This window comes from Heterocephalus glaber, unplaced genomic scaffold (genome assembly GCF_053883595.1).
Source record: "Heterocephalus glaber isolate CG9 unplaced genomic scaffold, H.glaber_assembly_v1.0 deba00001452, whole genome shotgun sequence".
In the NCBI taxonomy this organism is placed as follows: Eukaryota; Metazoa; Chordata; class Mammalia; order Rodentia; family Bathyergidae; genus Heterocephalus; species Heterocephalus glaber.
The window spans coordinates 3,897,235-4,006,460 of NW_028258302.1; the positions used below are offsets into that span (position 1 = coordinate 3,897,235).

The 109,226-nt window shown below is 38.4% G+C and overlaps 1 protein-coding gene, 1 long non-coding RNA gene and 1 pseudogene across 4 annotated transcripts; 2 read left to right on the forward strand and 1 right to left on the reverse strand.

Moving 5' to 3' along the window:
* Positions 1 to 2,611: 2,611 nt before the first annotated feature.
* Rlf (RLF zinc finger) lies at positions 2,612 to 79,217 on the reverse strand. Of its 3 annotated transcripts, XM_087215225.1 has the most exons (9): positions 78,939 to 79,194; positions 52,681 to 52,835; positions 50,909 to 50,990; positions 46,549 to 46,681; positions 40,781 to 40,865; positions 40,050 to 40,252; positions 19,583 to 19,719; positions 12,807 to 12,948; positions 2,612 to 7,749 (listed from the first exon to the last, which is right to left on the reverse strand). In XM_087215225.1, exons 6-9 carry the CDS (start codon positions 40,209 to 40,211, stop codon positions 3,085 to 3,087), a joined length of 5,106 nt encoding a protein of 1,701 aa, XP_087071351.1. In that variant the 5' UTR covers positions 40,212 to 40,252; positions 40,781 to 40,865; positions 46,549 to 46,681; positions 50,909 to 50,990; positions 52,681 to 52,835; positions 78,939 to 79,194; the 3' UTR covers positions 2,612 to 3,084. The 3 variants fall into 3 exon arrangements, with proteins under 3 accessions (XP_087071351.1, XP_087071350.1, XP_087071352.1); XM_087215224.1 differs by lacking the exon at positions 40,781 to 40,865 and having other exon boundaries at positions 78,939 to 79,217; XM_087215226.1 differs by lacking the exons at positions 19,583 to 19,719; positions 40,050 to 40,252; positions 40,781 to 40,865; ... (2 more) ...; positions 52,681 to 52,835; positions 78,939 to 79,194 and adding an exon at positions 9,190 to 9,292 and having other exon boundaries at positions 12,807 to 12,942.
* On the forward strand, positions 66,132 to 66,826 carry LOC101719252 (large ribosomal subunit protein eL15 pseudogene; annotated as a pseudogene).
* Positions 79,218 to 79,284: 67 nt separating the features above from the next.
* LOC147827185 (uncharacterized) lies at positions 79,285 to 102,283 on the forward strand. Its single transcript, XR_015452705.1, has 4 exons — positions 79,285 to 79,392; positions 91,966 to 92,053; positions 102,040 to 102,092; positions 102,244 to 102,283. It is a non-coding gene; the product is annotated as an uncharacterized LOC147827185 (long non-coding RNA).
* Positions 102,284 to 109,226: the final 6,943 nt, after the last annotated feature.

Below are 109,226 nucleotides of genomic sequence, written 5' to 3' on the forward strand. Positions count from 1 at the left end.
ACCCAGCTCTACATAAGAGGCTATAAATCAGTAGCATAATGCCAGGAGACATCACTGTCTACTTTGAGAGAAGTTTTAGATTCTTTTAGAAAGAAAAGCTTTCAATTTTTCATGAGTTTTATGTTACTGACAAAAATATACACGAGTTTTCATCTCTGCAGGATGAAATGTCAACACCGCAAGAATGACTTAAGTTCGGATCCAAGTTCGATCCCGGTACCAGAAAAAAAAAATTTCAGACATGAATGACTGGAGTTGGATCTGCATGATCTAGCCATCAGCTACACTTAAAACTTTATTCCTGTTCACTTTCACAAATAATACATTCACAGTTTAATTATGGAGAATGGTATTTTGGATATTTCAAATACCACTGACAACTTTTTACCTGTTACCCTCTCATCAAGTGCCCGTCTCCAGTGTTCTCATCCGAAGGGACCAGGAATGGAGTTCTCTCTCCATTTGTGCTGGTGAAGCAAAACACTTTGCTTTAGGGGGCACACTTAATTGGAAAAGCCTTTGAAGACAAATACAATGCTTTCATGTTTGTACCAAGGCTGGGACAAATTCTAAACAAATTTCAAATAGAAATGATTACTAAGAGCTATAAAATAAGCTATTGGTCTTCTGTAACAGCATTATCACATATGCTGATTTAAACATAAAAGTCTACAATAAAGATTAAATGAAACAAGCTACTCCAATAGAAACAAGTGAATAGGGTCAACCTTTTAGGTTTGAACTTGAACTGTCAAATGGGTTCTGAAAATTAGGACTTGGCACCTTTATAAATGGACTCACTTGGTCTTCCATGCAGTAGGATTTCAGAATAACTGAATGGATATAGTTCAGTGCTAAGCAAATTAGCTGTCTTCTCTCATTCTGGGTTACATTATCTCCAGTATGAGGAATTTTAAAAAAGGCCAACTGGTGGCTCTCATGCTCAAATCATAGAACAAGACTTTTAAGAGGGTTACTCAAGGGCTGGGGAATATAGCTCAAATGCTTGTCTCCCATGTGTGAGGCTCTGGGTTCAATCCCTAGCAGCACTAACAATGACGGACTGCCCCCTTCCTTCCCACTCTGAAACCTCACAGCTGGGTGGGTACAAAAGCCTGTAATCCTAGTACCCTGGGAGGCTCAGGCAGGACCAGCAATTTAGTGACTGTGAGATCCTCTCTCAAAATGGAAAAAGGGGTGGGGCAGGGGTACCTGGGGATTATAGCTTAGTGCATCTGCCCAGGGTTCAATTCATAGTACTGAAAAAAAAAAATCACTCATGCTTCCTCACTTTTTCAGAGAAAACTGAAGCCCTCAGAAGAAATTTGCTCAAGATTCCAGACAATCAGTCATGGGCTTAGCCTGTAAGATGCTCCACTGTTTCTGACACCTCTCTTCACCCTGCAATCTCACAAGAAATGACTTGGAGGGCCAAGGATTTAGCTCAGTGGTGCCGCTGCCTGTCTTGCAAGCACAAGGTCCCGAGTTCAATGCCTGGTACCAAAAAACAAAACATTTTAATAAGAACCAAGAGATTATGTAAAGGTGCCAATTTCCAATGATGAATGTCATTATATTGTATACCTAAATTGTACCAATAAAATAAAAATTTAAAAAAAGAAATGACTTGGATGTGGGGGGTGCTTCAGACTTCTGGGGTGAAGAGGTAGCAGAATGAAATTACTAGAGCTGACAAAACAAAGAAGCAAGTTTCAGGGTGAAGGAAAATGTCTTCCAAACCTAACCATGGAGATGGGAAAGGTTCACTAAGAGTGTGTCATGTCATCGCTGAGTGGCTAAGAACTTAGGATGTCTATATTTAAAATACATTGTTATCCTTGTCATTGTCATTAAACAGATGTCTTACACACAAAGACCAAACTTATCTTGGCTTTCTATCCTCTTTCCAAATACTCAATTCTTTTTGTATTCTCATTTTAATCGGTTACATCACTACCGTATCTTTTAAGTTTTCCTCAAATTCTTTTATTAGCCCTCTAAGTCCCAAATAATCCTGTCTCCTTTTACCTTGATTTCACCTACTCTTCCCTCTGCTGTAATGGTCAGTACAGAACTTCAAAAGTTTGCCTCAATTACTTTAACAGTTTTATGATCTCCTAATCCATTCTGATTCTCAACCAACATTCTACATTTCATCTATAAATTAATGTCAATGTGTTACTTTATGGCTTAACATCCTTCAAAGGCTTGCAACTGCCTAAAGACTCAAGTCCAAACTCCTCAGTATTTCACAGCTTCACAGGTTCCTGGCTATCTCTATAATAATCTCACCCTCTCCTTTACTACTAGGATATCAAAGTACAGTTCCCTGGAAACGCCTTTGAATTTGCTATCCCCTTTTAAGTTCTGCTTGGCATACTTTGTCCTATCTGAGCAACTTCTGGACCTCGCCCTCTGGGAGCTATCTTGAATCCCAAAACTAGTCAAACTCAGAATTTTCCTTCCACAAAAAATTTAAGACAAGAGTTATTCAAAAAGACCTTTGATCTAAATTATTTGGTTAACAACAACATACTGGAGTAAAATGAATGTACATTCCAGAAAACACAAGTGTAATTCTAGTTCATAATATGGCATGAAAACAAGAAAATGGGTGAAAAATTGTAATTTATTGAAACTCAACTCAAAAAATATAAGATGCTGTAGTGTACAATATATTACACAAAGCACCCTCAGGTGCACATTCAAGTCAAGTAAGAACTCCATATCCCTTTCCCTAGCCCTCCCCCCCCGGGACCTTAATATTTGTTCCATATACAATCATGCACACTTAATTTGAAAAAGGAAGCCCCAGTATATTTTGATGTTATTAATTAGCACCAAACGAGTACAATTCCTTTTTTTTTTTTCCAGAAAAACAAAAACAAAACCCAATCAATAAACCAACTGGAGAGCTAATGGACTCAGCCAATACTGCTGACATAGATATTATACATTCATGTAAATACACAGGCTATTCTACCCTAAACAATGGTGTGGCTGGTTCTCAGCCTTTGTTCATGTTGGCAATTGTCTCCATGTTGCAGTGTTGGAGCCAATCTGTTTCTAAAACAAAATTGTTATTTAGGAACTTCCTACACAAAGCTCATCTGTCTTTTTTGTTGGAAACAAGTCTAAAATCGGTGTGGAAAACTTAGATCTTTCAAGGACAACCACTGGCCGAAGATAATGAAGCTGTTTTAAGGCAAGCTCTCCACAGTCTGTTAATGCTTTGTCCAATACAACCCTCAGGTTTTCCAAGGAAGGAACTGTTGTTGTTTCAGCAACTATTAAAGGTGGGATTGCAGTCAGGTTCTCATGAATTGCAGAATCACTGGAAGAATGAGGTATGTCAACTTCAGGGTCATTGTCATTGACCATGTTATTTGCCATAACACTCCCTGTTAAGTCACTACTGGGTGGTGAAGAATTACTTAATGTTAAGTGCTCTGAAGGCTCCCAATCATCAAAATCATCATCTTTCTCTTCACTCTCTTGAATAAATTTCAGAAATGAAGATTCAAATCCCATAGGTTTATAAGTCTTCAAATCAAATGACCTGGGCTGTGAATGCTTCCTAAAATTCTCTTTTGAGACATGGACTGAATTTTTTACAGTGTTTTCTTGCCCTGAATTATGCTGCCCAGTTTCTGAGTCTTTGATCCTTGGTAAAGGCAGCTGAAAATTTGTAAAGTAAGTCCCACTTTCAGTCCCATTGGGATTGGGTATGGAATTTTCTATTTTACATGGAGATTGAATTATATTACATTGTTCTAAAGAAGTGGTTTCCGAATTATGGTTACACTTCAAAATTCCTCTATACAGCAGAGTGTCTGCATCAAACACTGGGGTGCTTTCTGCACACCCTTTTTGACCTCCATCCCTTTCACCTGGATGGGAAGAATCAGTTTTTTGGAGAGATGCATTACTGTCACCCAGGGAATGGCTGTGTTTTGCGTGCTCTGTTGCACAGTTTATACTTTCTTCTTTCTTTATACAGACTTCTTTTTTTATACAGGGCTCTGCTTCAGAGGGGGGCTCCTCCTTAATTTTGGTACCGTACTTAACACAAACAACAAGGTTCTCCATCTGTTGCTCTAAATAGGCACTACTCATCTGATGGGTACGTTTGTAATGCCTCACTATGCTGCTCTCCAACTTCACCACGGATAGGCAGCCTTGAACCATGCATGGGTACTGTGTATGCTCGGAATGCTCTACACACATATGGAGGGCTTCAGCTCTTGTTTTAAAACTTATTGGAGCTTTCTTTTCTTTAATTAAGCTACATTTTTTAGCTTTAGCACTAAATGACCGCCTGGCAGTCTGATGTTCGTGCCCCTGAGCTGTTTGACATACCTTTTCACTCCTTAGTAACCTTTCATTTGCTACTTTCTGGCTTCTGAACAGATCATCATAATAGTCCTTATGTCGGTAATATACATGTTGTGAGTAATTACTGCGGTGGGTGAAAATCTGGCCACAGCCATTAAGATCACAATGAATTTCATAATCTGAAGGTATTTCTCCTTCAATATTATGCTGCTCCATCAAGTGGTGTTTCAACTTGCTGAATGTATAAAAAACAGCAGGGCACTGAGGCTGGTTACAGGAAAACTTTGCTGCAGATTCAGCTTCAGAAAGTACTTTTGGTTCTTCCATATGATCAAGGTTGTGGGAGTCACTACAGTGCTTTGCAAGAGCTTTGGAACACAGGAAGCGTTTATTACATTCCTTATATTTGCAGGCAAATATCTTTTTACATTTTACAAGTTCCCTTTTGGTTCTTGCTTTGTCTTTTTCTAAACACAACTGTTCTTTGTTGTACTGATGTACCGTTCTATAATGACGAATCAAGCCTTTTAGATTGGTGAATGAGGAGTTGCAAGTTTTATGAATACAATGGAATGGTTTGTGGTATTTATTCAAAATATAGCACAGGTTTCCTTTAGCAACAGTTCGCCTGCTACCTCTTCCTTCTCTTCCTTCTTCTTCCCTATGACTGCCCATTGGTGATGAAATATCAGATGTTTTACTTTCTGTTTCTTCACAAGATGACTCCAGATCTGTTTCTGAACTGCATTCATCCTTTTTAGAATGGCAGTGTGGCTTCTCAGAGTTACTGGTGGGATTACCTCCAAGTTCTGCAGAACAATCACCTTGCAACCTGTCCACTGAACATGGGCCTTCGTGTTCACATTTTTCACTGTCTGACAGTTTTTGAGGCGCTCTGTCACTGCCAATTTGATGCTTATTTTTATAATGAATCCTAAGATGTGTTTTTCTTGTAAATGACCTTTGGCAAATGTGACACTGGAATGGGGAATACCGATGTTGAAACATGGTTAACTGAAGGACTTTTTCTTTTGAATAATTATGCTTTTTAAGATAATGCATTAACAAAGCCTCTCTGGTCACAAATTCATATTTGCATCCTTGAAGCTCGCAGAAAAAAGGCTTAGCGGCCAACTGAGCAAGGTATTGACTTGGCATGTTTTCATCTTGATTCTGAAAATTAAGGTCTGAGATAGCAGATGAGACCGACTGCAGAGACTTAGGACCACTGGATGGGTACCCCTGTAACGACCCTGAGAAAGTTCCATGTGCTATTGAGTTTTTCAAGCTTAAATGTTTCAAGCGCAACAGAAGCTCCAACATGGTGTCCTCTGTACATGGCCGTTTGGAAGCACAAATGGAGACTTCTGAGGAATAACCTTGATGTTCTCGTTTACATTTAGTATGAATACTGTGATCTAGACCTTCATCTGGGGAGTCACTGTTTGTATCTGAGCTGGGTTTAAGTTCTCCATCAAATTTTTCAGTTGTTTGATTATGTTCATTACCCAGACAAGGAAAGAGATCTTTTGTCTTTATCTTTTTGGGTTTGAAATGGTATGGATGAACCTTCCGTAGATGCTTCTGCATACCTCTTGCATTTTTGTAGGTAGACCCGCAGCCATCAAAACCACACGTAAACTTAGTCCCATCAAAACAAACTGCCATATTGGAGCATTTTTCTTTTAAATTGGAGGGCACAAATACTTTCTCATGAGATAATAATATATCCTGCATGGTTTCAGAGTGATCCAGTGTGTCAATTAACTCTTCATTCATTGATGCTGAAGAACTATGACTTAACTGATCACTGGAATTACTGTCACTGTTTTCTTTCAGGTTTTCTGCAGTTTCTGCATCTGTCTGCGAACTAGCTGATCCTGCACAGAAAAGAAGATCTTCAGGTAATTGTGACTTATCAGTTTGGTCAAGCAGATGGGACTGATCAACACAATCTTGCTTTTTAGCTGCTGCAGATTCTTCGAGTTTCACTGATTTCTTAATGTCTCCATTTGAACTTTCAACATTATGCATTGAGAGGTGATTCTGGTATTCAATTTTGGAATAATAAAACTTTTTACAGCCAAGAAAGTTGCATGTGTAAGATGCATCCCTAAAATGTTGTGCTTCATGGTGGTAAAGCTGCCCCAAGTCACTGAACACAATATTACAGCCATTTAATTCACATTTATAACGAAGATCATCATGTTTCTGTTTATGATTAAGTAGTTCATTCACTGATCCAAACCTAGCATAGCAATCTATAGATACACACATATAAGGTTGGGGACCACAATGCACTTGTTCATGCTCTCGCAGGTGAAAAGCAGACATGAAATGTCGTCGACAATAAGTACACTTCTCTCTTCTATTTTTCATATCCAAGTAATGCTTGGCATTTTCATCATTATTTTGGTGTTCAGCTTTAAGATGCACACTTAAATATTTAAACTGTTTAAACACACGGGAACAGTCTGTACCAGGGCATGGGTACAAATCTCTGTCTTGCAGGTGGCAATCTTCTAACTTGCTGAATGTGACATATTCATGAGACTCTCCTTTGGCTTGTTCATTCAACGACTGATTCTGCTCCAGGGTTGAAGAGGGGCTCTTGGGACAAACACCCTTTTGAGAACCTTTCAACAGTAATTTCTTTCTAGAGCGGTCCCTTCTGCTTGGTGGCATTTTAACATGTTCCATGACATGAGGAACAAATATTTCTTTTCTTTTGAACTTTTTAATACAAACTGGACAAGTGTAAATGCCATCTTCCATATGCATCTTAGAATGATGGAGAATCCTGGCCTCTATACATTCCCGCTTACATAACAAGCAGAAAAACTTGTACTGAAGCCACCTTTGGTATCTTTCAGATGAACCAATAGGCTTTTTGTCTCTTTTCTCCTTTTGCTGATCTGCTAAATCTCTTTTCCTATATTGTTTATCTTCTTTACCTTCATCATAGTCACTGAGAAAGGACTCTAAAACATCTGTATCATTGATAGACATTTCATAACCACTTAAATCATCATCAGAATCTGAGGCTTCTTGTCCTAGGAGTTGGTGGCAGTGTCGTTTTAAGGTTTTCCAGTCCCAAAATTCAGGATCAAAAGGCCAGTGGGCTTTTAAAGCTAATAGGAGCTCACATCGGAGAGAATTTGGAACAGGTGCATTTTCTTCATCAAATTTTTGATCTGGTTGCAAATACAATTCTTCCAACATATTAAATCCATCCAAACTGGGTTCAATTAAGAATTCTGTAAGCTGGCAGGCTCGTCTGACTTCTAAATCTTCTGGTAAAAGACAGGAAATTGTTTTACAAACGGAGGCCTTCATTTCCTCATCCTCACTTGATCTGAGTTGAAGAGCTCTGATACATAGTAAAATTGACACTCCAACACCAGCATCTTGTGCCTGTAAGAAAAGAGAGGAAAAGTCATTTTTTTCATATACAGAAAAATTATATTAAGTTCCATGGGTATTTCAGCTTCTCAAAACCTTTAGAGTTCTTAAATTTCACCTTAAATCTTCCTTAATGCAATCTATATTTAGATCCTTCTCATCTCAACATGTAAAGGACAGATTAGATGCTATAACCACAAGGCACCATATATTGAAGCAATCCTGATGGAATTTATCTATGTGCCAAAGTGCATAAACAATAAATGCATATGAATTTAAAGGAATGCAGGATAAATAAGTCAGTGGAGGATTCAAAGAAGAATGGTGGTAAGCCAGGTAAAATGATAGGGTTTAAAACAGGGAGAGGAAACAAAGGTATAGAAATGAATCTCAAAGTAAATTCAATGTAAGGAACTCCAGATATTATGAATACTTGAGTTTTTCAAAAACCCCAATTATCTGCTGAAAAAAAATTACTACTTTATAGTCACAGGTGTACTGAATCTCAGCTTTCCACAGAAAAATAAAAGAAATTAGAAAATATTTCTGTAACATCAGATCCTCACAAACAAGTAAAAACTGAGGAAGATTTGGCCACATGTGATAGGAGATTAATGTATACAGGGTAATATCTGAGAGGCTGAAATGAAATGTAAAAATAGCATGAGCAAAAAAAACAGGCTCATATGGCAGAGTGGCTTAAAATGCAGTAGCTGCAAGTATAGGGTTTTAGAAACAGACTTTGATGGCTTTTGAATCCCATTTCACTACAGGGATGAATTCTCAACTTCTTTAAGCCTCAGTTTCTTCATCAGTAAAATGGTAACAGGGTGGCAATATTAGATTCTCTTCTAGGGGCATCAGTAAGCCAAGCCACATCCCTATAATCCTAGCACTGATGGGGGATAGGAGGATCATGAGTTCCAGGCCAGACTGGGCTACATAGCAAGACCCTGTCTCAAAGAGGGGGCACAGGGGTATAGCTTAGTCGTACAGGACTTCCCTGAGGCCCTGGGTTCAATCATGAGCCCTGCAAAAAGAAAAGGAAAAAGAAAAAAAGAATATAAAATGATACAATGCTGGCACATAATAATTACAGTACTGGACAGAACACAATAAACAATTTGCTAAGCAATTATTTTGTGGTGGGCATCATTTTATATACTGGGAACATAAATAACTATACCCTTGAAACTAATTCTAAATAAACCTTTCTACAGACATTACCCTAATTAAGAAACCAAGGCTCAGGAGGTTATGGTGTTCAATGCTACCAACTAATAAGCAGAGCAGCAAGGATTTATATTGAAAACAATCTATTTCTAGAGCCACAGATCTCAACTATATACTATAGTGAGTACAATTTTTAGCTGACTTGGCTATATCCCATATGAGCTTGATACAATATGCCAACCCACTCTTGTTCTCTCAGCTTCCTCGTTTAAAACCCACCAATTTCTTCATGTCCACCAATTTCTTCAAAATTCAGCTCCATATTCCATATCCTGATTCTAATTTATTCACCACTCCTTTAGCCAGTAACTTCTTGGTAGATCTGTTCAGAATGTATAATGGTATTTCTAGTTATTTTTCTTTGGAAAGTGTTGTTAGTGATTTCACAAATTTTATCATCTCAACCAGATTAGGCTGTTTAAGAAAGAATGGGAAAAAATAAAAATAAAACAAAACAAAATAAAACAAAAAAACAGAAGAGGAAGGAGAAGAGGAGGAAGAAAGAAGAGGAGGAAGAAGAAGAAAAAAAGAAAGAATGGACATTTATTGCAGTTGGTCTCACAGGCTTCCAAAAGAAGTAACTGAGAACCTATGAATTCTTTCAAAATTTATTTTGACTTTCTCCAAGTCCCCTTGCTCATACTTATAAACGATAATCAGGCCAGGGATATAGCTCAGTGGTGCATGCCTGCCTGGCAAGCGGAAGGTCCTGAGTTCGATCCCTGGTACAAAAAAAAAAAAAAAAAAAGATAAATCTTGTATCACATCATGCTATTAAATCAAGAGGTCCATGGTCTAGCCCAGACAGCTTATGAGTCACATATCTCTAATTTTCAGGTCCTTTATTACTAAGGAGAAGTGTTTCCCAAAATAGTAGTGCTATTTTGATACATGATATGTTTCATCAAAAAGGGTTGCATGGCCATACAAGCTGGATTCAAGATGATCCTCCTCCTTACATCTTCTACTTCAAAACATAACGACATCTATATTCATTCTGCCACAATAATTTTAGTTTTGAGATATACCCAGAATTCTCAAATCATCCCTTTCTCTTAGGACTTTCTTACGTCACAGATTCAAAGTCAAATAGCTCTAAGAACCTTTAAGTGATGATCTAGTTTAAGCTATTTATAGAAAACCAAAGGCCAGGGCCAAGGATTTAGCTCAATGGCCTGCCTCGCAAACGCAAGGTCCTAAGTTCGATCCCTGGTACCAAAGAAAGAAAAAAAAAAAGAAAGAAAAAGAAGAAAAGAAAACTAAAGGCCAGAAAATAAAAGAAGCGCTAATAAGGACCTTTCCATGATATCTGATTGTCTACTGCAAAGACCAAATGCCAACACAGGTTCTTCAGTATCATTAATCTTATCCATCCCGAGTTATTACTAGTTATTTCCCTAAGTCTTTTCCCTTTTTCTACAAAAACAGAACACCTGATTTTACAAAGTCACCTGTAATAACGAACATACCTGCTAGGCATTCTGGAAGCTACAGGTGGCAGCATGTATGTGTCTTTGGGAAAGTTGGAAAATGGTATGCCATAATATGGTTTGCCCTCCCCTACCTCTTCCTTCTTGCTATCTGGAATGGAAACATTATATCTAGGATTGGAATAGGTGGGTCTTAGAACTGAAAAGAAAGCTATGTGTTGGTGGCATATAAAAGGAACCTGGATTCCTGATGTGAAGCCCCTAAAGCAAACTACATTCCTGTATGAAAAAGAAAGAAACCTCTATCTAGTTTGGGCCACTATTATTGTATATCAGCCATTTACAATAGAACCAGATGCTAGCTGATGCAGATATAATCTCTCTCTCTCTAAGAGCTGGAGTTTCAATTCATTTATTTTTTTGTGATAGTGGGATTAAACTCACGCAGGTTTGTGAATGCTAAGCAAGCACTCTACCACGGTGCTATAACCCCAGCTCTAAAAATAGTCTTATTAACTGAACTTACTGTCTTCCTGCCTCTGCCTATCAAGTAGCTGGAATCACAGGCATGTACCACTTGTTTATGTTTCTGAGATGAGGCCTTATTATGTTGTCCAGGCTGGCCTTACAATTGATATCTTCTTGCCTCAGCCTCTGAGTAGTGGGGTTATAGGTGTAAGCCACCCCACAGCTTGGAGTCTCAATTTGAAAGGGATTCTACACTGCCCTCCCCCCTCTTACCAGTTCGTATTTCTCATACCCTTCAGGGTAAATATGAGTCAGGACTATAGCAGAAAGTGCCCTAGACACTAGTGAAGACAAATAACTGATTGTGTAGGTGGACAGAAAATTCCCTGGCTGGTTTCAGAAACCCACTGTCTCTAACCATCTTTTTTTTTTTTTTGTACCAGGCATCAAACTTGGGACCCTGCGCTTGCAAGGCAGGCGCTGGAACCACTGAGCTAAATCCCCAGGCCCTTGTCTCTAACCATCTTGCAGCTTTTCCATTTTCTGGGGTTCTTTATGGTAAACAGAATTCTGAAGTGACCAATTCCTACTGACTCACCTTTATATAACATCTTCCACTTGAGTGTGGTTTGACTCTGTAACACTCTTGCTATTAAGTTGTGGTGAAAGGGATTTTGCAGATGAATTAAAGTTCCAAATCAGTTGTCCTTATGATAGGCAGGTTATACAGGTGTGCCTGAGCTAATCACCCAAACCCTTTAAATCTAGGTCTAGAAATCAGAGATAGAGGGCATCAGATCCAAAGCACAAGAAGGATATCTGTGTCTTTGGTGCTTGAAAATAAGAGGCAAGGAATGAGGGTAGCTTCCCCTAGCCCAGAATAGACTTTGACTGACACCCATCACCAAGAAAACAAGAGACAGGAATCCTACAACCACAAGGAACTGAATTGAAATCTGTCAACAAGAAGAATAAGCTTAGAAGTAGATTTTCCAGAAAGCCTCCAATGAGATCCTACCTTGGCCAAAACTTTGATTTTATCCTAGGATACTAAGAGCAGAGAATCTGGCCACATTGTGCTGGATTTCTGATCTACAAAACTGGGAGCTAATAAAAAATAGGGATTGTTTCAAGTACTAAGCTTGTTGTATTTTGTTATGCAGTGGCAGAAAGTTAATATCTATGTTAAAGATTTAAAACCAAAATTCTTTAAAAGTCAGCTGTATAACTACTTTTTAAATCAAAGCCAGTTCTATAGTTGTTTAAAACTTTTTTTCTGTGACAAGAAACATAACAGTGACTAGAAAAAATTTTCTCCTAACTTGTTTGGAAACCAATTTGTTTCTGGTATCTTTTTTACCCTTTCTTTTCTTCAGTTAAGACTAGACTAACATATTTTAAAGCATAAATAAAGGATCTCAAAGATATAGCTGTGGCTTGACTTTAATAAAAACTATCCTTGGATGTTATCAAATAAGTAATACAATAGAACATAACCTACAGATGTGGGCATATGGAAAGCTCAGTCATAAAGACATAAAAAGAAAGTACAGCAGAGCATATGACTCACCCCAAACCTCGATATGGATGAACTCAAAGAATAAAGTTTTATATATGGCACTTCATTTCATTTTAAGGTATATACACTTCGTGAAACTATCTAACTTGTAATATACTCTATTACTCTAAAATGTAATAAAGGTACTACTCTGCTGCTGATGACCTAAAAACATGACTAAATTTTTTTCATCTATAATCACTACATTAATTTGCAAGCAAATATGCCTGTATAAAGTATAGAACACCATTCTAGGAAAAGATACAGGGTGGTTAAAATGACAAAAAATGTAATCGTCCCTCCCCCACAGAGGAGATGGTCTTCACTTTACTACTTTCCGTTCACCACAATCAGCACAGAAAGCATAGTAAGTTACTCACTTCAGTTTGTATAACTCTAATCAGGCAAAACAAATGCTGCTGTGTTTTAGCTATGACACCAAACTGCCGACAGCGCTCCAAAAAAGTATCTAAAGAAGGGTCAATTCTTCTTTGCAGTTTACTCCAAAAGAGAGTCAGCTCCCTACGAAGAAAAATGATTGTTAAAACAGTTAGAGCAATTGGAATTTGTGGTAGCACTCCTGAGAAACCCATTTTTTGGTTTATGAAAGTTGACACAATATACAATAAAACTAGATGAAAAGCTGTCTGCATATATTCACTACTGCCTTATCCCAAACTGGTAACATTGTTAAGAATCTTCCCTGAAAATAAGGAGTTCTCCCTGAAAATTGTGATTTCTTTCTTCTTTGTGTCTGGAGAGTAACAAAACAATGAAAGATCACTTCTCTTTTTTTTTTTTGGTACCAGGGATCGAACTCGGGTACTTGCACTTGTGCAGCAGGCGGCGAAACCACTGAGCTAAATCTCCGACCCAAGATCACTTCTCTTATGACACTGTGAAAACACTTTTTTTTTTTTGACACAGTCTCATTAAGTATCCCAGACAGGTCTCAAACTTGTTGTAATCCTACCTCAGGCTCTCAAGTGCTGGGATCACAGGTCTGAGCCACCAGGCCCTACAGAAAAAACTTATTTAGATCCCTCCTTGTTCTAATAGGTTTTGTTCTTTACATTTGTAATTAATTAAAACTGAATGAATTCAAATCCTGTCCTACTGGCAAGCATCATTAGACATTACTATACTATCAATGAAATCTACAAAGCTAATAAATATTCTAATGGCACACTTCTACATATTTCTATAGGCCCAGACCTTTCCTGATTTAAAATGTCATGCATCATGCCACTTAGGCTTGCATTTTGGAACATTTAAATACTAATAAAACAAGTAACACTCCTGAAAATGGCTAAAATACAAGCATCTCATGAATACTCATTATGGAAACAAATGCTTAATGGTGGGTGTGGTTGTGCACACCTGTAGTCTCAGCACTCTGGGACAGTGAAGCAGGTGGATCCCAAGTTTCAGCCCAGCATGGGCAACTTAGCAAGATCCTGTCTCAAAAAACAGAAAAGCAGAGCCGGGGATTTAGCTCAGTGGTTCCACCACCTGCCCCAAAAGCACAAGGACCCGAGTTCGATCCCCAGTACCAAAACAAAAACAAAAACAAAAAACAGAAAAGAGGGCCTGGGATTTAGCTCAGTGGTTCTGCCACCTGCCTCACAAGCACAAGGTCCTGAGTTCAATCCTTGGTACCAAGAAAAAAACCAGAAAAGGTGCTAGCGATGTTACCTCCATAGAAAAGTCCTAGGTTCCTCAGTAGAAAAAACAAACAAACAAACAAAAAATACAAAATAAAAAGGCCTAAAAAACCCCTCAAGTATTCAAGCAAAAGTACTAGAAAGTGAAAAACAAACCAAAAAAACTGCCAGGGATAGAAATGCTAATGTTAATGTGGATTGTGAATCCAAGGAAAGCTAATAGCAAAACAAAAGAGGATATGATCAGTTTTTTAAAAAAGGAAAAAAGGCAGCTCTGACGTACAATCTCAGTGGAGGCTATTTCTTCAGTGTTTTTCATTAAAACGCTCAGACCGTTTTTAGGAAGCTGAATACAAAGCCAAGGCTTTAAAAATGAAATTTAGGGATGAGAGTGGGGGTACCAGGACTTCACGCATGGTAAACAACTGCTCTGGCGCAGCTTACATCCCTCAGTTCCCTCAAAATTATTTTTATTTAATAGACTGAAAAGAAACATATTTAATTAAACTTGCTTCTTACATTGCCTAAGAGGTAACTGGGACTATTATAAGGTGAAATTCTTTATTTTTGGTTTTTTGAGACTTCCCTCTCTCGCTCTCTATGCAGTTTAGGCTGGCCTTGAACTCATGGTGATTTTCCTGCCTTAGCCTCTGGCCTGCTGGGATTACAGGTGTGTGTGACCATGCCCTGCTAGGTGAAATTCTTAAGAATAAAACCTGCTTCAATGAGTGAAGTGAATATAGTGTTTCAAAAGAGTAAAGCTTATGATATCTAATAATGGCAAATCTGAGCTACAATGAATGAAATTAATTTAAAATGCCCCTAAATATCTGTCTTAACTTATTTGATGGGCACTGCTTTCCTAAGTAGAAGGGAAGAATGAGATGCCACCTTTGAAAATAGCCACCAGCCATGCAAGTTAGAATGACTGTTCATTTTTACTTCCATGAGACTATTTTTATTTATTTATTTTTTGAGACTACTTTATTCAGATATAACCATCTTATATATACAAACATTGGAGAACAGTGCAAAATTCTAAAGACCAAAGGAAATGATGAGTTACATGCTCAGAGATAAAAAAACAGTATTTGTTAAAATATGTTTATGAAATATATCCTACTGGAACAGAACAAAATTATCAAAGCCAAGCTAAATTCAATTATGATGACAAAAGGATAAACAATGTCAACTAAAATCCATTCACCAGGTGCAAGTTTAAAGTTAGGCAAATCTGCTAAAGTGTTAAAATTAAAAGGCTGATAAGTTAGGCCTTAAAATTTTTTTGAATAGAAGTAACTTAGGCCCCATGTATTATAACTACAAATAAACATAATCAAACAAAAGCATTTTATTATGTATTTGTATAAATGTTTGTACAGCCACAAATCAAGGATGTTAAATTACTATCACCCATATAAACATGATTGAAACCAAAGCAACCAGTATATTACTTGAGAGAATGCCAAGATTTAGTCACTTCAATCACAACTGAAACAGTCTACTGGATCATACATGTACTGGTATGAATTCTTCAGTTACTACAATGATTTAATTTTTTAAATGGATAACAATTAAAAATATGTTAAAAATAATTTCAATGGTATATATCTTCCAATGCTTAGATAGATGATCTACTATATCTTCAAATAACTCCACTGTCCAGCTCAAGTCAAGTTATATACAAATTTATTAAAAACTAGAAAGGAAATTTAGTTCTATTTATAGTAGGAAATACATTTGGCAGAGATGGAGCTATCAAGCAAGAAGGTTAAACAACTCTTTCTACATAACAACATAAGTCCAGTTAACATATCACATTGAAATTCAGAATTTAGGTATTTTAGAAATGAAGCAAAGAAAACTCTGTGGAATTAAAGAATGATCATCCCCTAAAGAAAGTTAGTATAACAGTACTTATTTCTTACACTCTCTTTTTTCCTACAAAATTTAGATAAACAAAAATAGATACGTTAGGTGTGGTAGTGCAAGTCTGTAATCCCAGCACTCGGAGGTTGAGACAGGAGGAGAGCCAAAGGGTTCAAGACCAGTGAGGCTTACATAATGAATTCAAGGCCAGCCCAGATTTCATAGTGAGGTCTGGTTTCAAAAAAACCAAGCACAATGTACAAACAAAAACAGAAAGCACAAACAAACACCAAATGCTGAACTCTGTCAGGTGCTGGGGATAAAACATGTAAATACATCTTAAGAAACAAAATGTTCACAGCATACAAAATTTAAGCTCAGAGATGTTACAGAAAGCAAAGGCTAGACTTCAACTGTCATAATTTATTTTTAAAGTAGCATCAGTAATTACGCATTTGATACATATATCACCTCATTCAAAATAGTTACCTTTTTCACTGGCTGGTTATTTTATTAACATTGACAGACATTTATAGAGAATTAACTCCCTTAGTGTTTCTTTGGTATTTTTCAGAAAGCCAAAAATCTTTTGGGGCTAGGGTTAATGAATAAGCTAAGTGCTGTGCCTTTGAAGAACAATAACATGGCGATCACTATAAAGTGTTTAATGTTCTAGTTGATAGTTACATAGTCTACATTTCGCATACTATCTTCCATAAATAAATTCTAGTGAATGTGCTTATAAGTATGTTGATTGCTTTTATCATGGTATTTCAGTTTTGTCACGTTTTTTACAATCTTGATACTTGTCTCATGAAAAAAATGCTTTAAAAATTTTCTAAACAAATACTCCTTATGTTCCACTATCTGAACTGTTACAAAAAAAAAAATCTCTGGCATAACAAAACAATCCATCCTATTTGAACAAAATTTCTTGGATTAATTTAATAAAAATTCATGGGCCAGGGATTTACCATATTTGGGGTGGGGCTAACCAGGGATCGAACTCAGGACCTTGCGCTTATCAGACAGGCAGCGGCACCAATGAGCTAAATCCCTGGCCGGGGATTTAGTTCAGTGGTTTTGCCGCCTGCTGCACAAGCACAAGGTCCTGAGTTTGATCCCTGGTACCAAAAAAAAATTGTAATAAAATTCTATTAAATTCTAATAAAATTCATTGTTGTACATTAAGGCTATTCTAATACAACATCCAACTATTTAAAAAACGAAAACAAAACAAAAAAACAATGGCTGGGGATTTAGCTCAGTGGCACTGGGCCTGCCTGACAAGCATAAGGTCCTGAGTTCAATTCTCAGTACAAAAAAAAAAGTCTTTGAAAACAAGGGATTTTTAAAAAAATCACATTCTCTTTCTCCTTGAATTACTTGGAAACAGCTTGCTTTTTTTTGCTTTTTTTGAGACAGGCTCGTGCTATGTAGCACAGACTGACCTCAAACATGCAGCAATCCTACTGCCTCAGCCTCCTGAGTGCTGGAATTACAGGCATGCGCCACCATGCTTGGCCTGGAAGAACTTACTTTTTTTTTTTTTTTTTGGTACCGGGGATCGAACTCCAGTCCTTCTGCTTGTGCAGCAGGCAGCGAAACCACTGAGCTAAATCCCCGGCCTAAGAACTTACTTTTAACAGACTGTGAAGTGACTAAGATTTTCCTTCCTTTATTCACTATACCTCCTCAAGAGGCAAAAAAGAAAGCCCTGTTAATCTCTTTCTGCTGCAGGGTACAGGATTAATCTTATAGACACTATTTCTGTAACAGAATGGTAGCTGAATACAGGGAATTATAATAGAGAACATAGGAAAATTGTCAGGAAAATTTTAAGAATCGTGTGAATATATTTTTTAAAAACACTTATACTCTATATAAAACATTCCATATATTATTTGTTCTTTGCATTGAAAACTTCACTATTATTGGCAGATTGTTTCATTGTTGAAAACGAGATCAATTTAACAATATTGATCCTGAATATATGTTTTACTGAAGTTAGAATCTCTAGATTTTTTTTTTTTGGTACCAGGGATCGATCTCAGACCTTGCACTTGTGAGGCAGGCAGAGGAACCACTGAGCTAAATCCCTGGCCCTTCTAGATTTTTGATGATTAAAAAAAACTCTTCTATTTGATTTAGTGATCAAAATTACCACTGCTACTTAACAGTTCTTTTTTCTTTGGTTTCCTAAGAAAATGGCTATAATGGTTACTGCAAAATATATCTTAGCCCCCATCCCATCTCTTTTCCTACAGTAGACATAACTTTGCAATAGTGGACTATAGAAGACTATAATCTGAATTTTAGCCTGGGCCAAGAAAACGTAGGGTATAGAAGAAAAGCATTCAATTAGGACTGAAAAACCTTGGGCTTGGATCTCTGCTCTCTACCTTAGCCCTGAGACTTTGGGCAATCACAATTTCTCTGACTGACATGATCCTCTACTTCTTCATATATGCAGTGATTATTACAAAGATCACGTATGATAATTTACAGTACATAAATATTTCTATAGAAAATGGTAAGCACAAATATACTAACAAAGTGGAAATAATAAAACTATACAAATAGACATGGGGAGACCAATGGGGGTGAGGTGCATGAAAGACTTCACTATAAACAAAGTGCTGTTTCTAACTATAAGCCACCCTTAGGTTCAGAAATACTTAGGGATCTCTTAAGATTATGCAAACCCAATCCATTCATATTATTTCTTACCTGGTACCTCTCTAAAATATGCTGGTATACCCTGAACACCTTTCTCTAATATCCCACAGCATCATCCTTACTACTTATCTGATACCTATTGACAGTGTTACAGGTTTCTTGTGTATCAAGTTTGTTCTTTTGGCCTAAGTAGATCCAATACAGTTATAATTAAAGAATCACAGGTATACTTTTGTTTTCTTTCCCTTCTCTCTCCCTTTCTTTTTTTTCCTTGCCTTCCTCCCTTCCTTCTTGGTAATGAGGATTGAACCCAGGGTCTTCACACTTAGCTACATCCCCAACCCTTTATTATTATTTAAAATTTTGCGACAGAGTTGCACTAAATTGCCCAGGTGGGACTCGAACTTACAATCCTCCAGCCTCAGTTTCCCCAAATGCTGGTATTATAGGGATGTTAACTGAGCCTAACTTGTTTCTTTTTTAGCAACTACATATTCTGTAGGCAAACAAGATATAAACTAAAATCAAAACCAAAATAATGTCTATCAATGATACAGGATTGAAGCTGAAGAAGAGATTAGTATTCAAAAGGATGTTTCTTCTAGTGTAAATCTGACATAGAGACCAAGATAATTTCATCTTTTTCATTAGTGGGTTTCCAAATAGGAGAAGCAAATGACTACCAAAATACCAATAAACGTAAAGGGAAAATTCTAACATCAATTTGTTTTGTATGGGATGATTAAAAGGAACTTTTTGCCCTCTTGACTAGATTAAACTAGTAATATTTTTATTTAAATGATTTTGCTTAGAAGCAAGATTTTATTCATAGGACATTTAATTTGTTAAGATTTCAAATTTGAAAGAAAATAACATTTTACATAAACCCTAGATGCTATAATATCCACTGACAAACAAAGTGCACACAAACTAAATATACTTACCAAGAACAATATACGCTTGCAGTTTGGAGCTGCTGGGTAAGGTAAGTCGTACAAAGAACAAATGCTGTGTTATCCTGACCCTCAGATTCCAGATTACATATGATGTCTAGTACTTCCTTGCAGTCGACCTTTGCAATCTATCGAAAATGAGATGACTAAGTTAAAAAGAAAATGGTGACTTTTCTGTAAATTTTATTTAATGTGAAACTTCTTTATGATGTTTTCTATCTTTGATAACTGGTAAAGCAAGAATTAGAGGTTCATAATCTTCTACTGACTAACGGCTGAGTAGAATGGCACAAATATGTCATAAAAGTTCCATTACATTCTCAATATAAACATTTTGTACAGTTTCAAAAATTACTCATGAACATTACTACCACATAAATGAATAAAATTATGAACAATAACCTTAGGTTACTTCCACCTAAAGTATCATCTTTTTTGGGTTGTTTTCTTTTCCGTAATTTTACTCAGGTCATTCTAGTTATACACAGCAAAATACATGGGTTATAATAAGGTTGAAGGAGGCTACTTCAGAACCACTTTTAAATATAACTGCTATGTTAACATATCATTTTGTATAAGACTAATGAAAATGCCTCTTGTATAAATGAGTTTTTATGTTTTCAAGATGGGGTCTTATCTTGTTCCCCAGTCTAGTCTTTTTTTTTTTTTTTTTTTTTTTGTACCGGGGATCGAACTCGGGTCCTTGCTCTTGAGCAGCAGGCAGCAAAACCACTGAGCTAAATCCCCGGCCCTGCCCAGTCTAGTCTTGAACCTCTTCGCTCAAGTGATCCTCCTGTTTCAGTTTCCAGAACAGCTAGGACTTCAGGTATGTGCCAACATATCTGGATTATGAGTTTTGTAAACAATCAACATCCTTTTTAGAAACACAGCTTTTTCACTTATACTATTTAAATCTTTAAAAAGTAAAATAAGTCATGTGTGGTGCTGCACACTTGTAATTCCAGCACTTGGGAGGCTGAGCCAGGAGGATCTTGAGTTCAAGGCCAGCCAAGGTTATATAGTAAATTCCAGGACAGTTTGAAGTACATAGCAAGATCCTGTCTCAACTTAAAAAAAAAAAAAGCAAAGCAAAACTGGGCAAATCAGCCAAATATTCTGGAGTACTTTTTCTACACTAAAAAAATGTATAAAATAGGAGATTTTGGACCTTTAAAGATCCCTTCTCACTCTACCAATTCCTTGAAAAACAGAACATGAAGACTCTTGTGGGCATTATATTTACCAATTTACTATATTTGGAACCAAATATACAAAATAGGAGCACAAATATCATTTTCTCACAGAATTCTTTCCTAACTTGTAAGACCATCCTGTTAAGATCCCCATTTGTAACATTTACACAATTTAATTATTAGCTAAGTAACTTATTAGCACCTGTCTTCTCTGCTAGAATATAAAATCCACAAGGTAATGAGTTAATGAGTTAGGTACATTCTTCTTCAAAACTCAGCACTTATCACAGTATCCAGACAACACAGTAAATTGATGTTGATGAATGTTAAAAAAAAATTCAGGTTTAATCAGGGTAATAAGTTCATATTTACAAAGTGAACTTTATTATAAGTCTGTGTTTTATACTCACTTCAGGGTCAATGCAGTGACAGTACAGTGAAGTGGTTGAGAGCATTATTTTAACTCTGGAGTGCTGGGTAAGGTAAGTTCTAAATTTTACTATGTAGATTCCATCCCCATCCTTATAGCTAGACTGGCTATATGACCCTGGACAAGCTAGATAACTTCTCTGACTCAATTTCCTCATCTGTAAAATGCAGAAATAGAATCTCTCTCAGTTATTTTAAGAATGAATAAAATGTTTTAAAGAGATTGGCTTAGGACGCAATCTATAAGTGTCACTAAAAATTGTTTTCACAGGCCCTGGGGATTTAGCTCAGTGGTGCTGCCGCCTGCCTCATAAGCACAAGGTCCTGAGTTCGATCTTGATATCAAAAAAATAATACTGTTTTCATGGACTAGGGATGTGGTAGAGTGCTTGCCTACAATGTGCCAGGCCCTAGGTTCAATCTCTAGCACTGAAAGAGGAGAAGAGAAGTGTTCATAACATCTGCAAATCATAAAGAGAGACGGAAAAATAGAAAGTGAACCTTAAGAGTACCAGAATTTCAGGGCACTGTGGCACACACACCTGTAATTCCAGGACTCTGGAAGGCTGAGACAAGAGGATCATGAGATGAAGTGCAGTTTGGACAACTTAACAAGACCCTGTCTCAAAATTTAAAAGGTCTGTGGAGGTAGCTCAGTGTGAAGGACTTGGGTTCAATCCCCAGTACAGAAAGAAAAAAGAAAAAGAAACAAACAAACAAACAAGAAAGTTGGAACTGGGATATAATATGCACAAGGCCCTAGGTTTAATCCCCAGCTGCACCCGCTCCCCCAACTAGAAAGCATTTCAAAAGGTAACATCAGTCTCAGACAATGCCTCGATGCAAATTTTTATTTAATGAGAAAGCCTAAAACGTAAAGTTAAATTCCTTTTAGGGGAGAAAAAACCCCATCACGTCATGAAGATATAATTTTACAGATGCCTTCAATAATCATATCGTCACCCCTAGATGAATGAACTAGAAAGGTCATCCAGAGAGGAAATTCCCACCACATGGCCACTTGAAACTGCACGGATCCAAGGATCAAAAGTTCCACCACCTGTCATCCATGCAGTGCTACAGCTCCGAAAGAAAACCAACACTAAAACTCAAGTGTGGGCAGCAATAAAACATCTCCAAGCTGAGAAATGACATGAGATCTAAACTAGATCTATAACTTAGGGTGGAAATAATATACAACGTGCATTTCTAGAACATTTTTTATCCATTTCAAATAATGTGTATTGTATCTCTTTTATTGTTGTATCTGAACATGAGAAATGTGTAAGACTGGCAAGGTAGGCAATATTATTTCTACTTGACAAAAAAAAGAATCTCAGGAATCCCAGCACTCAGGAGGCTGAGGCAGGAAGATCACCACAAATTTGAGGCCAGCCTGGGTGATAGCCTGAACTGCCTAGTAAAACTCTTGTCTCAAAAATCTGGAAAATAAACTCTACTGAAAAAACCAGTAAACTACGAAAAATAATCTCATTTCTTGTAGGGAAGCCCTTATATTTTAAAGAAATAAAGTTCAGCCGGGGATTTAGCTCAGTGGTTTCGCCACCTGCTGTGCAAGTGCAAGGGCCGAGTTTGATGATCCCCGGTACCAAAAAAAAAGAAAGAAAGAAAGTTCAGAGATTATAGGCTTTCATCTTTTGGAAACAAAGTGGTAATAACAAAAGGGACAGAAGTAGTTTGGAAATATACATTTTAAGGAAAAATCCATTAACCTAAAGTTGAGCATAGCCTATAAACAGTACACAAAATCTTCCTTGCAGGAAATCCTGTAAGAAAACATCTCTGTTAAAATATATGTGTCTGGCAAAGCAGTGCTATTTACTAATATTTGCACTGTGTTTCATATTGGGGATATAAAAAAATCTGATTTTTGTTTTCATGTATATAACTGTTTAGTCAGGGACAATTAATAAAGAAGCAGGTATTAAGACTTACAAATTATATTAAAAGCTACATACAGGGAGAATATTTTAAAAATACTTTTGGTTGGATAACCTACCAAAATTTGGGGACGCAAAGAAGATGTTCTGGAAGCAGTGACATAACAAAATGAGAATTAGAGAATAAATAGGAATAATCCCAAAGAAAAGAAGTAAATGAGAAAAATGTTCTAGATGGAGAAAAACATATACAAGAGCATACTGGAGGAATGAAATATAATATTTCAGTATAGCTAAGGGTAACCCAGTAGTACTGCTGGAGTATGAAATCCATAGAGTTGCTAGAAGTGGGAGAACTTCTCCCCCCAGTATCTCAATACCACAGGGGTTGCTGGTAACTATACTCCTGGCACAAAGCCAATCAGTGCTTAACTTTCCTAAATAAAATTTAAACTCAACTTCCTCCAAACGTTATATATTTTCCAGGTAACCTGAAACACATACTGCTAGTTAGCACTTAATACTGTTGCTCATGCAGCACTTTAAGACAGAACTATATGGCCGGGCACGGTCGTGCATGTCTGTAATCCCAGCACTCGGGAGCCACAGACAGGAGGATTGTCAGAAGTTTGAGGCTTGCCTGGGCCATATAGTGAGTTCAAGGCCAGCCTGAACTACATAGCTAGACCCTCTCTGTCACACACACTCACACACACACACTCACACACACACTCTCTCACACACACACACACACACGGTAACAAAAAACTTATGTCTGATAATGAAATTTCAAAGAGGTCCATAACACTCATGGCATGGTACCTTACACTCATTTTTATTATCTATTAACGTGATTTTTTTTTTTACTTCCTCAAAGTTTCTACTGAGAAAGCAATACTAGTTTATATAGTTTTTTGGTTCCATTTGCCTTGTATATACTTAAATAAACAGTAACAAAAGAATATCCTGCTAAATTTCTAAGTCCTTTGAAAGCTGGTACCAGCTTCTATTTTTTTATCCCACTTAGCATCTGCTTTCGGATCTTCACATGACAAATAAACACTAATTAACATTTGCATAGGGCCCGGGATTTAGCTCAATGATTCCAGTGCATGCCTCCCAAGCGCAAGGTCCCGAGTTCAATCTCTGGTACCAAAAAAACCCATTTGCATAGTTTGAGCGAATCTCAGTATTATGCTACAAATATCTATTTCTTCTTAAATAGAGGAAAAAGAGGTATAATAAAGAAAAATAAATAATAATCGGGAAAATTCAAGTAAATTAAAGAGATTTTGTAACACCTCACTTGTAATACAAAATAGTAACACTATTTGTCCTCAACCTTCTGCAATAAATAGCTAAAACTCTTTAAAATACTGTATAAAGTGAATTAAAATGAAGGTCACAAGGGCCAGGGATTTAGCTCAGTGTCACTATGCCTGCCTGGTAAGCACAAGGTCCTGAGTTCAATTTCTCGTACTGGAAGAAAAAAAAAAAATGAAGGCCACCAAAATGCTTTTGAGAATTTCAATGAGTATCTCGGAATTATCTTGTCGTTTCATACATAATGAAATAACGTTTTGTTCTCAAATGATTCTTAGCCCTAGTGTTTACATTATACAGCTCTTACAGTGAACATATCAAGTAGGATTGGCTTTTCAATTTCTACAAAAAATGAAAGTGGAATTTTGATGGGGAGAGCATCGTAGGGGGTATATGTAAGGAGTACTACCATCTTAACAATATTAAATCTGATCTATGAACATGGGATATCATAACATTTCTATCTATCTTTGCATGTATGTATGCTGGATATCCAACCCAGAGCCTTGAGAGTGTCTAGCAAATGCTGTATCACTGAGCTATACCTGCCATGTCCATTTACTTAGATCTTTAATTTCTTTCAAGAACATTTTACAATTTTGCTATATGGGTCATTCCTTTATTTCTTAAATGTTATTAATAAGAAAAGACATTTTTAATCTCTAAGGAGCTTAGTAAATGTATTTTAGTTGTTTTTTATTGAAAAAAGGCTATGAACATTATTTTTTCTTCCTTGAATTTTGTGATCCCTGAAGCAGCAGCAGCAGCAGCAAGAAAGAGAGAAAGAAGGGGAAAGAAGAAAGAGGGAAGGAGGAAGAGGAAGAGGAAGGAGGAGGAAGGAGGAAGAAGAGGAGGAAAAAGAGGAGGAAGAGGAGGAGGAGGAGGAAGAAAATGGTTTATAAATTGAAGTGCAAATTAACTATCAATTGTTGACACTTCTGCCAAGCATGACATCACGAAAGGGCTCATTTTAACAGGACCTTACATGTTATTTCTACATGATGTTTGCTCAAGATAAAAGTATCATAACGCCCACAACTTACTTTTAAATGGTTCAGAAAAAGAAAAGCTAGGAAAAGGAATATGGCAAAAGTGGTTCAATTGCTGAACCTAGGTGGACACAAGGGTATACAAATTTAAAACTTTCATATTAATATGCTTGAAGAAAAGTTAAATTCATAAAGGATCATGACTGAGAGCAAAATTTCTCGATGTAGATTTTACTGTTTTAAGTACTGAAACACCTGGACAGATTTCTTTCTTTTTTTTTTTTTTTTTTAACAATGCTGAGGGTTGAAGTTAGGGCCTTGCACATGCTAGGCAAGCACTCTACCACTGAGCTACACCTCTATCTCCTTTACTGTCTTTGCTTTCTTTCAACAGCATTTTAATAATTGTTAGTGTACAATCCTTGTGCACCACCCCTGCCCCTGCCCCCCAGTGGCACTGGCATTCAGGTCTACGGTCTTCCACCTGTGACTTATAATTTCATTTCATTATGGTCAGAGAACATATTTTGTATGACTGCAATCTTTTAAAATTTACTGAGGTTTATTTTATGGCCTAGCATATAGCCTGTCGTGGAGAATGCTTCATGTGTTTTGGGGAAGAATCTATGTTCAAGTCCTGTTGTGTAGTTTTCTATAGATGGCTGTTCAGTGCTCAAGTTTTTCATTTTCCTGATTGCTTAATCGAACCATTAGTTTCCAGCTATCACACTGTACATTTTCCCTCTCAATTCTGTCAGTTCATGTACTTCGGAGCTCCATTATTCTTTACATTAGATAATCTCAACTGACCTGTTTCATTCAAGTTTGTTGATTTTTGTCTTCTCTAATTTCAAAGCTGATGTTGAGCTATTCATCTATTAAATTAACTTTAGTTGTTTTATTTTTACACCCCAGAATTTCTATTGCATTCATTTTTTTTTGGGGGGGGACATTTCCACTTTTATTACCAGCATTTTAAAAACATTTTATTTATATATTAATTGGTACATTTTAGGTATACAATACATTTACATTTACCATTGGGTGTTTGTGCCTGAACATGATGTATCTTAGTTCTTAGTTTTTCCCCCATTACCTATGCACCCTTCACCCCCACCACCCTTCCCTATTTACATAGACTTTGTTTCCATTTTTTTTTCTTTCTCATAATTTTTCCTCTCCCTTTATTGCATTCATTTTTATTGTCTCTTTAATTATATTTACTATTTGTGAAGACACTGTTATCATACTTTCCTTTAGTCTTTTAGACTTACTTCCTTTAGTTCGTTGTCTACACAGTTGGTCTTCATTATTTACAAATCCTCTACCTACAATTAGTCTACTTGCTAAAATTTATTTGTAACCCCAAACATCAATACTCCTACCATTTATGTGTCGTTCATGAACAGGTACAAAATTTCAAAAACTTGGAGTCACTCAATGTGCAAATTAACAGCTAAAGTTAACAAAGTGATGCTCTGCTTTTATATTTTAGCCATCATTCTTTATTTTTTAATTTTTTTTTTGGTACCGGGGATTGAACTCAGGACCTTGCGCTTTCGAGGCAGGTGCCAGAACCACTGAGCTAAATCCTGGGGCCCATCATTCTTTAAATTAATGTGTGTTTTTCTTTCTTTCTTTCTTTTTTGGTACCGGGGATCAAACTTGGGTCCTCGTGCTTGTGCAGCAGGTGGTGAAACCACTGAGCTAAATCCCCAGGCCAAAATTAATGTCCTTTTAATATCCTATTTATTGTCACAATTTTCTCATTTTTGTGCTTTTCATTGGTGATTCTGTTTAAAATGGCCCCCAAATATAGTGCTGAAGCACTGATTAGTGTTCTTAAGTGTAAGAAGACTGTAATGTGCCTAATGTAGAAAATGTACATATTAAGCTTTATTTAGGCATGAGTTATAGTGTTGCTGTGTACCAGTCCAATACAATACAAAAGCAACAATATAGGAAATATAATCACATTATATACTGAGTGGTTGATGGAAATGCTGAGGTTGAAGCTCGCAAAACCTACATCTGTATTTTCCCTAAGAAAAGGTGGTTCAATATTTAATAATTCTACATTGTAGCAATTCTGCAGAATGTAACTACCATGCATAACAAGAGTTGACTGGATTTGCAACAGTCTATTTATAATCTTTATCTAGAACTTCTCTATCTGGGCTTTCTCAGTAATAATTTCCTTCCTTCCTTCCTTCTTTTTTTGGTCAGTAATAATTTCTGTAGGCTGTTTTTCCCCCATGAATGAGCTATTGTTTCTTTGTATGATGACAATATTTACATTGTGACAATTCTGGACACTAGATCCCTCTACCTCCCTAGGGTTTGTAGTTTAGAGACTTCTCTGGACAGTTTATACTCTGTTACATTTAATCTCTGTAGTCAGTGCTCATTTAGATTAATGGCCATATATTCCAACAGACATTCCTTTAAATGTCTTGAGGTCTCTCTGCTTTTGCTGACTAGTATGTGTGGTATGGTATGCTTGTGTGGCACAGTATGCTTTCAATATTTTAGCAATGTCCATCCATCTGTCTGTCCATTCATCTATCTATCTAATCTATCTGTCATCTTTTTGAAACAGGTTCTTGCTATGTAGCCCAGTCTGGCCTCCAACTTGTGGCAATCCTCCTACCTCAGCTTCCCCAGTGCTATAATTATAGTTGTGCATCACTATGCCCAGCCACAATCTAATATACTTTTCCTTGCTCATTTTTCCTGTGTAGAAGTGAGAGGTCAGGGCCTTTTTCAGGGTATTTCTTAGTAGGCACACAGCCCTATACATGCATATTACCTTCTATAGTTTCCAAAATATGTAAGAGGTAACTTATGAACACCCATATTCCAATTTTAACTTCTAATTTTTTTCACAAGTCTCTTGTTAGCACAACTGTCATGTTAAATGATTACTACAGATTGTTTTTTGACAAATGTCCTGGGGATGAGGTTTTTGGCATACAGTGAAGTTTACTTAGTCAAATAAAGACAAGTCCTTTTTTAGTAAACTTCCACATAGCTCAAAGACAATTCTTTGGAAATTGGAGAACACCAAAACAAACTGCCTCCTCATGTAGCTGCTAGCTTGCTGGTTTTCACAGCTACTATAGTTCTGATGCTGCTCTTTTTCAAGGCCACTGTGAATCTAGAGAAAGGGGAATAAGAAGTAGGGCAAGTTATAATGCCATCAGGTATACTGTTCTTGTTCATGACTAAAACTCCTTCAGGTTATTGTGAACCTTTAGTTAATTACCAAAGTTCTGAAAAAATTAAACTTATTTACTCTGTAGCTTCAAATGCTAATGACCTAAAATTCTCATCTCCAGTTCAGACCTCTCCCCTAAATCTAACATTGTATGAACAGTCTGCTGTTCTTCTCCATATGTCTTGTTCATCTTTCTATCACAAGGCTGCTTGGAGTCCTCCGTGAATATATATTTTAATAACTGAAGGCATTTCTGTATTATTTCTTACAATCACACATAAATCTAAAATTATCTTAAAATGTCTAATTTTTCTGGGTGTGGTAGCACAGGCCTATAATCCTAGCACTTGGGAGGCTGAGACAGGAGGATCACCACAAGTTCAAGGCCAACCTGGGCTACACAGTGAGTTCAAGGCCAGCCTGAACTCCATAGCAAGACCCTGCCTCAAAACAAAAAAGTGGGGAGGGGTCGGTCAGACTCTAATACTGTCACCTGTACCTGGTATATGTTTCTTAAAGTAATAAATATTTGGAACCAGGAGTGTTAACATAGCACTGTATCCCAGCTGCTCAAGAGACTGATGGAGAAGGATCACAAGTTCAAGGCTCATATAGGTAATTTAGCAAGACCTTGTCTCAAAATAGAAAAGAACTGAGGAGGTAGCTCAGTGGTAGAGCTCTTGCCTAGCAGTTACGAAGTCCTTGGTTCAATCTCCAGTACAGAGAGAAAGACAGGATAAGGGGAAGGAAAGGAGGAAGGGGAAGGGAGGGGAGAAAAAGGAGAGAAGGGGAAGACAGTGAGGAAAATAGAGAAAGAAAGAAAAAGAAAGGAAGGGGGGAGTGTGGAAAGGAGGAAAGCAGTGTCAGGTGTACTGGCAAATGCCTATAGTCCTAGCTCCTTGGGAAGCTGAGGCAGGAAGATCACTAAAGCTCAGGAGTTTTTGAGACTAGCCTGGGCAAATCAATGAGACAAAAGATAAAAAGGCAGGCAAGCAGGGAGGAAGGGTGAATCACCAATGCTTCCATTTAGGTCTTATGATCGACTGTATCAGAGAGAAGCCTGAAATGTCCACTGGATACTTGAAAATCATGTGTTTGATTCTTCACAACAAGCTCTCCAGTGTAATCACACATCAACCAACATACACCCACATAAAACCTGTAAAAGTAAGACTACAAGTGAAATTCAACTACACACTAAGTCCTATTTTAGGCCTTAAAATATTTTACTCATTTATTTTTGTGGTACTGGGGATTCAACTCAGGGCCTTGTACATGCATGCTAGGCATGGACTCTAGGCATCGACTCTACCACTGAGCCACATTCCCAATCCTTTTAAAAATTTTGAGACGAGGCTTTACTCCTTGCTAAGTTGCCTGAGCTGTTCTTAAACTTACAATCTCCTTGCCTTAGCCCCTGGAGAAGCTGTGATTACAGGCGTGTGCTTCTGTGTCTACAGAGCTAAATAAAATACTTTCACTGTACAGAGAAATCCTCAATTTGTTCACACAGCTTCTCTACCATTAGTGTAATTCTTGAGTAATATCTCATTCTTCCCACATAATCATAAAGTAAAAATACTAAGATTATATCATTAAATGCACACATGTTTTTAACCATTCCTTATTCAGGATTTGTCTTAATTTTGATTCTTAAGATACACTTGGTGAAATAAATTGGACACAAATGTTTAAATACTGCATTGTTTCTCTGGTGTGGACTGAAATGTACAATGGATGTTGGGAAATGGGAAGAAAGTGTTCAAAGGAGGGAAGGGAAAAGAAAAAAAGTGAAAATAGAAGGAAAAAATGGAAACAAAGCTTTTGTACATGGGGGGACTGGGGGGGATGGGATAAAAGAAAATTTATTTTTAAAAAAAGATACACTTGGAATTTCTATGCTCTTGTTTACTTTGTATTCTACTCCCAAACTGGATTCCCACTGGGTCCTGTTTAAATGTATTTGCTCTGTTTATCACTTATACCTAGTGTCTATGTCAATTCCCAACAGTATTAGACTGGTGAGTAAATTGGATCGTCTTTTCCTTTCCTAATCTCTACTATTCTATCAACCATATTAGACACTGAACCTGAAGTTTATTCAGGCATTAAGAGTGAAAAATGGACTTTACTTTATGCCAAAACTGACAGACTTTTGGGCTCTTTAAAAAGAAGCACTTTATGTTTAAAACATTATCCTCCGATCAAACCTAGGGGGCTCTATCACTGAGTTACATCCCTGGCTCTTTATATTTTGAGACAGAGTCTCACAATGGCCTCAAACTCAGGTTCTTCTGCCTTAGCCTCCTGAATAGCTGGGATTATAGGTATGCATCACTATATCAGATTTCTAAAAGGCCTAACTTTTTATGCACTGGGTTCTGAATGTTCGCTTTCACATGATCCAATTAATCTTAATTGTATGTGTCTGGCAAAATTGCCCCAGCAGAGGTTTCTTATTACACACACCCATTACTGGGATACCCAAAGGTGCCAACATACAAAGTACTTTTATTCCCAGCTGCTGCTCAAGTTAATTTAACTCTTCTCCTGAATTTAGCTGAAGTAGATGGCAAATGTGTAACTATGCTACCTCACAACATATGCTGATTTTAAACTCCAATTAACGATCATCTAATGATTCAATAGTATTTTTCTAAAGCAAATTAAAGATTCTCTTTAACTCTGTCAATTGTAAAAGAGAGCATTGCTTGATAAGAGACTACTTATGATACCAGTGTTCCTTTTTAATTAATTTTATATTTGCTAAAAATTTTATTATTTGTGCATCTTATTCAAAGTAGTGTATTTCATTTTGGCCTATTTGTACATACATACAAAATGATCATTTCTACCTGTATGTTAAATGTTTTTGTGTTGACACAGTTAACAAATTAAATCATGATAAAAATATTTTGAGTCAAGGCTGTATGCATGTATAAATATGAATATAATGATACCACCAACATGTCCCAATTAAAACACAACTCTAGGGCTAGGAGGAAGGGGAATAGCTTAGTGATAGAGTATTTGTCTATCACGCACGAGGCCCTAGGTTTAATTACCAGCATCACCAAGGGAGAAGAGGGACATTGGTCATCACTGTCTACTAAATAGAAATAAGTGGTATGGTAGAAAGAGAGCACTTCAAGGAGTCAGATGACCTGCATCTTGGCCTGAGATTGGACTCTATAATTAGCTTAATGCATGCAGGGCCTTGGGAATATTAGCATCCTGCTTTAGTTTCATTGGTAGAACATGGAGGACTAAATGACATCACAGAGATTAACCGATATGTAATGGGTGTAACAGATTTTTAAAATATGATTCTTAGGGCTGGGGATGTAGCTCAGTGGCACCGTGCTTGCCTCATAAATGCAAGGTCTTGAGTTTGATCCTCAGTAGGGGGGCTGGGGAGAGGAGGGGGAATGGGATGACTCTTGGATAGCAAAGCCAGGAAACATTTTTCTGTAAAGTAGCTAACAAAATATTTTCACCCTTTGCTGAACTAGGGCAACAACTCTGCTACAACAGCCATATAATCTAGGTTCTCCCATCTGGGCATGTGTAAATACACTACAATGTCCACACAATAAAATCCCCTAATGATGGATTTCTCAGAACACAGCTCCATCATTAAGCGATGTATGATTATACTTGGGTGGATTTTAGTTTGCAGGTCACAATCTGTCATCCTCAATGTACAGTAGTATTAAATCACATTTCCTATAACACAGTTCCATGCAAACTCAACATATTTGTTGAAAGAAATTAACTCCACGAAGTCTTGTTTCTTCATTATTAATAAACCAAGAAAAATGATGTGTAAAACAAAGCTGCATATCTTTCTATGCCTTCCTTGTCCTTCCACCCCTTCTTTGCCATTCAAGTCAGCAGCAGAGTACACAATTCTCCCAGTCTTGATGCCTGAGGCTCTTGAAGTCATCTTTGTGCATTATCCTGTGTTTTTGCCCTGTCAGCAAGTAGTCCCTGTTTTCCTCTTGGTTACTGCAATCTCTTGTCCTAACCCTAATATATACTCCTGTCTAATCTTTCCAAAGCATCACTTCAGTCACATCACTTCCTACCTTCAAAGCCTTCCTAATTTTTATTGCATCAAATCTAAACCCTAATGCACTACAGTTTCCGAGGCCTTCCTTTCCCCAAGAAAACAAGTATTTTCTCATAAGACCTCAACATACTCTATCTGCCCTAGGCAAGGTATTTTTTACCAAGTCCCTGCAAAGTACATGTTAATTTCTGTGCCTTTATTACCACAGTCAGTTGTCCCTAAACCACTGTCTATCCATTCAAATCCCATTATTACTTCAAGGTCCAACTCAAGCATCAATTTTTCTATAATGCCTTACATATGCCAATGTCTACGGATACACTATATCAGAGTAAACAGAGATGCTGCAGTGTGTGGAGAGTGCAGGCCATTCCAGGACACCAGGAGCCGGCTCCGAGATGAGTATGACTCCTATGCAATTAAAGAGCCTAGCAACAAGGAGCCAGCTTTGAGCAGCTCTGAAGATGAAGTACACACACTTTTATGTGGAACTCCTAGCCAAAACCCAGCATTCATCAGAGAATCTCTTACTGGAAAAAGTGAATCATCTAGTGAAGATGAATTTTTTTGTTTGTTTTGGGGGTTTTTTTGGAGACAGGGTCTCGCTTTAGTTCAGCCTGGCCTTACTATGTAGCCCAGGCTGGCCTCAAATTCAATCAAGGCGATCCTCCTGACTCAGCCTCCTGAGTGCTGGGATTACAGGCATGCACCACCATGCCCAGTTTATGAGGACGAATTTGAAAAAGAAATGGAAGCCGAATTAAATTCCACCATAAAAACAATGGAGGACAAACCATCTTCTCTGGAAACAGGGTCTTCCTCAGGAAATGAAAAAATTGGAATCACTCTGAAAAAGTACTAGGATGATATATATTTTGATTCTAATTCTGAGGATAAAGACAAAGCAGTACAGGTAATCAAGAAGAAAAAGAAGAGATGGCATAGGATTCCAACAAATGATGAATTACTATATGATCCTGAAAAAGAGAACAGAGACCAGGCCTGGGCTGACACACAAAGAGGTTATTCTGGTTTTGGCCTACAGAGACTATGTCAGGAACAACAGCCAGTTTCAAAGTGATGCTATTTTGAACTACCCTGCCTACATGAACACATTGTGCCTAGACTGGCAAAGGCATGAATTCCACAAAATGCAATATACAGCAAGTTGTGATGAATTCTTCTGTCAACGAAGAAGAGCTTCTACCTTTTCTTTCTTTTTTTTTTTTTTGGTACCAGGGATTGAACTCGGGTCCTTGCACTTGCGCAGCAGGCGGCGAAACCACTGAGCTAAATCCCTGGCCCGAAGAAGAGCTTCTAAAATACAAAAATCCAGAAAATAGAAAGAAAAAGCAGGGCTACAAGAAGACGAGATTTAGCCAGGAATGGTGGCGCAGGCCAGTAATCCCAGCACTCAGGAAGCTGAGGCAGGAGGATCACTACGAGTTGAGACCAGCCTGGGTTACATAGAGAGATCAGAGCCAGCCTGAACTACAAAGTGGGACCCTGTTTCAAAAAAAAAAAGAAGATGAGATTTGCTGGGTGTGGTGGCACATGCCTGTTATCCCAACACTTGGGAGGCTGAGGCAGGAGGAGGATCTCTGTGAATTCAAGGCCAGCATGGGCTACACAGGCAGTTTAAGGCCAGCCTGAACTCTAAACTACATAGCAATATCCTCCCCCTCCACCAAAAAACAAACAAACAAAAAAAGATCTTAACCAGGAAGATCCTGCACAGCAGGCAGAAGTGGAAGAAATCTATCATCCAATCACGTGCACAGAAAGCTCCATTAAAGTGGAGTCTGCAAGTCTATAACAAGGGTGATGTCTTACATTTTTTCAACATTTCCGCAAGCTATTTCAAACTAATGCAGTTGGCATTTAATTATACAAGACTGTATATAAAGCAAATATATGGACCAGTTACTTTCCTTCTGCCTATTAATATCATTTAGTGACATAGAGCTATTATTTGAGGGAACAGTATTTTATCTTTACAAAAAAGAATGGTTATCAATCTTCATCTCCTTTCCTCCCTTTTTTCTGTTTAGTTTTCCATGAATACTGATAAGACTGACTATTCATTTCCTTTTTGATGGACATTCGGAAATAGTAGAGCTTTTTATTTATTAAAGGGCTTAGAAGTTAAAAAATATGAAAAAAGAATTTTAAAATATGGATACTCTACCTTTACTGAACATAAAGGTATTATCATTTAACTTAATACTCATCTTCCTATAACTGTTTCTAGCATACAAACTAGGCAATATACACTCTTCTGTATCTCCCAATGCTTCATACAATGGTAGAAACAAAATGTTTTAAACTAAGGCCAAAAAAATCAATGAAGGCTGGGACATTAAGGGAAAAATTGTTACTTTTACAGGATAAGGAAGAATCAAATCCAAAGAGTAACATTTTTGTTGCTCCTTCTGAATTCTTTCCTCATGCATTAGATATTGAGATTAGCTCTTCTCATTCAGATTTCCAAACATAAAATATTGCAGCTGATAGAGGTTAGTAGCCTATCTCTCTGACCTACCTGACACTTCAAATAAATAAATTAGCACATAAAATTTATTATTAATCCTTTATGAATGCTTTTGAAAATGTGGGTGAACTCACAGAAGGCTAGCTTTGCTTATATCACATGGCTTCTCTCTCCAAATCCAAATTTTATATCTGATTAATCTCCCTGACTGCTTTTCCATAGTTCTGTGCCCCAGGCCTAAAAAAATTTTTATTCTAGATTTTGTATTGCACATTGTAGATTATATGGCAGGACAGTGTTAAAAAACTTTTGATTTTTATCTAACCACTTTGTAAGATACCCACTTTTGTTTTGCTCATTTTACAGTTAAACAAAACAAAGCTACCTGTCCCGGGTTGTATGGCTACTAAATGACAATGCCAAGGATTCGAGTCTATATTTGGACACTAATTTCTTGAGACTGATGTTCCCTCAACAATTAGCTATCCAGAAGCCAATCTCATTTTTTCTGACTCAACAGAAACAAATGTGACTGTTAGGAATGTTTCAACTCAACATTTAGGTTATAACTCATGTAACGAAAGCTAGAAATCTTAGTAACCAGGACATCCAGGAGTGGGGGTGTAATTTTTATTCATTCAACAAGTGCTGAGTGCCTATGTGGCTAAACAATCTTCTTTTTTTTTTTTTTTTTGGTGCTGGGGATCGAACTCAGGTCCTTGCGCTTGCACAGCAGGCGGCGAAACCACTGAGCTAAATCCCCAGCCCTAAACATTCCTCTTGAATATAGAGATATAGCAGTAAACAACCTAAATCTCTGTCCTTACAGAGTTTACAATCCACTGGGAGGAGACAGAAAATAAGCAAACAGTAATAACATGTGGAAACAGTAACATGTGCTATAAAAATACATCTTGCTAAAGGACAGAATGTGACAAGCCATTTTAGATGGGTTAGTATGTACTTATAATATTGATAACAAATTTTTGTTGAAAATAGGGTAGAGTAAGGATATAAGACATTATTTTAAATAGTGATAACATGAACAGACAACAATGCAAAAGAGTAAACCACCCAAATTACCTGGGGAAGGGCATTCTGGGCAGAGGGAATAGCAAGTACAAAGCTCTAAGGCAAGAATATGCTTGGTTTGTTCTAAGAACAAAAAGACAAGGTGGCTGGAGAATAGTGAGCATACATTTTACAGTCAGAGGATAAAAAAGTAGCCTGGGGCCATGGCAAACAGAATAAAAACTTTTAAATTTATTCTGTGAAAGACTGAAAATTGCTAGATGATTCTGAGCAGAATGGCATGGCTGGACCTAGGTATTTAAGGGATTATTCTGGCTACTTTTGAATAAACCGTAGACATCATGAAGTGCCTCCTTTCTCTGAGCACCCACACTCCACTCTTGAGTGTGTCCTTATCTCCCTCTAATAAATCCTTCTTGTCTCTTTTACTGACACGCCCTGAAAATTCCTTTTCCTGGAAAGGAGTCAGCGAGCCTGCAAACTGATTTTAGAAGGGTGAGTTAATTTCTTATTTCAGCCTCAGGGATCCTCAGACCCAGCCTATGACACTTATCTTGACAACCACGAGGGGACCTAAAAAGGGACATGGAGACTGCAGAAATCTCAACTTTGGTTTGACTATTGAAAGATGACAGTTCTCCCAAAGATGGAACCCATATTTCCTATGTATCCTTTAGCTCAGTCAGAAAGAGGCTTTCTAACTGAAGACAGACTGTTGGCATTGGCCTTCTGCACCCCTCAAAAATAAGAGAATGAAGTCTGGGACAGGAACAGGGAGGAATGAAGTAGGATAAAAGAAATAAAACTAGATAAAAAAGAGACAAGGACTGCAGCTTCAGAACACAACTCCAGTTGATTTTCTCTCTCCCTTCTCTCAAAACATAGTAAACCTCTTTCAGCAACTCTCTTTTGGCTACAAACTGGTCTGCCCCTTCCCTTTTTTACTTACAAATGGTCTTCTTTCACCCATAAACAGACCATCTTTTAGGATTTTTCATATAAATACACCATTATCTCACTATAGGTGGATCGTCCTCTCTGACCCACTAGAGAAGATTAAGACTATAGATTATTAAATGCCATAGACTCCAACCACCCAAAAAATATTTTTAAAAAAACTCACTTCCCAACTTTATTGCACCTCATTTCTCTGAGCACTCGCACTCTGCTCTTAAGTGCATCTTATATCTACCTCTAATCAATCCTTCTCATGCCTCTTTATAAAAAAAAAAAAAAAAGAGTAGAAGCTATGAGTAAAATAAAGCACACTAGTTCAGAGGCTTCTGTATTCATCTTTGCATCCTCAATGCCTAAATTGTACTTGACATGCTGGAAGTGTAGCCCAGTGGTAGAGCATTTGTCTAGCCTGTGCAAAGCCCTGGGTTCAGTGTGCACCACTACAAAAACAAAACCAAAAAAACTCCACATACTAAATAGATATAAACTCTTAGGTATATACCAACAAGGGACAGTAGTCATTATCCTGTACTGTAGCTTCAATATAATATTACTGGTTGTATATCAAACTCAGGTTCTTATCCCATCTATTTTACAGCTGTTGTGAAGCCTAAGTGAGAAACAAAGCACACAGTGTGTCTAACACATAAGAACTAAAAAGGGGAGAGGAGGGAAAGCTAGTTATATATTGTCTCCACCACCTCCAAAATGGAGAATATAGTGGGATAGAAACTATATAACTTCCTTCCCTGGCCCCTTGCTCAATGGCTCTCTAGCTCCATGCAGGCCTTGTACATGCTAGACAAGTGCTCTAGCACTGAGCTGTACTTACTCTTTTAATGACTTCATTTAAAGAGAGTTCATGAAAACAAAGTTCTGATATCAGGAGCATGTTATTAGTCATAAAAGCTGGGTGTGGTGGCACATGCCTATAACCCCAGCACTCCAGAGGCCAAGGCAGAAGGGTATCTTTGAGGACAGCCTGGGCTACATGGTGAGTTCAAGGTCAGCTTGAATTGCATGGCCAGATCCTGTCTTTAAAAAAGGGGGGTGGAGGGGGGATTTAGCTCAGTGGCTTCAGGCATGCCTCACAAGCACAAAGCCCTGAGTTCAATCCCCAGTGCCACAAAAAAAAAGGAAGAGGGAGTGGTGGCTGAAATTAGTTGGCAGGATTTTCTCCAAAAGTTGGCTCTATGGTACAAGGAAATACAGAGTATGTGGAGATTTAGGGATTACCAGGAAGGATACTGGTGGTTAACAAGTACAATTAAGAGCCTGGTGTGGTGGCGCAAGCCTGTAATTCCAACACTTGGAGGCAGAGGCAGGAGGACTGCCAGGAGTTTGAGGCCAGCCTGGGCTACAAAGTGAGTTCAGAGCTAGCCTGAACACGAATCGAGACCTTGTCAAAAAAAAAAAGTACAATTAAGATAGAGACCAGAACAGGCCAGGGATTTAGCTCAGTGGCACCACTGCCTGCCTCGAAAGTGCAAGGTCATGAGTTTGATCCCCAGTGCCTCAAAAAAAAAGAGAGACCAGACGACAAACTCTTAGTGTATGCTATGAAGTGACAATGACTAGAGAAAAGCACAGTGAGGAGGAAATGAACCTACAAGGAGCAAGATGAGGCAAAATGAGGCAAAATGAAAGGTGATCAACAGAAGCTGGCGGGAGGGTCTGTATATTAAAGGGAACAGGTGGAAAAAGAAAGGAGGATATTTACAAGTAAAATTATTATAAAAACTTAATAATTACTATAGCACAGAACCAGACCCTTAGGATTGCTATGTTTAGGAAACCTCAGTGTAGAAATGAAAACCTATGGTTCAGATCTGACTGGCAGGTGAGAAAATTAAAGTTAGATAATGAAATAAAGCCTAAGCATTCCTAACTTTTTTCTGTTTATCAAAAGCTATTAGCTGGGTGTGGTGACACCTGCCTATAGTCCCAGTACTCGGGAGGCTAAGGACTGCCTTGCTGAACAACATAGTGAGTACCTGTCTCAAAAAAACAAACAAAAGAACCCCAACTAAAACAAACAAAACTATTAGAAAAAACTAATTCCAAATTTCCTGAGGAAAAAATGATTCAGGTTCTCTTTAGGGATGTAATATGACTAAAAAATACTTTTTAAAAAACTTAACCACACATTAATTTTCCATAATTACCTACTCTTCAAATCCACCCATATCTTTACATTCAATTGAACAGAAAATATACAGTTAAAGCTGTACTTTTTCTGTCCACTAAATAACTGTTCAAAATATATTCATAGGGATGGAACTCAGGACCTTGCGCTTGCCAGACACAGTGCCACTGAGTTAAATCCCCAGCCCTATACATGGTGTTTAGAGTCTGATACTTGCCTGCCTACAGACTTAAAGGTTTAAAGTAACTAAACTAAAATTAAGTCCCCCTTTTTTTGGTTTATCCCCCGAATACTACTATTAACAATTTCTGCATTTCACAAATATGGTAAAATTATTACTGTAAGAAAAAAACCAACTTTCACAGCAAACCATCACCCAAATGTGCAAAATCATCTATATTTTCTTTAATCACCTACTTTTTAAATCTACCTATAACTTTACATTCAATCTGGTGAACAGATAAAAGGTAAACCCCATCACCACCATCACCAGGGACTGAACTCAGGGCCTTGCACTTGGCTTGTGAGGCAGGCGAGGCACCACTGAGCTAAATCCCCAGGACTGAACAGATAAATATACAATTAAAGCTATACTTTCCAGGTGTTCAGAAAAGGGAGTCTTCATCTGGTTGGAAAAAATAAACACAACATCTGTAACAAACAAATTTGTAGCAAGTATGAATGATAGCTGTTATTTAATTTACTTACCTCCTTAATAGCATCTTCATTAGGGAGCATGGAACATAAACATGTGATATAGGCTTGCTGAAAAGATGACACATGTGAAATTTCTTTAGATTCTGCACAGAGTTTTGATAAGGCAGTAGCCTGGGGGATGCAGTTAGATTTCAACAAATGTTTTATTCGCATCTGTAGAAAGGAAGGTCCTTCTTGTGCAATCAATTTATTGACTAGGGAAAGAGAAAGGAAAAATAAAAGTTTGATGACATACCACATAACATGTCAGACTTTAGATGAAAGTTTCATATCTTTTTGTTGTTGGTTTGCTTTTAGTTAATAAAAATTCAGTTTAGATAAGTGGGAAATTTATTCTGGTCTCAATACTCATAGTGATGAGAAGAAAATAAATTCATTTGCTAATTATTTCCACATTAATAGTTTTATTCTGAACACCCGAGCTTTTAATTAAGCTACTAACATTTTATTAAAGTTGATTATCTGATCTTCTCCTCCTTGACTTGGATGAAACAGATCGGGAATAGAGAAATGAATTATAAGCATAACTGCAAAAAAAAAATGAAGCAAGTAACCTATACAGTAGTAATTAACTATCAACTGAGCACTTATGAGGTCCCAAGTTTTAAGCTAAATGTTCTTATATACCTCTCTCTTATCCTTCACACCAACACCAAGGCAAGTATTATTATCCCCAGCTTAAGGTGAGCAAAATTAATATTCAGAGAAGTTAGGTAACTTGCCAAGGATTCCAAAGCCAGTGGTGCTCTTTCCTCTAAACCAGGCATTTCTCAAAGTGTGTTCCACCGACCAAAAGACCTGAGAGTCCTAGAAGAAAAAAGGATTCCTTGGTCAAATCTCTGAACAGTCCTGCAATAAAGAAAACTGTTCACTTTTATTTAACCCAATCTTTCCTAATCCGATTTGACCAGTGAACCCTTTTACAAATACCATTAGTACCTGTGAAACATATTCCCGGTTTAGTACACACTTTGGAAAATGCTGCTCTGAGCAGTACTGAATAATAGGCACCTAAGCACTGAGTGTACAGTGCACTCTGGATAAGCTCCCAATTTTTGAGTAGAAGATACTCAACAAGTGCATGATGTGACATAGTATAACTTAAAAAACAGAGGTTGGAATACAGTATTGTGTGTCAAGATAAGTGGTACATGAATAAACTGGTGGTTAATCTAAAACCATGTCCCTGAGGCTTGACAGTGCCTTCTAAGTAATCTGGGGAACTCATTAAAATGCAGATTCTTAGTCATGAAGTTAGGGATAGGACCTTAACCTTTTTCTAACAAGCTCCCTAATATTCCACCTCCGTATGTATGTATGTATGTATTTATGATTCTGGTCACAAACAGAGTTAGATGAAAACCAAATCAAATTCAATAGTTAAGTAATGTTGACCTTATGAAGAAATTTGATTCAGTTCTCATCCAGTTCAGTTTGCCATCAGAATCATGGAGAGAATTGAGTTTGTGAACCGAGGTACCTCTATCTATCTAAATATACAGATAGATAGTTACCTTTACACACATTTTTTTTTTTTTTTTTTTTTTTTTTGGTACCAGGGATCAAACTCAGGACCTTGCACTTGTGAGGCAGGTGGTGGCACCACTGAGCTAAATCCCTGGCCCTACATACATTGATATTTGATTTATATACATAAACCATAGTTTTAAAAAATTATCTTAAAAATACAGAGCATAAATTTCAAAGGGCATACAAGATATACAGTTAAAAGTTGTCTCCCTTGTACTCTAGCTCCAATGTCCTATTTCCCTGCTTGAGAAATAAATGCTTCCAATTTTTTGTTTATCTTTCCAGAAATATTCTATAACCACAGGAGATATATTTCTTGTCTCACTTCTATATCACACAGGTCATTCCATCATGAGTACATTTACAGCACCTCATTATTTTTAACAACTGAACAGTGTATGGATGAACTATATAATGCATTTCACCAATTTGCTGATATACTTTGAAGTTGTTTCCAATCTTTAGCAATCATCAATAATGCTACCATTTACAGTTGTGTATATAGCTTATTTCACATACATGAATATGCTTATGAAACAAAACAAAACAAAACAAACCACACAAAATCCTAGCAGGGCATGTTGGTGTGTGTCTGTAATCCCAGCACTCTGGAAGGCTGAGGCAGAAGGATCACAAGTTGAAGCCATGCCTGGGTAACTTAGAAAGACTCTTAAAATAAAAAATAAAAGTAGAAAAATGGATGTAGATCAATTCAAAAGCCCTTAGTTCAATCCCCGGTTTTAAAAAAAAGCCACAAATTTTTAGATGTGGAATTTCAAATTTTCTAGATTAAAGAGCTTTGTTCATTTGTAATATTCATTCATACTGCCAAAATCCTCTCCAGAAGTTGTAGTTGCATCAATTTGTACTCCTACCAACATGTAAGTGCCCATTTCCTGAAGCCACTTCAGAAAGTTCTCACTCCAGAGCTCCAATTCTAAGGATTTTGAGTAGCAGGTAGAGTCTAGATCTTGATTTTAAATTTCACACACATTCCATAATATGTAGTGCCAAGATCAAAGAGCATGAAGAAAAAACAGAACACATTTAGGTGACTCTTTCTATTTTAGTCCTAATTATGAAACTCCGCAAAAATAAGCTCCCCATCATACCCCTCTCACTTGGATAGCTCCTTATACTTTTTGTTTTCAGTAATGGTATTTTCACAATTTTACACAAAAATATATTGTGGCAATATTTTTCTTGCTACTTCCTTTCCTTAAGAAAATCAACTTTGTTATTGTGTCCTTGCAATTCTTTTTAAAACTCTCTCCAATTTAATTCTCCCATATTATTTCCTGCTACATCTGTCTCCCCTAGATTCTATCCTACAAACTTCTAAGCAATTATATATAAATCCCACGGGAGGAGACAGCACACCTGAAAACAGGTATGTCATCTAGAGGACCTCACCCTATGAAGTTTCCACAGCATTTTATCTCTTTCAGTAATAGGGGATTATAACACAAAGGGTAAGATATCGAAATTCAAAAATCACTGATCTGAGGTTTTAGCCTGATTTTGACACAGCAGTAAAATTAACTGATCTCTGCAGCTCAAATTTCTTCATCTGTAAAAAATCTGGTAATAAGCATCCTGCACGGATCAAAGAACCACAAATGAAATACTAGTAATGCCAATAAAACACTTAGCACAAGACCAGGCTCAGAATAAATGTTCAATTAGTACTTGCTATTATTTGATATCTTCTTTATTATACTGTCACCAATGTATGTCTTGCTGATTGCTCTATTCCCTATACAAGTAAGCATAATATCTTGTGCATTACAAATATTTAATAAACTATGTACTTAGCAACTGAAGGATTATCAATACCAATCAAAAACTTTTAACACCTCACCTTTTAACATCATTCTGCCTTTACAATTTTAAATACACAGTTTTGGTCATGTATGATTTCTCATCTGTTTCACAGATTAGAGATTTGAAAGCACTAATACAGTGCCGAACATTATCCAATGCTCTAAAAATCACAGCTATTACTTCCAGGAGGTAAAACTATTTTACTCAACTACTACAATTAGTTAAACCATTGAGTTTGAGGCCAGCCTTAACAACTACATAGTGAGACCTTGTCTCAAAAAACAAACAAAAAACCCCCCAGCTCTTCTCTAATGTCTTTACTTATCAAGCCAGGCATAAGTGTCAAATGGCACTTTATTACATACTTCAGTTAAGACCTTTTTTTTTTTTTGAGATTTAAAAAATGTACACTTTTATGCTTGTGGTACTGCTTTATTCAACAGAAGACAATGACAATCACACAGCTTTTTGGCATCAAATATGTTATACTGAGCTTGCAGCAGCAATGGAGATAAAAAGGAAAGTTTTCTAAATCTTTTTGATCTGAAATAAAGTTAAAGTCTGTCAAAATAGGTAGCTCACAGGTTGTCCACCATTTATACTGTGGCCCTCAGAATAATTTCTTGCATATGTGTCATGTGTCTCAGGAATGACGGGTGTTTAATTAACCTTCACTGAGCAGATAAAATCATAAACTGTTGGCTGAGTAATGCTCTCTCCATTTCTTGATGTTTTTTGATATGAAAAAAAATCAATTACTCTTAACTCCCGAGGTAGGGTGACTTTAATTAGTACATTAAGGGAAGGTAATCAGAGATGTTTTAACTCAGCTCCACCCCTTTTGCTCTTGGGCCTGAGGCTGCTTGCACAGAGATAAGTGTGCCTCATTCAAGAGTCATCTGAACTAGGATCTGCGGAATTCTGAGATGCTTTTGAAAGTACAGTCATGAGCTGTTGAAAAAAGCTTCAGTCAATGATGACCCACAAACACCAGGGTAGTCCCACAAAATTATGACAGAGTTGAAAATTCTTCCTATCTAGTAGCATCACAGCCCTCATAACCATGACAACACTGTAGCATAGTACATTACTCAAGTGTTTGTGATAATGCCAATGTAGTCGATCTGTTTTCCTGCTGCCTTACAAAAGTACAGGACATAAAATTAGGCACAGTATATAATACTTGATAATAAATATTACTTGATTATGTACTTACTATATTTTATAGCTGGAATGCCCTCTTCAACTTATTTAAAAATAATTTACTGTAGAACAGTTTGCTGTATCATGCCAGTAACCTCACATACATTGCACATTTACCACACCTCTTTTTTTTTTTTTTTTTGGTACCGTCAAACTCGGGTCCTTAGCTTTCGAGGCAGGCGGTGGAACCACTGAGCTAAATTCCCCGGCCCTACCACACCTCTTAATAGCAAAAAGCTAGTTTGAATGACTGACTGTGTAAGTACTCTCTGATGTTCACAGAACAATGACATAGTTCTGTTAAATAATGCATGACTGTGCTTGGTTCTGTCCCATAACAGTTTTGTCAATAATAAAGGTGGTGGGCTAGGGATTTAGCTCAGTGACACCTCAACCTGCCTTGCAAGTGCAAGGTCCTGAGTTCAGTCCCCAGTACCGAGGTGGGGGGGATTGTATTCTAGTTTCCAGCTACTTATATTTACTATGGGGTGCCATTTATTGAGGACATCAACACAAAATAATACACACCAATTTCTTTTCTATTTAATAGCTCTTGTCAGTACAAATGATTATCAGTGAAACGATGGGAAAGCAGGGAAAGGAAAAGGAAGTAAAAATGAACAAGATGCTACATCTTTCTATAGATAGACACATACCAATTCCCCAATTATTATTTATCGCAAGCATATGCTTTAAAACCAAAAAAACAGGGCTAGGGATTTAGCTCAGTGGTGCCGCCACCTGCCTCGTAAGCACAAGGTCCGGAGTTTGATCCCCGGTACCAAAACAAAACAAAAACAAAAACAAACTACCAACAGAATCATCAAAGACCAGGATAAAGAGAAAATCTAAACATACCCTTATGCCAATCTTTTCACTATACACAAAGGCCCAAACAGCATGTATATGGTGGTGAAAAACGGTGAATAAATTAACTGGAATAGTTCGAGTCATAAATATTTAAGCTGCTTGTGCTAAGACCTAAAGAAGAGCCAAAAGTGTAATTATTCTGAAATCGATTTTTTATCCCAGAAATACACTTAAAACAAAATGAAATCCTTTGAACTTTCCACTAACTTGAAGCAAATGCGGTTAGAACTGCTAGCTACCTCAAATACTTCTGTGTATATAAAACGGAAGTGTCAACTCAAATCCATAAATTTTCTTTTTTTAAACTGACAATTTTGCAAGTTATAATTTTGGTTCTTTGCTTTTCTCTACAAAACACTGAATTCTAATTATTTCATAAGAGTAAAATTAAAAAGCACTTTTTTCACAGCCTTCAGCGATTTAAACTAGTAAACAAAGTATGGGTAACGCTCTATCACATACTTAGGACTACCACAGATTATTCATTTTACTGGGCATGATGGTCCATGTCTGTAATCCCAGCACCTGGGAGGCTGAGGCAAGAGGATTGCCACAAGTTTGAGACCTGCCAGGGCTACATAATGAGTTCAAGGTTCAAGGCTAGCCTGAACTACATATGTAGACCCTGTCTCCCCCAACAAAAAAATTCATTTCTATCTCAAGAACTTTTTTTTAGTGGTGGTGGGTTTTTTTGGGTCTGGCTATGCAGTTCCGGCTGGCCTTGAACTCATGATCTTCAGTGCTGAGATTACAGGTGTGCAGCCACTACGCCTGGCTTATCTCAAAAACGTTTTATGAACATTGTTACTAAAGTGCAAAGGGCTGGCCTGTATGAAACACTGGGTTTAATTCCTAGCACTGCAAAAATAATAACTACCTAAAAATGCAAGAATCATTATTTAATAAACAAAATATTAAATACTAATAGTTAATTTTTATTATTCAAAAGAGTATAAAATAACCACACCATATATAGGTGAAATTCACAAAATCTTAACTGATAATTTCAGTTCCCTTAAACTAAATCCTCCTCCAATACTGTCAGTGAAGTTTTAAAACTTACCTTCCTCCATTTCTACTGGTTGCTGAGACAATATTTTAAGAAGTACTGGGTTTTTCCACACCCCTTCCTTGGTAACATGAACCAGTATTTGCAGGTTATTATTCCCAAATTCCAACAGTGCTTCATGTGACTCCTAAAACAAAAAAGTATATCCATAAAACAAGATAGTAACAAAAAAACAGCTTTGTCTTTTCAATATATCTGAACACGTATGAATTGAAAGGACCTATAATTTGGATTTCTTAAAAATAAATAAGCAAAGAAAAGGACTATCCTCAAAGTTCTGTACAATTATGTTACACTTTAAAAACGAAAGTAGGATGTTTTAACTATGTTAAAGAGTACCTTCATGAGTTTTCCTGAATTTCCTCCAGGTAATATTGTCATCATAATCAGTTTAGGTCCTCACATTACTGTTGGGTATTTAGAGTGATCTACTTACTACATATTAAGATTGCCAGATTCTGAAGACCTAATAGCCTTGGTAGTAGCTGCTTTAAAAATTCAAGGCCATTGATACAACTTTCATTAAAGGATTCTGCAGTATTCACACAGGCAGCCTATAGTTTTAAACAGAAATACTACTTAATGACACTAATTGTATAATTATTTAAATTCTTCTATTAAAAACTTTTTAAACTTTTAAATTACTACACAAAGTATTATGAAAGTCCAGGTTATTAGTTTTTACTTCATCTTCTTCACAGAGAAACAAAATATAATCATCAATAATCTGTTTTTTGGGGGGTTTTTTTGGTACCGGGGATCAAACTTGGGACCTTGTGCTTGCAAGGCAGGTGGTGGAACCACTGACCTAAATCCCTGGCCCAATAATCCATTCTTTAAGGTACTTACTTATACACAAGGGTAAAGGAAAAGGAGTCCGAAATTTAACTCAATATAAATGATTAAATGTACATGTCTCAAAGAGCATGGTAGGGCATGCCTGTAATCCCAGCACTTGGGAGCCTGAGGCAGAAGGATCGCTGCAAGTTCAGCCTGGGCTACATAGTGAGTTTAAGACCAGCATGAACTACATAGTGAGACCCTGTCTAAATAAGTAAGTAAATAAATAAATAAATAAATGTACATGTCTCATTGTCCTTTATTATGAGTGAGGTTTCCTTATTATAATGAAGTTGTTTCCATGTTCTAAAATTTTAACTTCTGCTGGACATGGAGGCACAAGCCTGTAACCCCAGCACTTGGGAGACTGAGGCAGGAGGATTGCCATGAGTTCAAGGCCAGCTTGGGCTACACAATGAGCTGAAGGCCAGTCTGAACACAGGCCTTGACTCCAAAAATATTTTTTTTTAAACTTGTTTCTAGGAATGTAAGTTGCCATATATAGTAATTTTCCTTGGGAAAACATAACCCCAAAATATTCACAATACTCACTCAATATTATAAACCCTTAACTCTCCTCTCAAACCACAACAGGTTTTTATAAACACATACACAAATTCATTCACTCACACTCAATATGCTAAGTTATCTGCTGAAAAGAGCTTAAGGTATGGAACTAATACAAAAAATGATAATTCTAATAGTTTAAAAACAGAAATATTTAGCTAGTGTAACTTTCTATTAACAGCTTCACCTGTCCTCAGGCTTCGCTAATTTAGAATAAGCTTTTACTCTGCAGTGAAAACACAGAGTCTATGTGAATTTGCTGTGTCTAGGTATCAGGGGTTTTTTGTTTTTTCAGTACCGGGAATCAAACTCAGGACCTTGCACTTGCCAGGCAGGTGCAGTGCCACTGAGCTACATCCCTAGCCCTTCTAGGTATCTAATTTGTATTATCTAACAAGACCGTACTATTACATTCTGTTAGCAAATATCACCACCATGATATACAGCAACCAAATTTTAAAAACCACAGTTTAAAGTTTTAAAGTTTTTTACTTTTTCATTTGTTAAAATTCAAAATATTGTTCACTCATGTAAGTGTATAATCCTTTATTATATTATATACACATGATAACAAAGTTACTTTTAAAAAATCAAAAGTTTCTTAAAAACTATAGTGACATTCAAAAGGTAATTTTTTTTTCAGACAGGATCTTATTATGTATTCAGCCTGGCCTTAAACTCACTGCTAAAGCTGGAGGACTGCATGCAGGTGAAAATATCTTAGATCACATTTTGAAATCTACAATACAAAAATACTAGTATAAGGGGCGGGATTTTGTTCAGTGGTGCCGCATCTGCCTCCCAAGTGCAAGGTCCTGAGTTCAATCCCCGATACAAAAACAAAAAAAATACTAGTATAAGATGTTCACTCCAATACCATTTAAAATTAATAGCGATGATATTTGGCTAAATACTTTATGGTGCAAGCACAAAGCAGAATTCTAAGCAACTACCAAAAAGGGAGATCTGTATAATCCTACTTATATGCACATGATGATTATTAAGAAAAAAACAAGTTGCAGAAAATGGGCTCTCAGGACCGGTGATTTAGCTCAGTGGTGTTGTTGCCTGCCCCTCAAGCACAAGGTCCCAAGTTCGAATCCCGTTACCAAAAAAAAAAAAAAATGGGCTCTCACTTTTATTTTTAAAAAAATCCATTTCAGACTGGATATTTGATGTGCAGGAAAAAAGTCTAGAATAGTTACACAGTAGTAAATGGTGACTGAGAAATGTTCTATCTGTGACCTGCTGTGATTAAAACCGGGGCGGTGGCAGGGGGTTGCCAAAAGTATCCACAATACCATCTTTTGCCTTACCTGTTTATTACATAATAAAGATTCAGTTTCATATTTCAGATTTCAAAAAGGAGTATGTCTCAGATTTATCTGTACTCCTACAGTAATTTTATTAAATATATATGCAAAAAATATTGTCTGATCAAATGCTTCGGGAGGAAGCATTTAATAAAGAAGCTCTAGATTTGAATGTGGATGTTACTTTGGGCAAGTTAACCTCTATTCACCTGTCTCCCCATTTGTGAATTGAATTCATATAACTTCCACATCATCAGGTTTGTTAAAGGATATAAAAATAAAAAACACTGAGGACCAAACCTTTAGCACATGGGCCTTTGAGGATATTACAGATGCAAACTACAAGACTTGAATATTAATGCCTTGCCATGTATAAAATTTCTAAGTATTATCTTCATGTATTAGGTTGGCTTTTCTGCTTTTGATTTTTCTTTTGCTTTGCAGAAGCTTTTCCATTTGGTATCATTTACTTAATTTTGTTTTTATATCCTATGTTCTTGATGTGCTATTGAAGAAATCATTTAATCATTCCAAGGCTAATGTCGAGGAGCTTTTCCTCTTAAATTTTTCACTGGGAATTTTATGGATTCAGGTTTTTTATCCATATCAAGTTGATTGTTGTAATGTAAATGTCAATTTCATTGTTTTATATATGGAAATCCAGTTGCTCAGCACTATTTACTGAAGGGACTATTCCCCCTTGTGATTTTGGTGCCTTTATCAAAAAATAGATGACTGTATATGTTTAACCAAAGAATAATGACCATGATTTATTTCTGGCCCTCTATTCAGTTCTACTGGTCCATGTCATTTAAAAATGGCAGTTCCGTGCTGTTTTAATTATTATAAATTTGTAATATAGGTTAAAAAAAATAAAAAAATAAAATAAAATAAAAAATGTAAGTGTAGAACAGTGATCATACTTAGTGATCAACAGTTGAACAATTCCTATTATTTATTATGTTTCTTTTTATTTTTTTAATTTTATTTTTAAATTTTTTTTGGTACCAGGGAGTGAACTCGGGTCCTTGCGCTTGCGCAGCAGGCGGCGAAACCACTGAGGTAAATCCCCGGCCCTATGTTTCTTTTTAAAAATAGTTCTTCATTCTCTAGTAACAAATTCGTCTTCAGTTGCTGGCAACGTCCATGATTTTTCTCCTACCTTATCCCCACCCCTTCAACTTGCTACTTTCTCATCTTCTCACCTATCTATGAAAGGTAGTAAGCCAATATGTAAACAAAAGTAGTTTTCCTATAAGTAAAATGCATGAATAGAATCTATGATGACTATTTTGGCTGTTTCGGAGACTTGTAATGGTTGCCAATTTCCCTGAAGTACCAGGGGAAGAAAAGTGAATCTCAGATATGACAGAATCCAGTGCTTTAGAAATTGAAGGACACTATGTAAGTACCCTGTGAATGACTGAAATACTGTATGCTATCTTGTAAGCATATATGATTTTAAATTTAATTCACCTCCATCAGGTAGAGGTCTTTTTTTCTCAAGATGAACTTAATACAAATATACAATGAACTTCTTTTTGTTCTAAGTTTCCAATTTTAGTTTGCTGGAAGTAATTTAGTAGATGTCTTAGGTGCCTATACAGATTTTTTTTAACTTCAAATTGACTTACCTGTAGAGTCTGAAGGAATGGTACCCAGATCTCACATGGCAGTTCACTTTCAGGGACTGAAAGCAATAATTCAAAACAACTCCTACAATACAAATAACTAAATAAGTATATAAAGGTGGCTATAGTAATAATTAAGTACAGTATGAAACTAATAATGAGGACACATTTTACATTTGCTTAAGCTATTTTAAACTTCTTTCTCTTCAACATTTTCTTTCAACTTGTTTTACTGGTTTTTCAACTTTAAAACTATGAAAAAAAAAGCCACAAGGCTTTATATTTACATTGTTGCTTTTGATACATTTGGTAAGAATACAAACCTTATAGAAATTATATTCCAAGTACTTTTAGTTTGTTTGGGTATGGGGAGCATCCATACAGGAATAATTCTGACTGCATAAATCAAAAACAGAAGCTCAAGCTATTGTCATTTCAGCTGATGAAGTGATAAATATATGTAACCATATACAAATTTGTCATAGAAGCAGAACTATTGGCAAGCAAGAAAAAAGTTTCTTCTTGCTACCTTAATCATTACCCAGGAAAGAAGTTTAAAAAAAAAACAAAGATTTTTTAAAAGAAATGTATAATAACATGAATAAAGAACAACTCAAGATACCAATCATATAACACCGCTCTAAAATCTTGTAGATTAAAGCCAAGAGTGGTGGCACACACCTGAAATCCCAGAGCTCTGGGAGGCTGAGGCAAAGGATCACAAATTCAAGCCCAGCTTGGGCAATTTAGCAAGACCACATCTTAAAATAAAAAATAAAAAAGGATGGGGGCTGTAGTTCAGTATGAAGGTCCTGGGTTCAATCCTTACTACTGCAAAAGAAAAAATCTTGCAGACTATACGATAGGTAACAGAGAAAACAGGACTTGGTAGGAAGAATAATGGGATTATAAAACCAGGAATAACTGTGTTCCATGAAAGTATGTTAGATGTTCTGGCTTTGGGGAACAGGTTGAAAAATAGGTCAAAACAAAGAAAAATAAAATAAGCCACCCAGACTAGAAATTATCCTACTGAAAATCTATAAGCTGAATAACTGTTGTTTTTCATTTTGCAGACAAACAATAAATTAAAGGTGTAATTTTGTCTGCTACTAGGCAACATATTTTTAACACAATAGCTAAATAACCATGAATTCTTATAGTGATAACCTTAAACTGCATCCTGATATTCTGTGCTGGCAAAATTATTCTTGGTTCTAATAATATAATCAAATTGCAGAATTTTATGGTATGGTAGTTTCCCCAATGTATATAGTGTTCCTGAACAATCATCATAGCTTCCTGATATTGTCATCTGAATCAACCTATACCTACGGGACAGTGAGGAAAATGTGTCATTTTTGGACTCCAAGCCTGAGTAGAAAAACACTCTTTAGGCAGTTAAATATTATGTTGTTTAGCTACAGCATCACTTGGACTATATCTCTTAGGAAACTGAGGATAAAGACTCAGCAAAAAGAAAATTTCTTTCAAAAGTATAACTTTAGCCAGTCATGGTGGCACATGCCTGTAATACTAGCACTTAGGAGGGAAAGGCAGGAGGATCACTGTTTGAGGCTAGCCTGGGCTACACAGAAAGTTCAAGGTTGGAGTGAACTACATATATAGCAAGACTCTGTCTCAAAAATGTGAAAACAAAGGTATGACTTTCATGATGCTTTGACAAATAAATTTAATGTCAGTATAAAGAGAAATTAGGCAAGCATTAAGAGCAAGGGCACTCAACTTTTAGAATTCTAAATTCTTGAACTTACAATACTAATCTGCCAAGTACTAGGAGGACATCTTCACATTCAGTAGTTAAAAATGGACGTGCACTGGCAAAGCTTTGGATGGCAAGTTGATACACCTCCAGAAGATACACAATATGTTCTGATGCATTCTTGTTGCTTGCATATTGCAATAAGGTCTAAAAAATAAAATTAAATATTTGATTATTTTACAAATAAAAATAATGAAATAGACTGTTTTGTTCTCAAACAAGATACCCTTTTTCCTTTTTCCTAACAGATATATACATAAACCTTTTATTTGTTTTTTGTAGGCAATTGTTTGTTTAGAGGGTTCTAGTTTCATCACATAAGGAATTAAGTAGAGTTAAAGGCAGAACTGTTCCTTTGATATGAGAATAAATTTGAGAGTAGTCATAAAATGCCTACAGTTATTCTCATGGCAAGGCTAGATTTACTCTGAAATTCAATAGTTTAATTAATACAATGTTAGACTGGGTGGGAGGCAAGCAGGAGTAAGAGATTACTGAGTATGGTCATCAGCTCTATGGCTGTACAAAGGCCACCTTTGTTCTGCACTGAGAATTGATTAAAGTACCAGGGATTAATTTATGTGAAATTATAAGAGGTAAATTTTATAACTATTTTTAAAAAGATTTACATTAAAAAATTAACACAAAGGCTAAATGCCAGTTTCTTTACAATGGAGAATGATCACATAACCACACAAGGTCCCCCGTTCCCCTTACTGTGGTATCTGAGAAGTTACCTGGCAAATATGGAATCTAAACCAAAAGAAAATGAAACTGCAATAAAACCTGATAAATTGCATACATCATACCATTAACAATTTGATCAATGATGGTGAAGTGCTGGTTTATATTCTTTCTGAACAGTGATGAAATTCTTTGAGGACTCTAGATGCAAGGAAATTATTCTCTCTCCTATTAATATTATTTCTTTTCTCTTCAAGATACTAGGGATTGGGCCGGGGGATTTAGCTCAGTGGTTTCGCCACCTGCTGCACAAGCACAAGGACCCAGGTTTGATCCCCAGTACCAAAAAAAAAAAAGATACTAGGGATTGAACCCAGGGCCTAACACGTGATAGGCAAGCAACTGAGCTATACCCTTAGCCCTCCCATTAATATATTTTTCTTCTGTCAGTGATTATGCTTTGTCTATGCTCACCTGACATACAACTGTTACTTCCCTAGAGTATGCATTCTGACTGGACTGGGGGTTCCTAACAGGCTTTTGGTTAGGGCTACTTCTATAGGTGCTATTTGCAAAGGGAAGCTTTATCTTGAGTGAATTATATTTGATCTGAATTCATTATCCCCAGAATAATTTCTTCAAAGATTTCTAAATCCTCATCTTCACTTTAATTTTCTGCCAAAGGAACTACAGATAGGTATGTTAGCACTGCAGGATTTTACTGGATTTTCTGCAGCTCTAGTTTCCATATTAATGGTTCCTATTATCACTTCTGATAGTGAGAACTATTACTGCAGTCCTGGTTACTTTAAAATTTGAAGACTCCTTACCAGGAAATATATGATAACACATACCATATATAGTAGAAGCCCTCTGAACTATCACAGTGGATCATCTGATCCTTGCACACTTGAATTATCAGTAACACTATTTTAGTATATCCATTCAATAAGTATCTTACTACTTGGTTACCGTGGCTCTGGACAAATGGGCTTCATTGGTATTTCCAGATCATATCACCATTTAATCACATTCCTAATTTTAATAAAGTAACAAAAAACTGAGCAAGAGGACCATAAAACAGAACCCCAAATAATCCTGCTTATCAGAAGAACAAATACAAAATAGAATGAGTGTTTATCTGTTACATAAATAAGATTTCTCCTCATCTCCCTTAAAAAATTTATTAAAATAAGCTTGGCGTGGCTCACATCTGTAATCCCAGCACTTGGGAGGCTTAATTAGGAGGATCACCACAACTGCAAGGCCAGCCTGGGCTACACAGTGAGTTCAGGGCCAGCCTGAGCTACAAAGCAAAATTCTCTCAAAAAAAAAAAAAATTGATGTTAGAAATTCAATTACTTATGTCTCCATCAGCTAGTCTAATAATCATGGAGCTTTAAAATTTACACTTGAGGGACCAGGGGGAATAGATCAGTGGTGCAGCATTTGCCTGGCAAGCACAAGGTCCTGAGTTCAATTCCTGATACCAAAAAAATTTACACTTGAGGCCAGGTGTGGTAGCACATGCCCGTAATCCCAGCACTCAGGAGGCCACAGATGCAGGATCGTCACAAGTTCAAGGCTAGTATGGGCTACATAGTGAGTTCAAGGCCAGCCTAAACTATATAGTGAGACCCTGTCTTTAAAAAAAAATGTGTGTGTGTGTACAGAGATAGATAACAAATTTCTTGCTCCATAGTTGATACCATATCTCACCAATCTTTATGGCCCTACCACTCCTCAACCCACTTCAACCACCACTAGACATTCTTAAGTCTCACTAAACGTTTGCTGAATACATTCAGCATTTCATTTATTGAAAAAATATTTATATGCAGCTTTTAATATACTACTACTTTCTGGGGAAGAAGACATAAGCTTTCAGAATTTGTCAACCCACCATGATAACTCAAACCAAAGATGCAAATTTACCAACTGCTAACCAAAGTACTGTGTTGCAGACAGAAAGGAAGAATATACCAAGATAAGATCAGTCTTTTTACAATTCCCCAACCCAAGGAGAATGCCCCACCACCAGTTCTATTAAGACTCATACAAGTTAACATAATTTCAAATATACTATACCCTGTGGAATGTATGTTTACAGTTTGCCCTATACTGATTTATGCTGTTTTATATCCCTAAATGTTTATGTCATGAGTTAGTTCAAATTAAATAGTGAAGTATTTTTAAAATACCCACTATGAACATGCTCTGGGCATTTTTGTTTTGTTTTGTTTTGTTTTGTTTGTTTGTTTTTTGGTACCAGGGATCAAACTTGGGTCCTTGTGCTTGAGCAGCAGGCAGTGAAACCACTGAGCTAAATCCCCGGCCCTGTGGGCATTTGAATAATCACTGAAACAGTCATAATTATCTTTTTCTAATAAATTTGTGAATTTGTGTCCAGCCTGGGCTACATAGCAAGTTCAAGTCTGTCCTGCACTACATTAGGAGGCTGTCTCAAAAACAAAATGAAGGAAAGAGAGAGAGAGAGAGAGAGAGAGAAGAATTCATTTCAGGATGGTCATATTTACGTGCAACGGATGTATTCCAGTACTCCACTTTAAAACTCTCAGTTCAGCACCAATTTTCCCAAAGGAATGATCATAGTTATATACATTGAACACATGGTACAGGTTAGGCACTTTCATAACAGCTTTCATGGTACTATAGCCATGCATTGCATATATATGATTATTATGGTGTTAAGTTTCCTATTGCCTACTATTTTTACTGTATCTTTCCTAGTTTAGATATATTTACATACACAAATACCAGCATGTTACAACTACTCACACTATTCACTTAACACAGTAACATGATATACAGATTTATAGCACAGAAGCACTAGTCTATATACCACATAGCCTAGACATGTAGCAGATCTAGATTTGTGTAAGTACACTCTATGATGTTCACATAGTTACAAAACTGCCTAACCACACATTTCTCAGACCATTCCCTTAAGTGACAGTTGGCCGTAATTTACTTGATATAACAACCCTGTGAGTTAAGTGATTTGATCACCAACATATCTGATCTTTTTTATAACACAGGGCATGTGCTAGAGATGTGCTAGACAAGCATTTCAACAGTAGGCTACCACCCCCCTACCCATTTTTAAAATGAGGAAACAGACATTATTTGTCTTAAGTCATCTGTGGGTAAGGGCTGTATTCAGGATTTGAACTAGAGCCATCTGGCTCGAGTCCACAATGATTATGCAGTGTGTCTTCTCAAAATGTACCGTCCTACAACTAAGTATGCTTTCAAATTCCGCTTTTTCTCCCTAAGAACTACCTTTAGTATTTTGCAGTGAGGAGCATAACAAGTCATTACTTGGCCTTCTTCCTGAGAATTTACAGCATCTAACTTCCATTCATTACTGCTTCTGAGGAAACTCTTTCAGCAATGTTGCTGACAAACATCCCATACTTTGGAGCATTAGTGGTTCGTACAAAACTGACAAAAGACAGCTGGTGTTTTTATTTTGAAAACATCCAACGACATTAGAAACTTATGTGATTTTTAATAGAAAAGGCTATAGATTATTTCAAATTTTGCACATAAACTTCTGATTTAAATTTTTCATCACATGAAATTCTCAGAATTATAATTCTGAGGAAAATGTGGCTATGCTATAAGGGGTAAACATCCAGGAGGGGCCAGCACTTGAGCTACTTCTCTGACTTACAGAATCAAGTTTTTTTCATTATCTGTACATGTTTGTAGTACTAATAATTATATTCACTGTGGAGAGTTGATATATATGTACATAACTTGATTTTTTACATCCCCTTCTCCATCCTTCCCCCCTCCATCTATCTCTTGATCCCTTTGCCATTTGCAAAAATTCTGTCTGATTCCTATTATCTCTTTTTTGTGTGTGTGGTACTGGGGATCCAACTCAGGACCTTGTGCTTGCCAGGCAGGCGCAGCGCCACTGAGCTACATCCCCGGCCCTCTATTATCTATCTTTTATTTGGCTCTTTGATTTATTTCTATTTTGTGTTTCTCATATAAGAAAAATCATGCAATATTTAAGCTTATGTGTCTGACTTATTTCACTTAACATTATGGTCTCAAGGTGTATCTATTTTCCTACAAAGGTTTCAAATTCAGCCTTCTTACTGAATTTATCTTCCTGTACAGTAGTACGGAAACATTATATAAACACTGTATATAAACATAACATTTGCTTTAACCACTCATCTGTCAATGGACATACAGGTAGCTTCCAAGATTTAGTTATGAATTGTACTACTACAAAAATGAGTATACATGTATCACTGTAATATAATGATTTTAACTCTTTTGGGAAGATACCTAGAAGAGGAACAGTTGGGTCAGATTTCTATTTTTAGTTTTTGAGGAATCTCCTTACTGATTTCCATAGTGTTTATACTAGTTTTGCCTTCTCACCAACAATGTACAGTAGAAGTGTTCCTTTTGGCCTGCAGCCTGACCTGCGTTTGCTATTATTTGACTTCTTGATGAGAGCCATTCTTTCTGGAATTGGACAGAATCTCAGTGTTGTCTGCATTTCTCTAATGACCAACGATGTTGAACATTTTGTCAACCATTTCTGCCCATGTGTACTTTGTCTGAAAAGGGTCTATTCATTTCAGTTGCCTATTTCTTGATTAGGTCTTTTATTTGGGGAGAGTCTAATTTTTTTGAGTTTTTAAAATATAGTCTAGATATTAGTCTTCTGTCCAAGATGTAGCTGGCAAAAATTGTTTCCATTCTGTAGGTTGTCTCTTCATTCTACTGTTTCCTTTGTTGTTCAGAAGCTTTTTAAATTCAATATAATCACATATGTTGATTTTTGATGCTATTTCTTTTTTTTTTTTTGATGCTATTTCTTACGCAGTGGGGTTCTGTTAAGAAAATCTTTGCCTATGACTTCAGGAGTGTTATGTATTTATCTTTCGGCAGGTTAAATGTTTATTTTATTTAGATCTTTGACCCATTTTGATTTTAGTTTAATACCTGATAGACAAAGAAAGAAATTAGGAAAACAGTATTGTTTCTAGCTTCAATTTGCATGTACATAGCCAGTTTTCCCAGCATCATTTATTAAATAGGTTATTTTTCCTCCAGTATATATTTCTTGGCCCCTTTGTCAAACATCAGAGGGCTAAATGTGCCTGGGGTTGTTTCTGTGTCCTCTAGTCTGTTGCACTGATCCATGTGTCTTTTTTTGGTCAATACCATTCTGTTTTTAGTTATTTTTTTGGTTTTTGAAACACGATCTCAATACGTAGTTCAGGCTGGCCTTGAATTCACTATATACCCCAGGCTGGCCTTGAACTCACAGTGATTCTCTTGCCTCACCTTTCTGAGTGCTGGAATCACATGACTAAGGCACCATGCCTGTCTACCATGCTGTAGTTTGGTTTTGGTTTTTTGAGACACGGTTTTGTTACCTACCTAGTTCAGGTGGGCCTTGAACTCACTATTATAGCTCAAACTGGCCTAGAACTTGCTGCAGTCCTCCTGCCTCAATCTCCTGAGTGCTGGGATTACAGGCATGTGCCACCATACCCAGCACCATGCTGTTTTTAATCACTGTAGCGTTGTAATACAGCTTGAAGTCAGAGACTATGGTGCTTCCTGCTGTGATTTTGTTACCCTGAATTGCTTTTGTTATTCTGGGTCTCTTCTGATTCCACGTGAATTTTACAATTGTTTTGTCTAGTTCTATGAGGAATGCTGTTGGTATTTTTAATGAGGTTGCATTAAATCTATACACCCATTTTGGAGGTAGGGCCATTTTGACAATATTGGTTTTGCATATCTAGGAACAGGGGATGGTTTTCTATTTTCTGATGTCCTCTTCAATCTCCTTTTTCAGAGTACTGTAGTTTTCTTTGTAGAAGTCTTTTACTTCCTTGGTTAGATTAATTCCTAAGTAATTGTTCTTGATGCTATTGTGAACAGTATTGCTTTCCTAATTTCTTTCTCAGTGGGTTCATTATTGGTATACAGAAATACTACTTTTTAATTTTGTATCCTGTTATGCTACTGAATTTGATTATTCATTCCGTAAGTCTTTTGGTAAAATTTTTTGGATTGTTTATGTAAAGGATCATGTCATCTGCAAATACTTATAAATTTGACTTCCTTTCCAATATATATCACTTTTACTTCTTTCTCTTGCCTGATTCCTCTGGCTAATGTTTCAAGTCCTATATTGAACAGGAGTGGTGATCATGGACATTTTTGTCTTGTTCCTAATTTTAGAGGGAAAGCTTTCCGCTTTTCCCATTTAATATGATGTTGGCTGTTGGTTTGTTATAAGTGGCTTTTATCAGGTTGAGACAAGGTCTTTCTATACCTATATTCTTCCAGGGTTGGTGGATTTTGTCAAAAGCCTCTTCTGCATTAATTGATGTGATCATGTGACTTTTGACCTTACTTCTGTTTATGTGGTGTATTACATTTATTGATTTGCATACATTGCCATCCTTGCATCCCTGAAATGAAGCCTACTTCATGACGTTATGATCTTTTTGATGATTTGTTATATTCTAATTGCCAGTATCTTGTTGAGAATTTTTGTGTCTACGTTCATTAAAGAGATTGGCCTGTGATTTTTTTAGTTGGGTCCTTGTCAGGTTTGGGCATCAGGGCAATGTTAGCTTCCAGGAATGACTCTGAGAGTACTCTTTCCCTTTCAGTTTCACTAAAGAGTTTGAGGAGTATTGGCATTATATCCTCCCTGAAGGTCTTATAGAATTCAGCAATGAATCCATCAGGTTCTGGGCTTTTAGTTGGTAGCTTTTTTATTACTGCCTAACTTCACTGCCTGTTATTGGACTGTTCAGAGTTTTTATACCCTCTTGGTTTGGTTTTGGTAATTCCTTTATCTAGGAATCTATTTCTTCAAGATCTCCAATTTGCCATAGTAAATTTTTGCATAGTAGTTACTAATGATCTTCTGGATTTCAGCAGTATCTGTTGTGATTTGACTTTTTTTCATTTTCAACTGGATGGATGTGGGTCTTTTATTTCCTTCTTTTGTTAATGGAATCAAGGTTTAAAATACAAAGATGGAGCTGGGAGTATGGCTCAGGGGTAAAGCATTTGCCTAAAATGTGCAAGCCCTGGCTCAATCCCCAGCACCAAATGAATGAAGGAATGAATGAAAAGTTGAAAGGAATGGATGGGCCTGGGGCTTTAGCTCAGTGGCACTGCACCTGCCTGGCAAGCACAAGGACCTGAGTTCAATTCCTGGTACCACCATAAGTGGGGGGTGGTGAATGGGGAAGAGACTTAAATATCACTTAGTAATGAGGATGTACTGGATGTTTCCTATGAAGAAAATAAGCTGAATGTGAAAGGAAATGAAATGAGAACAGCTGGCTGCTTATGCTGAGAAAGTAAATTAAAAACCTCAATCTTTTACATATGCTGTCACTGTGTCCAACTCACATTTTCTATATTAGTTACAGCTGATTTTTTTTAACAGCCAAAAATGTGACTTACTTGCTACTCTTATCTTAATTTTTCATCCACCTCATTAAATTTCACTGGATTCAGTCCATCATCCCAGTCTACCAAGATTATTTTTAGATACTGATTCTGTCATGGGGTTTAACTACACCTACTAGCTTTGTTTCATTCTCAACTTTAAAAAGACATTTGCTCTTTTATCATGACAGTAATATCATTTATTGTTAAATAAGCACGTAAAATTTTCAATTAACTCCTAAGACTAGCACCTACAAATAAACCGTTTTTAACAGGTAACACCGATGATTTCTTTGATGTCTAAATTGAAGTTGTTGGAGATTTCTGTTGTTTTTTGAGACATGACCTTACTATGTAGTCCAGCAACCCTTGAACTCCCAATGCTCCTGCCTCAGCCTCCCAAATGCTGAGACTACAGGTATGTGCCCCGATGCCCAGCTACTAAACTGAAGTATTAAGGATGCATACTGTGTGTCTTTACATTTTCTGTAAAGTTGTCTTCAACATCAGCACTCTCGGGGTCAGTTTAATATACCTTATTACCCAATTCTCTATTTATAAACATCATGGTTTCTAACTCTGCAGTATTATATGTAAAAATGAAATAAGCATCTGTGTGCCTAACTTATTCTATGCACTCATGACAATTTTCTTAGAATAACCTATAAATAGAATTGCTGGGTGCATAATTTTCAAGATTTTTACATAGTACCAAATTCTGCTCCAGAATATTTTTTCCAATTTACATTCCTATAAGCAGAATAAGACAGTGACAGATTGAGGATCTCTACAATTGTTAGATATTTTAATTTAACACCATTTTTTTTGAGGACCTGTTTGAAATGGAAAATACAGTATTTTATAATCTTTATAATCAATTTATAATCTTTTCATCACTGTTGAATGAATTTTTGTTCCTTTAATGATGTAATCTTAAAATTTAATTACTAGTTATCAATAAAAGACATATAGACCAATGGAATCCAACAGACAGCCCCAAAATAAATTCTTGTGAAATAATTTTTGACAAATGTGTCAAGAACATGGAATAGTGAAAAGGACAATCTTTTCATTAATGTTAGGAAAACTAGATATCCTTATTTCCAAAGAATGAAAGTTGGATCCTTATCTTACACCACATACAAAATTCAACTCAAAATGAATCAAGGACCTAAACGTAAGCACTAAAACTATAATATATTTAGGAGAAAACAGGGAAAAAATTCTTAGCATTGGATATGGCAATGATTTCTTAGGCAGCATATCAAAAACACAGGCCAGAAAAGTAAAACTAGATAAACTGGACGATGACATCAAAATGAAACTGTGGGGCCGAGGATTTAGCTCAGTGGTTCTGGCGCCTGTCTTGCAAGTGCAAGGTCCCAAGTTTGATTCCTAGAACCAGAAAAAAAAGAAAGGAAAAAAACAGGGCTGTGGAATGTAACTCAGTGAGAAGGCACTCAGTTCAATCCCCAGTACCACCAAAAAGGCGGGGGGAGGGGGTATACTCAGGGGTAGAGTACTTGCCTACCCTATGTGACACCCATCCCATGGTTCAACTTTCAACACCTGCCCCCAATAACTTAAAAATGGGAAGAAGATTTGAATAGACATCTTCCAAAGAATCAAATGGCCATCAGCACATGAAAAGTTGGTTAATACTACTAAGCAGAGAAATGCAAAACAAAACTACAATGTGACACCATTTCATCCATTAGGATGGCTATTATTTGGGGGGAAAAAAACCAGAAAATAACAAGTGTTGGCAAGCATGTGGAAAAACTGAAATGTCTCTGCACTGCTGGTGGAAATATAAACTAGAACTGCTGCTATAGAACAGAGTGTGGTATTAGCACCAACATAGAGAAACAGATCAGGCCGGGGATTTAGCTCAGCGGTGCTGCCGCCTGCCTCACAAGTGCAAGGTCCTGTGTTTGATGCCAGGTACCAAAAATACCAAAAAAAAACACCTTGAAAGATGCAGGCAAACAGATCAACGAAACAGAACAGAATCAAGAACAGATGCTCTACACACAGGGCTAAGTGAGTTTCAGCAAGGTACAACGCCAGCACAGCAGAGAAAGGATAGTTTTCCCACAAATGGTACTAGAAATTTTTATATACTCCTTTTGTTGGGGCCGGGGGGGGGGGGGGGGGTAGACAAGGTCTATGTAGTTCAGGCTGGCCTTGAACTCAGAGTGATTCTCCTGCCTCAGCCTCTTGAGTGCTGGGATTACAGGCATGCGTCACCACTCCCAGCTATATATTCCTATTTTAACATATTCTTGACAAGGTGATAATTTGTATTATATCTCACTTCTAGGCAGCTTGAACCATGGGTGATACATGCATGATTGTCCCATTGGGCAGCTTTTATTTATTTTATTAGTGAAAAGACCAATAAAAGTGATCAAAACAGCCTGGGATAGAGGCACATGCCTGTAATCCCAGCACTCAGAAGGCTGAGGCAGGACGACTGCTTTGAGTTGAGGCCAGCCTGGGCTACAAAATGAGTTCAAGGCCAGCCTAAACTGCATAGGGAGATTCTCTCTCAAAAAACCAAAACTACACCTGGCAAGCACAAGGATCTAAGTTCAATGCCTAGTACCAAACAAAACAAAACAAAAAAGCAAAACTAAAACAAACAAAAAAGAAGAGATCAGACCTGTTCATACCACCAGAGGCACAAGCCGCCTGACGGGGCAGTCATACATGTAACACTGGTGGTTCAAGCTGGGGGGAACATGTCAAAAACTTAACTTCCATCCAGTACTCAGATTACATAAAAATTATTTCCAAATAATCACAGGGAATGGAAAACATAAAACTCTAAGATCTCTAAAGAACACAGAAGAATACTTTAGTGGTCTTGAGCTAGGCAGATTTCTTAAGAGTAAGAAAAGCATATTCCATAAAAGAAAGGGCTGATAAACTTAATTTTACCAAAATTAAACTGTTCTTTGAAATATGTGTTAAAGACAGTAAAAAGCGAAAGTACAACCTAGAAGAAAATCTTTGCAAATATATTTACCAAAAGTTTATATCTAGAAACACACTAAATCCTTCTTTCAAGACTCAACAGTAAGAAACAACCTAATTTTAAAAATTTATTTATTTTTAACCTAATTTTATTTTTAGTGGTACAAGACTTGAACAGACATTTCACCCAAGATGATATAAGGATAGCAAATAAGCACATCAAAAAATATTCAATATAATAACTCATTAGAGAAATACAAATTAGAACTGCCATGAGCTACCACTGACTTTAAAGTGATTATAATTAAACTAGCTATATACCAAGTGTTAGCCAGGAAGTGGGAAACTAGAACTCTCATACATTGTTGATGGGAATGTAAAATGATACAGGACTACTCTGGAAAGCCTGTCATGTGATCCAGACAGTCTACCTATTTACCTACCACCCCCCCACCACCCCCACCACCACCACCCCCCCGGGCAAAAAATAAAATAAAAAATATTTGTTGCCAGGCATGGTGGGACATGCCTGTAATCCCAGCACTTGGGAGGCCGAGCCAGGAAGATTGCAGCAAGTTCAAGGCCAGCCTGGGCTACCCAGTGAGTTCAAAGCCAGCCTGAATTACAGAGGGAGACCCAGTCTCAAAAAACCAAAACAGCCATTCATAGGGGCATATGCCTGTAATCTCAGCACTTAGGAGGCTGAGGCAAGAGTATCACTGCAAATTTGAGGTCAGCCTATATACAGAGGTCAAGACCATCTTGAACTACATATAGTGAGACCCTGTCTCAAAAAAACCCCAAAATATAGGCCGGGTGTGGTGGCTTAGGCCGGGCATGGTGGCTCACACCTGTAATCCCAGCACTCAGGAGGCAGAGGCAGGAGGATTGCCACTGAGTTCTAGGCCAGCCTGAGCTATATAATGAGTTCAGGGACACCCTGAACTACAAAGTGAGACCTGTCTCAAAAAATATACATATATAAACTTACATTTAAAAATCAAAAAAGACAAATCAAGATTTTACTACAAAGGAAGAAGCCAAGTAAAGTGAGTGTGCACAGTTCAAATTAGGAGAGCAGCTTTCATTGCGATAAGCATTTAATCTAGAGCAATAAATGATAACCCACTGGGGGCAGGAATATATTAATGCTTATATTTTACAGGATTTATTTTTTGGTACCAGGCATCAAACTCGGGACCTTGCACTTGCGAGGCAGGCGGCAGAACCACTGAGCTAAACCCCCAGACCTTTTATAGAGTTTTTAAAAACCTCATTTTCTTTATGTATTTCTGGGTTTACTTTGTAATTTATACAATGCATTAGCATGACACGAGCATATTTATATGGTATGAACATATGATATGAACAAATATTATAAGGATATAATCAACAGACAAAATATTTGGAAATGACTTAGAAAATAACCTTTAGCAAATATTTTTCCATAGAATTATATAATTTTGGAGCAGAATCAACTTAAAGGTCATCTTGTTTAACCAATCTGAAGCCCCCAAATAACAAGTAGCTTTGCCCAAAGCCACACATCCCTTCAGTAGCACTCTATCTGAAAACTACACAGGTCACAAGGTAAGAAAATGTTAGCTAATGCTAATGGCCTTTCTGGTTAGTCAGCTATGACTTAAGTCTTTCCAGATTCTGATGTATAAAAGACCTATGTCTGATCAATAAATGACTTCACTTGGGCCAGGGATTTAGCTCAGTGGTGCTGCACCTGCCTGGGAAGCACGAGGTCCTGAGTTTGATTCCTAGTACAGGGGAAAATAAATACATAAATAAAAATAAGCAAATGACTTCACTGACAAATTTCTCACAGCCACTAAATTGCAACACACTCCAATAGCTTCAAATTAGGCTGTGACTATGCTAGAATTCTTTAGTATATAACTGAAAATATATTTTAAATCTTTGTCAAGAGTTAAAAAAAAACTATTGCAAATTGTATCATTCCTGATTACACAGAACCTTTGTGGGTGGTTAAATAAATTTTATACTTCTATTTTTAAAAAATTCTTTAGCATATATTCTACTTCTTGAGAACCTCACAGGAGTACAGTCTCAAGATTATATGCCCATATTCAGTGATTAGACAAAATCTAGTTTTAATGAGTTTCATAACATTTAAAAATATTTCTTTAAACTAGGCATGGTGGTACACATCTATAATCCCAGCACTTGGGAGGCTGAGGCAGGAAGATCTCTTCCAGTTCAAGGCTAGCCTGAACTATATAGCAAGACCATGGCTCAAAAAACCAGTAGTACCTTTCCATCTGGTGGCAGCCATCAGGTAAGCCAAGATGGGTGCATACAAGTACATCCAGGAGCTATGGAGGAAGAAGCAGTCGGATGTGATGCATTTTCTTCTGAGGGTCCACTGCTGGCAGTACCCCCAGCTCTCTGCGCTGTACAGGGCTCCCCACCCCCCCCAGCAGGATAAAGCGCGGAGCTGGGATACAAGGCCAAACAAGGTTATGTCATATACAAGATTTGAATGCACCATGGTGGCCGGAAACGCCCAGTTCCTAAAGGTGCGACTTATGGCAAGCCTGTCCATCATGGTGTTAACCAGCTAAAGTTTGCACGAAGCCTTCAGTTTGTCACTGAGGAGCAAGCTGGACACCACTATGGGGCTCTGAGAATTCTGAATTCTTACTGGGTTGGTGAAGATTCCACATACAAATTATTTGAGGTTATCCTCATTGATCCATTCCACAAAGCCATTAGAAGAAATCCTGACACCCAATGGATCACCAAACCAGTCCATAAGCACAGGAAGATGCGTGGGCTGACATCTGCAGGCCGCAAGAGTCGTGGCCTTGGAAAGGGCCACAAGTTCCACCACTCTATTGGTGGTTCTTGCCATGCAGCTTGGAGAAGACGCAACATTCTCCAGCTCCACCATTACCGCTAATAGAAGTAATGTATGTAAAGTTCATGACCTAATAAACAATTTAGGACAGTCCCATCTGCTTAAAAGTGTTATTTGTTAAGTAGTCTGGTGATTATTTAATGAATGCTTTGTCAAATGAAACTTAAAGTGCAATAATGTTTGAAGAGTATAAGTGATGGTGTGTCTTTGTTTTAATAAGCTTTTTTGCTTTGCTTTATCTTATTGGGGAGTTATATGTCAGTGTTTAAAACACATGCTGTGTGGTGTACGTAATAGGTGTAAAATTATTTGAAAGAGAAGTGCTAAAACTAGCCCTGTAGATCTGTTTGGTGCATGTAATGAAACCTACGGCTTCATTGGAGTAATGCAATGCTCTGCTGTTTTGAAGTGGCTGGTTTTTTGGAGTTCGGCAAATACAAACTTAAAATCAGATAACCCTGTATCATGATCATATGTAGAAAAGATGGGAGCTCAAAAGAATAAACCTGTTGCAAGAGTCTTCTCTTGGAAATGAAATGAATTTGGCTTAGCCTAAACAAAATCGCCTGTCTCCACAATACCAAGTAAGTTCACATAAAAAGTGTCCAAATTCCTGGTTCACTTATTTGGCTCCAGGGAATTCTGAACTTGATGCACAGCAGTCAGCAATATTTGCACTGGTATGTTTTGAAGCTGATGGATATTGAATGAGTATTAGGTAAATGAATTTACCTTTAGGTTTGTGAACTAGTCATGAATGTAAGGGTGTGGGAAGATGGTAATCCAAGAGGCCATTCAGTAACCTTAGAATACTTTGAACCCTGTAGCTACATGGGGGAAAAGTATTGGCCATTTAAAGGTATGTTTTGTTTTGGTGTTTTTTTTGGTACCGGGGATCGAACTTGGGTCCTTGCCCTTGCGCAGCAGGCGGCGAAACCACTGAGCTAAATCCCCGGCCTTAAAGGTATGTTTTATGTAGCCAGCAAACTGTCTTGGGTCAGCTCGATTTACCTACTTCCAGAAAAGCATTAAGTCAGTTGGTGCCACTGCAAGTTGATGGCTTTTTAATCTTGTCTGTTTTCTCATCCTGGTCAGACTACTTTACTTTTTGAAAAATTTGCTATTCTTCAAAGACCACATTTCAATTCAGTTGTATCTTCCAGTAGACAGGTACTATTTCCCAGGTGAAATTTGAGTGTGGAAGAAATTGTCCTTCAACTTTTTCAAATTCTGGGTTTGCTGACTTAAGAATAGGGGTGGTCCTAACTTCAAAATATAATTGATGCTTTCCAGGTACCAATTTTTCTTTCTATAGGGACTTCAGAAGGGTCAGTTGATTTCCAGAAAATACATGTTAGCCGACAAAACCTTGAGATCTGAGCTTTCAGTAAAATGAAGAAAGGGCCCATACATTTTGTGTGTAAGGGTTGTTTAAAGGAATAAATGTCTACTAAACTAAAAAAAAAAAAACCAGTAATAAATAAGTAAAAATTTTAAAATAGTTAAAACAAACCTCACAAGAAAAAATTTAAAATTCTAATACAAATGAAAAATACTCATGTTACTACAATGCAAATTAACAATGTGATAACAATTTTTTGCCTATTAGAATGGCAAATAGTAAAAAGTTTAATAAGACTAGATTGGCAAGAATAAGGGAAACAGAAATTCCCAAGTACTATTGCTCAAAGTATAGATCCAATTTTTTGCAGGCCATTATCCATCAAAATTTAAAATAAACATTCTCTTAACTCTGTGATTTAAAGTACAGAACTTTATGCTACAATACAAATAACCAACACTTCATAAAGATATTCTCTGAAACATTATTTATAATAAAAAGACCACAAATAAATTATTTATGGTGCCTGCTCAAATGTACTGATATAGAAAAATATCCTCAATATAGTAACTAGAAGTAAGCTGCTAAAGTGTACTTGAGTTTTTAAGGATATACATGAGACTTAAGAGTGGTTTCCTCTGAGAAGTGACTGGTGAGATCAGGGGCAAAAGGAAAGGGGCTTTCATTAAAAATCAACACAATTATAGTGGAATACTATGGATTTATTTCATAAATACAGTAAGTCTGTATTTAATGTAAAAGATGATTATATTAGTAAAACAAGCAAGTTTTTACTATATACACTTGAATCATTTTTCTAAACACTGGTACCTACATACATAGTTATCAAACAGAAAAATAACTATAGATTCCCAGACTGTTGATAATGGTTCACCTAGGATACAGCTCTAGAGTAGAAGGCTGTGTGGCCAGAAGCTTTCAACTTTTACTCTCTCCTTTTGTATTATCCTACTTTATAATTAGAATGTACTCATGAATTATGTGGGCAATTAAAAAATTAATGTTACATATATCCTATATACCTATGGGGCCAGGGATTTAGCTCAGTTGTGCTGCCACCTGCTTCACAAGTGCAAGGTCCTGAGTTTGATCCCCATACCAAAAAAAAAAAACCAAAAAAAAAATACATATGCATTTTTCCAAAACTCTTTTAATAAGCACGAATTAGTTTAGAATGACAAAAAACAAAATATTCAGTTTTATTCTTTAAGATACCTTACAGCATTTAAACATTTATGAAAAATAAAACTAAATCACAAATATAAACACCTATTTTATATGAATATGTATCATAAAAATGCAATTCCCAAACTGGAACATCCCTTTTATCCTGTCTGGTAATAATTCCTGTAAGTGTCCACATTAATAAGACATTTATTATTAGGGGCCGGGAATGTAGCTCAGTGCCACTGTGCCTGCCTGGCAAGCACAAGGCCCTGAGTTCGATTCCCCAACCAACCAACCAACCAACCAACCAAATAAATAAAAATAAATAGACATTACTGTGCCAGCTAATGTGACACTCAGGTTATTTCCTTGGGAGTAAAAATACTATGAAATTAAACATCAACACCAACATAAAATAAAAACTATACAAGGGACTGGAGAAATCAGACTTAGCACCAAAGTGGGGGGAAGTAGTGGGGGTAATTCCCAAATTAGCTGTTGCAGAAATACAAATAAATAAACCTTAAACTTGAAATATATCTGACATATAATTCATTCTCAACTTCCCCCAAATACAATGAAACATATTTCACATGGAATAAATAAAATTTAAAACTTGCAAAAAAACTTTGGAAGGGAAATTTTTTTCATAAAAAGTTCATGCTTAAGACTAGGAATGTAACTCAGTGGTAGAGCACTTGCCTAGCCTAGCATGTGTGAGGCCCTAGGTCTGATCCCCAGTATTGGGGCGGGGGGTGCAGCATTGTGTTTGTGTTGCTTTACTATGGTGGGAAAAAAGCTTGTGATTTTTGGGCTGATAAAGGTTTTAGACCACAAAATGTTTAGATCTGATAAATAAGTCTGGCAAATGCAACACAATACTTAATGTCTATAAGAGATTCACATTGCATCTTTGTTTGTTTGAGACAGGATATTGTAATATATCTGAGACTGGCCTTGAACTTGCTGTGATACTCACATCTCAGCCTCCTGAGTGCACATATTGCAGCAAGGGGTTGAGTCGGGTATGGTGCTACATGCCTGTGATCCTAGCACTAAGGAGGCTGAGGCAGGAGGATTACCCCAAGTTTGAGGCCAGCCAGGGCTACAACATGAGTTCAAGGCCAACCTAAACTGCATAGAAAGGCTCTTGTCTCAAACAACAACAACAACAAAACCCCAAAACCCAAGAGTTACTAATTCATGTATCTGAAGTTTAGGAAATAGTGATACAGGGAGAAAAGAACATGAGCTCTAACATCTAAAGACCTTGCCAACACTTACTCTGGGAAAATGTATGACTCTGGGAAAATTACTTAATTTCTCTGTGCCTTAGTTTTCTCTCTGTAAAATGAAAATAACATGTACAATGTGGTGGCGCAAGTCTGTAATCCCAGTTACCCAGTAGCCCCAGGGAGGCTGAGGTAGGAGCATGACAAATTCAAGCCCAGCCTGGGCAACTTAGTGAGATCATACCTCAAATTAAAAAACAGAAGGACTGGGGATATAGCTCAGCACTCCATGGGTTTAATCCCAAATAAAAGGAAGGCAGCAAGGAAGCCAAGGAGTCAGATAGCCACATACATACCCACCCATCTGAGTGCCTGGTATACAAAAGATCCTTAGTGATAGCCCCTCTAATTTTCAATGGTTTATATGTTAGCTTTGTGATAGTTTTATTATATAAATTTTAAAAAAATTATTTATGTACATAAAATTTATTGTATAAATTTTTGTTTACATAAGAATAAGGTTCTACTCTTAGGTAGTCAAGTCATAAAGAACAAAACTTAGGGCTGGGGATTTAGCTCAGTGGTTCCACAGCCTGCACCACAAGTGCAAGGACCCGAGTTCGATCCCCGGTACCAAAAAAAAAGAGAGAGAAAAGAGAAAGAACAAAAGAAAGAAAAAAAATAACAAAACTTAGTTTCAGCTGGAAGGCAAAAAGTTCCCTAATTCTCAATAAAGATAGGTTAGACTTGCCTGTTGCCTTCAAGAATTCTATCGGAGGATCTAGAGGAAGGAAAAATAAAGATCACCAAGTATTTATTGAGTACCCATTAAATGCTAGAGGCTATTCTAGGTACTCCACAAACAAAACTGTCAATACCTTTAAGGCACTTACATTTGATGTGAGATAGGTCAGATAGGAGTCAGAGATCGGAAGACAGACAAAGCTAGTACTAAGGAGGAGGAAGGGTTTTGGAAAGAGCTATCTTAGATAAGACAGCCAAGGAAGGCTTTTGAGGGAGGGAATAAAGTGTCTAGATCTATCTTAAAACACACTTTAGTTTACCAGTCTTTGCAGTCTTGCAATAAAAGGTATGTTCTATTTAGAATGCAAGTACTGGGGACTGAACCCAGGGCTTTTGCACTGAGCTACATCCCTTGCTTTTCTTTTTTCTCTTTTCTTTCCCTCCCTCCTTCTTTCCTTCCTTACTTTCTGTCTTTCCCTTCCTCTCTCCCTCTCTTTTTTTAAGACATTGTCTGGCTAAATTTCCCAGGCTGGGCTTGAACCTGTGATCCTCCTGCCTCAGCCTCCCACAGTGTCTGGATTACAGCCATGTTGATGCACAGGGATAAACCAAAACCAACATGGGACATGGTGGTACTAGAGTAGATGAGAGGACCCAAAGTTCGTGATGCTTTTCAGGTTACATTTTTATGGTATTTTGGTCATACATACCGCAAAACTAGCTTGTATTATGATAACTATTTGTTATGTAATTTCTATTTGGGCATTTCCCAAGAGAAGGCAGCACAAGAGATGCTAATGCATTAAACATTATTTAAAATATATGAAAGAGGTCAAGCCCAAGAATCTTCATGGCCACCATCCTCAAGGAGTTAAGAAGACTGATCTTCCCCACCTCAACATCTCCAATGATCCTCCTATTGGGTGGCTAACTCTTCACCAATACTAATCCTATCATGCCCATTTTCTCTCTCCATCAATACTACTTCTCAATGCATACATGTATATGTATACATTATTGTGTCCCCTATCCTATTCCTTTATAGCAGTGATGGTGATCCTTTTAGAGCTTTCAGTAATAACAAATAGCTGGCTATGGCACATGTGCCATAGGTTCACTAACACTGCTTTATAGTATCTCCTGTAGTAAAACTGTTTCCTACACACTAGATTTTACATTACATGTTCCTGTTTATTAGTCAAGTGTCTTTATTTTGGTGAAGACTGATCCCACAGCCTGTACATACTAAGCAAGCACTCCACACTAAGCTACAACACCAGATAGGTATTCCTTTGGAGTACTCATCTCTTGAGTATATTATGCAGCCCCTACAATGTAACTCACTCAATAAATTAGTTTTGTGTGCCAGGCAATGTTAATTGCTAGGCACAATGTATACAAAAGAGAATAAACAATATCTGCTTTTGCTTCCTTATACAAGAATCAAACATGGAACAAATATTTAGGCACCATGCTTGTAAACAGAATGCTAACAGGACACATTGGTGAAAAAAAATCACCTAATTCTGTATGCTGAAATCAAAATGGGTTCTAAAAGACCATAATAACTGAGCCAGGTCTCAAAGGATGAACAGGTAAGTGGGAAAGGGAAGATCCTAGAGTTAAGCAGGCAAACAGAGAGTGAGATGGATAATGCTGAAAGTGGACCAAAACAAAGATGGACAGGTAGGAGTTGCAGGGTCCACATTCTAAAAGGCTGAGTATGCTTGCCTTAGTATCTTGCCTTTGGAGAAAGAAACTATTGTACTGAACTTTTTAAGAATAAAATGACAAAGGGCCAAGGATTTAGCTCAGTGGTGCCGCCACCTGCCTCCCAAGTGGAAAGCCCTGAGTTCAATCCCTGGTATCAAAAAAAAAGAATAAAGTGATGAAGAAGATTATAATTACAATTCAGGATGAACACAAAGACACTGCAGACAGGCCAGTCAGAAGGCAAGAGGGATTAGTGAAGAGCATCCTTCAAGAAGAGGAAGTCTGAACTACCATGACAGTGACAGCAAGAAGTAACAGTTAAAATACACACACAATATCAAAGACAAAAAAAAATCACTAAGCAAGAGGAAACCTGTCTGGTGAAATCCGGGTAAGCTTAACAGAGAAGACATTTGCACTGAGCCCTAGCAAAAACAGACAGAAAAAGAACAGGATAGCAAAAGGGAAAGAGAAGAATCCTGGATGACCTGAGATCTTGTTGACGTGGTAATTCTATCCTTTTGGAGAGCAGATGGTTGGTAAATATTTACTGGGAACCTTAATGCCTCGGTTCTTAAATAAAAATTAAAATAATGTTTTCCAAAATAATATACTTGCAAACTTTTATCTCAGGAAAAGTTTTCATCATATGAATAAGTGATATCACACTTTCGGTCCATGGACTCCAAGGAAAGAACCCTGGAATGCAAGTAAGAGTAGAACTGGGGTGCTGACTACTGGGTGAGAGATGAAAAGAAAGCTTGGGCCAAGGTTTTACAGAGATTATCTTTCAATCCTTAGACAGAGAACAAGTTTTATTATCACTTCATTTGCAAATGATCAAATCGAGGTTTAAAGAAAATATCTCAGGTGTGGTGGCAAGTGCCTGTAGTCCTACCACTGAGCCTGAGGTAGGAAGATCACCTAAGTTCAAGGCCAGGCTGGACTACATTGCAAGACCTGTCTCAAAAAAAGAAAATAACATGCCTAACATCATAGATTTAGTTTAAATGGCAAATCCAATACAGTAGCCGCCTTGTTTATCTGTGGTTTCAGTTACCAGTAGTCAATTGCAGTCTGAAAATATTAAATGGAAAATTCCAGAAATAAACAATGCACTAAGTTTTAAACTGCACACCATTCCAGGTAGTGCAATGAAATCTTGTGTCATTCAGCTCTGTCCTACCCAGGTCCTAAATTATCCCTCTGTCCAGCATGTCAAAACTGTACAGAGTACCCTCCATGAATCACTTCAGTAGCCAGCTCAGTCAACACACTGCTTAAGTTCAAGTCACCCTTTTGTAGTACCTAAGGAGTGCCTTCCTTCCTCATTCCTTCACTTCTTCTCATCTCTTAGGCATTGGATCCTCTTGGGTCATCACAGGAAGGGTACAGCACAATAAGATATTGTGAAAAGCAAAGAGAAACCATACTCATATAACTTTTATTATAGCTGTCCTACTTTAGTTTTTAATTTCTTACTGTGCCTAATTTAATAAACTTTATCACAAGTATCAGAAAAAAAACAGTACATAGAAAGCTTGGTACTCTGGGCAGTTTTAGTCATCTCTGGAGGTCTTGGAATGTATCTCCTATGTGGGCGGCTGGGGGTGGGGTGGGGTGGGGTGCTGTATCCCCTATTGAGTCAGAGCCCAAGTACTCAATCACTAATAAAAACAAAACAAAACACACACACACACACACACACACACACACACACACACGAGCAGTACTTAGTTATTTCGACCATTAAAAAATCTACAAAGGAACTGTCAGTCTCATAAAATTCCTTTGCCCGGTATTCTCAAGTACATTTGCCTAATGATTTTGTTAAAGAGGTTTACTTTAGGTCTTAAAATTGTGCATTACAAATAGAACCACCAGTAATAAAACATTCAGAATTATAGTTCCCTAAGTACTGTATAGCAAATATTTAAAAAGACACCAATTTTCACCTCAAATTTACAGTGATCCTCCTGCCTCAGCCTCCCAAATGCTGGGATTACAGGTATGTACCACCATCTGACAAAGTACTATTTTCTTGGTAACTATCACTCCTGTGGTTTTATTTTATCATCTTCACAGATTTAAGAAAACTGCTGAAAATATGCATAGAATGACATAAGCTTCTCTATCCACTCATATTTATTTGGGGGGGGTACCGGGGATCAAACTTGGATCCTTGCGCTTGCGCAGCAGGTTGAGAAACCACTGAGCTAAATCCCTGGCCCATCTATCCACTCATATAGTCGTTTATTTTTTCAGTTAGTTTAATTCCAAACATGGACCTATTTAAGTGCTGCGCTGCAAAAGGATGGAAGATACAATCAAAGTATATTACAGAGGGATCTAGTTGATACCATCTTAGGCTTCAGGACAACTTTTTTTGGGAGGGTAAGCTGTGGATCAATTGTACGGTCTTTGCATTCAGCTAAATCCCTAGCCCTTTTTAATTTTTTTCTTTTTCAATCCTAAAGCAGGGACTCACTAAATCACTAAATTGCTCAGGCTGAGCTTGAACAGAGTGGACCACCACGCCCAGCTCTAGGCCATCTCTAACTAACCACCTGATGAAAATGCATCTGTAGTACTAGTTAAACATAAAGGTGAGTGCCAGGTGTGGTGGCACATGGCTATGATCCCAGCACTCTGGAGGCTGAGGCAGAAGGATCTCTCAGTTCAAGGCCAGCCTGGGATACATAGTGAGTTCAAAGCCAGCCTGAACCACACAGCAAGACTTGGTCCAAAAAACAAACAAACAAACAAAAAATATATATATATTACTAATTTTCTCTACCTACAATATGCCCCTAGCTTCCTACCTTCAGCACTTAAGTCAAACAAATTTTCTGTGTGTGTTTCTTAAGTAAATGAATAAATCTTATTCTGCCTTTCAAATGTAAAACCAAAAGCTATTTAACCAATTTGATTAATGGGTTACAATTTTCCAGCTTCATAAAATTCTAAATTTTTTTCTGGGTCTAGTCATCAAGGACACAGCTGGTTCTATCTGGGCTACTGGAAACAATGTAACAAAATGTTATAAATTTGGTAAGAGTTGTACACAAACTTTCTGTTCTATTGTTTGTATAAAACATAAAAGTTAGAAAACAATATAGTTTTATAGTCATAGTTTGTCCAAGGTTATTAGCTAAGAAGCAGCACCCAACTTTTCCCAGTCCAATGTGCTTTCTATTAATGTTAAAGGAACACCTTCTCTTATTAGTTCAAAAAATGTTTTTGGAAAAATTTCGGGGAAAAAACTCATAGATAAGACAAATTATCAAAGTACTTTCTTTTTAAAATCTGCTGGGCTTTCATATCTCCAGTTGTTACCAAGACTCATGACATTAAAACATTTATTAAAATAAAATTGGAGCTACAAGCACTAGACACAAAAGAGAGTGTATGTATGGAATTTGACAAGCTTGTTATCTTTGGAGGAAGACAATTCAAGCTTAGAAGCTTTACTCAAAATCCACAGTTGTTTTCCTGCCCCCACAATCCTTCTGCAATTAGCTCTATCTTCTCCCACAACATTCTACGTCCCTCTTCATCACTACCTTTTCTACCTTTGGCACTGGAATGTTGTCCCCCACCCCGCCCCACATCTCAATTTCATCCTTTCAGCCATAGGGTCTATCCTATCCAAAGTGGCCTCCTCCCAGTTCTAAGCACATTACAATCTATAATTAACCTTCTTTTTTAAACTTATTTTTACTAGCTAACTGCCATTCCCACTGGGATGTCCCATGAGAGCTCTCTCACCACTGCCTACACACACCACCTCCTTTTCTATCATTACCAAAACTGCATTGGAAACTCATTTCTACAACTGCAGACTCATCAAAGGTAAGCACAGTGTCTTATTTGTGTTTCCTCAGCACTTGATAGAAGCGCCCAGCACCATTCTAAAGAACTGGCAAAAATTTGTAAAGTGGAAGTATTATAGACAGCTGAGTTAGATACAAATATTACAGGCAGGAAGATAGGGCTAGGCCCTTCAGAGAGTCAAGACAAAGGTAAAACACATCACAACTGCGTGTTGGAGACCAGGCCTACATACTTCCTCAAAAGACAAACATGGGGGCCTAAGGAAAGGAAGTCTAGATAGACATCAGTCACCCCAGTGGGTGATCAAGACCCATCATTTCCTTAAAAAAGTCTTTGTTATTTCCATGCACCCCTGTTACATGACTTGTTTCCCCACTGGATCACTATTACCTAGGTAACTACACTTATAACTTTATTTGTTAATCATAGCAGTAACCCATGTTGTATCCACATGGGTTTTGCTCTGTAAAACTTCCCTGTAAAGTGGGGTCCTCTGCGACCCAATTGGAACCCCTCCTGCCTCTCCGGAGCTATCCTCTCAAATATTTTCCTACTCTTAACCTCCATTGTTCCTAGAATTCATTCTTTGATTTTTAGAGGACACAAACTCCACATGTCAGACATCTAACAGGTTGGGAGATGTAGTATTTTCATATTTCACCTCCTGTATCAAAAGTACTAAATTTCCACCACCTGCCTGGCAAGCGCAAGGTCCCGAGTTCGATCCCCAGTACCCCAAAATAAATAAATAAAAGTACAGCATAAGAGAGATAAAGCTGGGCATGGTGGCATATGCCTGTAATCCCTGCACTCGGGAGGCTCAGGCAGGAGGACTGCCATGAGTTTGAGGCCATCCTTAGCTACATAATGAGTTCAAGGCCAGCCTGGACTACAGTGAGAGCTTGTCTCAAAAAAAAAAAAAATCATTACTCTCATTATTAGTAAGAAAGCAAAGAACAAATTCACCTCGACATATAGTTGTGCAGGGAAATGTAGCTTATACACTTAAAATTTGAAATGATACATGTATGAAAAAGATTAGGGACAATTCCACTTAAAGGGGTGAGGTTCTTCTGGCTCACTAAAGCAAACCAACTTTTGATTCTGCTTTGAACCAACAGAACAAATTGTCCCCAACCCACCCCAAATTATAACTTTGGGACTCCACAATTCATTGAACACACACTCGAAGCCTCATTAAGAGTCCAAGTGCCAATATACTACGATTATTTTGTATTCCCTAAGGCATGCCAGGTGAGGAGCAAAGGGATGGTGACTGTAACCTGATAGAACAAACATCAGAAGTAGAAATACTAATAGCAAACATTTACGTTTGTAGGAGACTTAAATACATTAAGAAAAATCTCTCAGTGATAGTAGAGATTAAACTAAACACATGCATAAATATATAATCATAGGCTAGGATCCACTGTGGCACAGAAATAATCGATTATACGACTGCTATAAGAGGCCACACAGTACATCTTTCCCGATCCTCTTCTACTGAAAGACTAATCGTCAATACAAAGCTCACCAGCCTCATTCCTGATAGTGCAACTCTCAAATAAATACAAAGGAGGTTAAAGAACAGCATAAACATACCCCCCCACACACACACACAATGGGCAAAAACAACCAACCGGCTCCTCAGTCCCTAACCGGAAAGCCCTAGACGCCTTTCAACGCCACCTGTCATACCTTTCAGAGGCCAGTCGACTCCAAAGGTAAGTCCCTGGCCCCAAATCCTCTCCCCGGGTTATTTAAAAACAAAAAACAAAACCGGGGTTTTGTTCCAGTTCGGAGATCCGCACTCAAAAAAGCAATCTCCCTGCAGAAACAAGCAATCAATCCCTCAGGGAGCAGTGGCCTCAAGCACCAGGCCAGGACATAAGCAACGGCGAAAGGGCACTGCCCTTCCAGGGAGCCTCCGGCGCTCTCCGGGCTCTGTACGGCCCAGCGTAACCAGCCCCGTCAGTGACCAAAGTCGGGCTGTGGCGGAGGAGGGCTAGCGGTGGAGCTTCGGCGCTGGGCCTTCCCGGCCTGGGGGCGCGGCGAGATATGGGGGCGGTGTCTTTCAGTAGAGCTTCGGCTGGTGCAATAGACCCGGGGCCTCCTCCCCTGGCCTTCCCACCCTGCCACCCTCAACCAGCCAGTCAGCCCCTCACCTGGCAGAAGCTCCGGCAGTAGTTCAAAGATGAGACCTCCGACACCTCCTGCTCCCTTAGCTCTGTCTCCAGCTGCCACAGACACGGTCGCAGGCCCGGGACTCCCGGAGCCGGAGATGTAGGGCGATGACCCCGAGCCATGGACTCAGTCTCGGCTCCGTCTCTGGTTCCCGCTACCTCCGGAGGCTCAGCCCCGGCCCCGGCAGCGACGGCGGCGTCTCCCTTTCCGTCCGCCATCTTCCCACGGCCCAGCAGCGCGTAGGCAACCAAGCCACGTGACTTATGTCCGGCCCCGCCCCCAGTCGCCCGCGCTCTGTGACGCATCTCTTGGCGACGCCGGCGCCCCCCTGATCCCGTCACTGGGGCGCCCAGTGCTGCTCTAATCATCAGCCTCCGAGGAAACCGCCCTAGCAACAGCCTAGCAACAGCTGGTCAGGGACTCCAGCCCACTTAGGTACTTTCTGGTCCCTTGGAGTCATGAAATCGTGGAGTAATAGGGTCGGAAATGCCTATAAGCAATATAGATATGAGGTAGATGACAACAGAGCTCCGATCTGCAGAACGAGCGTAAGGTAGCCCCGAGAGGAGCCTAAAGAAAAGCATCCCTGGTCGAGGGAAACTAAGAAGCACCGGTTGTTAGGCCGAAATAAAAACTAGCTCCAAGGAAACTTGGTTTATGACAGGATGGCGTTACCAGTCAGTGGGGAAAGGATATATGTCAATAAATGGCGCTGAGACATGTTTTCCAAAAGAGAAAAAAATTATATTTCTACCTCAAACTATATTCAAAAGTAAAGGTCAGATGAATTAAAGACCTCAAAGTATGAAAATAATAAAGTTTCCTTGGGCACAGGAAATAGGTGCAAAAGTCATGAGGCTTAAGACTAGCATAACAAGGTGCTGGGAGCACAGGCATTTGCCACCACATCCCAGGTATTGCTTTTTTAATTATTATTATTTTTTTGGCTTCTTTGTGATGAGGTCTCTCTGGCCCGAACTGACAGTGATCTTCCTGCCGCCACCTCCCGAGTGCTGGGATTACAGCTGTGTGCCACCACACCCAGCTTCGGCTAAAATTTCTGATGGGAGGGTCTATACAGGTTCTCACTATGTACTCCAGGCTGGCCTTGAACTCAGGGCATTCCTCCCAAGTATGCTACCATGCCTGGCTAGGCTTGACTTCCTGATCTGCAAATTCAAGAACTTGATTCTATCTTTTTTTTTTTTTTGGTGCAGGGGATGAAACTCTGGACCTTGCACTTGTGAGGCAGGCGGCGGAACCACTGAGCTAAATCCCCCGACCCTTGATTCTATCATTTTACCTAGGTGGTGATTAAGTCATAAGAACCCAGTTTACTAATTTATCCTCAGAAATATAATATCATCCTTATGGAAACAAAATTAGCAGCAGAAGTTTGCTTAGGGAACACAGAGTCAGTGTAGAGGAAAAAAAAGATCTTAAATCAACATCATTCCTACACCCAGGCTTCTTTCATAGTTATTTTCTAGTTTCTCTTTCTCTTCCTCAAATCTTATCAGGTTAGGTTTTTGTGGGGGGGTTTTTTGTTGTTTTTTTTTTTGGTACCCGGGATCAAACTCGAGTCCTTGTGCTTGCACAGCAGTCGGTGAAACCACTGAGCCTAAATCCCTGGTCCCTTTGTGGGGTTTTTTGGGTTTTTTTCAGGTTAGGTTTTAAGTCCTATCAGTTTGTCCTCAGGAAATTTTCTTCCAACTCTTTTCTCTTTACAATTTCTACTTATTCATACTTGGAGGATGAGGACATATAAATATTACCACATAATTTCTAAAAGTAGAGTTTGAGGGGTGAGAGTAGCTGCTAGGTGGAAAAGTATATATACTCCAGAACCTCAATTGAAATATTATCCTCCATTACTGTCACCTCCTAGCCACTGTCATTAGAACTCCAAGAATGGTCCGTTTTCCCCCAGGAAGTTTATGGTTCCCTTCTGGGAGGCTTCCCTTCTGTGTTTTTTGTTTTGGTTTGGTTTTGGTTTTTATTTTGATAGCGGGGATGGAACTTGGGTCCTGCGCTTGTGAGGCAGGTTGCACAACCACTGAGCTAAATCCGGGGCCTTCACTGCTGTGTTTTGATGAGAGGACAGGGGCCCAAAGTCAGAGGAACACCCCCCACCCCCACCGCCACCCCGCCAAAGGAAATGGAGACTAACAGCTGGGGATTTAGCTCAGTGGTGCCGCTCCTTTGGTGCAACGACCTGAGTTTGATCCCCAGAACAATAACAAGAGCAACAAATGAAGACCCCAAAATCTCACAAGTGCCTTTAGCCTTTCCCCTTTTGTCAGAGATTCCCCCTGAAGAATGCTTCTTTGCTCTCTCATTTAGATGATTGTTTGTTTGTTTGTTTGTTTGTTGTGTGTAGTTCAGCCTGGCCTGGAATTTACTATGTAGCCCAGGCTGGCCACAGCTCACAGTAATCCTTCTGCCTCAGCTTCCCAAATGGTGGGACTACAAGTGTGAGGCACCAGGACCAGATTTCTAGATTTTATAAAGGAAGAGTGACTCTTTCATTTTACCAGCCCTCCTGGATAAGTACTACTTCTTTTTTTCTTTCTCTCTCTTTTTGCATTCTAATTCTAGGTTTATTCAATATAATTCCTTCACACAACAAAGTACAAACACAACCTTATCTAAAATGTTACAAAGGGCTGGATGTGGTGGTGCACACCTATAAGCCTAGCACTCTGTAGGCTAAGGCAGGAGAATATCATGAGTTCCAGGCCAGCCTTGGCTACAAAGTGAGTTCAAGGCCAATCTGGAATACATAGTGAGACCCTGTCTCAGATAAATAAATAACTACAACATTATAAATCTCAAAACAAATTTTATAGTACTGACTGTACAATAAAAGCCAAAGGCAGGGTTATCTCAGTGGCACAGCGCCTGCCTTGCAAGTACAAGTCCTGAGTTCAATCCCCGGTACCAAAACAAACAAAAGACCCTCAAAAAACAAAAAGTGAATCATTCATTGCCTGGTGTGGTGGTGCACATCTGTAATCCTAGCACTGAGTAGCTGAGGCAGGAAGATGATGAATTTGAGACCATAGAGAGTTCAAGGCCAGCCTAAATATAGAAATTAAAATTCTTTTTAAAAATTAATAAAAGCCAAAAGCAACGTACACATTGCCAAGGTAACTTTGAAGACTATAATGTTAGGTGAAATGGGGGCTCCATGATGATCTGCAAAGCTGGCTCTCAACATGTTTATCAACTTCTGAGAGTAAAGGAGACACAAGGTGGGGGGTATAGGTGAAGACGTAGAAAGATAGAACCATTTATGGCAGCTAACACAAGGTAGAGGGTACTCTCTCAGGGTGTTTGACTCTCAAGGTTGGAAGAGGACCTAGGCAGGAATCAAAGAGCCAGGCCTAATGGGAATGGTAGCTTGGTCCCCTTTCTTGGAGGTCATAAGCAACAGCAAATCATGACCAGATTGCTGGACCATCCTGTGTCATCTGTGGAAAGGCTTGCCCCCCACCCCCCACTCCCCCCCCCCCGCCACCTGGAGGTTTGCTTGTCCTTACCAGGGGACTACCACTTACTAGACCCTTGGGAGATGGGATTGGGTGAGCCTCCTAGTCAGAAAATTTCATGGCACATTATGGGCCAAGCCTGGAACCAACAGTACTTCTGTAGCCAGAACACACCTGCAGAGCAAGTGCCTCCACTGCTACCTTTGAAGCCTGCTCGAGTAAGGGATCCTTTCCTACTGTTCCTCCTTAGGCTAGAAAAATGACAAAACTGAGCTGAGTGGGACATAAATTAAAGAGGCAAGCTTTTATTGCCTTGCTTATCAGGAGGAATTATTGCAAAGGTTTTCCAGTAGGTATCTTTGCTTCTGATTCATCCCTTCTGCTTTCTGAGATTCATCTTTCTAAATTTAACTTCATTGTTTAAAACAATTCAACCCTCCCCCATACACACACCTTTTATGACACAAGGTCTTGCTAGAGATGTTTTCTAGGTTAGCCTCAAACTCCTGAACTTGAATGGTCCTCCCACTTCATCCTCCCAAATGCTGGGATTACAGGTAAGCACCAACATGCCTGGCATCAGCTCCTTTCTCAAATAGAACCAAATCTTTAGCCTACCTGTAAATCTAACCACCTGGCCTTTTCACCTATTGCTAAGAGTACAGAGTTCTTTGTGACCTGCCTGGATACAGTATGTTGCTTCTCCACCCCAGTACAGGATAGTTTTCCTGCCTTTGTTTCTACTCAATTTGTCACTTCTTCCTAGAAACTCTTCTTATTTGTTTGTTGTTGTTTGTTTTGGATACTGCTTTCAAGGCAGGCAGCAGAAACACTGAGTGAAATCTCTGGCCCACCTCTTATTTGTATTAAGTGGAATTAAGAAAAAAAATGGAATTAAGGAATAGATTATATTATCTAGTCCTGGAAGAGTAGCCCCTAGTTACACTGGCATTTCTTCAGTCCCTAACCTTAATTTTTTCTTCTCTTAGGACCTTTGTATTTGCTCTTCTGTCTATGCAAAACATTCTTCACTTATCTTTCCTTCTCTTGATCTTACCCAAAAGGCCAAGAAGCGATTTTTAGGTTCTTTTCTTGAGTCAATTCCTTGACTTTTTTTTTTTTTGTCTGCTAGCATCTTGTTTATTTTTTATCTTCATAAGACTTTCCAGAATCAGTTATTATATATACGCCTTTAGCCTGTAAACTTGCAGACAGTGCTCGTGTCTGAAATCCCTAAATTCTCAATTATTTCTCTGCTTTAACTTAGTCCTTTCTCTTCCCAAAGGACACTACTTCTCCCAAGTGGTATCGTTTTTGTTGTTGTTGCTTTGAGACAGTTGTCTTGCTGTGAAGTTCAGGCTGGCCTCAAACTTGAGGCAATCCTGCTGCCTCAGCCTCCAGAGTGCTGGGATTACAGGCGTGTGCAACCATGCCCAGTGTATCTTTTCTCTTTTGTTCACTTCATAGATTAGGCACAGGGGAGATGCTCACACATATATTTACTATTTGTGTCCTATTTTTTTTGGTCTAAAGAACGGTTGGGCGTCTGGCAAGCACAAGGTCCTGGGTTCCATCCCCGATAACAAAAAATGGTTGGGAAGCCAGCCCGACAGAGTGGAAAAGAAATTGTTCTGAAGTTAGACAAGATTGAATCTTAACTCTTACTGACTAGCTGGTGATCTTGACCAAGTTGTTGTTGTTGTTTTTGGTACCGAGGATCGAACTTGGGACCTTGCGCTTGCGAGGCAGGCGCCAGAACCACTGAGCTAAATCCCCGGCCCATTGACCAAGTTTTTAACTTCTCTGAATCACTGCTTTCATCCATTATGTATAACAGTTCTAATGGGCAAAGGTGTTTTGCTAAATCGGTCCAAGTGGTTTATCCACACTGCCCCCTAGAGGAATTTTGTTTCTAGGACAACAGCAGAACCCCAAGAAGTTTTGAGTATCTTCCTGGGCTACCCAGATGCACAGGAGACAGAGGAGGCTCCAGATCATCCTTATGGTTTGGCTCCAGCATAGCAGTGGGCTACGTTTTAAAGGCTCAGGGGTCCAGAAGAGGGCAGTACAGCTGAGGAGGTGGCCTGATTGAAAGCTGGCCTTCCTGCTACAGTGGGTTGTTCAGAGCTTGAAGTTTGAGAATTTTGCTATGTGTGTGAGAGAGGTTCATGTTAACCATAGGTGAGATCAACAGTATTTCTGAGTCACATGCAAAATGGAGATGACAATAAGTACTCACTTGCAGACTTACAAGGATGAAATGAGAAAATGGAGTCGTGTAAAGGGTTATGATGCATGATACATGATAATTGTTCAGTAAGTGTCAATTGCTATTACTGTTGAAAAATAAGGCAACCTCTCCACTTATGCTATGTGACCAGTATATTTTCTAATAATAGAAAAAAGATGAATTAGAACAAGAATATGGTCAAACTATGCACTTTTCTGTAGGCAGTACATTGCTTTTCTCAAAATTTTATGAGATCTTCCCTGATTCTGTCCATTACAGCAGGTTCAGCAACCCTCTGCTACATCTCCCCCAAGGGTGTTACATCAGAAAACAAAGTTTATTCCTCACTGGTTTGTTTGTTCCACAGCCCTTTTTCAGAGTTCTAAAGAGTAGTGGTCCCTAATAGAATTGCTTTACCTTATTCAGGGAGACACAATTTAATAATCACAACATCTTTTATGGTCAAGCTTACTCAGCAATATAAAATGATCTTTAATTCATTTGCTCAAATAAAGCACTAGAAATCAAATAATTCAACATGACCCTTCTCTCTCTCTCAGACAAGAGAAAAGAGCAAGACTGTATCAAAAACAAAACAAAGCAAAATTTAAAAATAAAAACCTTAGTTCCTTTCAGTGAAAAATTAATGTGAAGGATTTGAGAACCAGGGCTACATTTCTATCATTCTCAGTGACCGCTGGGAGTCAGCAGAGTGAGCAACATAGGAAAACACTAATCATTTCACTGGTGAGTGGAAACATTTCAGAGCCTTGAATTTAATTTGATCTTTTTCTTTTCTCTTTCTCCTTTTTAAAAACAGAACATGGGCTGGGGATTTAGCTCAGTGGTTCCGCCACCTGCCTCACAAGCACAAGGACCTGAGTTCGATCCCCAGTACCAAAAAAACCAACATTAACATTCTTTAACACAGAACATAAGCCTTTTAACATTCTTTTAAAACAGAACATAAGCCTGGCCTAGGGGGACATACCTGTAATCTCAACACTCAGGAGGCTGAGGCAGGAGGATCACTGTGAAATCAAGGCCAGCCTGGGCTATGTAGTGAGACTATGAACTATATAGGGAGATCCTGTCTCAAAAAATGAAACAAATAAATAAATAAAACCCAGAACATAAATATCAGATAAGTCCACCCTGTGATGATGATGATGGAAGCAGATGAAACGTGTTGTTAAACAAAAACAAGAACATGCTCTAAACCATAAAAATGACTATATACTGTGCTTGCTTCAGCAGCACATATACTAAAAATGACTATGTATTTCCCCCTTCCTTGTATAGCTTGAGAGACTATAGTTCTTTATCAAAGACAGCCTTTTTTGTTTGTTTATTTTTTATTTATACATTAATTGGCACATTTTAGGTATACAATACATTTACATTTATCATTGGGTGTTTGTATCTGTACATGATGTATCTTAGTTCTTATTTTCCCCCAATACTTATGCGCCCTTCACCCCCACCACCCTTCCCTATCTACATAGACTTTGTTTCCATTTTTTTTTCTTTCTCATAATTTTTCCTTTCCCTTCTTCCCTTTCCCCTTCCCCTCCCGCCACCCCTACACCTTTGGACCTTTTCCTATTTCAAATTATCAATTATTCGTTTTAATCATTTTCATCCTTATTTACACTTTCAGTTTCTCACACTAGAGAAACTAGTCAGTATTTACACATGTGTGTCCTATTTATTTCACTTAAGAGTATGGCCTCAATATGCATCCATTTAGCTATAAATGACTCTAGTTTCTCGTTCTTTATGGCTGAGTAGTACTCAGCCATAAAGAACGAGAAAAAAAAACACATCTTCTTTATCCAGTTTCCAGTTGATGGGCACTTGGGCTGTTTCCAAATAGCTGTTTTACCTATTACAAACTGTGCTGCTATAAACATAGGTGCACATATATTGCTGTGGTACAGTTCTTTTAATTCTTTGGGGAAGATACCCAGTAGGGGAATAGCTGGGTAAAATTGGACCTCTAGTCCTAGTTCTTTGAGGTATCTCCAGTCTGCACTCCCACCAACAATGGAGAAGGGTTCCTTTCTCTCCACACCCCTGCCAGCATTTGTTATTGGTTGATTTCTTGATAGCAGCCATTCTTTGTGGGGTGAGGTGGAATCTCAGTGTTGTTTTCATCTGCATCTCTCAAATGACCAGTGATGTTGAACATTTTTTCATATATTTATTTGCTGTTTTGACTTCTTTGTCTGAGAAATGTCTGTTCATTTCGGATGCCCATTTTTGAATTGGGTCTTTGAATTTGGGGGGTCTGATTTTTTTCAATTCTTTATATATTCTAGATAGTTGACCTTTGTCTGAGGTCCAGCTGCTAAAAATTTCTTCCCATATTGTAGGTTGTCTCTTAGCTCTGTTGGTAGTTTCTCTTGCAGTGCAGAAGCTTTTTAATACGATGAGATCCCAGTTGTTGATTCTTTGTGTTAGCTCCCATGCTACTGAAGATTTGTTCATAAAGTCTTTTCCTATGCCAATGTCATTGAGAGTTCTACCTAACTTATCGCCTAGCAAGTTTAGTGTTTCTGTCTTGATATTTAGCTCTTTAATCCACCTTGATCTTAGTTTAGTGCACGGTGATAGGTATGGGTCTAGTTTTAATCTTTGGCAGGTTGAAATCCAGTTTTTCCAACACCATTTATTGAACAGGCTATCTTTCCTCCAATGAGGATGGTTGGCTCCTTTGTCAAAGATGAGGTGGCTGAGTATGTCTGGAGTTGTTTCTGCATCTTCTAATCGATTCCACTGATCTTTGGGTCTGTTTCTTTGCCAGTACCATGCTGTTTTTATCACAGTAGCTTTGTAGTATAGTTTCAAGTTGAGGATTGTGATACCCCCAGCCATGTCTCTGTTGGCTAGAATTGCTTTTGCTATTCTAGGTTTCTTTTGCTTCCAAATGAATTTTTGGATTGTTTTCTCTAGTTATGTGAAGTATATTGTTGGAATTTCAATCGGTATTGCATTAAATCTATATAGTAGTTTTGAAAGTATGGCCATTTTCACTATATTGATTCTTCCTACCCAGGAACAAGGGATATCTTTCCATTTTCTTATATCCTCTTCGATCTCCTTCTTCAGAGTGCTATAGTTTTCAGTGTAGAGGTCTTTTGCTTCCTTTGTTAGGTTGATTCCTAGATATTTCATTTTTTTTAGATGCTATTGTAAAAGGAATTATTTCCCGAATTTCTCTCTCAATGGGTCTGCTATTTGTGTATAAGAAGACTATTGTTTTTTGAGTGTTGACTTTGTATCCAGCTACTCTGCAGAATCTGTCAATTACACTTGATCTTAGCCAAAAGGCCGAGAAGCGATCAGAATCTGTCAATTAAGTCTAGAAGTCTTTGGGCAGAGTATTTTGGGTCTTCTATGTAAAGTATCATATCATCAGCAAATAATGACAGTTTCACTTCTTCCTTTCCTATCTTTATTCCTTTTATTTCTTTCTCTTTTCTAATTGCTATGGCTAATGTTTCCAGAACAGTATTGAACAGGAGTGGTGATAGTGGGCATCCTTGTCTTGTTCCTGATTTTAGACTGAAAGTTTTCAGTTTTTGACCATTTAGTATGATGTTGGCTGTTGGTTTTTCATAGATAGCCCTAATCAGGTTGAGATAAAGACCTTGTATTCGAATTTTCTGTAGCGTTTTTATCAGGAACTGGTGCTGGATTTTGTCAAATGCCTTTTCTGCATCTATTGAGATGATCATATGGTTTTTGTCCTTGACTCTGTTAATATAGTGTATTACATTTATTGATTTATGAATGTTGAAACATCCTTGCAACCCTGAGATAAATCCAACTTGGTCAGGGTGTATGATCTTCTTGATGACTCTCTGTATTCTGTTTGCCAGTATCTTGTTGAGGATTTTTGCATCTATGTTCATTAGGGAGATTAGTCTGTAGTTCTATTTTTGGGTTGGGTCTTTCCCTGGTTTTGGAATCAAAGTAACACTTGCTTCCAGGAAAGAATTTGGAAGCCTTGCTTCCCTTTCAATTTTCTTGATGAGTTTAAAGAGTAATGGCAATAGTTCTTCTTTAAAAGTCTTGTAGAATTCAGCAGTGAACCCATCAGGACCTGAGCTTTTCTTTGTTGGTAAATTTTTTATTACAGTTTCAATTTCACTCATTGTTATTGGGGTGTTTAGAATTTCTCTATCTTCTTCATTTAACTTTGGCAATTCATATGTATCTAGGAATCTGTCCATTTCTTCTGTGTTTTCCATTTTATTAGAGTACAGGTTCTCAAAGTAGGTATTGATGATCCTCTGAATTTCTGCTGGAACTGTTGTGGCTTCACCTTTTTCATCCTTAATTGCATGGATTTGAGCCTTTTCTTTCCTTTTTTTGATAAAGTTGGTTAAAGGTTTATCAATTTTATTTATTCTTTCAAAAATCCAGCTCTTCGATTCATTGATTTTTTTGTATCGTTCTCTTAGTCTCCATTGCATTGATTTCTGCTCAGATCTTTATAATTTCCTTTCTTGTAAGAGCTTTGGGTTTGTTATGCTCTTCTTTTTCTAGGAGCTTGAGGTTCTGCATTAGGTTATTTAACTGAGTTCTCTCTGTTGTCCTAATATGGGCATTCACTGCTATGAATTTCCCGTGTAGAACTACTTTCATTGTGTCCCACAGATTCCTGTATGTTGTACTAGCATTATCATTTACTTGTAGAAACTGTCTAATTTCTTCTTTAATTTCCTCTGTGACCCATTGGTTGTTCAGGAGGGTGTTATTCAATTTCCATGTGTTTGTGGGTGTTTTGCAGTTTCTTATGTTATTGATCTCCAGTTTTATTGCACTATGGTCTGATAATATTCAGGGGATAACTTCAGTTCTTTTACGTTTACTTAGATATGCCCTATGAGCTAGCATTTGATATATTTTGGAGAATCACCCATGTGCAGCTGAAAAGAATGTGTATTCTGATTTTATGGGATGGAACACTCTGTAAACATCTATTAAGTCCATTTGTTCAATAGCTTGGTTCAGTTCTAGAATTTCATTGTTAATTTTTTTTCTAGATGATCTGTCTATTTGTGATAGAGGGGTGTTGAGGTCCCCTACTACAATTACATTATTGTTTATTTGGTTTTTCATGTCCATTAATATTTGTTTTGTTTAGTTGGGGGCATTCATACTTGGTGCATAAATATTTAGGATTGTCATCTCTTCCTCTTGGATTGTTCCCTTCACAAGGATGTAGTGACCATCTTTGTCTCTCTTAATTAGTTTTGGTTTGAAACCTACTTTGTCTGCAAATAAGATTGCTATCCCTGCTTTTTTCTGGGTTCCTGATGCATGGAGAACTATTTTCCATCCTTTTACTTTCAGTCTATGAATTTCCTTTTGAGTTAGGTGTGTTTCTTGTATACAGCATATTGCTGGGTTTTGCTTCTTAATCCATTCTGTCACTCTATTTCTTTTGATTGGTGAATTGAGGCCATTAACATTGATAGTTATAATTGAGAGATACTGACTCATCCTTGTCATGATGTTTTATTGTTGTTGGCTCTTTTATTTCTTATTTTCCCCCCTTTCCCTTTAGTGTCTTACCTTGCGTGGTGTCTTCTCTCTGTTGGTCCTCATGGAGTTGTGACCTTCATTGTCTTTTTCTAGGATATTGCATAAAATTGTTTAGAGTGCTGGTTTGGTGTTCATGAAATTTCTCAGGTGGTCTTTGTCATGAAAGTATCTAATTTCCCCATCGATTTTGAAAGATAATTTTGCCAGATACAGCAGTCTAGGTTGGAAGTTATTTTCTTTTAGGGCTTGAAATACTTCACTTCAGGCTTTCTTTGATTTGAGGGTTTGTGTTGAGAAATCTGCCATGATTCTGATGGGCTTTCCTTTGTAGGTGATTTGTTTCTTTTCTCTAACTGCCTGTAGAATTTGTTCTTCTGTTGGGTTTTTGGGATCTCGACTATTATATGTCTAGGTGTAGACTTTTTTTGGTCATGGCTAGTTGGAGTTCTATATGCCTCATTTATCTGTATGTCCAATTCTCTACCTCTGTCTGGGAAGTTTTCTACTAGTACTTCTGTGAACAGTTTTTTTTTATGTCTATTGTACTTTCTCCTGTTTTTTCATGGGCTCCTATCAGTCTTATGTTATTCTTCTTTGCGTTATCTAGCAGCTGTTGGATTGATTTCTCATGGTCCTTTATTATCTTTAAGAAATCTCTGTTTTCATGGTCCTTACCCACAATCCTGTCTTCTATATCTAATATTCTGTCTTCAAATTCTCTTAGTCTGCTCTGCATGCTTTCAGTGGAGTTTTTAATCTCCTGAATATCTGTTTGAATCTGTTTCATGGATTCCATTTCTTTCTTATGTTGGGCAATCATGGTTTCCATTTCTTTCTTTCTTTTTTTTTTTTTTTTTGGTACCAGGGATCAAACTTGGGTCCTTGTGCTTGTGAGGCAAGCAGCAGAACCACTGAGCTAAATCCCCAGCCCCTCCATTTCTTTCTTATGCTGGGCATTCATGGCTTTCAGCATGTTTCTGATCTCATCTATTTTCTTATCTGTTTCTGCTCTAGAGCCTTTAATCATGTCTTTCATTCTACTCACCATCTCTGTATTTATCTGGGAAATTATTTCTGCTTTGAATTTTTCTAGAGCCTCATGCATCTGCTTTGTTACTTCCTGTGTTATCAGTTCAGGGTCTCCAAGTGGTTGATTATCAGACTTTTCCACCTCATTTCCCCCAGAATTTCCTTTTTGTGGTATGGAAGCCTGCGTTTGTGCCTTGCTTAAATGTCTTCTCATTTTTGTTTTTGGTACTGTCCTTGGTTTAATTTCTGGGTTGATATTTCAAAATTGCTTAATGCAGGTATCTTTGTTTCTTGTGTTTAAAACCCTTGTGGAATGATTGCTTTTCAGAGGTGTCTTCCAGATATGGCTTGTGTTTAGGTTTTGAGGCTCTAATGACTCTGAGGCTATTTTATTTTCTTTATACCAGGAAGGAAAACTGATTAGATCAATCACAACATATTAGACCAAATGATACAATCAGCAATACCATAGCATCAAGGGCAGCGTGGTGTGGGCAGGAACCAGGATGCAGCTGAGGAGCTTCACACTGCTTGGCTGACCCGTGGAGTGGAGCGCCGGATGGGGGCAGGGCTCCAAGCCATGCCTGGGACCTCACCGTGGCATGGGCAGGAACTGGGACACAGCCAAGGAGCTTCACACTGCTTGGCTGACCCTCGGAGCTTGTTTGTTTGTTTAAAACAGGATCTCATTATGTATTTCAGGCTGGCCTTGAACTCACTATGTAGCCCAGGCTGAACTGGAACTCGCAGAAATCCACCTGCCTCAGCCTCTGGAGCGCCGGACTTACAGGTATACTTCACTCAAATTCTGTTTCTTACAATCTGACGCACCTTGACTTCACCTTGGTCTTGGTTTCTTCATCTGAAAATTGAGGATGATTGAGCTCACTTCACAGGGTTGTTATTGGCTTAAACTGGACAATTTCCATTAAAGTTCGTAATTCCTAGTACATGTGCTCAAAACTGTTAATTGGCCTTTGTCCTACACCTGAAGGCAATGGCTATCAACAACTATATAGCCATCTGCTAGTTTTGATCTGACCACCAGGTAGTATTAAGAGCACCAACAAGATGAGCAGACCACCTCCACCCCTCCCAGGGTATCCTCCGTTTGCCTGTAATGTTCTCCAGCTCATCTCCAGCCCCAATTAGGCAAAGTAAACTCATATTTCAACGTGCCTTCGATAAGAAAACCTTCACTGGCTTCCCACTCTAGGTCAATCCTCTTTTTACATCTTTTCTGTATACTAATCAGAATATTAGTTTTATAATTGTATAACTTTAAAAATTTTTCTTTTTGCAGTGCTGAGGACTGAACCCAGCACTTTATGCATGTTATGCGAGCCCCCTGCTTATGTCCCCAGCCCAATTTTGTAATCTTTTACATAGGTATTCCATTTGTATCTGCCAATCCACAATTTTTTAGCTCCCATGAGGGCAAGGCCTAGGTCTGACTTGGCTCACTTCTATATACCTGGGACCCAACACTGAATGCCTGGAACATAGCAGGCACACAAAAGATGTGATTAAACAAATGGATGTCCACTGTTTAATCTTCCATACACATCAATTCTTTCTATTAGAACTTAATTTTTTTTTTTGAGACAAGATCTCACCATGTAGCCCAGGCTGGCCTCGAACTAGCAGCAATCCTCCTGCCACTGTGTTCTGTCTTGCATGGTGGCCCACCCCTATGCTACAGGGTGTACTTCCTTTCCTACTTTTACTTGGCCCAAACTCACTCTGCAGAGCCTGTTTCTTTTCCTACCTTTAATAAAGTTTTGCTACCATTTAAAAAAAAGGAAGAAATATTCTCAATATGCATCAACCAGTTCCCCACAAAGACTATCATTCCTTTGTATTACAAATGTGAACTACTAATAAAAAAGAAACAGACATTCTCTTTCCCAAACCAACACACGTAACCACTATACTACAAAGCAACAGTACAATGAAAGTTTAAAGTTCTATGCAGGCGGATTTAATTGCAGAATTCTGGAAGATCCAATAATGGGCCTAACATAAATGCTTGGCTTAATACATTTTTAATAAATTTTGGTATGTCTATCACCCAGTTATGAAAAAAGGAAAATAGTACAGTCTGTAAAAATAAAGAAAATATTCATGAGATTTTACAGTACAGTTGTGGGATTAATGAATAAACCAGCTGAATCCCTGCCTTCTGTATATCTGGCCTCCCCAAATAATCACCAACTACTTTATACCTAAGGCTAAGGCTCTTCACCAAGGTTTTTTCAAACATCTGTGGGGTGGTAAATATCTTCACTGGATGGCCACAGTAAAAAACACCAAGAGTCAGGCCACATCTAAGCTAAGATCTAGATTTGGTTTGTTTGGGTTTTTTTCATTTGTTTATTTGTTTTCTAATGGTTTGCAATTGAACCTAGAGATTTTTGTTGTTGTTGTTTTTTACTTTCTGTGGTATTGGAAATTGAAGCCAGGGCCTCACACATGCTAGGCAAGTGCTCTACCACTGACCTACATTCTCAGCACTTTTTATTTTTTATTTTGAGATAGGGTCTTGCTAAAGTGTCCAGGCCAGCCTTGAACTTGTGATCTGCCTTGGCCTCCCAAACACCTGGATTTACTTTTTCTGTTTTCTTTTGGTATTGGGGATTGAACTCAGGTCCTTGCGCTTTCGAGGCAGGCGGCAGAACCACTGAGTTAAATCCCCGGCCCCCAAACACCTGGGTTTATAGGTGTCCACCACTGTGCCTGACAGGAAAAAGTTTTGATGGTGTCCTCTGGGTTTTCGAAATAGTGAAAAAAAAAAAAAACAAAAAACCACCTCTCAGTAGAAGCGGGAAGGCAGTGACCAAAAAATTAAAATAGTTGTAATGATTGCTAGAAGAATTGTACATTATGTGTTTTTTTAAAAAGATCTTTCTACAATGTTATTACACCGACTTTTCAGAAGTGTTTTAAAGAAAAAAGTCTCTATGAACTTCATCTTGATGTTCCTAAGGCAAGTCAAAGAATGAACTAGTGCTGGTCACATCCAACACAAAACTTAGATCTTGCCAGGAATTCATTATTCCGAGAAAATCTTGGTTAGAAGTATTTAATTGAAAAAAAATAATAAAAAAGAAGTATTTAATTTTGGGCTGGGGGTTTAGCTCATTGGTGCTGCCACCTGCCTCACAAGCACAAGGTCCCGAGATCCCCAGTACCAAAAAGAAAAAAAAAAGTATTTAATTTTGTGGGTACTACACAAAATAATGAAAACTCAGTATCTGCTTTCTCAGAGCTTACATACTTGAACTGCATTGTTTAGTACCCTAGCCACTGGCCCTATGTAGCTATTTAAATTTAAGTTAGTTAAAATTAAATAAAATTAAAATTCATTTGCTCAGTTGTGTTGGCCACATACCAAATATTAAGAAGTCATATGGCAACTAGCAGCTACTGTATTGGACAGCTCAGATACAAAAGTATTTCCATCATTGCAGAAAATTCTGTTTTTTGGTGTGTGTGTGTGTGTGTGTGTGTGAGAGAGAGAGAGAGAGAGAGAGAGAGAGAGAGAGAGAGAGAGAGAGAGACAGAGAGACAGAGAGAGAGAGAGAGACAAGGTCTCACTATGTAGTTAAGGCTGTCCTTGAACTCATTATGTAGCCCAGGTTTGCCTCAAACCCACAGCGGTCCTCCTATCTCAGCCTCCCCAGTGCTGGAATTACAGGCATGCATTACCATGCCTGGCTGTCACTGCAGAAAATTGGTCAGTGTTGGGGATGTAGCTCAGAGAAGAGAGAAAAGGGAAAGAGAGGGGAGAAAAAGAGAGAAAAGGGAAAGAGAGCACACAGAGGAGAAAGAAAGGGGGAGAGAGAAAGAGATCTGGCATAAAACAAGGAAAGAAACTGAATGAACAAGAGTAGACATTGGGACTGGGTGTGGTCATGCACACCTGTGATCCCAGCACTTGGGAGTCTGAGGCAGAAGGATTGCCACAAGTTAGAAGCCAGCCTGGGCTACATAGTGAGTTCAAGACCAGCCTGGACTACATAGGGAGACCCTGTCTCAAAAAAAACCCCAGCAAACAAAAAACAGTAGATATTGCTCTGAAGAAAAAAAGTGATGCCATATAGAATAATGATCTTCAGGAAAATGTCTCTGAAGATCACGAAAAGAAGAAGCCATTCATGCGAATATCTGGGGACACAACATTCTAGGAGCGGGCACACAGGAGCAAGTGCCATGCAGTGGGAATGAGCTTGGGTTAATTGAGCAGTAGATCATTTTGCTTGATTTTCTGTGGTACCAGGGACCCAACCCACTTTAAAATTAAGCTACATCTCCAGCCCTTTTATTTTCTGAGCAGGATCTCACTAAATTGCCCAGGCCAGTTTCCAACTTGTGATCCTCCTGTCTCAACCTCCCCAGGAGTTGGATTACAGGTGTGTGACACACGTCCAACATAAAAACTATTTTGGCTTTGTAAGCAAGGAGAGTGGTCTAAGATGAGTTTGGAAAGATAAGTAGGGGGTCTCACTATGTATGTTTTCCAGGCTGGCCTTGAACTCACAGTGATCCACCTGCCTCAGCCTCCTGAGTGCTGAGATTACAGGCTTGCACTACCACACCCAGAACCTTGTCAAGTATTTGAGGCTATGAATTGGATGTTCAGGCATCTGAGATCCCAGGACAGCTGAACTGCAGTGACCTGACAATGGTTATAGAACTGAGAAGAAGATGATATCAGAAAAGTTGGGCTCACCAAGGACAAATAGGAGTTGAGGGATTAGCTGGTAACATTCCTAATGCCATTACTGGATCAGGAAACAGACTTTCTCAGGCAAGCTGGTATGATTGTATGGCTGCAGAAAGCAACTCCCTGCTTAGCTTCTAAGGCATATTAGGTCTAAGGCTATGCTCACTTTGTTGGTTCCACCCTAAGAATAAATGTTTTAAATTATATTAAAAGAACGCAGCATAGTTCAAGTGACCATGAAGCATACAAGAAGCTGGGAGTTGCAAGGGAGGAAATAACATTCCCTCATCCTGGAGTGTTCAAAGGCAGAGCTTCCTTTCCCCTCTTGTTTGAGACCCATGCCTTCATCATTTCATTGCCTCAATTACTGGTTTTCTACTTATACTGTGAATTGTTTCAGGGTTTAGGCTACAGTGGCAAACAAGACAAAGTCCTCACTCTTACGTGGTTTACAAAGTTGGCAATAAACAAATGACTGTATAATATAATGATAGGTGGAAAATTCAGAAGGAAAGAGGATAAAGAGTGAGCAGCCAGGCATAGTGGCACACACCTGTAATCATAGCATCTAAGGAGGCAGAGGCAAGAAGATCACAAGTTCAAGCCCAGCCTGGACAACGTAAAAGCTTAGTGAGACCCTGTCCCAAAGTAAGAAATTAAAAATAGGCTGGGGATGTGACTCAGTGCAAGGGCCTTGTGTTCAGTCCTCAGTATTGGAGAAAAAAAAAGAGCAGGAGCATAAAATTGTTTGGGGAAAGCTTTAAGAAGGTGTTGTTTGAACAGAGCTATGAATGACATGAAAGTATAACCATGCAACTACTCAGGAGATCAGTCTGGGCCAAGGAGCAGCAGGGATCTTGAGGCGGGATCCTTCTTGATGAGTTCATGGGACCATAGTGCATGGGAGCTCAGTGAATGAGAGGGAGAAGGAGGAGAAATGTCATCACAGATGTGAGGCTGAGGGGTAGATGCAGATGAAAGAAGGCATTGCAGGCCATGGTAAGGATATTACATTTATTCTGAGTGTGACAGGACCTTGTTGGAAAGTTGAGAGGAAGGAGAAACATAAACTGATTCACATTTTCAAAGAAATACCCTGGATGCTTGTGGAGGACAAATTGTGGAGGGGGTTATTGTTTATGTCTAGATGTCCCCCAAAGCCTTGTGGGCTCATGGGAGGATCATGGGTACCCATCACTGGATTAGTCCACACTGATGGATTTATAACTGGGTGTGATGTCTGAGGTGAAGCCTGGTGGGAAGAGGTGGATCATTGTGCGCAAGGGTAGTGTACATACAGTTGGCCAAAAAATGTATACACACTTCAGGAAAACAAAAACTTATATAAATTTCTAATACTAAATTTACTGAGACATCACGAGATTAATACAAGTTACCTTTGGCCTCTACAATTATAAGAGGTCCTCAAAGTGGTGGCCATTAGCTTCCACACATTTATTAGTACAGCAAACTGCTGCTTGGGTAACCTTGGTCATTGAGATCGCTGCACATGCATTTTGAATTTCTTCTCTAAGGGCCAACAGTGTAGTGGGTTTTCTGTGATATACAACATCTGCTAAGGTCCCTCATTATGAAGTAACACCATCTGTTGAAAAAATATCATATTACTTTTCTTGAAGTATACATTTTTGGGGCAGAATATATCCTTCCTCCTCCTTTGATCCCACTTTGATCCCTTTTTGCCTCCTGCCTGCCCTATCACATACTGTTTATCCTCTGCCATGCCCTTCTGTCATGCTGCCCTGTCTTGGAGCCAGCCAACTATGGACTAAAACCTCTATAGACTATGAGTCAAAACAAATCTCTCCTCTTTTAACTTGTGGGTGTCCAGTATTTTATCCTAGCAAAGAGAAAGTAACTAAGACAGAGGGCAAGAGGCCTTTGAAGTAGTTTGGGGACAAATGACAGACAAGGGTGGTAGAAGTAAGGGGAGAGAAATGGTCAGATTCTGATGATAGGTTTGGATGTGTGTAATGAGAGAAGTGAGACATCAAGGTTGACTCCCAAGCTTTTGGTCCGAAAAACTGGCTGAATGCTATTATTATTTAGAGCAGGAAGCCCTAGGAAAGGAATGGGATTTTTTGTTTGTTGTTTGTTTGGGAAAGGTGGGGGTTATGGTGTGGGGGACATGACACGGACTTCATTTGCAGATATACTAAGTTTGAGATGGCAATCAAGTAGAAAGTTTGAGTAGAGAGTTGGAAATGTGTGTCTAGAGTGTACGGAAAAGGACAGGGTTGGAAGCATAAATACAGAAGTCTTCAGTATGCACATTGTAGTTTTTTATTTTAATGTTTACAATTGAAAAAAATTGTAAACATACAAAAGCAGAACATCCTGGTACCCATCACCTTGTTTCATCACTTAATGACATTGTGTCAAAATCATCCCATCCTTACCTGTCACAGTGTGCTACTATGGCTGTGTAAAAGACGAGAAAGATTACAGTACTTGGACAGAAGACTAGTTCAGTCCCCGAGAGGACCCAGATGGGCTGCTACCTCAGCATAAGAGAGCTTCAGAGAAACAGCCATGAGCTGAGACTTCTGTGGTTATTTATTTGTTTTTGTTTGTTTATTGAGATAGGTTCTCACTATGTAATTAAGGCTGGCTTTGAACTCATTATGTAGCCCAGACTGGCCTCAAACTCACAGCAATCCTCCTGCCTCAGCCTCCCAAGTGCTAGGATTACAGGTATGTGCCATACAGTTATTTATTTGTAACTCAAGGATACAAGAACAAAGTTGTACAAGAAAACCATTTGCAACATATCCTATAGTAGTTTTGGTCAGAGGTCAGGGCCGGAATGGGGATATATGTCAACCTAGTTTAAGCAATCTTTTCGAGGACAGATGGGACACAATGGCCAAAGGAAGTGTCTCTGAGAACAAAGCAAGTATCTCTGAGCTTTTAATTCTGCTGACTGTACTCCTGCACATTCTGCTCTAAACTCCAGCCATGAATTCCACGAGTCCTGAATTATCCAAAAAGTCCCTTCCTTTATCACATTCACTTCAAAATCTTTTGGCCAGAGTCACCCCACATTTACCCACTCCTCTGTGAGTTGAAGTGTTTTAAAGCAAAATTGTACCCTACAAATATTTGTCAATTAAACTGAGTGTGGTGGTGCAAACCTACAATTCCATGACTTAAGCTGAGGCAGGAAGACCTCAAGTTTGAGTCCTGCCTAGGCAACTTAGCAAGATCTTGTCTAAAAAAAAATATTTTTTTTGGTACCGGGGATTGAACTCGGGACCTTGTGCTTGCGAGACAGGCAAAGGAACCACTGAGCTAAATCCCCGCCCCACTGTCTAAAAATTTTTAAAGGGCTGGGGCTGTAGCTCAGTGGTTGAATGTTCCTGGGTTTGATCCCCTGTAACATCAAAAATGTCAAAAATAAAAAACTGTTATGGTTTGTATCTAGATGTCCACCCAAAGCCTCATATGCCCATAGGTGGGGCTTTTCAGAGGTGGCTGGATCTAGGATGTGTGAATATAGATTAAGGGTGTGTGATAACTAAATTAGTCCACTGATTGGTTTAGCATACATAGTTCTAGGTGTGAATAATGGTAAGGCTCACCCTGGGTGTTGGTGGCACTGATAGGCTTATAGCCAGGATGGATTATAAAGGGAAACATGAGGGCTGGGCATGGTGGTGCACACCTGTGAGCCCAGCACTCAGGAGGCTGAGGCTTGAAGATTAATTTGAGTTCCAGGCCAGCTTGGGCTACCTATCAAGACCTTGTCTCTCACACACACGCACAAACAAACAAACAAAATACAGGGGACACTTCCTGGAAGAAGGTGGAATGGTGAACATCAGAGAAACAGCCTCTCCGAGATTTGGTGTCCAGAAGCTAGAATTTGGTAAGAGAAGAAAGAGGGAAGTGAGTCCCTAGGACCCAGCAAGGATCTGAAGTTAGAAATGAAGCCACAGGGAGAGTGAAGAGGGTGACTTCAGTGCAGAAGGAGATGGCAAATGGTGCTTTCTCCCTGATCCCTGACTCACTGCATGGGAAGGGGAGCTTGAACCTACAGATGCATGGTGACTACTAGTGGCCTGAAAGGGCTCCACAGAGAAACACACCAGTGGAAGGGAGCAGAGGATGCAGTGGACTGCAATGGCTGCTGAGTTATTTGGGTTCAGACATCCCCCAGGAGAGGGCAATTGGTCCATATCCATCTTGTAGAGGACCCAATGGAGCTTGGAACTCAGAGTAGCTGCAGGCTGGCTCCATCTAGCAGCTCCCAGAGTCAGGGTGAAATGGAACTGTGTTCAAGTCAGCAGGAGGTCAAGTAGAGTTCAAACTGGGAGGAGGCATAGGGAGCATTGCAGGCTGAACAAATTGGGTTCCAGCCTCACAGCCAGAAACCAGCCTCAACTTCAATAGAACTAATGGTTTGCAGGCTTGCCAGAATTATCCACTACTCTGCTGTAAATCTATGGCTGACTTTCTGGGATTAATCAACATGGATCTGGGCTCTGTCTGGCCACTCTGTTTATTAGTGACAGCTGAGACATGCCCTGAAGGGGACTTTGTTTTTCTTTTCTTTTTTTTTTTGGAACCAGGGACCAAACTTGGGACCTTGTGCTTGCTAGGCAGGCAGCAGCACTACTGAGCTAAATCCCTGGGCCTGTTTTTCTTATTTTTGATTTTGTTTTTATTTTGTTCTCTCTCTTTTTTTTCTTGATTATTTGTTCTTGTTTTTATATGAGTGTGAACATTGTTTCTAGTTTTTTAGTTGTTCTGGTCTTGGGGTTAGGTGGTGGTAATTAAGCTTGTGGCCACTGTGAGCCTTTTCACCAGCCCACTGTGGATGCTGATGGGTGTATTTCTTTTCCTACTTAAATGCCCTGAACTCATTCCACAGAGCACTTCTTTTCAGAGCACTTCTTTGCCCTTCTTTTATCTTTAATACCTTTAATAAATGTAACACCTCACTATTTCATTTCCTGTCCAAGTTTTTGTTCAGGACAACAAAAGCTTGGAAAGGACCCCTGGAAAGAGCACCCCAGTACCCCATTAACAATTTCGTTAATTCTTTTTTTCCCCTTGCAGTACTAGGGATTGAACGTAGGAACATTCTATCATTATGCTACATCCTTACCCCTTTTCTCTGTCTCAGTCTCTCTCTCTCTCTCTCTCTCTCTCTCTCTCTCTCTCTTTTAATTTTTTTGTACTTCAAGACAGTGTCTCACTAAATTGCCCAGGTGGGACTGTAAATTGAAATCTTCTTGCCTTAGTCTCCCTCAGTGCTGTGATTACATGCTGAACTTCTAGCATATTTTTGTTTTATTTCATGAATATTTTCTGTAATCTTTCATTTTACTTCTCCTCCTCCTTCTTTTTCTTCTTCTGAGGCAGGGATTTAGCTCAGTGGTTCCGCCACCTGCCTCGCAAGCGCAAGGACCCAAGTTTGATCCCTGGTACCAAAAATAAATAAATAAAAAATATTTTTCTTCTTCTCCTTCTCCTTCTCCTTCTCCTTCTCCTTCTCCTTCTTCTTCTCTTCTTCTTCTTCTTTTTGCTGTACTAATATTTGAACTGCACTGAAGGGGTGCTGAGCCACATCCCCAGCCCAGCCTTTTTGTGAATAGTTTTTTATGTCATTTGTGCTTCATCTCTTGCTTTTTAATTGACTCCAATTAATCTTATGTTATTCTTCTTTGCATTATCTAGCAGCTGTTGGATTGATTTATTGTAGTTCCTTGCTATTCTTAAGAAACCTTTCTTTTCAAGATTGCTAACTGCAATCCTGTCTTCTATATCTGATATTCTGTCCTCACATTGGCTCATTCTACTGTGTATACTTTCAATGGAATTTTTAATCTCCTGGATATCTCCTTGAATCTGTTTCATGGATTCCATTTCTTTCCTATTCTGGGTGTTCATTGTTTCCATGACTTTCCTAAGATCTTTTTTTGAAAAAATCTGTATCTGCTCTGGAGTCACTAATCATGTCTTTCATGATGATCACCATCTCTGTAGTTACCTGAAAATTACTTCTGATTTGATTTTTTTTCTAGAGCCTGGTTCATCTGCTTTGTTACTTCTGCTGTTACCACTATAGAGAGTCCAGGTGGGTAGCTTTTGTATTGTTCTACCTCATTTCCCCTTGGGTTTGCCTTTGATGAGCTGAAAATCGGCAGGGGTGTGTGTGTGTGTGTGTGTGTGTGTGTGTGTGTGCATCTTTTTTAAGTGTCTTGTCATTTTCTTTTTTTTTTTTTTAGTTTAACTCCTGGTTTGATGCTTGTAGATTGCTTATGGTGAGTAGTTTTATTGCTAATATTTATTTGTTTGTTTGTTTATCTTTTTATTACTAGTATTTAGAACCCTTAGGAAATAACTACTTCTCAGAGGTGTCTTCCAGGTGTAGCTGGATTTTGGGTTTTGAGTTAGTTGCAAGACCCTGCCACTTCAGTTTACTGGGGATGAGAAGTTGTTGCCTACTTGGTCTAGCCCCTGGTTCTTTGGGACTGGCCTCTAGTTTTGTTTTTTGTTTGTTTGTTTGTTTGTACCAGGGATCGAACTCGGGTCCTCAGCTTGCGAGGCAGGCGCCAGAACCACTGAGCTAAATCCCCGGCCCCTCTAGTATTTTTTAAGACCCTTAGGCAATCTCAGTCTTGGTATGCCAGGAAGAACAACTGATTAGAACAATTATATCACCTTGGGTAAAGTAGTACAATCAGCAATATTACAATAGCATCAAACACAGCCTAGAGAATGACAAACTGTGTTAACTATTAATTTGCCACCTTTAAGCCTATGAACAAGATTTGTGTTTATATAACAAAATCTAAAACAAACCAGAAAAATGTATGCAGTGAATATGCCCTCAATATAGCAATTTTACCCTCAGGGGAGAAAATTTAAAAGGAATTAGAGCAGAAAAATAGAGAAACAGAAGAAGAGGAAGAGATTAGAAGCAAGGCTAGAGGACAAAGAAAAATCACAAAAACTTTGGGAAACTGCTGAAGAAGGCAGGAGGGAAAGAGAGAAGGAAGAAATAAAAACAAGAACAGAACAAAATCACAACAACAGAAAGACTAGAAACCATGTTCACACTCATATAAAAATAAGTACAAACAAGAAAAAACAAAACAGGGCTGGGGAATGGTACCACACCTGCCTCACAAGCACAAGGTCTTGAGTTCGATCCTGGATGACACACACACACACACAAAAACATAAAAATAAATAAATAAACAAGAAAAGAGAGAAATTTTAAAAAGAAGAAAATATGAAAAAATGTCCAAGGCATGTCTCTGCTGTCACTGTAGACAACCTGGGCAGCATACAGATTCAAGTTAATCAATCCCCAGCAAGCCAACCATGGCTTTAGGGTGGGATAGTGGATAATTCCAGCAAGCCTGCACCTTTAGACCATTGAAATTCAGACTGGTTTCTGTCAGTAAGGCTGGAAATGTACATGTGGAGTCTACAACAGTCCGAGTGCCACCCCCCTCCCCAACTCATCTCGCTTACCTCATGCCAATTTGAACACCAATACTGACACTGGAAACCAGTAGATGGAGCCAGCCTGCAGCTATTCTGAGTTCTGAGCTCAGTCGTTCCCTCTCCAAGATGGCTACAGGCCAATTGCTCTCTCCTGGGGAATGTCCAAACCCCAATAACTCACCACACTGCAGTCCTCTGTGTTCACTACTCCACTCCACTGGTGCGTTTCTCCATGGAGGTCTCTGGGGTTCAAGTAGTCACGGTTTGTCTGAAGGTCTAAGCTGCCCTTCCCATGAAGCAACTCTGGGTTCAGGTAGGGACCTCCTCCTTGGTTGGAGACTCATTCTTTGCTTTCCCTGTGGGCTTCAATTTTTACTTCAGATCCTTCCTGGGTCCCAGGGACTCACTTCCCTCCTTCTCTTCCTCAAGTTGCTTTATTCCAGTACCTGGACACCAAACATTGGAGAGGCCCTCTCTCTGCTGCTTACCACTCTGCCATCTTCCTGGAAGTCCTAGACCAGGCTTTATTATTTTTTCAATTTTGAAACAGAGTCTAAGTTGCCCAGGATGACTTTGAATTTGTGATCCTCCTATCTCAGCCTCTCAAGTAGCTAGGATTACAAGCATGTGCCACTGCACATAGCTTATCTTGTTTTTATTTACTTTTTATTTTTAATTTTTAATATTTTGTTTTTGTTTTTTATTCAAGGTTTCACTATGTAGTTCAGGCTGGTCTTGAACTCACTATGTAGGCCAGGCTGTCCTTGAACTCACAGTGATCCTCCTGCCTCAGCCTCCCGAGTGCTGGGATTACAGGCATGATGCACCACTATTCCTGGCTTCTTCTTCTTCTTCTTCTTTTTTTTTTTTGCCTTCTTGATTTGAATGTAAGCATTTATAGACATAAATTTCCCCCTTAGCATTGATTTTTTTTTTCTAGTGCTGGGGATTGAGCTCTGGACCTTGTGAATGAGACAACAGCATCACCAAACTACATTCCCAACCCACATTAGGGTTAATTGTGAGGTATCTCATAAGTTATATGTTATATTTTCATTTGTCTCTAAGTGTTTTCTAATTTTCTTTGTGATTTCTTCTTTGATCCATTGGTTGTTGATGAGTGTGTTAATTTCCATAAGTTTTTTTTGTTGTTGTTTTTGGTTTTTTTGGCAGAGGGCACACTGCAGCTTGTTGCACAAGGGGTGCTGTCAAGGCACAGTCAGGAAATTTCCACAAGTTTTTTAATTTTCCAGTTTTCCTTCTGTTATTGATTTCTAGTTTCATCCTGTTGTAGCTGGAGAAGATACTTTGTATGCTGTCTATCTTCTTAAATCTACGGAGACTCAATTTGTGGCCTAAATATGTATATTTTGGGATATATCTTCAAAAATTTCCCTTGTGTACTTCAGAAGAATGTTATTGGGTAGACTGTTTTGCATGTCTGCTTTTGTCACAGCAAAAGGGTCATGTATGGCAGAAGGGCAATGGTCTTCAAGGTAACCCTTCTCCTGGCCAACAGCCTAGGGAATGCAGATGCTGGCACTGAGTTGGCTACACCACCAGAAAGGTCGCTGATGAAGGTTCCCTGGAATGTAGCTAGGTGCTGGGCATTCTCCAGACCCTGCTGTGGGATCGTAGGTGTGAATGTGGTACTGGTGGTGCTTCCTTAGTTTCATGATGGCTTCCTCTCAAAGGCGTCTCATGACCATATCATGTGATACTGACACTAGGCATGGAAAGAAATATCTTCAGTTCTCTCCTCACATGTGCTCTGAGCTCTATTATTTTATGTTTCAGCTCCTGGTGTGAACCTGAACTTGGAAGGCTTCACTTAGGCTGCAGAGCCTGCCTTCCCTGTGCTGAAAAAGAGTCAGGAGTGCCTAGAAATGTAGGAACTCCTAGTGGCAGCCCTTAACCAATGGTGAATGGATACAGGGAAATTTAAACACCCCAGGCCCCTTGTCTCAGTTGGGAGAACTCTGAAATGTTACCACAACAATCTCTTGGTGTTTCCTGTGGGCTTGAGCTGCCAACGGCCTGTGGCCTGCATGGCTGAAGGGTCCATGGAGTGAGAAATGACGGTGGGAGATTAAGAAAAAACAAAGAAAGAAGGTAAAGGTGGGGCCAGGTGGAGCTCTACCTCCTGAAGGGAGAAAAGACCACCAGGCAAATGCAGTGCATTTATTTATACTGGTAGAGATAAGGGAAGCCAAGGGGAGATAAAAAGGGCTGGTCTGTAACTGGAGCCAGGAGAATAGCTAAGGTCTGCAGGACATCATGTGTGATGGTTTTCTGGTGAATGTGTGGGAGGAAGACAGTCCTCCTCTCGGCCAGACCTTGCTCCACCACGTTTTCTTGTCGCCTGTTCTCCTCCCAAGGCCCTGCCACCTCCTGGGGAGGAAGGGAACAAGATGCGTGTTCCTCGTTCCACACGGGGCCCTACCTCATCTGAGGGAGGAGGAGAGTTAGGCCTGTAGTGATCTACAGTGCCACGCTCCCAGCATTGACCTAAAGTGATTCTCTGTGGGAACTTTTTCTGATGTTGAACCCTTGCTTTCCTGCCTTTCATTTCTAGTCCCACTTCTTTACTTCTCAGGATACTTTCTAATAAACCACTTTCACATGGATCTTTATCTCAAGGTCTGCTCTGGAGGAGTCTAACAGAAAACACCAAAGCATATTAGACCAGAGTATAAGAAGTGTAAGAGGCCTCTAATCCCAGCACTTAAGAGGCTGAAGCAGTTGGATTGCCTTGAGCTTGAAGCCAGTGCGGGCTACATAGTGAGTTCAAGGCCAGGCTGAACTACATAGCAAGACTTTGTCAAGGAGAGAGAGAGAGAGAGAGAGAGAGAGAGAGAGAGAGAGAGAGAGAGAGACCAGGTAAACCCAGACAAATCTGATCTGCTAAGAACTGGATACTTGTACTAAGGCACAAAAACCTATGTCATCTTGGTCCTATGTCACTTTAACTTGAAGTCCACATCTGAAAATGTTCACAAACCCTATTGTGACAGCCTCAGAGATGCCACATTACCTGCCTTTCCCAAGACTTGACTGTTGACTCTTCTGTCACTTCCATGAGCTATCATAGCCACCTTCCAACATAACTGCTTTTTAACTTATGTTGGCCAGAGTTGATTTTAATTTCAGGAAAGCACCTTGCTATAGTTTAGATGTTGAATATCCTCCAACAGCCCACATCCCCAGAGTGTCATTATTGGGATAAGTCCTTTGAAAGAGGCGTAGTGGAGGTTCTTATGCTCTGAAGGAGAATTTTAGGACCCAAATCTCTTCCTGTTACTTTCTTTTTTGTTTTGTTTTGTAGGTTGTTTTTGTTATTGTTGTTGTTGTTTTGCTTTGTTTTGTTTTGAGATAGGGTCTCACTATGTATTTCAGGCTGGACTTGAACTCATTATGTAGCCCAGGCTGGCCTCAAACTTGCTGCGATCCTCCTGCCTCAGCCTCCCAAGTGTTGAGGTCACAGGTGTGTGCCACCATGCCCAGTTATGTCATTCTCTTTAACTTCTGGCTCATGATGTAAGTTTTGCTCTGCCACATGCTCCCGTCATGGTATGCCACCCACACCAGAAGCTCAAAGCAATAGGCCACTTGATCTTAGACTGGAATCTTCAGAAGCATGAGCCAAAGCAAACCTTTTCTCTTTAAATTAATTATCTCAGATATCTTGTTATAGTCATACCAAGATAACAAATACACATTTCATCTGAGGAAAAAGATAGAAGTCCAGTGAGGTCAGGGTGAAAAGCGGGAAGGGGGGACTGCACTCAGGTCTGGCAGGCCACTTAGGACCTACTTATAAAAGGGCCTAGCAGACCTCAGTACACATTTCATTCTTTATACTTAAATCAGTCAGACACAATTGGAGAATTTTAACCACAGGAGTGATGTGCTCTGGTTTGCAATTTTTAAAAAAACTTCTAACTTCCTAGTACCTGTGCTCAATTTTCTCCCTCTGCTGGGCCTTGGCCTCCTCCAGATGCAGATGAATACACTGCAGGCTCCCCAGGTCCCCTACATGATCTTCTCAGACTAGAATCTAGGCTGTTGTCCTTTGAAGGATCTGTGTATTTGCAGTGTTTGTCTTCAGTACTTGTTCAATTATTAAGTAACTGTGGAGCACCAACCCTGTGTCAGATTTTCTGAACACTAAGCGAATAAGACTCAGCTTCTGTGCTGGAGAACTTACCAGTCTAAAGAACAGACTGAGGTAAAGAGATGTAGACATTCCTAGAGAGCTGAGCACAGGGAGACTAAGGGAGAACTAATTCACACCCTAGTGGCAAGGGATTTTGGAAATTGTAGACCTCAAACTTCCAGATCTTGTGATACAGGTGAACACAGAAGAAACATTTAGGGAGAAAATGACGTTTGAGATGGATATTAGAGGACACAGGCAGTTCTTCTTGAAGTCAATAACTTTTTAAGTACAAAGTGAGATTTAAGCTAAATATCAGGTAAACTGTCCAAGTGTTGCATTTTATTTTATTTATTTATTTTTTGCCATTAAAAATATATTTTTTTCTCAACACATCCTGCAATTTAGACACAAGGCCCAAAACAAATAATTTGTTCTATATTTAAAAAGAGCAAAGTGGTAGCAATATAATGAATAAAGTATAGTTTCCCTGAAAAACAGGTTAAGAATTAAGATATCTGAAGTGCTGCATTCTTGAATTCAGTTCAATTTTACCCAAGCTTACTGTAGGCCACTAAAATCTAGAGCAGAAAGCTTAGGAAGAAATTATTATTATTATTAATATTATTATTATTGGTATCAGAGACTGAACTCAGGACCTTGCACTTGAAAGGCAGGCACAGCGCCGCTGAGCTAAATCCCCAGCCCAGGGAGAGCTTAATTAGGGAAACCAAAGGCTAATTTGCTGCATTTATCTTCATATTGGATGCCATGAGAAATCCCAGCATCAGAGACAGTAAGTTTTCCTGATTGAGGTTTTACTACAAAGGTGGAAAAAAATTTCCATTTTAGTGTTTATACAGTAGGTCAACTAATACATACACCCATTCACTTGGGCCAAGGTTAGATTTATCACGTCTCGAAATTCATGTATAAAACAAGTTACCAGTTCAAATATAGGTTACTTTTTTTTTTGGTACCCGGGATTGAACTCGGGTCCTTGCGCTTGCGCAGCAGGCGGCGAAACCGCTGAACTAAATCCCCAGCCCTATAGATTACTTTTTAAGATAAAACTGAAGGTAATATAAAAATAGTTTGGTGGAAAGGAAACGTTAAAACTGCTTGAAATGAGAGGACCTATGTTAGTGCGCATGACATTATTACTCAATACAGCTGCTCCCTAGGGAGCTGGGGTCAGTTCAGATCAGAGGTGCTCTGCATGGGTCCCCTAATTCACACACAGTGGTGCCCTCAGAGCTCTTCACTTCCTCAGCAGGTGCTCCAAAGAGCCCTAAATTCCACTGTCCTGTCCTTTCAGAGAAGCGTAATGCCCAGCCCTTCCAGACTTCTCAGGGCCTTCTGGAGATTTTTCTTCTGTAGGACAAAAAATCTTGAATTACAGGTTTAGACATCCAATCTTCATAATGTTTTAGATTATTTCAAAATATGAAATCAAGCTGAAATATTTTATATTTTAAATTTCTGTATCATTAAGATGACAATATTTTAGTGACAAAGTAGAAAATAAGAATAAAAATTCAGTATCACTTATTTGTCTCAAAAGAAGAGAGAGAGGCCGAGGATTTAGCTCAGTGGTGC

Bases quoted from the DNA above. Each gene is read 5' to 3' on its own strand.
- Rlf (XM_087215224.1), bottom strand. From the start codon at position 79,175: ATGGCGGACGGAAAGGGAGACGCCGCCGTCGCTGCCGGGGCCGGGGCT. The intron at 52,836-78,938 runs GTGAGGGGCTGA...TTTATTTTTTAG, and splicing joins ACTGCCGGAGCTTCTGCCAG to ACCTTATTGCAATATGCAAG. The intron at 19,720-40,049 runs GTAAGTAAATTA...CATTTTCGATAG, and splicing joins ATGAAGATGCTATTAAGGAG to ATTGCAAAGGTCGACTGCAA.